Source organism: Haliotis asinina, chromosome 4 (genome assembly GCF_037392515.1).
Source record: "Haliotis asinina isolate JCU_RB_2024 chromosome 4, JCU_Hal_asi_v2, whole genome shotgun sequence".
NCBI lineage: Eukaryota > Metazoa > Mollusca > Gastropoda > Lepetellida > Haliotidae > Haliotis > Haliotis asinina.
The window spans coordinates 34,708,299-34,852,477 of NC_090283.1; the positions used below are offsets into that span (position 1 = coordinate 34,708,299).

A 144,179-nucleotide genomic window follows, 5' to 3' on the forward strand; every position below is an offset into this window, starting at 1 on the left:
ATATCCTAGAAAGCCCACGCATGTCTAGAAAATGTGGCAAGTCTAGATTTCCACAGCTTCAATAAATGAAGAATGAAGAAATCTCAAGGTTCCATTTCATCATCTTATTTTTTTATTCACTGTGGACGTTGTTTTCAGTAAAATATGTTCATTTCAGAGATTAGCTCTAAGTCTAGTAAGTACAGTGGGCACTGTTATTTCTGTCATGATGATGAACCCAGACCCGAGTATTTCGCAAACTTAGTCTGCCTCACACTCCCTGTATCACATTAATTTCTCTACTGCCTACACCTTCTCACAATGTTAAGCCCTAAATGAAGTAAGTCTTCTTGTCAATATGAACCGAATTATTTGTTTCAATCAAAGTTATACTGATTCACAGACTAATCTAATTTGTACCGGTAACGAGGTCTCCACGACGTAGTAAACCCCGGCGTGACTCGATCTCATCCACCGAGGTGGACTTCAACCCCGTCGCTGTGACACTAGCGTCGACACACGGAAATGCCCACTTGTGAAGAGAATTGGCCGCTAGTGTCACCATATCCCACACTGACAGTTCGGGATTATTCATTCTACACACCACACTCACATTGAACGACTATGCACGACTAAACACGTAACGGACCACCTAATAGGTAATAAACGTAGACCGTTCAGATTAAACACAAGCAGAAAAAGATACAATAAATTCTCAGACTTCTAATCAGAGGAAAACTTTCATATGTGTGCCATGCGACACCACATCAGAAAAACCGTCTGTTTTTGTCATGTGACACCACGAAACAGTCTGTGCCATGTGACACCACAGCAGAAAATGGTCCGTTTTGGTCATGTGACACCACGATAGGAAACAGTCTGTGTCATATGACACCACAGCAGAAAACAGTCTTTTCTTGTCATGTGACACTACGACAGAAAACAACCTGTGTCATGTGACATCACAGCATGAAACAGCCTTTGTCTGTGTTATGTGACTCAAAAGAGGAAACCAGTTTTGTTATTTTACAAAACAGCCTATTTGTACAATCTACCAATTTATTTTGACATTTGTCTTGGCGTAAAATCTATGACCCAGATCAGGAGAATGCCACGTCCACTCCTACAAAAAATTAACCCCTGGTAAAACTCTAGCATATCCAATCTGTCTTGGCATCGCCCATGTACACAATAACGATATCTCGGGCTGTCAACACCCAGACAGGAGAACCAATGCATCTTCACTATTTGCAGCAGCGTAACACTTTAACATGATTCTCTGCAAATCAGCGTTTGATGTTTCAGCAAAACCAATAATACTGCAGTAGGGATGAGGAACCTAGAGGGAGAGGCTTGCCGCCACTTAAATCACCACCGCAACAATATCAGAGCGATATATGGCTAAATGGTCCGACATGGAAGCGGTTAACAAACCTGGGGATGGACAAATTACATCGAAAGTGAATATTAGTTATCACACCCACCACTAACCCACTTACAACGAGACTGTATCATTCTACGAGTCCACGGTGGAAACAGTGGAACTAGCATTTGCAGAGAGCTGACGGCGACATAACCATTGGCAACTGCAGATAATTGCAGCTCTGCACTCACAACTGAAGGATACAACGACCTCGGGCTGTGTAATACCTGGGCTCATGCAGAAGACATCTGCGACATAACTAAATGAAACGTCTTGTATGCTGCAGGGCTAGGAAATTAGCGCCACAAAGAACAGCGATTATCTAACAAGATTCCGCACACGCTGACGGGCACAGCTGCAGGCTGTAACGGCAAGACGAACACAATATGTGAAGCTGAAATGTTTGTGTTTCTTTTGAAACTGTAAGAGACAATAGACCGTCATCAGGTCAAAGTCATGCTGGTATTCAACATGGAGATATTTCTATAATATCAGTAGTCGTACAATCGCTGTGCTGGTTCAGAAAATGCGTACAATTAATGATTGCACCTCTGTTGGTTGGTTTGTTGTTCAACATCGCACTGAGCAATGTTCCAGGTGGCGGCTGTCTGTAGATATTTGGCACACCATCCAGTGATTGACGGCACTAGCTTCAGTCTACGCTAACCATGTCAGCAAGCTTTACCAACCGAACCCGTTTGTAACCCTTACGAAGAGCATGGGTTACTGAAGACCATGATAAAGCACACCCTTACTCCTTCATTAGGGGAATGTAGGAGTAAGGGTGTACTCCGACAAGTTGTGTTCCTCAAATAAAGGAGTTGATATCTATAAAAAGAACTTGTGTCTAAAACTAATAAATGTCATTCAAAAGCCTTCACCTCACCTCAGACATCAACAAGTGACACAGTACGTTGATATAAATCTCGTGAACCTGGGTGCCGTGCACATAACAAAGAATACAGCAGGACGAAACCGTAATGCCAAAGGAGGTTTTACTGCACCAAATATCCCAAAGGTGTAGCTAGGGATTTTGTTCCGAATTGTAGTAATATTTAGTCAGAAAATTGTCATTGCATATGATTTCCAATTATGTTTTAATTATATGCACCTAAACACACGTCTGAATGCCTGGTAAAGACCTTACCTGCCAGAGGTCTGGAAAAAATAATGACCTCGTTAAACATTTCCATTAAACGTCTCCATAACAGATTCATCTTATCAGATAGGACTGAAAGCTTAGCTAGAAACGTGTTTTCAGTAAAGTTGCGTCAGTGCAGGCCTGGGCTGATCAGGCACTGACCATTGCCCAGTAAGGATTTGATTGTTGTTACAAATTACCAGAAGTGTCCTTACTGGCAATTACGCCATGTTAAAACAGCCTATCACTCAGGTGATTTAAACACGTGGTCCATGTACAGGACAAGAGTGACTATGTGACTAAGTTAGGTCAGAACAGGTCAGGTCAAGGATGATATCTGGCAAGGCACCACATTCTTGAAGGTCTACAGTACAGGTTTCATGACATAAATGTGACTCATGAGTGCTTCTTAAACTAGATACACATTATGGGGAGATTTGCACTCGCCCAAAAGTTTCTTCAGGCATTGCCCTCTAATTCGGTAATCAAGGTCACGGAACTCATTTGACAGTGTCCATAGTTCCACAGACAACATGATCGATGTTGGCAGGCGATATTGTAGAACTGACTAGACAAAATCCTGGTACTCAGCGGACATCATGCCGGAACAGATGGTGTCAAACAATAGCAGAGAGGATATCAGAACAAACTAGGCCGCGTTATTCACTTTGTGATACAAGCACCAAAACTCTAATGATTGCTCACCATGGCCTCCCCGTTCAGAAAATAACGTTGGCCAATCAAAAATCCAATATGGTCGCCACTGGTTATGCAAAAATATTATCGTTTTCGTTTGACTATCATTTGTATTAGATGGCAGCCCATAGACGTCGCACTGAAGCCTGTAGCAGATACGGGCGTCATGTGGAACTACAAAGACCCAACTTGACAACGTTGGTTGAAGCATTCGTTGTGAACGAACACACTGCCTCCCTAGACGAGAACTGTTACATCCGCAAAACTGCACATCCTCGGTATAAGAGAGTGTCTACAGGAAATCAATGAACTGCAACTAATGCTGAACCCTTGTACCTACTGACATTTAACTGATCGTTGTTTACTGCACCATTAGACCCAATACCCATTTGACTCATTTTCCATTCAACGTATGGGAGAAACTTTAATCGGCACTGGCAACAGTCCAGCTTAACCGATAATACTTGCCAGTGTCAACAGTGACAAATAAATTCTTCTTAATATGGATGTGTAACAGATCCATGACCTCCAGCGGTAGGCTCCTGGGGGTGATGACACTCTCGAATACGCTCCAAGACTGATGGCATGATAGACACGAGATATCCAGTAGTACACTCCCGCATACACTCAAAAGGTGATGACGCTGCAAACCGGTGGCCTCCATTACTACATTCCTAAGCGTGCAGTACACCGCACTCCCCAGTCCAGCAACTTTACAGCATGTCACGTCGTACACCCAAGTCCACATCAAGACACACTGCACACCCGAACCCAGCTACCCCATACCATGTCACGTCGTACACCCCTACCAACTACTCTACATCATGACACGCTTTACACCCCTAGCAGCTACTCCACCCCCATGACACGTTTTACACCCCAACCAGCTACCCCATACCATGTCACACTTTACACCCCAACCAGCTACCCCATACCATGTCACACTTTACACGCCAACCAGCTACTCCACACCATGACACGTTTTACACCCCAACCAGCTACTCCACACCATGTCACACTTTACACGCCAACCAGCTACTCCACATCAAGTCGCGCTTTACACCCCTACCAGCTACACCATACCATGTCACACTTTACACCCCTACCAGCTACTCCACACCATGACACGCTTTACATCCCAACCAGCTACTCCACACCATGACACGCTTTACACTCGACCTAGCTACCCCATACCATGTCACGCTGCATATTCCAGCCCAGCTACTCCACACCATGTCACGCTGCATATTCCAGCCCAGCTACCCCACACCATGTCACGTTGTACATCCGACCTAGCTACCCCACACCATGTCACGCTGCATATTCCAGCCCAGCTACCCCACACCATTTCACGCTGCATATTCCAGCCCAGCTACCCCACACCATTTCACGCTGCATATTCCAGCCCAGCTATCTCACACCATGACACGCTGCATATTCCAGTCCAGCTACTCCACACCATATCTAGGTTGTACATCCCATGCACGGCGGTCTGTGTACACAGGAGGACGTGCTCCCTGGGTCACAGACTTCTGCATGTAATATCCTTGATGGGTTATGACTTATGAATGGCAGATTCAGATGATAGCCATGGACCACAAACACGCTAATGCTTGCTGTATGCATTAGTCGATCAAGTAGAAATCTGCTCTCGTGGGATGTAAAATCTGTTCTAGTGGGATGGAGACGTACAGACATCACAAATGACATGAAAATAGCATGGCATTGTTTGGTCGATCGGTCGGTCGGTCGGTTGGTGGGTTGGTTGATTGGTCAAATGAAACCAGCACAAATAAATAAATAAATAAATAAATAAATAAATAAATAAATAAATAAATAAATAAATAAATAAATAAATAAATAAATAAATAAATAAATATAAAAAAACATCGATTAGAGTTGACCGCGTCATGTGGCGATGGATGTGCGTCTACATGACACACGACGCCAAGTAACTAGCAATCAAATAATGGGAGTACATGGATGACAGGTGACAGGTGGTGTCAGACAGTCCAGGCAATGCTCGCTAAAGCCTGTGCGTGTGTAGCAGGTCATGGAAGTGCACATAGATTCTAGTACATGAATAATTGACTCGTGTTATCTAACATATTTGAAGTGCTGCCATCAGTAAAGGAAGCTTACTCATTCTTATCGATTTAGTAAAAGTTTACGTCATATTGGAAGTAATTCGGTCATATAGTGAAATATATAACCCTGCAAAGTCGTAGGAACGTCATGTATATATGTCATAAAGCATAAGTAATATTAATGTACAAAACATTCATTTCTTGATTGATAAGCTCACTCTTTAGAACTGGTAACACGCCCTATAGCATATCGTTGAATGACATTTAGAAGGGCTGCAAATATTAAGGAAGAGTGTTTTCATGGATATCGACTTCCTTATTATGAGGAACACAACGTTTCGGTGTATATCCTTACTTCTACATTCACATGACGGCGAAGTGAGGATATAATATGAAAAATTGCGTTCCTCATAATGAAGACGTTGATATCCCTAAAACCTCTCTTCTTACACTGACACAGCACATTGAAAACAGGATTTCCCTCTCTAACAAACTAAAAGAATGCATGATTGTTTCCTGCAAGCATAGACAATCTATCACTGAGTGTGAGAATCGACTTAGAAATTTATGAACTGTTTATTTCGAAGACTATATGTTGTGGCGTCCATTGGTCTTTATTCTGACATCGTACCTGTAAGGGTATCGGTTTCTCATTGGATCTGTTTATAACGTATTGCGATATATTGTGATAATATTTTCATGGCAAAACAAGCAATGTGAGTGAGCATGGTTTTACGTCGCTGTGAGCAATATTTCAGCAGTATCACGGCTGGAGACACAAGAATTGGCCTCCAGATATAGTACTCATCTGGGGAATCGAACCAGGATCTTCATCCTGACGATGATTTAACCACTGAGCTATCATACCGCTCCGAAACAAGTGTAGGATATGATACTTTTATACGTATTTTTTCTGCCATAGGTAAAGGATAACAAACTAATACTTGACCTCTGCCTTGAGATAACCTGTGAAGCATCGCCTTGACCAAATGTGTATGTTCAGTCGTCATGACTAACAAAGCATTGTGGGACTTGAACCTTAATGACACGACTTTTTCAACACCCAAGAGTAAGTCAATTATAATGTTTTGTAGTCATATCTTGACAATTTCATTTAGAATCTAATCACTCTTATCCGACCTGAACAGAGCTTCCATTTGACCTGGTTTTGCTGAGCGCCTGGACGCATACACGATAGCCGTCCGAGCAGGTTGTACTATCCTGTCACATATGGCGAGCAGGCATTACGAAAGTAGGTCAACATGTGCTTAATTAGTCTTCGGTTGGCTGGTCGGGGCAAAGATCAAACAAAGCGGTCATTTGAACATACTGAGCTGCGACGTAATGTTACACAATTGACATAGCTGTTCACATAGCTGCTGTATACAGCGGGGAATTAAACAACACAATGGTATATCTAGCTTGTAAACACGTGTCACCTAACATATGATATTCTCAGCGCGAGGTGCCACAATATCAGTTGTCACTAACACAACTCGCCAGATCTGGTATTACTGTAAAACAGCCGATGTCACACCACCTGCCACAAAGGCTGCCGTTGATAATATATCCCTAACACACAAATGTAAACACTCACATGCTGAGTGATTTTATCACACTTCTGTAGGTTCCATACAGACAATATATCGGTACCACCACAGACAGATGGCTCTCAAACGTATAGAGCTAATTGTTCCGTGAAAATGTCCCACCGTGAGTAGACGGTTCAAATGCGATCGGTCTGATAAATCTGCTGCAAATCTGTGGTAAAAGGTGATGCGGCAAACAACAGTTTTCGAACCATGGCTTGCCTCATATTTTGTACACATAGTGCAATCACTGCTCTTTCAAGGACGTTGATGGTACTCACGTTTAATGCCCTCACATGTCTCTCTGAGGATCGGCGAATTACGACGACTCCAGTGGTCGCGATATACTGCGGGTCAAGTTGCCAGTTACTGGACACAACTAAAACCGATCGCTTCTAACTAGCGCGGATGTCATTCAAGGAACATCATGGCGGAACGCTCATGAATAATTATCAGCCAGCCCCGTGGTTTGTCTCTATATACATCTAGGTCACAGCTAAAAATATCAATATTTACACATGGGTAAGAGCGACGGAGTTGCATCCCTTTGAACCTAGCGGGCGAAAGATGTTTCAGTGTTCAATGTTCAGTCGCCAAGAAAACCTGCACATTTCTAAAATCACAAGAAACGTACTGTCTGCTTGAAAACTATTGTGAATGTGTCTAAAAATTAACATGAGTGTCATAAACCTATTAAGAATATAACATACTTTTCAGCCGATCCGAATTTTCTCGTGAGAATGTGAACATAGACATCACAAACAACTCTACTTACACTGAATTCCAGTCGCTATGTTATAAGAAAATGGTATTTACAAATGAATTTTGATTTTAAACTGTAATAACATCGTATTTCTAAATTTTATGGCGATGTGTAGGCAGCATGACCTTAACTGAGACGTCACAGTCGGTTCCTGTTTGATGAGGTCGTAAAATGATTCACAGTGTATCTGGCTCACTGGTTCCACCTGTTACGTGTTGTTTGGGCTTATTCAGCGTTATTCTGTAACTGACATGATGATACTGATATAACATTAATTCCGCACCAGACCGCCACACGATCCTAGAGGGAGAGCCTCGTTTTGGGACTTCCCACGATTTCCAGATTCCTTACGTCTGAGCTGGCTGTACGACAGAGCACGTTGTACGACAGAGCACGTTGTACGACAGAGCACGTTGTACGACAGGGCACGTTGTACGACATGTTTGCAAGGATTAGAAGAAGCGTAGTGTTGCAACATACAAGTGCTCAGTTCTATCAAATCATACAGATTAACATTCGTGCATCCATTTAACTGAATTAGTGTAAAAATTCTGGTCTAGTTATTGCGCTAGGTACCCAGTAAACGGGAAACGAGACTGTTGTGTAGTCAGTGATTTGACTTGGCGACCGCACTCAAACTGTCCAGTCCCTTCGTTGCGTCCATAAGGTAAGTTGTCGCAGAGACTGTGCTTTAAGACTATAAAAGGTATGTATTTTTTTTTCTACACGTGTTCATAACTTCAGAGCAAGATAATCATACAATATCAACATTCCGTGTACAGAGAACCCGGATGGATAGATGCTTATTACCACAAGAGTATATACAACGTTGTAGTCAGAAAACGTTGACGGGCAAATTCGACGTACATTTCACCATGATTGTGAATGTTCCGACATACATTTCACCATGATTGTGAATGTTTTGACATACATTTCACCACGATTGTGAATGTTTTGACATACATTTCACCATGATTGTGAATGTTTTGACATACATTTCACCATGATTGTGAATGTCCCGACATACATTTCACCATGATTGTGAATGTTTTGACATACATTTCACCATGATTGTGAATGTCCCGACATACATCTCACCGTGATTGTGAATGTCCCGACATACATTTCACCATGATTGTGAATGTCCGCAGATAAATTTCGCCATGCGCGTGAATGTTTCGACATACATTTCACCATGCGCGTGAATGTTCCGACATTATTTTCACCATGTGCGTGAATATTCAGACTTAACATTCAACATGAGCGTGAATGTTCCACAAAAAGATAATACAAAAGAGTGCGATACAACAGTAGAGACTAAGAATTAATTAATACACGTGAGTGAGTTTAGCTTTACGTCGCTTTTAGCACTATTCCAGCAGAATCACGTTGAGGGACACTAGGAATTGGCTACATGGACATGGAGGCAAGACACACGGGAGGAAAGAAAGAGTTACCTCCCTTTAATTTCATTTGCCACGAGAAATGAGATGTCAAATACGTGGTGTGTACAACAATATCTTTCATCAGGGAGAGTATATAGATGTATATACAGGGAGACGAAACTCCCCGAAAAGCCGCTGAACGTATGTCTCGGGCCCTTATTTAACCAGTGTAGCCAATGTGGCGACAGTGTAGTATTTAAGATTGAGCACGCTTTATTTTCAGCAGCTGATTATATTCGCTGAGAGTTGTAACAACTGAAATCCTACATGTTGAAAATAACTTAACTATTTTGCCACTTCGGTTTAGTGAAATAATTGGTATTAGTGCCCGTGTCAGGATAGTAGATTTGTAGTAAAGTTTCAAGTCGGTATGTTATAGCTCACTGGCTTCCATTCTCGTTTCACCGCGAATATTGACTAAATTGTGCCTATTATAACTTCTTTCACACATTCGTTTAATTTTTAGAAGGGAAAAAAACCTTCAGTTGAAAGGTATTTCCAAGCAATATAATAGGTTTATGGCTTAAAAAATTGTTATATCGCCGATCTGTTCTGATCCGCCATTGAAATACTACACGCCGTTGTTTCAGTGTTTCAAGTTATTTTGAAAAAAAACCATCTTTCACATACACCTTTAATTCTTATGAGGGGAATATACTATCAGGTGCAGTGTGTTTGCAAGTAATAGTGATAGTTTCATAATTTAAAAAAGAATGTTACGGTGTGTTTTGGGTATATGACAGTGTGACAGTGTCAGTTAACATTTTGTTGATGTCCATTCCATTCCCCACACGCAATAAGATATATGAATTAATTATTCATGTAAACACAAATGTCTCAAAGTAGAATTTTTAAAAAGGACGGCTGGAGTTAACACGTGTTCTCGCGATGCTTTTGCGTTCTTTAACATGCTTTGGGAGGGAAGGCCGGGGTGTATCATTTATTCTTTCATGCATTCACATATGTACTTCTTTCCTTTATTGTTTTTCTTCCTTTCATTCATTTACATAATTCTTGCTCTTAATTTTTATTATAACTCATTAATTCATTGTAAAATTCCGACTGATACAATAAACTGGCTGAAGTTCTGTTAAACACAGCTGAAGAAGCGCCAGGAACAGGCCAAGAACGTTTATTAGTACAAATGGTAAAGAGAGCATGCGAGTGACCTATCCCTGTTGTAGATTATCCCTGCTTTCATGCACCATAACACACACACCATGATATGAACACAACAACACATGCGCGCACACAGACGCACGCACGCACACTCATAGATCGAGCTTATTGGCTCAGAATCTCGCCTGACTTGGTTGTGACCGTCTTCGGACATAAGGAGACAGTAATCAGAATTCACTCTCGTACAGGCCTCATCATAACTAGCGAGGCGAAGATTTTCTCAAAGCTCATATTGACAATGAAAACACCCATAAAGTCGTGCATCTTAACTCACCAACTTCTAGAACGCTGATTAAACACTTAGATACAAGCACTGTAAACAACAGAAAATGACTCGTTTGGCATCTATGACGTCACAGCCAGACTTCACACGAAGTAGGCATAACAATAGGTACTCGCGCTTGCTGCCGGACTTGGGCAGTTGTTTCTTGCCTTTAGAATACAATGAAAGGACATGCCACGTCATTTATTTGTGTGGATATGTACTTTGATCCTTTATAACAAATTTCATGAAGTTATGATTCACTATTTCTCCTTAAATTACAGGGAACGTTGAACCACAGTGGGTTACTAATATTGTAGGATTTGTACCAGTGAACCCCAGGTGGTAGTGTCGAGACAATCCTTGTTATCGTACAAGGCGATATATCTGTCTGAAGTACCGTAAAATATCGCATTTTGCCAGAAACGAAAGCAAAAGGAATCGCCAAACCATCACAACACAAGTGAATGTTTACTGAGATTCACCCACCACAACTTAGGTGAATGCTAACTGAGTATCACCCATCGCAGTATCTGTGAAATCTGATTGAGATTCACCCACAACAACGTATGAAAATGTTGAGTGAGATTCACCCACCAGGGCACAGGTGAATGTTGAGTGAGATTCACCCACCAGGGCACAGGTGAATGTTGAGTGAGATTCACCCACCAGGGCACAGGTGAATGTTGAGTGAGATTCACCCACCAGAGCACAGGTGAATGTTGAGTGAGATTCACCCACTAGAGCACAGGTGAATTTTGAGTGAGATTCCTGTACGCCTGTACTCATGTGGAGTTCAGGTCATACTAAAGAGACAGCAGGGCAGCCCAGTGATGGTACTATTTTGACACTACAGTCGGTTTGATTCAAATGATACCGATGAATCACAATCTAAGTCAGGGTCGGTTCATGATCAAAAATTCATTTCAACGCAGTATGTAATGAAAACATCATACTAACTCTGGAAAAAAAAGTTTCATACGTTTTTCTCCAAAATAAAAAGGCTACTTAACAAACTATTATCTTTTGACTTTACGTGTGAAGCGTTGCGAGGGTAAACTGCTTGAGGAATAGTTTCAAGGACCGGAAACACGTGCAGCTAAATTAGGTTGGTAACATTAAGCGGTTGCATCAAAACTCTTCCGGAGTGGAATCTGGGGAATTTCCTGATTCACTGTCACTACTCCCTGATAACAACCCATCCTCCTGCTGAGGATAACAGATAATTATGATGTCACATCACCTACCGCCAGGATCATCATGAGATGTCACGCGAGCTGTGTTATCGCCGTGGGTAGCGCGCGGTAAACGTGTCGGTCTAGTTATCTGTCCTTCTAGAGGTCACTATATGAAATATTTACTGGAAAATTTTAAAACTGTGTTAAAATATCTCTTTTAGTCAATTCTGAACACATCTACAAGGTTTTTGAAAATATGTGAACAATTCAGGGATTTACAAAATGCATCATATTTGATACGATGGGAATAAGAGTATTGTGTATCATATATCATACAGTGTCATATAATGATCACAACCAACATAATACTTGTTTAAATTACTGTTTTATTGGCTGAATTTGCATACAGCAAATTGAAGCAACTTTGGGAACATTGAGTTCATCTGCATCTTGTGACTAGAGAAATTGTAAGAGTTTGACTGTACGATATGGTAAAGTTGAATCGCAAGTGAGCTGAAATTTACCGTTTGTAGTACTTCAGCCATGCCGTGAATAGAAAATCTACACATATATAATAAGTACATGTAGTTAATATAGAATTCTGTCAACCCAGCTATCGTGAATGTTTACAATCACCCATAAGCAAAGCATTTAACAGAGTTTGGCACCGTGCAATTGTTCATAAACTTCATGCTTACGGTATAAGGGGCACTCTTTTAGAATGGTTTGAAAGTTATCTAGATAGCAGAACTGTACGAATCTAAGGTCAACTATGTATTTTTATACTCAAGAATATGATGTTAACAAAATTAATACCTCAAAGGTGCACTGAATAACGTAATATATAGTGATATTCTCAACTCATTACACCACTTCATTTCAAAAAGTAGCTGTTTTCAGTAATTATGATCTATGCATATATATTGAATGTAAGAGAACCTAGATGTAACACGATCTTTTGCAGCAATTTACTTGGTTACTAGGCATAACAAACACCTAGCAACAGTTGTATATTATTTGGTCCTACTATTGATCCTTGTCGTCGAACTACTTTTAAAAATGATGGCTTAAATATCTTCAAATATCAAATGAAAGCACAAAGGAAAGTATTGACGTCATTTCCATCTGAATATGATGTAAAGTGTATTGATTATAAAATATTTAGTTAATATTAGTCAGCAGCAATTCGTCACCAATTGACCCGTGAAGGTCCCGGGGTAGAATAGACCTTCAGTAAAACATGCTTGCCATAAAAAGCGACTATGCTTGTCGTAAGGGGCCACTAACGGGGTCGGGTGGTCAGACTCGCTGACTTGGTTGACATATGTCATCGGTTCCCAATTGCGCAGATCGATGCTCATCTTGTTGGTCACTGGATTGTCTGGTCCAGACTCGATTATTTACAGGCAAATCTCTAAGATAAATAGTAATAGTTTGAATGATATTTAATAAATGATAATTTAAAATAACATACTGGAGTCCTTCAAAACTGTCCGTTTATCTGGACGTGCCTCTTAGAAGGATAGACTTACTATACACACATGGGTTTAGCATTCAGTACCGATACTGAGTAAAGCTAAGCTTAGACGGGTGAACTGCATTAAACTCTGTATGGTTGCTCGACGTTGCACTGGAAAGCATTCATCTCTGTACCAGCAGTGCTGAACCAACAGCGCCCTTGGCTCGTTATTATTGCTATTACTTTGGTTATTATTATCACTTTGGTTATAATTGTTACTCATTTGTTATCGTTGTTATTGCTGTGGTTATCGTTGTTATTATTTTGGCTGTTTAATTACTTTAGTTATTGATTATTGTTATTATTACTTTCGTTTTTCTGGCTATTACTTTGATTACTGTTGCTGTCATTTTGGTTATTGATTAAGTGTAATATTACTTGTAACTGAACCGTAGTAAACTATGGGCACAAGGAATTATACATGTCGGAACGTGATTGGAGATGAAACAAATTTCATCCATTTCGTGAGGTAAATGTTGGCTGGAGAAAATATATCGATTTTCTACAAAACTGAAAATGAATTACGTCACGCATCCAACTAGAGTTTATAAAACGTAATTTGTGGGTGGGAATTTTGTATAAACATAGACTGGTTCAATGAAAACGTATACGTATAAGAAGCGTGATTTTTATCATGCTTGAAATGGTGTAAATTTCTGTCCCGCCCCCTCAAATTGTGGCTGTTCAAAGATGTGCCAAACGTATCAAATAAACATCAGCTGTTGTCAAAAATCAGAATGTCTAAATGGTTTAAAGGTACAAGTTACATAGAAATGTTGACTTAGAGTTAGAACTATTCATTTTTTCTGACATGGCAGTCATATATAATCTACTAAGAGTTAAGATTACTGTAGCACTTCAGTTTAGTGGTGTGGTGGACCTTGAGTCTGCAGTGTTTTCACAACTATTTTCTGCTTGGTAACCTTTTTAATCATGTCTTTTGGGTAATTGGTGTGACTCGAGCCTGTTTGCGTTTACATATTTGTTAGCGTCTGAGGACTTTGAGAACGCCACGGTTGTTGTTATCCTTCCCAGTTGTTATCAGTGGCGACAAGACAGCGATGTGCTTCTCAAACATGCATGATGTTTGATCAACGATAGCGGCTCCATCAGGGAGCGGAGTTTTGTACTCCGAGCAATTGCATCATAATCGTGGATTGGGACAACAATTAAAACTCACACTGTTTTATTCTAATCCCCAACCCCAATCTTGATGGTACAAGAGAAACATTTACAATACGTATACATAAAGTCAAGATGGCAGAAACTACTGTTATAGTTTTACAATATAAACACAACATAGTTACAATTTACGATATATTTTAGTCTTTTTTCACACTTGTATCAACTCGGTTTTACGATTGTGCAAGATTTCGCTTCAGGAATGTTTTCATACGCTGTTAGATTAAGGAAGGATAAACATTAAATGGGAATGTATTTCTTACTCTGTTCAGTTAAAGCTTCACATCTAAATAAATACTGAAATTCCTCTGCTACAGCAGGTGATTTACAGAGGCTGCAGGTTCTATTTTAACGATCACTGCCATGTCAACGGCCATCTTCAACAGGTAGGTTATGGTTACATGTTCTGTATTTTAAACGTGTTAGATAAACATCGGCCGACAGGAGATAAATTTTTAAGACCGGGAGATTTTCAATATATTTGTAATGAAAACCTTTACGACTGTTTTCTATCTCAACTTTCCAGTTTTCTTAAAATTGATGTTTTAGGATTGATTCCATCTGAGAAGTTAACCACTGGCATAAAATATTTATTTAATATAATATTTATATATTTATATATAACATAGGCCACATTTATCAAGTATACATTTTACAAATACATCAGTTTTCTCCAGCACATTGGATAACTGCATAACTGTAAATGAATTCTTATAGTTTTGGAGTAGTTCCAACAGATTTAGCTTATACCAATAACAGATTACCTTTTTAAGGGTTAATATTTATATATATAGGGGAACTCTCCCTAGGTAAAGCTGCGTAAACCAATAGTCCCAAATGAATCTTCTCCATAACATGGAAATTCCCATATGTCCATGTCTTACAGCCAGAGAACAAAAATCGGTGAACTCATACAGTCAAATGCCTTCAGTAAACAATCTATAGGTGTATTAAAGTGATTTGGTTTTTTCCGAAAGTCAAAACATGCTTTAGATGCTCTGTCTGAAAGAATATTCATGGATTTGTTGAATTTGCGATTTCAATTGAAAGTCACTCCAAAATAAATGTATTCATCTACAGTGACAATCAAAGTATTTCCATAACGTAGAGCATTTTGCAGGACCTCTCCCAAATATAAGTCCCTTTGTTTCATACCGGGTTACTTCTGGATGTCACATGTTACAATATGTACGGAATGAGGTAAAGGTCCGTTGAAGTTCAGGGGCTGAATCAGCAAAAAGGACTGTGTCATCTGCATAAAGTAGTATCATAAATGAAATATGTTGGTTCATATCAATATCTGGGATGATAGGAAGACTCTTCCACAGATGTACAGCCACCAATAGTAAGAAATTCGTACAAGTCATTTGTGAATAAACAGAACAAAAGTGGGGAAAGGTTTTTACCTTGGCGCAGACCACATGGTGCTTGGCATGGGAAGTAATCCAACATGTTATTGTTTGATAATACTCACATTTGATGTCTTCAACATATCTTGAACAAGAGTAAAGATCTAACATTAATACCATTGCTGAGTAGCTTACGCTAGAGTCACCCCCCTCTCTCCCAACCCCCACGCTCACCCCACCCCCTACCCCCCCCACACATCCTCCCACCACTATTCATTATCGAGCACTTTCGAGAAGTCAACAAAAGCGCAAGACAGTTTTCTGTTACTAGGTTTTAATAACTGGTTGAGTATATTCATTACAGAGATGTTATAAATCATATGTTGAGTGATCATTCCTAAAAGTCGCCTGGGCAGAGGTTACTACATTATCTATTTGTCTGTTATTCCGTGTACTTGTGAACATCTTGCCGAAACAGCTCATCAAGAACATCATAATTAAACGATAAACTTATGGGTCTAACTTACCTCCCTTTCCTAAGTAGATGGGTCTGATAAAGCACGTCAACCATGCGTCCGATGATATTCCCGTGGATAAAAATCCAACTTAAAGTATTCAACGTAACGGCAAGTAAATCAAATGAATCTATAAGCTAATCATTTTCAATTTGATCAGTCCCAGAAACTTTATTGCGCTTTGAGATTTGCAATTACAAAAGCTATTTTTTTCAAATGATATATCTTTATTAAGCATGTAATCATTGTAGCCTTTCTCGATGGTTTCACGGTCTGTTTCGGGGTCAATTTACACCACCCAAAAAAAATAATTTGTACTGCTTGTTCATACACTTCTTATACTCTTTACAGCATCGGTGGCACCCGCAGGTTTCCAACTAGAGTAATTGTGTTTGGAGTTATGAAAGCTATTACATATCAAACCAAGGTTCGTGATCATGGATATCTGAGTAAAGGGCTGAAAATTCAGCTATCTCAAAATCTCTGAAATGTGGAAGGCATAATGATGGGGATAGGACATAGACCATAGAAACCCTTGTAGATAACTAAACCTGAATCCTTACGTTACTTTGCCAAATTCCGTATGTACTCTGTCATTATGATGTTACACAGTAACATCTAGAGGATTGGGGAATACATAGTAATATACACTGGTGATGTAGAAGATACAGATACATCTGGAGAATAGAGAGTAACATTTTGAAGAGAGGAGAAATATATAGGTATAGGTGTATTTTCTCTATCCCCAACATGTTACTGTGCATTCTCTCTATCCCCAACATGTTACTGTGTATTCTCTCTATCCCAGCATGTTACTGTGTATTTTCCCTTCCACCCAGCATGTTACTGTGTATTCTATCACCAGAGTCTAGCTGTGTATTCTCCCTATCCCCAACCTGTTACTGTGTATTTTCGCTATCCGCAGCATGTTACTATTTATTCTCTCTATCCTCAACGTGTTACTGTGTATTCTCTCTATCCCCAAGCAAATACTGTTTATTCTCCCTTTCCGTAACCCATGCAATTGTGTATCCTCCTGTGTATCTCTCGAATCCCTAGCTTAACTCAATACTGAGTACTCTCTCTTTCTCTTTCTCTCTCTCTGTCTCTCTCTCTCTCACTCTCTCACTTACTCACTCTCCTTCCCCTGAGTAACAGAAGTACCATGACAAGTTTACATAACCGCGCTGGCACAGGACTTCATACACCACTCGGAAGTCACTGCCTCTTCCGCCACTGACTACATAGCCAGCTTCCGCACTCTCCACCATTTTGCTTCAGCAACGCATGCGTAGAAGATCTTCACTTATTGCCGTAGGGTGGACCATACAGAACCATGCACATTCATCACTCGATATTTCATTTTGTATGGATATTTTCGTCCATTGTCGGCGTTTGTTCAAGTAAGTGTTTTCTTCTGTATACATTGCGCAACTCAGACCTACTTTACTGACAAACGTTACGTGACATATAATTTTTAAAAAAATGTTCTTCTGAAAACAGTACTTCTTTTAAGTCATCTCTCCATCACATGTACTGAAACCCTTGTAGATATCCTTTGTTCTGGATTCTGTGGAGAGAAAACGTTTTGTTAACGCTGGTGGTGGGGACGGTTCATCATCAAGTACAAAGCTGGTGGACCAGCTGACTGTATGCGTCCGGCACAGCTAGGAAGGGCACTATGACCCGTTTCCTCTCCGGAGAAATACGAGAGTCACTACCTTTAATTTATCACCTTATGTTTTGGAACGAATATCAGTTCCTGAATTTACCACTTCAAATCAGTTTCTGACAGGCTTAATTGCAATTTGTAATATAAATAGACTTACATTTCATCACTACATTGGTTATCTGACCTAATCCGTATCCTTTACACAACTGTTTGAAATCTATCATTACTGACCAAGCTTTCATTCAAGGATTAAGATACATATGGCACTATTTCAGCGATGACGGTTTCTTTTTCAAACCAGTACAGTCTTACTAAACTTTGTTTTGAAAGTGTGTGGTTGTTCTAGCCAAGGCGTCTATATGACAAATTAGGGACGAGGATACGCTTCAGTACTGCAACTATCCATACTTGTAGATAGCAGTGCCACTGCTTTCTTTTGGTCAATTTCCAGGTAACTTTGGTGTATAAATTCACACTGTTGATTATTCTAGGATATCGGGAAAGTATATTTCAACGATGTTCACTTTGTTGGTACCGATAAACTACCACATATTATTGTATTTACTGTCTTAATGTAGGCTTTTAATCTGTACCAACATCCGAGTACAATTAAGTCAGCATGGCTATAGTTCGTAAAAGTAAGTGTAAAACATTTTCTTTTCAAATAACCAAGTTTTATTAGGCATGAATTCTTATATCCTTGTTTATCATATATCTCGTTGTTAACACACTACCGCCAGACAATATTGTTATGTTAAGCTTTCATTTCTTTCAAATGCCTATTGCATGTACATATTCTGCCACAAGTCAACAATTATGTGAGAAACGTGCCTATAATATTATTCAATGTTGATTGATAATTTGTACCAGCATCCGAGTTCATCCGTTTATTACGTATCGTTATAGCCTTGTTTACCATATATTATGCTGTCAAGGTACTGTCTCCAGACAATATTGTCATATTAAGCCTCATTTCCTAGTACCATCTGTGATGTTCCCATTGCATGTGCATTATTATTAAAATTTGTAAATTGGACTATTAAGAAATAAAGAATTATATCTGACGTCTGTCTCTATCACGATGCACTGATTCATACACAAATATCATACACCATGTGTATGATGATATTCCGATCCATACACAAAAATGTCACTCATGTGTCTCTAATGATATTCTTATCCATAAACAAACATATTACTCAGTCTCCATGGTGATATTCTAAACCATACACAAACACATTACTCAGTCTCATCGATGGTATTCTGGCCAATACACAAATATATTACTCTGTCACAATGATGATATTCTGATCGATACACAAACATATTACTCTGTCTCTACTATGATATTCTCATCCATGCACAAACATATTACCCAGTCTCTATGACGATATTCTGATCCATACACAAGCATATTACTCTATCTGTGATGATATTATGATTGATACACAAACATATTACTCTGTCTCTATCATGATATTCTGATCCATTCACAAACAAATTACTATGTCTCAATGGTGATCATCTAAACCATACATGGACATATTACTCTGTCTCTATGATGATATTCTGATCGATACACAAACATATTGCTCTGTTTCAATCATTATTTTCTGATCCATACAGAAACTTATTACTCGCTCTATCTCACATGAAATTCTGATCGATACACAAACATATTACTCCATGGTGATATTATAAACAATACACAAACATATTACACTTGTGTCTATGATGATATTCTCATCCATACACAAACATATTACTCTGTCTCTACCATGATATTCTCATAGACACACAAAAATATTACTCCTGTGTATATGATGATATTCTAAACCATACACAAACATATTATTCTGTCTCTACCATGATATTCTGATCGATACACAGACATATTACTCTTGTCATTATGGTGACATTCTAAACCATACACAAACCTATTACTCTGTCTCTATGGTAATAATCTGATTGATGCACAACCGCATTACTCTGTCTGCATGGTGGTATTCTGATCCATACACACATATATTTCTCCTATGTCTATCATGATATTCAGATTGATATTACTGATGGATACATCAAGTCACACATGGGTACATTTTACTTGTCTTTGAAATCTCAAGACAACCACTTACATCCATAACACAGTACACAGTTTGCATATTGATTCATCATATAATGGGTAGGTTTCTCACAGACCTAGGCTGATTCCCTTTGATAAAGGTTAGTTACTTTGGTTGTCGAGCGGACAGCTTTTCAAGAAAAGCTTACAGGGTATATTTAATGGTTGAGACACGAGACTAGGTTTTTCGACAAAAGGGTTTAACAAGTATCTTTATTCCTCATACAAGATACTTACTATCCCAAACCTCTAGTATATGACCCAGCATATATACAGCAAATCCTTGTCTAAAAGATCAGCCATAGTGCTTAATACAATCAAGGATGGAAATCAAAGCAGATTCCCAACACTACACAGATATGCTGAAAATACTGAACATCAAATCAGTCAAAACATTTGAAATTTTAACTTTGAACACCCGTATCCCACATAACAAACGTATTTCCCAGATTCTGGATAATTTGTCAGTGAACATGGTGATCAAATATACACGTTCGAGGTTCAGGATAATGTTCAAGAAATGAGAAGTATATTTAGAAAGTAATAGATTAAGTGTTGAACTTCGTCTTTGCTAAACCAATGCTTGTCCCCATGGGTATCAACGATGCTGCCCTCCTGGATGATCTATTTCTTTATGCATCTGAACCAAAATGTCACTACTGTGGCAGGATATGCTCAGCTATTTGTGGATCTCTGGCATCATCACTTGTACATGGTTGTCAGAATAGGGGTTTATGTCAGTACTTCAAATTTATGATCAAGTATTTATAAAAAAGGGAAGCTTCCCACGGGAACACTTGCATGGAAGGAAGTTTACATGCACTTCGTATCAGGAATATACGTACCAGAGTGAGTCCAGTCATACCCTAGGAGCCGAGGAAGTATGACTGCACAGGTAGTCGCTTCACAGGCCATGTCAGCGGGAGGGTGCCATAGTCCAAAAGCGATCGTTGCTCTTTGATTATCAGAAGTACCGTACGTCGCCATAGGCTTAATATTGCTTGGTGGAATAGTGCCCTGGAGTGTTCATACGGAAGGATCTCCGTATCTTGTTTGTCTTTACTGACACTTCTTGGTCACCTTAGTATATCTACGATTCGCCACATCTAACAGGGTCCACGCAACAAATGTCATTCAGAAAAATGTTTTAATGACATTGTTGATATTAAACGGTCATTTGCGTGTTTAGTCTTTATCGACAGAATTTGCACGACGTCTTATGCAATGTGAGTGAGTGAGTGAGTTTAGTTTTACGCCGCACTCAGCAATATTACAGCTATATGGCGGCGGTCTGTAAATAATCGAGTCTGGACCAGACAATCCAGTGATCAACAACATGAGCATCGATCTGCGCAACTGGGAACCGATGACACGCGTCAACCAAGTCAGCGAGCCTGACCAGCCGATCCCGTTAGTCGCCTCTTACGACAAGCTGAGTCGCCTTTTATGGCAAGCATGGGTTGCTGAAGCTTATGCAATGTAAGCGATTAGCTGATTGATATGTATTCACAGGCGATATTTGGATCCTGTCCACTATCGCATCTCAATAATGTTGCAAAACAATCTCAAAAGTCACACTGAAAGTCTCGCAGTAAGTAGGACCGGTAATATCTAATAATACAAAATAAGGAAAAGGTCCAGTAAAGTAGGATGAATGATCACTCATTGTGGTCATAACCTCGACATCCGGAACGCTTCAAGATGAATAGGGAGATAATCTTCTCTTCTGATGTTTGATTGCAAATTTTGTTTGTTCACGCGAAGCAATGAAATGTTGGTTCTTTCCCCTGAAAAACGTTTGACGAAAGTGTAACCCATAGTTAGGCTGACCCCTTTCTACAAAAACTGCATTTTTGGTGCTCAAAGTCGGCTTACCTACGGTAAACTACGACATGTTCTTTTCAAAATTCACTAGGTATTGTTCACATCCGCCTGAGAATAGAAGTAACGAATATGTCTAATCAGTGGATTCACACTTTAGTCAGCTACCTCTGCTTTACAAAGCAATGTTATCATAGAAAGGTGATTGCTGCCATTTTAGCCCTAATCTGTAAATGAGGGAGTCCGGATTGTAAAGCAAGCTTCCATGGTGAATTAAAAAAAGGTCAGAGAGTAGTCCGGATTATAGAGAAAACCGGTTTACCAAGAGTCTGGATTGGACACGTTCAACTGTATTGGATCTTCCTAATGTATCGTGACAAGGATCCGTGCAAATCGTACCATGCACATCGTAAGGTAAAGCAGTCCTCCTGGACCACAGCATGTATGCCCAGAAAACAAAACGTTTTGTCTTTCATGAACGTCGGTTTATTCTTTATTACGTCAGTCTTTAAAGAAGTAAGGGCCGGGCCCTGTGCTGTACGTAGTTGTGGTGCTGTTGATGCTGTTGTCTGTGACCATGACATCCCCACCAAGCCGTCAGTAATGTTACACTAATGTCATGTATAGCGCCATGTTTCTCTGTTTACTGAAACAACCACATCAGCGTTTTGCCCTTTTCCTTCACGGGGACATAGACATGTTGATAGTGCAATATACTCAAGATGGCTGTCAACTAATATTTGTAGCAAATCTCAGCATGTCACTTAGGTATGTCAACAGGATTGTGTACACTAAACTAAACGTCATCAAACATGCAAACATGTTGTACGGTTCTTTAATACTCCTTTGGTTGCAATGAAGGCAAACACGAAGTGATGCTTTTCTTAAAGTATTGTAATCTTTCTAGTATACAGCACAACGAAACGTTGCTGACTAAGTCAATACTAATTTTCTTTTCATCAGAGCTTAATTTTTAGGAAACCTGATTAATATATTTGCTTCCCTTAATCACACATGCAAGTCTTATTGTTAGCGTTCTTCATCAATCCCAGCACACTACTTCTATTTGATAGTAGCGTTTTGAAACTCCAGTCTGATTTTGATAAACATGTACGTAAATGAAGCGGCAACAATTTGCTCTCTAAATATTCAGTCTGAGCAAACTTGTATATACAAGGACGATCATCAATTTCAACGAATCCAGGTAGAAACATTGTTTTCTATTTCGAATTAATAACTAACCCATTGTACGGAAAGGGGCATCGTTGTCATTTCATTCATTCATTTCATACTAAATGCAAATATTGCATGCTTCCCTTATAAATGGGGGCATGCAAATCCCTGAAACTTACGATGCGGTTCGATAAGGAACAGTTATGGAAGGGTTTATAGGAAATATTGTAAAGACTAAATTCCCTAACTGTCTCAAGATCTCTAATATTCAATTACACTTCAAACAAACTTATAAGATTGCAACTGAAAAAAAAAGAGGGACGTTATGTACCCGCTCTGGTTGACCTCACAAAAGCATTTGGTCTTCACCTAAAACAAAAGCTGCCTGCATCTATTTGGATGAAACGTAAATTTAAGCAATGTTTGTTGTTTCTAGTGATATACGTCTGGACGAGTAGCACAACAACTGGCACTTTGTCTTCATTAGCATGTGAAGTTAAAACTGAAAGCAAATGAAATATTTGATTTCAAGTTCGCAGATTGTGCTTTTCAGATAGACTCTAGTCTTCTGGGCAGTACTAGATGCTCTTCGGAAAACATCACCGTCTTTACGGAGTTTTAGTCTACAGTGACAAAGTTTATTGCATCCATGTTTATGCATGTCCTAGATTACATGCAGTTATAATTGCCGCGTTCATAAGCCACTGCATTTCTGCGTCCATGTACATTCATAAGTAACTCACACAAAATGCAGTAAAGTCAGTGATGGTGTTATTTACCTAGCCAAAATAAGGGATTATTCTCGATTTTTTCACTTTGGCAAATCAAAATGAATGTGGAGAAGTTATTTGAAATAAAGAGATTTTTAACGAAACAACATGAAAATAAAGATATTTCCAATTTTGACAAGTAACTTGAACTAACGTGAGAAAGATCATCATACCGTGCGATTTTGATTTTTACAAGAAAATTAGAATAGCGTTAAACTATTTGTAGTAATGAGAATATGACCGTAGGTTTGAGAAGAAATTGAAACTATGAAACTTTCCAGTTGGGGTAATAAGCTTGAAACAACAAAAGTATATTAAATATTACATTTGCAAAGTAACGGTGAAAATTTAGAAATTCTAGTATCTAAAAATTGGACAGGTGGTTGAAATGCGGATAGATATCAGTCCCAAAATATTTTTATTTTTTGCTACCAAATTAGGACCACAGGCTTTCGTCTAAATAAGCGATATAGAAAATTAGAATAAAAGAAATTGAAAATTAATGGTAAATTAAATTCAAGAATGTGCATACTTGAAGGTAAGAAAAGATGCCAAATGTTATCCTATATACTGCTTACAGGCACCACAAAATAATGTGTTAGTACTCTGACCGTTGATGTGTAGTGTCCACATGCAGCACTGTCCCTTGGGTTCACACCGTCACCTCATCCCTCCCTACAAATCCGGGTGACGTATACAGTGGTAATGACTGACCTCGGATTGCTCGCTACTCTCATGTGTCAATGTACTTTGACAGTATGCTGTGTAAAACGAGACGTTAAACGTTAGTCGATGTAGCAAAGGATCTTGGTAACAGTGAATAGAAACCCTCTAAGCTTCCTGTCGCCTCAACTCAGATACTTGATAAATGCCTACCGTGGGGCTGATATAGCTGCTACTCACAGCATTGCTTGTTATTATCGGCAAGTGTTAGAATGTTCAGTAAGCACGAGTAAGATTATAAAAGTTACAATACAACATAGTCTCTAATTAGAATGTACTGTTTTTACAACGCTATGAGAATGTGTTGCTTTTATAATGCTATGGGAATGTGTTACTTTTACAACGCTATGGGAATGTGTTGCTGTTAACAATGAGATGAGAATGTACTGCTTTAAACAACGCGGTGAGAATGTACTGTCTTACAGATATGTGATGAAGGCTCTCATGAATTGGTGACCACGCTGAAATACGTAGGGAGTTTCTGGATGTCTATTATAAACGTGTAGCAACTCAGTTTGTGTAACACAGCAGGCGTGACACTACAGACTCCAAAATGCGTGTCACTACAGACACTAACAGGTGTGACACGACAGGTGCGACACCACAGACTCCAAAAGGCGTGACACTACAGACACTACAAGGTGTGACTCTACAGGCGTGACACTACAGACTCCAAAAGGTGTGACACTACAGACACTAACAGGTGTGACACTACAGGCACCAACAGGCGTGACACTACAGACACCAACAGGCATGACACTACAGGCACCAACAGGTGCGACACTGCAGACTCCAACAGGTGTGACACTGCAACCACCAAGAAACGTGACACTATTTGCACCGAGAGGCATGTGTGATGTTTTCTGTCTCCAGTCATTAAGGGTATACGAGGAAATCACATGGAATATCGAATAAGGAATACTGAATGAAGGATTATGTCATGCGGTGTTTAAAAGTATGATCAAGCAGCAGGCATGATTGTGGTTGAAACTACCTGTTCATGGGTATATTATAAGTTGTTGGTCCCTCGGGGAAGATGAGGTGATGTACCCTCGATGTTTATTCATGTACCCTGAGCCCGAGGGTACATCAACCCATGTGCCACGGGGTACCAGTAAACAATGCATTTACCTTACCGAACACCTCAGTGTCAGTTTTTAATTTTAGAATTACCCCCACGAAGTACCAAATGATTTCTACATTCCCAGCGGGGTACATAGAGAATGTCGTAGGTAGAGTACATTAAAAATAATAGTAGAATGCTCAGCCAGTCAGAAAACGACATATATGTGTGAGCAAGATAGGTGACAATAATCATTATAGTAGTTGAAGCATACAGCGGCCTGTTGCTGTGAGGTTGTACACGAGTTCTTTGCAACTGACGTAATTTCTTCCTAACTCGACAAGTGTTGACTTCCGACTCGCTGAGTGCACGTTGCCGTCTCACACTGTATTTATATGACTGTTCTTCATAGTCGCCTACGGACTGACTTCCGGTCATGTCTTCTGTTTCCGGTTCGTGCATATCGGGGTCACTCACAAGACGAAATACGTCCTTCCGCTACACACAGCTATGTAGAATGTTTTTGGTCATCACAGATACAGGTGTACGTCACACGATGCTGTGGACATACATACAGCCATGTGGACGATCTTTAGAGGATGTGTATTATATACTACCGACAAGAAATAAGGGAACTAATGAAATAATAGTGAATTTGAAACTGCTTTAAATATCTACTAAATCAATTTTAGGCGTCAAGTTCAATGTCTGGTGTGTCCTCCATGTTGGGCAACACATTCACGGCACCTTGATGGCATGCCGTTAATCAATTTCCGGATGGTTGCCCGTGGTATTGCCCGCCATTCCTCTTGGAGAGCTGCACCAAGCTGGGCCAGGTTGGCGGGTCCTGGGTCCCTGGCGTACACCCTTCGACCAAGAACGTCAAGCAACCCCACCCGTTTCACGGTACTTATCCCACAGGCGTGAAATTACACTTTTTGATTTACCCATCTGCCGGGCAACTTCACATAATGATGTGAAGCCTCTATCATCCCCACAATTCTCCATTTTGTTGCTTCACCGAGATACTGCCTCGGAGGCATTTCTGTCAGTAAGTGTCAATCTCTATTGCATTAGTGATTGCGACTTCTCCAGTACATTTACAGGAGTTAACTTCTGTATGCACGTGTAGCACGTGCTGGGCATGCATCATGCGCAATTCCATTGTCAGTGGATGTTGCGTTTGGGAGATACGCCACGATAACGGACCCTGTCACAGTCAAATATTTCAATGAGCCAAATTATCTATGTGCATGTTCAAATATTAATTCATTTTCTTATAGTGATAATGTAACGTGACCAAATAACAATAAATGTACATAACAATGTGCTTAACGACATTACGTGCATTTACATTTACAAACAAATTTTTACGTTGCGTTGTATACGAAGGACGTTTTAAGGACAATGTTCACAAGGACAGCCACAAGAACAAGAAGTATCTGATCTTAAATCAATTCAAAATAAATCGTAATTGAACGTACTAACTTTTGTCTGAATAATGTTAATTATATAAGTTTTCTTTTTCCCAGACCAAAAGAATGGAGGGGCTGAATTTATTTTGGTTTGAACTGTCAATGGAAGACCCGCTGAAGAATGTATGTTACTTATTTCTGTGGGAACATTGTTTCCATAGATGTGAAAAGAGATGAAAAGGAAAGTTTCAAGTTCGTAAATTGAAGTGAGAAGTTTAAAGACTTGCGAAGGTTATAAGACGATGTTTGGTTTTCATCTGTAGGCACTAATTCCTGAAGGTATGATGGTGCAGTTTTGTGAAGACTCTTATAAAAAGACGAGAAGTATACTTTGGAAGTCCTCACACTATATGAGACGAATCTAACTGTAACTGTTCAAAGGGGTTATTTTGATCAGATGTACACGATGAGATCAGCCTTCATTTGTTGTAAATGTTGCACCAAGAGGTACATCTTTAACGTTACAGTCATCAAGATTGAAATTGTCCAGCTTGTCACTATTTCTGATCGAGAAAATACAACCCCTGTCTTATCTCGGTTGAGTTTGAGTAACCAGTTATTAGCCCAATCACTTGAGTTTTTCTCTGAAATTTTCATTCATAGTTACTTGTAATGATTGCTTGCACCGCGTTATCAGCAAGCAGTCTTGTTGAACAATTTACAAGTTCGGCTATTTCGTTCACATACACAATGAAAAGAGAGGGACAAGTATCACAAGTATTTGGACAATGAATAAAGAGTTTGCAAAACTATCATGTGTTTTATAACGAAAATATAATAGCTCTAAATTTGCTTTAAATGAAAACAAAATAGAGCTATGATAATTTCGTTATATACCGCTGATTTTCCAACCGTTCTACCGTAACAGAGTACTTATTTTTGAAAACAGTGCATATTGTTTTAGAGAATCAGAAGTATATAACGATATATAACGTGATTATGCACCTCTGAAGGACTTTGAGTAACCAATCACAATGCAGTATTTACTGAAGTGATGTTAGAATGTGTAATATATTACAGTTTCGCTCTCAACTATTGTAGTTATAATTTACCGTTAGAATGGTAAGTTGGTCAACCTGTACTGGACAATGACAGTTGAACTGCATCGTGGCGTCGGTGACAAAAGGGTCATTTGATACAGTACGTCAACACAGTATGACATGATGTGAAAAGTGTACCTTGTCGCCAAGTAAAGTACTGTGGGCAGTGGCGAAGGTATCGTAAAGTATTGAAACATATCTTTGTTCATTTTCTTTTCCTGAATGTTAAGAAAACAAAGGAAATAAATGGTAGTTGACTTTCCGAGAAATAAGGAACCTCAGCATCCTCGTATCATTGATAGTGCAGAAATTGCAAATATTTCAATGATAATTTAAATTAAAAACTTTCGTTTTCAAAACCCATCGATCACATTTATAAATTTAGGCCAACAGCGACTTTATTTTCGTCGCCGCGTAATTATAATGACCACTTTTTATGAAACCTTTATTCACAGTGTGGTCACCTGCATGTTTCTGTATTGGTATATGCAACAAAAACAAACTTTTCAAAGTGGTTAATACTGCCCGGAAAATTGCTATAATATGTTTTGAGTATGAATATATTCCGTTTATTTGGTCAGGCACGCTGATTTGGTTGACATATGTCATCGGTTCCCGATTGAATAGATCAAAGCTCGTGGTGTTGATCACAGGCCTGTCTCATCCGGACTCGATACAGACTGCCGCAATATAGCTGGAATATTGCTGAGTGCGGTGAAACTCACTCAATCGTCCTTAAATCGTCTATATTTATCGCATGATATTTGTATAGTCAATGGAGGCTGTTTCATGCACTACTGTACACGTTAATTTGCACATGAACATCTTGTGACACATGTCAAGGCATTCCCAAGTTTCTATACCACATTATTTGCTGTTGTAAATGTAACCATACTTCGTTATTTTCATTACTAATTACCCCCTCACGAACGTACAGAACTTCGTGTGAAGACGTCGCTCGCAAAGTCGAGCCTAATAGCAAGTAGGTTTATCCAAATGGGCAGCAGACTGAATGCACACATTAAAGGAACAATGTGAAGTTATGACACTGTTTGTTTTTTGTTTTATTTTATTTTATTTTTGACTATGCTTATCGCCATTTAACACCACGCGATTACAGCTTCTTATTCGACGTTCATGTAAAAATGGCGACATTTCAAAATACAAGACAATTCTAACAATTTCCACAATCAAATATCTTTAAAATGTGTAAAATATGTATCTACAAAACAAAATAATCTACAACAATTGTTTGAGCAACATTATACATAAAATTTTATGCTAATATTACAGATACATATTTAGTATAATACTTACAATATACATCATTTTTCAGTATCCTTTTCAAATTATCAAAATGGTATGTTCATTTAAGCTTCTGGGATATATCTAAGGCAATCGATCTGTTTGTTGTCATACCCCTTTGCGCAGTGAGCTACTTTTGAGGCGTGAATGGTTTGATTTGAATCTCATTGAATGTGCTGAAATGTCAGTGTGTCAGATTATTTCCTTGAAAAACAATATTACTTGCAATATATACAACCATCTTGGATGAAATCAAACAATGCTGTGTTATAGTTTTGTCTAACGATATCGTAGGGATATGACAGTTTCGAAAAGCAATTCAAAATAGTCTACGATTTCCTTACGATAAGTTTACACCAACCGGTTCCAGAATCGAGGCCTAGCCACCTGATCATGCAAATATCATGCATATGCACAGCTGTGTTTTGGTGTCAACGTTTGTTAAGGATTTGCACTGATTTTCATCATTGACTGACTCATGACAATAATCTTTTCAATGATACAAATTTGTTTTACAATACACCAGCCCATGTGTAAACAGTAACTTTAACCAGTATGGACTATCTAGCAAAATCTAGTTTAGAACAGTTGCCTTAGGTAAGATTCAACATTTCCACTAGTAACCTCTGATGTGTAATAGAGACTATAAATGCTGACATCGGCACTGAGTCTGGTCTATGATCAAAATAAGGAACACATATGATGTACATAATCCCTTGGTTCGCTGTGATTCAGTTCTCATCTCATCTGCAACACTGACATATAATAACGAAATGTGCTTTATATCTTTGTATTATGTGTAAGATCCCTTTTCCTTGCAATTCCTATAGTGTATCATTTTGGAATACCCTTAGTCGGCTCTTGTACATTTTGATTGGGACTCACATATTGTCGTCATGGTACTTGTTCCAGTACGTCACGGCCAGAACCTTATCTGGGCCCAAGTCCCGTCTCTGAGGAACTCTGTATCCCGGTTGGTTGGGATTGAAGGGGACCCTAACGAGTGGGTGGTTAGCGGCAAGGTGAAGATCAGACACATTAGCGCTCCACATCTTGGTTGGGAGTTTTCTGCTCTAGCTTTTGACTACACCACGCAAACACTGATATGGAGCGAGGCTATGAACAAACGGATACAGAGTCTCGTTCTGAACGGCAGCACCGACACCTCCGACGTCTTCACGGGAACGTCACCAGAAGTGTACGGCATGGCAGTGGATTGGCAGTCCGGAAACCTCTACTGGACAGACGCCCTGTATAACTGGATAATCATGGCGCCCCTTCACGCGAGGAACAAGACCAGAACCTACAAAATCATCATCCAGACAGGCCTGGATTCTCCACATGGCATAGCCGTCCATATAACAAGAGGGTGAGTCGAGTTCCAGGTAAAACAGTTAACAGTTAGAGAGAGAGGGATGTCACCAAAGCCTAGATGGTTTAACACAGAAAGTGGGTGACTAGACTTTGTGATTTTTTCAAGAGGAGAATTATCTACTACATTTAGAAGGAGGGCTTAGTTTTGAGTGATTTGCCTACCACACATCAAGGTGTACACACAGAAAGAGTGTAAAGTTAGAACGGGTTAAATTGTGAATTGAGTTGAGTGTGTATTGTCTACAACATGTAGTAGTTCACATATAGAAAGAGGGTGAGTCTGGCTTGTATTTCTTTACAGAAAGGACATTTTTCAGATAGATATAGGGTGTCCCGACAGACAGATATAGCCAGACTATGTCACCCTGAACAAAATGTAATTGAGATGCAGTAAAGGTGAAGAATTCTGACACGTTCAATGCTTTGTTATGTCGGGGAGAAAAGTGAGCATTTTCGGAGGGTGGAAGTTGTAAGTGTATTTTTCTCCAGTTTGCGATCTTCGTCAAAGTAAGTAATTAACAGTGAGTGAGTTTAATTTTACGTCGCATTGAGCTATATTCCATCTATGCGGCGGTGATCTGTAAACAATCAAGTGTAGACCAGACAATCCAATCATCCAACATCGATTGATATTACAATTGAGAACAGATGTCATGTGTCAACCAAGTCAGTAAGCCTGACAACCCGACCCCTTTAGTCGCCTCTTACGAAAAGCATGAGTTTGTGAATATCCATTCTATTTCGGAAGTTCACGGGTCACATACTCAAGAACATGGAGGTAGTAACTGATGCTACCTTTGTTGTGTCTTTTCTTACAACCATCGCTAGTTTGTGTCACATGAGATGTATAGTCATGTTGCGTTGTTAATCCTGACTAATTTTAGACTGCTCATATGGTCGGATTTTGGCGAGCGTCCGCGGATCGAGATGTCTGACCTTTTGGGAGGTGACCGCCGCGTGTTAGTTGACCAGAGCCTGGAGCATCCCCGGGCTATCACTCTGGATGGAGATACGTTGTACTGGGTGGACAGCCAGAAGGACACGGTGGAGGCCGTCAACATTGACGGCACTGAACGGAGGATCGTCGTCGTTCATTCAGGCTCCAATTTCTTCGGCATTGCAGCCTATGGGGTAGGTATAACGTTATTGACACTCGGAACACTAAGAGCATCGAAAGTATTTCACATTGGTCGTCCTCTTCATATCAACTACCAGTGTTTAATATGGAACGGTACGCTCATTTATCTAGTCACACAGTTATTTTTTTATTATTTTCGTTCAGATTCGAACGATTTCATCTGTCATTTACACGCACTGGTAATCAGTGTTTCTCTTGCTATTTCAGGACTATCTGTTTGTAACCGAGCAGAGTAAAGGCCATCTTAAAATTGTAGACAAGGACGACGGCCAGAATAAAATCAGCTATCGTCTTGGTTATATCCCTTACGACATCATCATGTACACCAACTACACAACGGGGTCATCACGTACGTATATCGTGACGTCTACACGACACAGTTGTATATGTAATCACGTACGTGTGTCATATCTACATGATCAAGTCCTCGCGTACGTGCATCGTGACGTCTACACGACACAGTTGTATATGTAATCACGTACGTGTGTCATATCTACATGATCAAGTCCTCGCGTACGTGTATCGTGACGTCTACACGACACAGTTGTATATGTAATTACGTACGTGTGTCATATCTACATGATAAAGTCCTCGCGTACGTGTATCGTGACGTCTACACGACACAGTCGTATATGTAATTACGTACGTGTGTCATATCTACATGACAAAGTCATCGCGTACGTGTATCGTGACGTCTACACGACACAGTTGTATATGTAATTACGTACGTGTGTCATATCTACATGATAAAGTCATCGCGTACGTGTATCGTGACGTCTACACGACACAGTTGTATATGTAATTACGTACGTGTGTCATATCTACATGATAAAGTCCTCGCGTACGTGCATCGTGACGTCTACACGACACAGTTGTATATGTAATTACGTACGTGTGTCATATCTACATGATGAAGTCCTCGCGTACGTGCATCGTGACGTCTCCACGACAGAGTTGTATATGTAATCACGTACGTGTGTCATATCTACATGATCAAGTCCTCGCGTACGTGTATCGTGACGTCTACACGACACAGTTGTATATGTAATTACGTACGTGTGTCATATCTACATGACAAAGTCCTCGCGTACGTGTATCGTGACGTCTACACGACACAGTTGTATATGTAATTACGTACGTGTGTCATATCTACATGATAAAGTCATCGCGTACGTGTATCGTGACGTCTACACGACACAGTTGTATATGTAATTACGTACGTGTGTCATATCTACATGATAAAGTCCTCGCGTACGTGCATCGTGACGTCTACACGACACAGTTGTATATGTAATTACGTACGTGTGTCATATCTACATGATGAAGTCCTCGCGTACGTGCATCGTGACGTCTCCACGACAGAGTTGTATATGTAATCACGTACGTGTGTCATATCTACATGATCAAGTCCTCGCGTACGTGTATCGTGACGTCTACACGACACAGTTGTATATGTAATTACGTACGTGTGTCATATCTACATGATAAAGTCCTCGCGTACGTGTATCGTGACGTCTACACGACACAGTTGTATATGTAATTACGTACGTGTGTCATATGTACATGATCAAGTCCTCGCGTACGTGTATCGTGACGTCTACACGACACAGTTGTATATGTAATTACGTACGTGTGTCATATCTACATGATACAGTCATCGCGTACGTGTATCGTGACGTCTACACGACACAGTTGTATATGTAATTACGTACGTGTGTCATATCTACATGATAAAGTCATCGCGTACGTGCATCGTGACGTCTACACGACACAGTTGTATATGTAATTACGTACGTGTGTCATATCTACATGATAAAGTCATCACGTACGTGTATCGCAGCCACACACCATGGTCATCATGGACTTTATGTCCCAACTACACGACATAGTTTGTTTGCAATAATTTAACTTGCCAGCTGACCATCCGAGCCTGCTGCCACCCGCAGACCCATTTCGTTCCGCTCAAACCAATAAAAACTAAAATAGGCTACACTGTATAGTGTAAGTTCACACTCTTCCTACAAAATCTATTACCTAAGCCTATGGCGCAAGGAGACGTTTTTATTTTTCAAAGACTGGTGTTGATGTTCCTATACGTATAGAGCTGAAATACCAGGAAGTGAAAGTGTAAGTTATCACAAAGACGTATATATATATATATCTTTGGCTATCATGGCATGAAGGATCATGGAAGGTTCCCGAACGTTAATAACGTAAAGAAGAAGTAAGGAAAATATTGCAAAAAGACTGATTATATACTGGAGGTCAGAAAGGCCTGCAGATATTGGAAACTGCATTCCAGATACAATGCTGTACCTTAGGACCGGCTATTATTTCGAACACTGAAGTGGTCACGTACGTATGTCGCAACCACACACCATGGTCATCTCGTAGGTTTGTCACAAAGTTATCACGTGCGAATGTCGCACCGCACAAGATGGTCATCACGTTTGCATCACAGGCCCTTGTTGATACTCGTTTTAGCGTCTGTTCTACCAACTTCTACCAACCGTTCATCACTTAAGTGATTGACCCATTTCTAGTCGTAACCACGTACTGAGACAAGAGTTACGTTATAACACAACGGACTGAGATATTGCAGTGTAGCCCAGCATGTATTCATTAGTGTGTCTTCCCAGTGACTACTATGTCTCTTCGCACACTTGATAGGATAGAAACAACATGACATCGTTCTATTTATCACGTGTGCAGACAGGTGCGACCTCCTGCAGTGTGAGCAGTTCTGTGTGGACATGCCCGACCCCGGCGCCAGATGTATTTGCGGGGAAGGATTCAACCTCACCGACGATGGCCGCTCTTGTGAATGTGAGAGTTTTATCTAATACAAAGCAGCGGAAGAATAACAAAAATTAATAAATGCATATAACGTATAAACAGACACAATGGACATCACAGTGATAGAGTTTCTATTTCTTCAGAGCTAATTATTCACTTCACGCTGGCTATTACTGGAATTGAATGGGTCTAGGTTAACTGCCCCCCGGACAAGTTCACCCCGGACAACTGCCCTCTGGCTATCTACCCCCGAAACTAATTGTCCCCTGGGACAAGTGCCCCCCCATAATAACAACATACCAACTAATACATGTAATTGATAGCCCTATATACCACACAATATATCACACAATATATCACACAATATATCAGATTCTTCAGATTCACTTAGAGTTCATATGTTCAAAATGTTTATGCATCTCATGTTATCTTGGAGAAAGTTAATCTTGGTGACGGCTTTTCAGTAAACTTGGAGAAAATTAATCTTGGAGAAGGTTGTTCAGTAATGTTGCCTTTGCTAGATGAGCTGAAATCATTAATTGCTGTGAAAACTTTCACTTAATCTGGAGTCACATGTTGAAAACCACAGGATATCATAGAAAAAAAACTATTCTAATGGCCTTACTGACCGTCATACACCTAATGCAGATTAGTTAATTCCATCATCCCATGACCAGTTGAATGCCACGGGTATTTTCAGCAACGTAGTATTCATCCTATTTTTTCAGTGACGGAGCAGTTCGTTCAGCCCTCTCATATCTACGCCGTACACGACGCCATATGTCACTACCCCGCCAACGTGGCCGACATGTCACTCCTCAACGTCACTTTAGACAAACAGTGCTTCCTGGACAAACGCCATGGTTACCTGGCCTTAGCTTTTGATGCTAGGGAAAACTTTCTATATTACTCTGAAAACAGTACGAAAACTATCAGCAGAATAAACCTTGAAGTTGGAGCTTCAGCGGAGACGATAGCCGGTGGAACTGGAGTTGTGGCAGGTGAGCTACAGCAGGGGCAATATTTTGTGGCTCTGGAGTTGAATCAGGTGAGCTATCTCAGAAGTACCATACGGTGGTGTTCTATCAGGTATGATACGATGGCTAATGACCCCTTGGGTTGTGTCAAGTCAGCTTCAGCAACGACCTAGGGAACTAGGATTCTTCAGCCAGAACTGTGAGAAGGGAGAACTGAGTATATAATATAGTCAGTAGGCGTTAGTAGACTGTCTGTAGTAGTGTACTGACTATTCAATAGAATGCAATGTTGTGTAGGCCTCTGTCTGGACTGGGTGAGCGGCAGCCTCTACTGGACCGACTCCAGCAACAAGCTGATCAAGGTGGCCAACAGACACGGTACCTTCCAGAGGGACCTTATCACCACCAACCTCGACAACCCTCTCGGCATCGCTGTGCACCCGGGACGTGGGTATGTCACATTACACACCACAGAGTCTTGTGCTTCTTAGATACAGCCACTGAGCAAATACTGCTTGAACAAATGCACACGTGTATTTGAAGCAGCCTCAGAGAACGAGTTCAACCATTGTTTTTACCAATAACTTACCAATCAATTTATTAACTTTCCCTTTTGTCGTACTGAAACATTGTCCATGTTTGACATGAGGCCTCTGTGGGCGTGTTCCAGACGCCTGTACTTCACCGACCCCGGGCAAACACCCAAAGTTGAAACCGCCTACACTGACGGTAGCGACAGGAGGACCATCCTCGACTACGACCTCGGCTCCCCAAACCATCTGTACATTGACTACACAAATGACATGTGAGTACTGTTGCCCGTGCACTTTAAAGGAAGAAAATGACAGGAAATGTTTAACAGGACAAATATAAAGAAATCATTGTCTCATTCGGTAAAGTCCCAAAATGTTGAGCAACATTCCATACCATATCTGTTCTTTCTTTTTATCTGACCCATAGATAACCTCCGCCTTTCTCAAGAGGTACTGATATTTATAGTAAAAAAGATTACTTGTTGATCGAGTGGTGACCAGAGACATCACTGCAATTATTTTTTGGCATGATTGCGTTACAGGATGTATTGGAGCGATTCAGTCAAGAACCATGTGAGGAGGTACAATCTCGAGACAGAGCAGTTGACTATCGTGTTCAGGCTGGACAACACCGGATTCTACGGCATCAGCATCTTCCAGGTTAAAACCACTGTCATCTCGTTAGCTGGTTTCTTATCTTTGCATCCAAGAACCCTGTAATCCTGTCCATGACATGATCTCTGAGAATATGTTCCTTTGCTTCAGGATATTATCTTGTGGACCGACAGGAACGATATGAACGGCATCCACATGGCCAGACTCGACAAGGAGGAGAAGATCCGCGGCATCCTACATCCCCATTACGGTATCGCTCAAGACCTTGTCACCTTCGATGTCAACAATCAACCCCTCTTTAACAGTAAGTGGCTATACTCAGGCACCAATTAAGCCTTGATCCAGATGTTGCAAACTAACTTTTTGCCTGTACGAAAACGGGACAAACAGTAAATGTTTCATACCAATACAACTTACCAGTCATATACATGGCGTTTGACCAGCTTTAATGATTTTAATGAAAATCAAGTATCATGGAATATGATTAGCATACTCATACTCATCAATGCAGTGTTAGACGAAATATATTGGCGTGTGATGGATTAAATAACCAACTGTGGGATTAAAGCAATCTTTGACGGTTTTAGGCAGTTGTCGGGAGGGTTCCAACCCCTGCAGCCAGCTTTGTCTGAGTGGAGCTGGAGACGCCACCTGGTGCACGTGTGGTCTGGGGTACCAGCTAGCAGAGGATGACGTCACCTGTATCTCAAGTAATGCAAGACATTTAATATCAAAGGCATAATAACTGAATATTTTGTATAAACAGATACCCATATAATTACGGATGTGTTTGGATGTTAAAATGGTTAATAAAGTGTCAGCGATCTCTAGTTAGGTTTGTGTAAGATAAATGGCGATCATGGGTTACTGAACATCATTTCCATCCTTCACCAACCCTACATGTCACGTCCTGCCTGGTGCTCCTTCACCAACCCTCCCTGCCTGGTGCTCCTTCACCAACCCTACATGTCACGTCCTGCCTGGTGCTCCTTCACCAACCCTCCCTGTCTGGTGCTCCTTCACCAACCCTCCCTGCCTGGTGCTCCTTCACCAACCCTACATGTCACGTCCTGCCTGGTGCTCCTTCACCAACCCTCCCTGCCTGGTGCTCCTTCACCAACCCTACATGTCACGTCCTGCCTGGTGCTCCTTCACCAACCCTACATGTCACGTCCTGCCTGGTGCTCCTTCACCAACCCTCCCTGTCTGGTGCTCCTTCGGGCAGCCTGACATAATGTGCAACACCAGTCAAACATTTACCATACACCAACAGGTGATAACATGATCGCGTCATGGAAGCTGCTTGTCGTGGTGCCATCCACTATCCTATATACAGTTTGTTGCACACATGCCCTGAAACGTTTTGTCTTAAAATCCCATCATGTCCTGGAAACGAAACAGGTTGATTGAAGTTCTAACGTGTTCAAGCATGCATGGCAATCATGTCATTCCGACTTGCCCAAAGAAACCGTCCACGGTTCTTAAAAGCTGAATGTCACATACTCCCATGCTCATAACAACGCAAGTTATGACAAACACACGTGACTAGTAATCTGACGTGTTAGGTTATACTTCACAGGTATAGCAGGAAACAACTTCCTGTTGGTGACAGACGCCTACCAGAGACAGGTGTTCCAGGTGAGCTCCAGCAACGGGGTTGTCCATGCTATCCGCCACTCCACCAGGCACTCGCCCATCGCTATTGGCTTCGACCCCATCAAGATGCGCCTCTACTGGTCTGACAACACAGTCCATATCATCAAGGGGTCCAATCTGGACGGAGACTTCGCTGAAATCGTCGTTGGAATGGATGACGGTAGTGTGTTGAACCAAGTAAAGCTAGCATCAGACCACGTCTACAGCATTGTACACACATTACCTCCTGCCCGGGAGCATGTGCTGCTACTACAACTATTTCAAAACTGTGTTGTACATTTTACCGCCTCCTTGGGTTAAAGTTTTGCATATAATTAAAATAAGCAAGAATTGGCATCGGGCTCAAACTTGAGTGCAATCACACACCAGTCTATTCTAAACAGTAACAAAAAACGCATATTCGCAAATTGTTTGTTGAAATGAGGTAATACCAACACATTCGTCCAATTCTTACCTCCAGTGACATGTTGTAGGTGCGGTAGTGGACGGCCTGGCAGTGGACCATATAAATAAACTTCTATACTTCACCGATGCCGGACATAACCTGATTGGAGTTGTCTCCCTTACAAACTATACCCACCGCAAGGTCCTGCTGACGGAGGATGTTGACGAGCCGAGGGCAATTGCTCTACTTCCTCTGGAAGGGTTAGTAGCTAAGCCGCTTCTTCAACTTCCGTGTCTCGGGATACCTGATGCTGACGGCTTGACATCTTCATTTCTGTTTGCAGGACATTCTTCTGGACAGACTGGGGTGTAGAGCCACGAATTGAACGGGCATCCATGGATGGATCAGACCGCACCACGTTTGTCAGTCTGGACAAGAACTCTTGGCCGAATGGTCTCGCTGTGGACACCAAGAGTAGGTCCGATGAATAAACAAAGATAAACACGGGTCATGTAAAATGTGACTTGACATGCACAAGGGACGCGGTCGTATGGTGAACTTCAGATTGGCAGCTACGAATGTCTGTACTGAAATGTAACCTGACAAAAATTAGATAGCTCTTCTGTCTTCCAGATCGGCACTGATCGACTCTATGAGCAAAGCCACATGGCATGACATCAGATACCTTTGCATTTTTGATTGATTTTCTTCATGCTTTTTTTTCAAAAAGTCGTAACAGTATTGAAACACCATGTTACACTCAGCATTGTTATTATGGTAGCTTATGCTATGTTTTAGTATTCAGACTGGCAACAAGGAAACTGATCTGTGTAGAGATCGGTTTATGGGTAACGCATTAGACTTTCTGACACACGTTCTTCCTCAACTGTTGGCAGTGGGACGCAACTGTCCGTTAGGCGTTCCAGAGCAGATCTCGAGAACAGTCACAATCTATATTCACTAAATATGGCACATGGTGAGGTCTTACGATCAGCAGGGCCTTTTAAGACTTCATTTATTTTAAGAAAGGATCGAGGTCCCATGGCAACCGTTTTAACTTTGGAAGATCATGGCGGTAGTGCTCATTTCCGGAAAAGCCCTTGAAACCGTCATTTTTAAAGAAGGTGTTTCTTTCGAGTTTCCTGGCCAACAACTACAAATCTCTCTATAAAATGGGATTTTGGTGTTATAGTTAAAGTTTAAATTATTACTTAATCCCTGGACTCAAGGGAAGGCCTTGGCCTCATTTGTGGTTCAGAATTAACAGATTATTAGTGATCTCTTAATGAAGCATTACACACATTTCCCTTTTAATGTCCTGTCTCAGTTCCTTGCAAATGTTTCCCCCTTTAGAGAAAATTCAAGTTGGACAGATGACCTACGGCATGTTGCATTAGAAATTATGTTCACCGTAAATTAATTGCGACACAATTAGAAAAAGCGAAAAACAAAGCTACCGAATGAAACATTCACAGGAGATTTATCAGAATGTCAGATTGTGAGGAGAAATGCATGATCACTAGTGTTTGCCTTTCCTTTTACACAGTGCAGTGGCCAAGCAAGTAAAATGAGGTTTTGTTCAACACCTACTGCTTGCATACTACATGTCCGACCATCCAGGATGGTCTTTTTAGGTTTTTCTAGGCACCGTGCCACCACACATTATAGGGAAGGTGAAGAGTTAGAGTCATATTAAAGTTGTTTTATGGTTATATATGCAGGATGGGATAGATGCAACATCTGTAAACATTGTTACTGGAGTTATATTATAATGAGACATGGTACAGCAAATACTTCATCGACAACAAAGGTTTCTAGTGGTAGAAATATTACTACACGAGACAAAGGCAACCGTTTATTTCAAAATTGTCGACATTGTGACGAATTCACCGTTCTGAAAGTGTTATGATAAGAATGGTGTTCAACGATTGCTTTGGGCACTCAGTGCATTTCAGTGATTTAACGATTCCTCACAGTCAATCCTGACAAGGAGCAGTATCCGTTGGCCTCCTTTTACATAATCGTCGCCATCCACAGCATATTATTTCTAAACGAAACATATGGCTGTATGGGCAGACATTTTATGTGGTAGGTGTTGAACTCTTATTCTGAGCCCCCTATAAGACTTGGCATTCAGACTGCAGCTGTGAAATAGCTGCAAAGAAATAGCAAAATGTTTATAATGAAGAAGTTGACATCCATGATAATTTGCCTTATACTTGAATTCTAACTTCCCTATGACTCTCAAGAACTTCACATAGATGACTATAACGCAATGTCATCTTTGCTGCTGCCTAGTGTGGATATGTGTACAATGTGTTCATGACGGACTTGTATTCCACCCCTTAAAAAACAACAAACATACACAATCAGGTGGTGAGACTTTGCCTCCTTCTTCATGCAGTATAGTCAACGTTTGAAGAACGCTGCTTATTCCTCTAACAGGTAGACGCTTGTTTTGGGTGGACGCACAGTTTAACACTGTGTCAGTGATCTTCCTTAATGGCACCGGACAACATGTTTTGCTTAAAGAGGATGTGGCACACTATTTCGGGATTACTATCATGGGGGACTACCTTTACCTGACAGACTGGAAGAAGACGTGAGTGGTCTCTGCCTCCAGTCACTAACTGTCCTATACTATCATTTAAACGTTTAAGTCCAAATTGTATTTTACAGATCTATTCGCTCTAGATGATTTGTATGACATGGATAACATATCTATGCACTGTTAATACATTAGCAACTAATACTGGAAGGTTCACAATCAGGACGAATACTCTCTAAAACAAGGGATCAGAGGATCCTGACTTGAGGACTTGGAACCCTTCAGGTTACACACACACGCAATGGTTCAGGCACACAGAGATGCAGTATTTTTGCAAGAACTGATTTTACGCTCAATAAATGGTCAAAGTAATCACTGTCCAAGCGTGTGTCCCTGACTCTGACACAGATATCTGGCTACTGCTTGTAGATATGTGTTCCTGTAGTTCCCACAAACTAATAACAACTGTGACCTTCCAGCTACATATCCCGGATGCACAAGGAAGGAGGCGCTTTGGAGGAGTTTGGTACAGATTCTTTTACCAAACTGTACGGCATCTATGGCTTTAACAGGACAGAGGTCGTGCTGGGTGAGTCTCCTTGCCACATGCACGTTACTATGTGTTTACTGTGGAATGTGAGGTTACAGTGTGTGTACTGCGATGTGTGAGGTTACAGTGTGAGTACTGTGATGTGTGAGGGTACAGAGTATGTACTGTGATGTGTGAGGTTACAGTGTATGTACTGTGATGTGTGAGGTTACTATTGTTTACTGTGGAATGTGAGGTTACAGTGTGTGTACTGCGATGTGTGAGGTTACAGTGTGTGTACTGTGATGTGTGAGGGTACAGAGTATGTACTGTGATGTGTGAGGTTACAGTGTGTGTAGTGTGATGTGTGAAGTTACAAAGTATGTACTGCAATGTGTGAGGTTACAGTGTATGTACTGTGATGTGTGAGGTTACAGTGTGTTTACTGTGGAATGTGAGGTCACAGTGTGTGTACTGCGATGTGTGAGGTTACAGTGTGTGTAGTGTGATGTGTGAGGGTACAGAGTATGTACTGTGATGTGTGAGGTTACAGTGCATGTACTGTGATGTGTGAGGTTACCATGTGTTTACTGTGGAATGTGAGGTTACAGTGTGTGTACTGCGATGTGTCAGGTTACAGTGTGTGTACTGTGATGTGTGAGGGTACAGAGTATGTACTGTGATGTGTGAGGTTACAGTGTGTGTAGTGTGATGTGTGAAGTTACAAAGTATGTACTGCAATGTGTGAGGTTACAGTGTATGTACTGTGATGTGTGAGGTTACCATGTGTTTACTGTGGAATGTGAGGTTTCAGTGTGTGTACTGTGATGTGTGAGGGTACAGAGTATGTACTGTGACGTGTGAGGTTACAGTGCACGTACTGTGATGTGTGAAGTTACAAAGTATGTACTGCAATGTGTGAGGTTACAGTGTATGTACTGTGATGCGTGAGGTTACTATGTGTTTACTGTGGAATGTGAGGTTTCAGTGTGTGTACTGCGATGTGTGAGGTTACAGTGTGTGTAGTGTGATGTGTGAGGTTACAGTGTATGTACTGCGATGTTTGAGGTTACTGTGTATGTACTGTGATGTGTGAGGGTACAGAGTATGTACTGTGATGTGTGAGGTTACAGTGCATGTACTGTGATGTGTGAGGTTACAGTGTATGTTCTGTGATGTGTGAGGTTACTATGTGTTTACTGTGGAATGTGAGGTTGTAGTGTGTGTACTACGATGTGTGAGGTTACAGTGTGTGTAGTGTGATGTGTGAGAGTACAGAGTATGTACTGTAACGTGTGAGGTTACAGTGCATGTACTGTGATGTGTGAGGTTACCATGTGTGTAGTGTGATGTGTGAGGTTACAGTGTATGTACTGTGATGTGTGAGGTTACTATGTGTTTACTGTGGAATGTGAGGTTACAGTGTGTGTACTGCGATGTGTGAGGTTACAGTGTGTGTACTGTGATGTGTGAGGGTACAGAGTATGTACTGTGATGTGTGAGGTTACAGTGTGTGTAGTGTGATGTGTGAAGTTACAAAGTATGTACTGCAATGTGTGAGGTTACAGTGTATGTACTGTGATGTGTGAGGTTACAGTGTGTTTACTGTGGAATGTGAGGTCACAGTGTGTGTACTGCGATGTGTGAGGTTACAGTGTGTGTACTGTGATGTGTGAGGGTACAGAGTATGTACTGTGATGTGTGAGGTTACAGTGCATGTACTGTGATGTGTGAGGTTACCATGTGTTTACTGTGGAATGTGAGGTTACAGTGTGTGTACTGCGATGTGTCAGGTTACAGTGTGTGTACTGTGATGTGTGAGGGTACAGAGTATGTACTGTGATGTGTGAGGTTACAGTGTGTGTAGTGTGATGTGTGAAGTTACAAAGTATGTACTGCAATGTGTGAGGTTACCATGTGTTTACTGTGGAATGTGAGGTTTCAGTGTGTGTACTGTGATGTGTGAGGGTACAGAGTATGTACTGTGACGTGTGAGGTTACAGTGCATGTACTGTGATGTGTGAAGTTACAAAGTATGTACTGCAATGTGTGAGGTTACAGTGTATGTACTGTGATGCGTGAGGTTACTATGTGTTTACTGTGGAATGTGAGGTTTCAGTGTGTGTACTGCGATGTGTGAGGTTACAGTGTGTGTAGTGTGATGTGTGAGGTTACAGTGTATGTACTGCGATGTTTGAGGTTACAGTGTATGTACTGTGATGTGTGAGGGTACAGAGTATGTACTGTGATGTGTGAGGTTACAGTGCATGTACTGTGATGTGTGAGGTTACAGTGTATGTTCTGTGATGTATGAGGTTACTATGTGTTTACTGTGGAATGTGAGGTTGTAGTGTGTGTACTACGATGTGTGAGGTTACAGTGTGTGTAGTGTGATGTGTGAGAGTACAGAGTATGTACTGTAACGTGTGAGGTTACAGTGCATGTACTGTGATGTGTGAGGTTACAGTGTGTGTAGTGTGATGTGTGAGGTTACAGTGTATGTACTGTGATGTGTGAGGTTACTATGTGTTTACTGTGGAATGTGAGGTTACAGTGTGTGTACTGTGATGCGTGAGGTTACAGTGTGTGTACTGTGATGCGTGAGGTTACAGTGTATGTACTGTGATGTATGAGGTGACAGTGCATGTACTGTGATGTGTGAAGTTACAAAGTATGTACTGCAATGTGTGAGGGTACAGAGTATGTACTGTGATGTGTGAGGTTACAGTGTGTGTACTGTGATGTGTGAGGGTACAGAGTATGTACTGTGATGTGTGAGGTTACAGTGCATGTACTGTGATGTGTGAGGTTACCATGTGTTTACTGTGGAATGTGAAGTTACATTGTGTACTGTGATGTGTGAGGTTACAGTGTGTGTACTGTGATGTGTGAGGTTACAGTGTGTGTGCTGTGATGTGTGAGGTTACATTGTGTGTACTGTGGAATGTGAAGTTACATTGTGTACTGTGATGTGTGAGGTTACAGTGTGTGTACTGTGATGTGTGAGGTTACAGTGTGTGTACTGTGATGTGTGAGGTTACATTGTGTGTACTGTTGAATGTGAAGTTACATTGTGTACTGTGATATGTGAGGTTGCAGTGTGTGTACTGTGATGTGTGAGGTTACAGTGTATGTACTGTGATGTGTGAGGTTACAGTGTGTGTACTGCGATGTGTGAGGTTACAGTGTGAGTACTGTCGTGTATAACCTGGTCGCAAATGTGGATGTGCATGGTCGTCAACGAAACGGTTTGCACTATTGTGATTGTTAGCGGAGAAGTGTATGTAACGTGGTGGCTGATCCGGGAGGGTGTGTATGTTGTATATTGTCATTCCCTTGAGGGTGCGTATATTGTTATTACCAGGAGGATGTGTATGTTGTTTATGCAAGTTGTTGCAATATGTCGTTAGCTAGATATACCCAAGTGTATATTGTGGTCGTTAGCAAGATATACCCAAGTACATATTGTGGTCGTTAGCAAGGTATACTAAAGTGCATTTGTGGTCGTTAACAAGATATACCCAAGTGCATATTGTGGTCGTTAGTAAGGTATACCCAAGTGCATATTGTGGTCTTTAACAAGGCATACCCAAGTGCATACTGTGGTCGTTGACAAGGGCTACCAATATGACGAGAGCTGACAATGTACATACCGTCGCGTCTCCCGAAAGGGAGGTAGCAGTGTGTATATCGCGAATGTTTTCTAGGCCATTGCATGTGTTGAAATGACTCAGCCTGATGGTGTAATAATTAGGGAGACCATTGTAATGATCGGTGTGTCAGTGTGCATCTTGAAGAGGATTCTCATCAGCCTTAATGTACATTATAACACAGTATGACCATTCCCTTTTAGGGTGACTATAAATACATTGTTGTGTGCATTAACGACAGGCAACAGTGTGTGTATCTTCAAAGAGTGCCAGCAGCTGTGTTTGCCCCGCCCACACAACATGTTCACCTGTGCCTGCACGGAAGGCTTTCGTCTCAGTGATGATAGAAGGACCTGTATTCAAGGTAGTTTCTCTATGGTTCTGAAAATCAGATTACCATGTTAACATAGATCGGACGGAAGATATTAATGCACAAGTTAAAATAAAATTATTTCACAGTACATTACTTTTTAAAATCCACATATTTGGAACTAATATAAAGTATTTTGGTTCATGTTATGTTCCTGGTGTTGCACAATTTGTACATTTAATATTCTCCGTCTGCATAGAAACGACTCCAGCACCTGCAACAACACGGGTCACCACCACATTCACAACAACATCACCAAATGTTGCTACAGATTCAACGACAATTAGAACTACTTCACCTTCCATACAAACTACCTTGATGTCTTCGCCATCTTCCGTGACGTCGTTATCCTCCTCGACTATAGCCAAGTCTCCAGTAACTAGTGTAATACCAACGGTGTCCCCGAGTCCCTCTAAACCAACGCCTAAGACTTCTACATCACAGAACTCAACCACAGGTGAGTTTGTACGCAAGTATGCCATATAGAATTTAATCCTCAAAAGGATAACATATCGTCACCAGGGCATGGTATCGACCACGTACACGAGATCAAAGATATGCTATACTCTGGTTTATGCGATCTAGGCTCTCCGGAGAATTGCCACGCAGTTCTGAAATCATTTGACGGCATTATTATTCACAAATATACAGTCATGTAAGGACATCTTTGCCTAGCAATTCACTGAATTTGTTTCAGGGACACCTGCGAGTAAATATCCCACTACTGAATATCAGGCCCATCCATCGGTTGCTCCAGTGTCAAGCAGTAAGTCACAAGTACACAATCCTGGGACAGTCGTCCCCAAGGCAACGAGTAAGACAGCTCCCTATACATGTAAACACCTTCGGAACTCTTGTCCCAAGGCAGTGAGTAAAACAGTTCCCTATACATGTAAGCGCTCCCGGAATGCTCATCCACAAGGCAATCAGTAGGTCAGTTCTCCATACATGTAAATCTTCTCTACATGTTAAGACATACCATATGCACTTTGATTTCTTAAGAAATACATTAACAAACATTTTAGGTGTGTAACAGAAACGACATGTGTTCGCCAGTCAATATACACATATCATCAACTATTTTGCAGCTCATTCAAGGTTATCATCAGGAACGGTGGCCGCCGTTGTTATCGTGGTCCTCCTGGCCTGCATCATAGCAACGGTCGTTGCTGTGGTTATATATCGCAAGTACGTTCATACTTGTAGTGTAATGTTGGGGTGGAGTAGGGCTTGTGGGAAGAGGATAATATTTTAAAAAGACATATGCAACAGTGTGTATTGTCCAAGTGACTGATGCATTTTTATGTAGGAAAGGAGAAATACAGACTGTCAACAGACGTGGTGATAGGAAGACGCCATTTGTCTTTATTACGTGAGGAAGACATAAGTCCATGTTCTTGTCAGTGCGGAATCTAATTTTCCACGTAATGTAGACATTATATTATCGTCTTGGTGTTGCAACTATACCTTTAAACAGTGAAGCAGAAGCAGACATTGCCATCATTGGTCCTGAGACGATTATTGCTACTTTTGACCTGATGAATACTTTTTTTACCGCCCTCTTGAGTTAAATGAGCTCCATTTAAACCTCCCCTACTAACGTGCTACTTGCTGCTGTCGACAGACACCGCCAGTACAAGATTCCTCACGGCAAGCTACTGGAAGACGACCCGCATCGAGTGGACACCTTCTACCGCATCACCTTCCCCGACAACAACAAAGACGAACCTGTCATGATGGATAACGGCATAGAGAACCCCGCCTACGACTGTGTCAGCGACGAGGACGGGGACAAAGACGCTTACAACGTACACTGAAGACATTGAAGTAACCATACTGTGGTGTATCATTAAACATTGTCATATTCCAGTTCCCTCCAGGAATACTTTGATATGTCACCATCAGCTTATTTATTGGCCAGTATGAGGCTTTGCTTTACCCGTGTAAGCACTTGTTGAGTACTTGTATATACATCATGGAAGCAAATCACAAAAGATAATAATGTTTTGGGTTATATCACAGTTCGCAGCCACTTACAATAGAAAATGATTAACTACCATGTATTTATTGAGTGTAAGTTGTCATCATCGTGTCCATATGATTTGGGTGGGAATCTGCCATTTAATTACACGTCTCCCTTGAAAAGATGGCCATCATGCTATGCTTCCATGGTGACAACTCGGACAGAGACACCAACTTGGAGAAACTTTGGTAGGGACTGTTATAGATATTGGAAGCTCTTTAGGATACAGATATTCTTCTCGCAACGGAGAGAACAGATCACTCTTGCACCCACCACCCGTTTTGTATATTTGCAAATTTCTTTTTCAAACGTTTTTGGGAATGATGAATGATTTCCAAAACATCTTAGGTATTTTTTTTAAATATTCATCCCAAAACTAAGCAGCAAGAGTAAGTTTCTGTCTGTGGAGAAATCCAACCAGTTGGACATAAAGAGTTGAGGTGGTCGGGAGAAGCTACAGCTAGATTTCCTACTCGCATCAACAACCTACTGGTGGGGAAAACAAGCTTCGTCCTTCAGGAACATGTTCTTATCTGAGCTGTGAGTACCTGGCAATGATAAACGGTCGGGTGAGTGTATAGCGCACCACTGCAAGAATCACCATAACACATCACTAAGATATCAAACCTCATAACCTTTAGGCACATTGACAGTGTGTGGACCGGCCATCTGTTGAAGAAGGGACAAAACGTCCGCGTGCCCGTGTCTTGTAAGCACTTAGTTCCGTAGTGATCAGTCTGATCGTATCGTCGCATGATACACAATCTGCCTACCGATGGGGTTGATTACGACACTGTATATAGTTGAAGGTATGCATGTGTATGTTCTTTAAGTTTTTGAGCATCATGACAGTGATAATTGCCCATATATTTACAATTACTGCGGCTCTGTGATGTATACAATCTTTTCTTTCTTTGAAAAACGGACACTTTGAAATCCCCTTTGAAAGACCACACACATTTCCTTCTTAGTCATAATGGGATTTGTATCAAGGATTTAGGTTATCATGACACTTTGTTCACGATTTGAGATATCACGGCACATTTGAACATAAACATTGAAATATCACGACACTTGCACGATTATTGAGATATTACGGCACTTTGATCATGATCATTGAGATATCACGATGCTTTTAACACGGTCAGTGAGATATACGACAAAATGTTATGGATGTCAACTTCTGTGTTGTTTTCACAGCGTTTCTGGGCCAGTGGTCAGTAGGATATCACGACACTTTGAACATAATCATTGAGATATCACAACACTCATGACCCAAAAAAAGACAGAACATCATTCGATGTTTTCTCAACCCCATGTATCATATTTGATCAAAAATATCATACCGAAATAGAAGATGTGCAATGAAAACAGGAGTTTCTAGGAGCGCCATCTTGGGCAACATGTGCAGAGCGAATCGCTCTTTATGGACAGTTCATCCTGCTTGCATATTAATGCATTACATATGGTTAGGAGCAAAAGAAACTATACCTCTAAATATTCTCCATCTTTGTTCTTCAACCAGATTTCATCTACTGAAATATAATTTGGTTATAATTCTTTGCACAATACACAGTTACCGATTGGTGTCAATTGCGATTGATCTTTGGAAGTGAAAACTTCTTCTAGACACACATGTACATTTAAAATAAAGTAAATATTAAATAAATTACGTTTCATGTAGATATTTTCCATGTGTCTGCACATTTGTCATTTTCCAATGCATTTGTATGAACCATTTTAAGCCACAGATTTCATTTTACAACCTGTTCCAGGAAAGAAGGATATCTGAATACGCATAATCAGTCTTGACAACAGTTCAGTCAATATTTAATTACATTAAAAAACTCGGTTTACTTTCTTTTGCGACTAAGGTTAGACGTTTAGTAATGCCGAAAATGTATATAAAGGACATGTCCTTGCTTGTATACACCAACAACGGCTACTTGTTGAATGTAATCGTTTGAATAAATAATGAACTAAACAATTGTTGTTGTTTTTCTGTCATCAGTGCGTGAAAATCCGCTAAATAACCCAAAGGGAATAATGTGATTATTTGACAAAGATGGGTGTTATCAACGTATTAAAGATCAGTCAGATCATAGAGGTGTTATCAACGTCAGTCAAGTCAGAGAGTGTTATCAACGTATTATCAACGTCAGTCAGATCACATGGTTTTTATCAACCATTTTGATGAGGCCCGTATTACCTAAGTAATAGGTCTGCTGATAAAATCAGTGTTATCACTGTATCAAACGTCAGTCAGTCAGGTTGATGCTGGTTTATATACGACATCTGCACGTAAACATTTAGGCTTTTAACAATGTTTGCTCCCTGCCATAATGGTTCATTCGTGAAGATAATATCATGTGGAATTTGCTTCGTCACATAGATGTCATCATATTATCAACTCATGGATTAGCATTGTCATGCAGGTGAATCATGATTATGATCGAGTGAATCAAAGACGCACATAATGTATGATATCGGTCTGCTAATCAATATGTCAATATATGTGTCGTCCAGATATGAGCCTATGAATTAACATGGTGATATTCATGTTATGATGACGGACTTATTACGGTCAAACAGACGTTATTATGACATTGGCCAGTGAATCAGTCAACGATTTGTCTTGGTCACATAAATGTTACAATGTTGTCATGTGACCTATGAAGCAGGATCTGGGTTTTGTGATTACCGAGTGTGATGGCTGTTGGTAACTCATGCTCGTTAATGTGGGCAGCGCTTACACGTTGACAACATCCGGGGAACGATTCATGGGTCTCATACGATTACTTATCGATTAGTTATCGATTACTTACCAATTCACTGTTGACATTTTTTTTAAACCCAGCATGATTTCTTTCGTTTTCACAAATATAGTGCACATAGCTACTATACGAATACCATACAGTTCCACTAACCAATGCATATTTCTAGCTTTGCCGACTTAATGGTGGGTGTGGTCTGCGTTCGTCACAAGACGCCCCCAGCAAAGCACACACCAATGATTAAATCTCTGCCTCAGATAGCTGTAATGTTTAAATGATCGGCAAGACTCCGAACGTGCCTGGAGGCCGTGGTTCTAGTGGGCATATAGTGTGACATGCAATTCCCTTGTAGCAGTAATGACAGCTTTCATGACCGGACCATGACCAGGCTATCTCCTGACTGATCTGGCCGCGTCATCCCGCCATGCTGGAATCTCCACCAACCACCAGACGTCACTTAAACCTGACAATTTACTGCTTGTACCGACATTTCCAGGCATGTTGTAAACACGATTTCTTGCGCATGTCATTACTGCGCACTGTTTCTGTGACAAAATTTGCTGTCCTGAATTCAACACCAAACATTATTGTCATAAAAAAAATAAACACAGGTTATGAGAGAAGACCATCTAAAATAGAATTCTTGGAATCGTCATGAGGAATGGTGTCAAACCCTCCCCTGTCCCTCCCACTGCATGGTCCAACCCATGTAACTGTATCCCTGCTTGGACATGCTATATTTACACCTATGCTGCCCCATATAAGAACTGTAGTCTGTAGCACCTGTGTGTACATCTGCCGTCGTTGACTCAGGTAAGATCACAGTTCATTGTCATTCCTTCAATGTTGCACATAACATCCATTTTCAATATTATATCACTGTATATGAAGACATATTTTTACTAATGGTAACATTTATGTTCATCAAGACGCTACGCTGAGTCTATAAGGTTCTCAAACAGATCCATCCGAGCCGATCATCTTTTGTGTGAACATGTCCAAAGGTGTGATTTTCGTTCAAAGATTAGAGACACTGTTGTAAGCGGTAAAACTTATTTTGGCAGCATTGTTCTTATGCTTTATAGTTTGGATAAACAGATGTAACTGTTTATAGTTTATCCTGTTGTGGTCGTGTCGACAGGTTGAAAATACTACATGCATAGTTCGACTGTATGGGAAAAGGAAACTTATTCTTAGAATTGAACTTTGACTGAATGTTTCACTTGCGCATTTGGATGCACTGAAGTAGATGTGGACAACAAGCGATACTCTATTCCTCTACACTATATGACGCAATAAGCAATGTTCTCAAGGGTGATTCCACAAGTAGGCTATAACGTGTCTGTAGCAATACACCCTCTGGCCGATACCAGTGTTAGATCTGATGAGATGTGATAGATATACGAACTTGTGTTAGATACATCCTCCAGCTTGATGCAGCTCTGCTGCATGGGACAGTTTACATGAACTCTATTGGTAGATGCATACGATTTATATCTTACAGTCAGATTATGAAATCAGTTATTTCGTGAAATGACTAAAAATTTGAGTCATTTCTTGAAATGATTAGAGAGTCAACCAGTTTGCGTCATATTGTGTATAACAACAATCATTACACTTCAGGCTTTCCCTCAAAGTTCACCTAATAACCTAGTGTACTGAAATGGATCACAATTTCAACATCACTTATTGTCACTAACAGTTAGAACTATTGTGGCAGCGACCGTTGCCTTCAGCTTAGCTTTGAAGTATGTACACCTGTTTGTTTGACACTTGCTGCAGCCACACCTCACAAACCCCTGTCCACCACATACAGATGAAATGAAATTTCATAAAACGACTGAAGTATAGTGATTGTTGTTAAACAAAATCACGCGAAATGGCTGACTCTCTAAGCGTTTCAAGAAATAACTCAAACCCCGCAAAATTATATAACCTGCCATCTTTGTAATTTGCCTTCCACGGCTGATGAATTTCATTATCTATTTAGATATTCAGCCTTCACTCAATTTAGATCTCATTATCTGGAAAATGTTATTATATATTTGCTCATTTTTATAAGATGAAATCATCCCATCCAACAAACTGCGTATTTGTAAGAAATTATTAAAGCTCATATCTATTGTCAACAACCGTGTTACATGTACGCAGAAACTCTCCTGGGAAATAACAATGTCGGTGTAGAGAGAATACAATTGCTGTAAAATATGTTTGAGAGCGGATTTGAATGTCGGAATTCAGAACAGAGGGATGTCGGATTAGAGGGAGTGTGTTGTTTGAGATGGTTTAAACATATTTATTCGTGAAAAACGAGTGGATTGGCACACAAGCTAGAAGCTTATGTTAATGCCTCTCCAATGCATTTTACAAAAGTAAATAAACCAAAGTTCTAACGCAGGATAGTCACATGACAAACCACAAGGTAAATGCACATGAAACTAACTGAACCCTTCTTGTGTAGAGGAATTACTGATACCTTTTTCCGTATCTTAGGAAAAACTGCTGCGTGGAGCGATTTGTCAAAAATATCACACAGGGGTAATGAGAATTTAATCGCACTAAGCTTAAGAAAGGTATTTCCAATTCCGTCTGGGACAGTAGCTTTTCTAGTATTAGGAGAAAGCAATATGTCTCGGACATTGCGCTGTGATAACTCAGTACAGTCTAATCTACTTTGTGTTATCATAACTGGGGGAGGAAGCGGGCGATCCGGATCTGGGACAGTAGACTGACTCACAAAAAATTATTTAAGATGTTTGCTATTGATTCTGGATCCTCGTATATTACATTTTCGTGTGATGTAGATGGAAATGATATACATGTTTCATTTCTTCTAAGATAAGATTTTATCAGACCCCACCATGTCTTACAATCACAATTATCATTGATGATAATGTCTAATTTCTGAAAATATAATTCTTTTGATTTCTTTACAGCTGATACCACTTTATTTCTTAAATTCCTAAACAATTTTCAGTCAGTTGAAGAATTTCTTCGTTTGGCAAGCTTATGTTTGCGATTATGTTTACGAATTAGTTTTCGTATTTCAGCTGTCATCCATGGTTTATCTCTGTTCCTATCTATCGCAAGTATGTAATAAAAAGTCTGTAAACCTGTTCACTAAAGAATTGATTTGTTATTTGATATTATATAGGGACAAATTCGGGACCAAATACATATATGTCGGTTTACAGGGTATGTCGGATTAGAGACATGTCGGTTTAGAGGGAGTCCACTGTATTTGTATACCAAATATATATTGCATTCTTCTTGTAAATGCATCTGATATGTCGGCTATAGTTTTTCTGGTACAGGTCGCTGTGATATAGAAAGCATTATTGGCATGTGATATAAGTAAAACATCACTCTGGCAGATGCACCTGATATGTGCCATGCGTTGCACTCTTCGATGCATCTTATGCAGATTAAGCATCATACTTGGAGATGCATCCAACAAGCGTATTGATAGCTGCATCGATATGTGTATTGCTGTTTTCAGTCAAGAGCATCATTCTCATTTATCAGAGACATTTTTCTGGTAAATTAATCCACCCATTTATTTGTACATTTTTCTCTGCACTTACCTACGGTTGAGGCCATAAAACGGTGTCACCAACAAAATACACACACAAAAAGAGATATTTCATTTTTTAAACTTCATTTGATTTTTAATGGTACAATACACAATATATGCTCCAGTTTTCTTAATATTGAGTATGTGGATGTAGAGAAATATTACGTACGTCCACACGCCCGTGTTTGTGTTATAGTAAGCATGCCAGTGGTGTAACGTCCACATGCCCGTGTTTCTGTTACAGTAAGCATATGTCTGTGGTGTAACGTCCACACGCCCGTGTTTCTGTTACAGTAAGCATATGTCTGTGGTGTAACGTCCACATGCCCGTGTTTCTGTTACAGTAAGCATATGTCTGTGGTGTAACGTCCACATGCCCGTGTTTCTGTTACAGTAAGCATATGTCTGTGGTGTAACGTCCACATGCCCGTGCTTGTGTTACAGTAAGCATGTCAGTGGTGTAACGTCCACATGCCCGTGTTTCTGTTACAGTAAGCATATGTCTGTGGTGTAACGTCCACACGCCCGTGTTTCTGTTACAGTAAGCATATGTCTGTGGTGTAACGTCCACATGCCCGTGTTTGTGTTACAGTAAGCATGTCTGTGGTGAAGCGTCCACATGCCCGTGCTTGTGTTACAGTAAGCATGTCAGTGGTGTAACGTCCACATGCCCGTGTTTCTGTTACAGTAACCATATGTCTGTGGTGTAACGTCCACATGCCCGTGTTTGTGTTACAGTAACCATATGTCTGTGGTGTAACGTCCACATGACCGTGTTTGTGTTACAGTAAGCATGTCTGTGGTGAAGCGTCCACATGCCCGTGCTTGTGTTACAGTAAGCATGTCAGTGGTGTAACGTCCACATGCCCGTGTTTCTGTTACAGTAACCATATGTCTGTGGTGTAACGTCCACATGCCCGTGTTTGTGTTACAGTAACCATATGTCTGTGGTGTAACGTCCACATGACCGTGTTTGTGTTACAGTAAGCATATGTCTGTGGTGTAACGTCCACATGACCGTGTTTGTGTTACAGTAAGCATATGTCTGTGGTGTAACGTCCACATGCCCGTGTTTCTGTTACAGTAAGCGTGTCTGTGGTGTAACGTCCACATGCCCGTGTTTGTGTTACAGTCAGCATGTCAGTGGTGTAACGTCCACATGCCCGTGTTTGTGTTACAGTAATAATCAGCGTGTGGGTGAATTGAAATACTGGTATCTGTATTCCAGTACTGATTCAATAATCATTGTATGGATTAAGGGAGACATCTGTATTCCAGTACTTGCTCAATAAACAACGTGTGGATGAGATTCGTGTCCGTGATGCTGTAACACATGTCCGTGATGCTGTAACACATGTCCGTGATGCTGTAACACATGTCCGTGATGCTGCTAGCGTCTGTACATACAGCACTCCTTCCTACACATCACGAGTCAACTGTTGTTCTCTAGTTATACACGGCTACTTGATGGAAGTGACGAAATCATCAGTTTCCTGTTTAACTTGAGATACTCGCCTTGTTCTCATTGTCAAGTGTTGTTAACACAGAGGTACAGCCATGTTCATGCGCAGATTAATGTAGGGTAAAATGTCATCATTAGTCTACAAACAAGCTTCCGGCCATTGAGAGGCTGTCACATTCCGAACCGCTTCTACTGAACCTCACGAAAAGTTGTCATCATGGCAACATAAAGTTTCCATATTCAGCTACTCGCTGCGTACAATGAACCAAGCCCATATTATTATGACCATTGCCACACCTGTTGTTACATCTTTGAGACAATAGACTACGAGCATTCTTGAATTCACAAGGCTTATGAAAAATGAACAGAAATATATTCCGACGGAAACTACCGGGATATTGTCAGAGTCCCACTGTTTGTTGGCCTCCTAAATCATGCTGCATGGACGTTCGACTCTCTACAGTTGTCATCATGATGAAAATGGCACCAAAACTAAGGGCATTTAGTAGTTGGGGAGTCTACATTTTCTCCCGAAAGCTTTTGGTGGGTTCGACGAGGCAGCGTTTCCTGGGTGAAATACTAATCGCTGTCTGGGCTGTGTGTAGAGGGAGCAAGGGCCCGGAGCTGTTGATGAGTCTTACCAGCCTGACTGTGCCAGGATCACCCCACTCATGTCTGCCGCAGTTTCACTTCAATCTGTAAAACGTAATAACGGCATTTGTAATTCGCTGAATTCCGCGTGACGGAGGGGCACGCTCAAGGCGCTACAATCTGATTTTATGTCCCAGATAACCCTGCTTGTCAGGCGCTAGAAGGTTATCAGTGACATGACTTATCCCACCGGATACCCATTTTCTGCTTGGCGAACAGCGGCAAGTTTGAACAAATTGACTTGCTTAGTGGGAGACAAACTGTATCACATGCGCTTCGTTGTGGGGCAGGACTGAAATCCTAGAAACTTTCAGGGGTCAAGCTGTCAAGATCTCCTTGTATTGTAGTCTGACTCACAGTCCCTGAACCACATTATTTTCCCTACTGCCAAGCTCTCCCTGTAATGAACTATATGACCCAAGTCTAGATCTCCCCTACTTGTAAATATCCCAACTCACTGGGGCTCCTTTTAAATTTAAATGAGTTACAGTCAGCATTATATTGTTAGGGCCTAAGTGCTAGTCTAGATGGTATATAACGATGACTGGCATGACAACACTTTATACAGTGTTTTCTATTTATTGGTTGGTAATCTTTAAATACAGCTGCTCAGGTAACTACACCCATTTAACATTTCACTGTTTTACAAGTTTTGCCAAAATACTTGAAGTAATGCAAAGAAAAAACATGGTTTAACACATTAATACTCCAATAAAAACATAGCTGATACTGGATATGAAAGACTGATAAAATGCGAATGATGAAGTCGAGGAGGAAGCAGATAATGAAGAGAAATTGAAAGAAAATGTGACCTATTTACTTGAACAGATAATGAGTTACATCGTCCAGCTAAACACAAACTTCATCTTTCACAACACACAATGCTGTGATATACCACAAGACCACAAGGCTCATGGTGTGGTCTGTTCATCATTCTCCCCGATATTTTGGGCATATTTGTAATATATCTATAATACATTCAATGCCATGGAAACATCTTTTTGGTCGCAATAGTGTAGTATTCTCCATTTGGTCGCTAGTTATGCACGTTAAGGCAACTGCTAAACTTCCCGTACAAATTCTATTCAAATATGGAACTACATTGAGTACTGACACGTGTATGAATCTCTGAAGTTACTTCTAAACTTGTGTATCAAGAGTACATTCTCATGAGGCGGTACATAAAAGTTAACGTTGTGAAGCTTAAGTTCATTCATTCATTCATTCATTCAATCATTCAATCATTCATTCATTCATTCATTCACAACGGATGCGTACTGAATGTCCACAGAAAGTTAATATGACGGCCAACCTTGGCTCTTGTACTCTACTGCATTTTCTCAATAGTAAACGTGCGTCGAGCATTGTAGCACATACCCTTGGCACACGAGAATATTGGTGGCATCACTTGGTGGACAACGCGGACCAGATCTGCTGTGAGGGGTAACGTTCAATGAGCTTGTGGTGCTGGCGGACGTAATACTACACTCATTAATTAAGTGGCCCATGCATTAAATGCTTGTGTTTCACATTGACCGGTGCCCTGCGAATGCTGTTTAACAGCGGTGTCGGGTTCACTACGTATTTACCAGCAACATAGCATCCATGTTTACAACAGTAAACTGGATGTACAAAAAGTATTCCCTCAAAATGAGCTTACAGTGGATGGTAACAAAATAATTAGACAGACATATCATAAGAAAAAATAATGCTTCAAATAGTAATAATTATACCAGTATCTGATAATACTTGATTAAAACTTAGAACTTGAAGTCGTCTGAGATCTTGGTACAAGAAACGCTTATCATGAAAGAATCACCTGATAGATTACCCACTCTCATCCAGAAGTGGGGCCCGTGTTTAGCGATTTACTTGAATATGTTCGTACGTAATGACAGTAGCACTTACTCTAAATAAATAAAAAAGTTTTCATCATCACAAAATGTAGATCTTCCTATGATAAATATTTCGTGTGGGATCGCGCTTATGTCACTGATGGGTAAGAAGATAAGTCAATGTCTGTCAACACCTACTGAATGTGTGCCAAACATGCTACTCGCGTATGTGACATTAACGAATGGATTGTTCATATTGGCGCCTAATGGTACAATTAGCCAAAGAAAAGTCGCTAAAACATCTACTTTGACGCACCGTGATATCAACGCAACATTGTCACCATCCTTATCCAAACATGTAACAACAGTATTTTCCTCAACTGTAATTGTCACATTTCCACCACAAACCGAGTTCCGTGTCAACTATTTTGATGTCTTATGATGATTTGTTACGGCTATCTTCCTGTAGATGTGTCTATGATGCTTGATGAGACATGGCGATGACCTTATGGCCAGGTTGTTTTAACACACTCAATCTAATGAGCTGCAGGCAACTTGGTGTAAAGGTGATCTGGTACAACTCCGACTCAGTAGCTTTGCCTGGATATTCTGTCGCATGATTACTCGGCCAGGCATCCACGTCGCCTTCATGGCATCTCTCCCCTGGTTCTATGCAGCTGTTGTATGGGACAACATCCATACAACGTAGACAATAGTGAGCTAATGCTGTCATGAGCATCTCTCCCCTGGTTCTATGCAGATATTGTATGGGACAACATCCATACAACGTAGACAATAGTGAGCTAATGCTGTCATGAGCATCTCTGCCCTGGTTCTGTGCAGATATTGTATGGGACAACATCCATACAACGTAGACAATAGTGAGCTAATGCTGTCATGAGCATCTCTGCCCTGGTTCTATGCAACTGTTGTATGGGACAACATTCATACAATGTAGACTATAGTGCGCTAATGCTGTCATGAGCATCTCTGCCCTGGTTCTATGCAACTGTTGTATGGGACAACATTCATACAATGTAGACTATAGTGCGCTAATCCTGTGAACAACACCACTTCCATTTTTGATAATGGGTATTTTAGGACGTTAATTATGGATCCTAATAATGACACGGTAGCTTTATGTGTGATTTGCATTAACCACGATTTCATACACCCTTATGCCACAATGTTTTTTTCCTTGAAAGTGTTGAGACATCAGGCTCTCACAGAAATGATGACAACACAATCAGGCGAATTACGTCACTGATACCTAATCCTGAGTGTGAAACGTAAGGTTGTCAGACTACAGGCACTAAGTGTGAACCGAGGGCATATCATACGTTTCCGTTTAAAGTGAGTGAGTGAGTTTAGTTTTACGTCGCACTTAGCAATATTCCAGCTATATGGCGACGGTCTGTAAATAATCGAGTCTGGACCAGACAATCCAGTGATCAACAACATGAGCATCGATCTGCGCAATGGGGAACCAATGACATGTGTCAACCAAGTCAGCTAGTCTGACCACCCGATCCCCTTAGTCGCCTCTTACGACAAACATAGTCACCTTTTATGGCAAGCATGGGTTGCTGAAGGCCTATTCTACCCTGGGACCTTCACGGGTCGTTTCCATTTGAAACAACCCACACAAAGCTACAGATACAGAGGGACTAACATTCGGCCACTGGATAATCATTTTATGGCGCTTCCTTTAATTTGACCGTTGCAGTGACTCAGAGAAGTGTTGGTGAGTGAAATTTTGATACTCCTTGGGCATATGTATTGTTTTACATGGCCTCAGAAGGAATAATCCACAAGTAACACAATAGGAAGGAGTGAATATAGTGCTCGTTATTTCGTTTTTCAATATCCAGTCAACTTGCATATCAGTCTCTCAAAACCTTTGCGCGTCTTCATCAGGTTAATCTCGGTGGGAAAATAACTGCCCATGCATCTGTTGCAGTATCAAGAATCCGCTGTGACCAGTACCGCATTCCCAACACGTTGTACCAATTTAACGGAATCTTTTTGTAAACTGGTTTGAGTTGCAGTCCTTTGAAACAACAATTGGATACACTCTACTGCAGCAATATATTAAAAACATGCATGAAATATTTGTCACGTCAGTGATATAGAGAAAAGTCTCTGCTTACAACAATGAAGTACTCTTCCGGTGTCTGGCACCCACTGAATCCATCCTGCAAAGGTGAAGGAATCCCGTAAGAGTTTTTCCCTAACCAACGATTTTAAGCAGCGGATAAATATTGAGGTAAAGCGATATTGATATAAACTGTAAATGACTGACTTTTGTCTCGGACAGCTACATTCCTCAACGATACCGACTATGGTAATGGTGATGGCTTCTTCAACCTCAATAGTAATGGTTTCTTTAAGACGTAACAGTAGTAATGGCTTCTTCAACTTTCCTTAACGACACCGATGGATCATTAGTAATGGTTTCCTTAACGACATCGATGCATCATTAGTAATGGTTTCCTTAACGTCACCCTGCATCATTAGTAGTGGTTTCCTTAACGACATCGATGCATCGTTAGTAATGGTTTCCTTAACGTCACCGATGCATCATTAGTAATGGTTTCCTTAACGTCACCCTGCAGCATTACTAGTGGTTTCTTTAACGACATCGATGTATCATTAGTAATGGTTTCCTTAACGTCACCCTGCATCATTAGTAATGGTTTCCTTACCGTCACCCTGCATCATTAGTAATGGTTTCCTTAACGTCACCGATGCATCATTAGTAATGGTTTCCTTAACGTCACCGATGCATCATTAGTAATGGTTTCCTTAACGACATCGATGCATCATTACTAATGGTTTCATTAACGGCACAGATGCATCATTAGCGATGGTTTCTTTAAGCCCTATCAACTCAAATTCAGGACTACACAAAAAGAAAAGTTTTGGAAGCCATTGAAATCCGCCGTCGCGTACCTTCAAGGATCTACATGCCATCGGCCTATGCAGAACTAGTCAAACTATAAACTATAGACTATCAAAGCACCCTGTCAGCTTTTTTCTCTACTTAATCCTCCTTGGTTGCTGACTTCATTTTCCGGTGGGACAGATTAGTGGTTACAGTGTTCGCGCGTCACGCCGAAGACCCGGGTTCGATTCCCCGCATGGGTACACTATATGAAGCCCAATTCTGCTGCCAACGCAGATATTTTTCTGAAATATTGCTAAAACAGAGTAAAACCATACTTACGTACTCACTGTTGGCTTTATCATAGTGCTGTTTAATGTTCTTAGTCTCCAACTGGCGTCTTCCAATCATGTACCACTTGTTACTGAATTCATGCAGTTGTTAATGATAATCAGCTCTTTGTCATAACATTTCAGGTATATATTTTTCTGGCCATTTGGTTGTAGTCACTTTTAGCTTGATAACGATAAAGAATCTGAAATGTCGCCCACTTGTCATCCATAAAGTTGTATGTTTCACTTTTGAACCAGTAACTTCTAAAATGCCGATAAAACAATTACTCTCGCATGTGTTTCAAGCCAAGTCTTTTAGTGTCTATAGGCTAGAGTCCCGTATACAATATATTAACAAATTTTGCAAACATTTAAAATGTATACAATAACAAAGGTTGGGCTTATAACATATAGTAATAATGATCTTAATGAATTGGCAAGTATTTTGATTCCCGTAGCTGGCATGCATTGTATAAATATGTGTACCATTGTCTTACAAGTGTTTTATTAGTCGTTAATATGAATTTTAATTTATGATAATTAGGTTTTAACAATATACAGATGTAGACACCTTGCTCTAAGAGCATCATAAATATTACAAACAAATAAAAAAGGATAATCATTTTTTACTTCTAAACTGCATAATGGACAGTTGCGTTCCGTTGCATATATATTTCGGGATCTACCCTCATAACGCTTTAACCTTAGCAATCCGTATGTACATTTTGATCAATATAGTTTAAAAGTTCTCTGTCTACAATACATGATACATATTTCGCGGGAACTAAAAGCTTTTTAATTCTTTATATATACAATGTCGTGAGCTGTCATTTGATATACACGTCCATGGATGGAAAACGTATTGATTGCAACTCGTTTGAATGGATTTATAAAGAAACTTTATCACCGACAGTCTGAGAAAACCAGACGTAACCAAAAGCACGTGAAAATGAATATTGTCTATATTTATGGCATGTATGAGATCTCCAGTCATCATTGTACATTTGCTTTTGATAGACTTTTAAAGAATCTCTGGAATAATTCCAATTTTACTGAGATCAGTAATTCCTTTCATTAAATTCCGTTTACCTCTTAGTGTCAGATCATTAACACAATTTCTCAATTAAAAGGATTATGAAAAGCCACTATCGGTTGTTCAATAAATACAATAATTAAGAAAGAACTTTCTGTAACTCAGGCTTTCAGTGACTGTTTTGTAACAGTAAAATTCGTTAATGCGAATGTCGGCTAAAAACTGTATGTGAGGTACTAAAGATACTAACCGTCTCATCGGCTTGTGTCAATCTTAAACTATGACCAGAAAATATACGTTAACTGTCATTTAAAGTCTCCGAATGGAATAGTGATAACCCACTGGACAAACTGACCATGTATGCCTATTCTATGTGGTACGTTTGACCAAGTGGTCATTTTCAAACAGGGTAAGAACCCGCTAGGACTAAAACCTAGATTCGACCTGATTATCACCAGTTAACAGTTTACTTCAACAAAAGGTGAAAAATACACCTCCCCTGTTCCAGAATAGACTGAAACCTCTCCATATATGAGCTCAATGTTAGTGAAAGCGGGGTTTCACGCATCACTGTACCATCCCTATCTTCATTAAGTGCTCAATAGTAACACTAAATGTGCCGTGAAGTAAACTGTCAATGTGACTGCTGAAGTCTGCACAATTGCAAGACAAGAACACCATAATTCTCATATGACCTCCCACTCGGGGTTTATTTCCGTCGTTCGTATCTTGTCCTCTCAGATAGGTACACTCGTATTGTAGACTGGGAGAACGTCGTGATATCGGAATTATGGAGAAACGGTGACCTTTAACAAAAGTCGTTCACAGCAAGTGGGTGGAATGATGTCAGTACTTTGAGCCTTATTGGAAAGGCTGTAACTCTGAATTGTCACATCTTAACCACCCCAAGTTATATTTGTTTGATTAATATGAAGAGTACTGCTATGGGGATATATACTATCCCAAAACCAAAAACGAAACGCATAGGTGATTTGTATTTTTGAAAACCGATTAATTACCCTCTGTGTTCAAACAATCCTCAAAATATGTACCCAAAGTGTTCCTAACCTGATTTTACACAACTGCACAAGTAAAATACCGATTTGACCTGAAAATGTTCATTTTTCATGAGATTTTTTACAAGGATGAGAAAGGCATCGTCACAACACAGTAGTAATCGCCTTCCACTTTAAATTGTGCAGCAAAGAATATTCACTGTCTGAATCCTGATTACTTTCACAAATGGGCATTCGTTTCGAAATAGTTTCAAGGTCGAATCACTACGTCAAGTCTTGACTCTATGACCCGGAACATTGCCACTGAAAGAATGCTTGCTGGAGATTACCAAACTTCTGTTGCCAGACGTCTGAATGTTAGTCTGAGTTTGATATCACGGCTGCCAAACAGGTATAACAAATGACCGCCCCATACAGGCAGACCTCGAGTTAGCACTGCAGACCAAGATCGGCACATCCGGGTACTACAGTTGCGTGGTCGTACTGCCACGCGTGAGAACAGAGCAGCCAGGGTGTGTGGACTTCAAGGGATATCCGGTCAAACTGAACGGAAAAGGTTGGAAGAGATGGTCTGAGATTGGTCACCATCGCGCTCAACGTCTCCGTTAGCTAAAAGTATCCACTTGGTTGTATAGACATTATCTTCTAAACTGGTGTAAAATTTCATGCACTAAAAGTCTATATGTGGACGAATTATACATGCTTGAAAACACAACAGATTTCTCTATGTGTTTCCTTTTTGGATAGTATATAGAAACACTTGAATGCAAGATACACTAGTTGTGATGTGAAAGAATCTCCACTTCATTGGCTTGTTAACAGGAAACTAACAGCAGATAGTGTTTCCCTACCACATGTATTATACGAGGACACAAACTGAAAAAAGCGAACAAATACCTAATACTATTGCATGGTATAGAAAACACAGAAAAAAATAGGATCTGGATCTGTCTCTGGCAAAATCCCTTTCTAAAACTATTCGATGTCGTGTTATTTCTACCAAACTGTAACTTTGGAGAGAACGGTGACGTTTTCATGAATCGCCCATTCAGCATGCTGTGGCAAATGATCTGAGGCCATGGTTGACTGCAGAGTATACACGTAACTGGAAATCCATCATACAATTTGAAGTCACACCAGTGAATGATGAAACTTAGGATTAGGCCTTGGTCAGATGGCGTATTTGTCTGGTAACCATGTTTGTCGGATTGGTCTATCAATCACAGCAGTGTCTGCGATTCTCCGAAAAGGTAAGGGAGTCTGTGAAAAAGAGGTCTAACATAAAAACGCAGAACATATGTGACCTGTGGACGTTGAACCAGCGAGATGGGACCTCAATACAGCGAGCCTTAGAACTATGACCATGAGACATTGGCTGTAAGAACAATGCTCTAAAGACATTGGCTGTAAAAGCTGCGATCTAAAGATATCGGCTGTAAGAACTGTTGCCTAAAGACATTTGGCAGTCATGTAACCTTCACCCTCCACTGAGCCTGGTTGGGTGTGTTAAAACATATGAAAGAATGTATCATTGCTGCTCGTCCAGAATGCTACTACATTCTGACAAATTATAGACTGCTGCCATGAAGAAATGATACATGGCAGCTTAAAGCAGACTAAACACCCGCTGTACACATAGCGTCTTCTATTTCAGCCTCGAGTTCACTATGACCACAACCTACAGCTACCTGGTCAGCCTGGCATCAGCCCTGGTGTTCTTGGTGCACATTGAAGGCCGCTGTGTGAGGGTGGCGGAGGTCACAGAAATCAACATCGAGGGGTATAGGACTCGGGCGGTCCACACCAACGCCTGCAGAGAGACAACCAGTGCCACCATCCTGCCCCGTATCTCAGTTGGAGTAACCAATAACAAGACGTACATTAAACGCTATGCGGACTCCTGTTGCTGCAGCGTCACCAGTTCCCACCAGATGGTCAGTATGTCAACATACTTGACCTGATCTTGACCGCACGTGTCTGCATACTTTCCTTACATTTTACGTTTATTACCCTGATACAGGTGGGGATGTTTCCATGTGTCTGCATGGTTTGATTATACATTACGTTGTTTTCCTGTTACAGGTGACGATGTTTCCACGTGTCTGGGTAGTTTGATTATACATTACGTTGTTTTCCTGTTACAGGTGACGATGTTTCCATGTCTCTGGGTAGTTTGATTATACATTACGTTGTTTTCCTGATACAGGTGACGATGTTTCCATGTGTCTGGGTAGTTTGATTATACATCATGTTGTTTTCCTGATACAGGTGACGATGTTTCCACGTGTCTGGGTAGTTTGATTATACATCATGTTGTTTTCCTGTTACAGGTGACGATGTTTCCATGTCTCTGGGTAGTTTGATTATACATTACGTTGTTTTCCTGATACAGGTGACGATGTTTCCACGTGTCTGGGTAGTTTGATTATACATCATGTTGTTTTCCTGATACAGGTGACGATGTTTCCATGTGTCTGGGTAGTTTGATTATACATTACGTTGTTTTCCTGTTACAGGTGACGATGTTTCCACGTGTCTGGGCAGTTTGATTATACATCATGTTGTTTTCCTGATACAGGTGACGGTGTTTCCACGTGTCTGGGTAGTTTGATTATACATTACGTTGTTTTCCTGATACAGGTGACGATGTTTCCATGTCTCTGTATAGTTTGATTATACATCACGTTGTTTTCCTGATACAGGTGACGTTGTTTCCATGTGCCTGGGAAGTTTGATTTCATGTCCCACTGTTGTTTCGATGTCTGTCAATGCTGGTTGCATATTACAGGAACGCAGTGTTTCCATAAGTAGGCGTGGTTTACTTACATATGACATATGTTACAAGCGGAACCTGTGTGCTCATGTCTGTATGCTGGTACTGAATGTGTATTGTTTAAATGGTACAGGTGGTACTGGAGCCGATATCAGTTGGAAGCAGCCTTCCCGTCTACTACAGACGCGTGGACTCCTGTAACTGCGAGAGATGTATGGTGCCTGTGTACACGACGACGTTCCTGGACGTTGAGTACACAGATGATATCTTCTTTCGACGCTGATTTAGCACTACACCGCCAGTTTCCTCGGCGATCAACAGTCTCGTAAACGGTATCTCGACAATGTCATCATGCGGCAATAACTCAACAACTGCAATATGAGTTTGTAAACAGCCGAGGTCCTCCAGGGCGTCACGTACAATCCCCTACAACAGGGTTTTATTACAAAGTTGGACAGCTCCGTATCAAGGAATCAAACTCATAGCAGAATCAACTGCGAGTTTTACAATCCACACTATATGCGGTACAATAATTAATATAACAAATTATGCGACGGTCGAGTCGTTCATTTCAGTCAGTGAATATATAGTCACCGAAACAGGGAAAAATGTCCCGTATAGATGAAAAAGAGAACTTGAATAAGCACCCCTGTACAGGAGGATGACTTTGTTGCACACGATGGCCAAGCATGTCCCATATATGCCCCAGAAAGTGGAGATCGGGTGTCATTTAATTATGAGATATGTCGGGGGGATGCTTAACTAAGTTCTCTGTGTACAGGTGATGTACACATGTTATGACAGCGAAACACGATAATAACTCACGCTGCAGTTTACAAACCTAACATAGACATTAATAACTGAAGAAAAATGTGAAATACTTACCCTTTCACTGCGTACAGACGTCGCGCTATAATTGTACAATAAGTATAGTTGTCCATACTAAAGTAGATTATACTGGTGGGTGAAAGAATATGATAGACGTATTGAATAACACAAATATGAGATAAGGCGAACAAGAGGATACAATTTGACACCATACCAAAGTCGCGACAGACAGCAGCACGACTCCCCAGGCAGCAGCACGGATCCAGTTTAAAGGCTTACTAGTGAGACAGTTGTACACAACCATCCTTCGTTGCTTCTGACCACCAACATTTCCCAGCATCTTCATATCCTTCCAGTAGCCCGGGATCAGCTTCTAACAGCGTGCTGGCTGCAAGCAACGTGTTTCCTCCGCTACAGATTGAAGCGTTGAAACTATAGGGTCGGTTTGGCGATTTCCGTTGATGTGTTCAGCTGTCAAGATTGGTATCTTCGTTTGATGAGAGCACGCCCCAAACATGCACGTGTAGTGGAAGACAGGCCTCACGTGCCTCCTATCCATTGCCAGTTTGTAACCAACACTGTGTTTGTCGTCATACCTGTGCTTTATACATCACGTAACATGTGAAGAATACACCTTTCTGGATCTCTTCACGTACACAGCACGGACATCTGTGACTGAAAGACTCAGTGTGCGGGTTTTACGCATTTATTTCGTAACCTGCTTTACAAAAGCTTTCCAGCCTCAGAAACCATTCCCCGGGAATGATTGAACCAACACCCATCGTATTAATGTTCTGGTTTACCTTAACATATAAATTACGTAAGCATGAAATAAAAAGTATTTTCTTATACAAAGACTGTTAGTGTTGTCCCTGGCTTGGGCCGGCAAAGTGCTGAAACTATTTAACTATGTCCTCATTGTGTCAGAAACGTGTTCTTACCCTGTAATAACAATATGGGTTGACAGTGTGAGGTGTATGTTCCTTTGTTAGGCAGTAGTTCAGGCACACAACTTCGGAACACTGAGAATAAGTTTCAAATATCGTTTAGACACAGTAATCTATACTGTATATATAGAGAGAGTCGAATACCGAAATAACCTTAAATGCTAATGCATATATATGTTAATTCGATGGACATGATAATTTTAAGTTATACTGGTTATAACAGAAGAAATATGACAACAGCAAACTAATAAATAATCTAACCAAGAGTTGTTTGCGTCAGAATGCGTCATGCTGTACATGGTGGAATGGTTCACTGAAATGCATTATAGACACAAGTGTTCCCGAAAGGCTCAGTATGTCCTTCCAGTTGAACACTTCCTGGACAACCTGCCTGCCTCACTCTCTCCATTAATGAACATCCTCCGTATTACAATGTCTCCCTTCCTGAAACACCCCCTGCTTAACTCTCTCCCTTTCTGAACACCCTCCCTGACACGCTCTCTCCATTCCTGGACACACTCATGACAATCTCACTTCCTGGACTAACTCCCTGACACACTCTCTCCCTTCCTGCCGCACTCTCTCCCTCTCTGAACACCCAATGGCACACTTTCTCCATATCTGGACACCCTGCCTACCACACTCTCTCACTTCCTGGACACTCTCCCTCCCACGCTCTTTCCTTTTCGGGACACACTCCTTGACATGCCCCCTCCTTTACTAAACACCCTGTCTACCACACTCTCTCCCTTCCTGGACACCCTCCCTGCCACCCCTCTCATTTCATGGACACCCTGCCTACCATGCTCTCTCACTTTCTGGACACCCTTCCTGACACACTCTCCTTTCCTGGACACCCGGCCCACCACACTCTCTCCCTACCTGGGAGACCCTCCCTGACACAGTCTCTCCCTTTCTGGATATCTTCCCCTTCACACTGTCTCCCTTCCTGGACAACCTATTGCAAGACACACTCATTTCCTCTCACTCCTCGCCCACCCAATGTTAGCGGGACCATTGTGATGATAAATGACTAATCGATAAAAAAGAAACTAGAAATAAATAATGATTCCTGCTATCAAATTTCAGCTGTAATTATTTTCTAAGTACCCCCGGGTGACATGTGTGGGCATGCAAACCCTTTTCAATCGTGTCAGTTTTCCCTACACCAACAAAAATCCACAAATCGTTAAACTCGTTGAAGGGACCAAATTAATACTCAAATGCTATTTTTGTCTGTTGCGAGGGGGTGGAAACTTCACACACACGTGGTATAAACTGTCTTCAGATACTAGTTAACTCTGTTACATAAACTCAATACGTCTTTGTTACCATATCTTGTCTCTGTTCGTACCCTATTGGCTGTGTTAGAGTATTACCATAGTGACACAATTATGATGCGTCATACGTTGTCATGGATTTCATTCAGGCTGAAACACCAGAATAACACAGATCATCACCTATCAATAAACAATATACCCAGGAGACATCGAACACGATCACTAGCCACTTTTGAATGGACACTCGCGCTGGAAGACAATGCCTCATAGCCCTCCATGGAATTTTGCTACGTGCAAGTGATAATCACAGTGGCGTATATATGGCAAATTGATATGCATGATGACTATTGTTTCTAATCTACATTAAGTTATATGAAATGCCGTGTGTACAGCATGACGGTGTGTGTGTGTACAGCATGACCGTCTGCGTATCGCATGGCAGCGCGTGTATATCATGGTGGTGTGTGTACAGCTGGTGTATAGCATGGTGCTGTATGTACACCATGGCGGTGTCTGTATAGCATTACAGCGTGTGTACAGCATGAGGGCATGTGTATAGCATGACGGCGTGTGTACAGCATGACGGTGTATGTATAGCAAGATGGTATGTGTATAGCATGACGGTGAGTGTACAGCATGACGGCGTGTGTACAGCATGACGGTGAGTGTACAGCATGACGGCATGTGTACAGCATAACGGCATGTTTACAACATGATGACGTATGTACACCATGATGCCGCGTGTACAGGATGACGGTGAGTGTACAACATGATGCCGTGTGTACAGCATGACGGCGTGTGTATAGCATGATGGTGTGTGTACAGCATTACGGTGAGTTTACAGCATGACGGCGTGTGTACAGCATGATGGCGTGTGTACAGCATGACGGCATGTTTACAACATGATGGCGTGTGTACAGCATGACGGCGTGTGTACGGGATGACGGTGCGATGACAGCATGACGGTGTGTTTACTGCATGATGGTATGTGTACAGCATATTTTCTTGAGAGAAGTAGAAAGATCGTTGCATTCTGGTGGGTGCAGAAAGAGATAGGATAAGTTCCCTCACTTCTTACTACTATAGGTACAGTCCTGGAATAATGTCGACTATTGACATGTCAACAACTTCCCCACCCAGGGAGGTAACCAGGATATCCAGCCCCCGGACAGCGGAGGTCAATATCAAGCTCACCCCGCACCTCGGCCAGAGTAATCAAGCTTATATTCTACGGTCAAGAGTTCACACATACTAACATCCCTGTACATATTAACTTTTAACTTCAAGGTGATTAAGACACTTTTGTCCTATTTTATTACATGATCCACAATGGGCACATTTTATGAGTTAAACATACGATTAACTCTTCAGATACGTTAAACGTAAACTTGTCCTTTGTTGAACAAGGGGATCGGCCTTTGGATATGCGGATATGTACATCGTTATCTAGCAAACGGATGTACAGTGCTATAGGTTAGGCATTTACAATGTCCACATTGTGCTCCAAACACTGTGAGTGACAAGTTTCACTACTTGTTTAGATGTGAAGCTAAATACTTAGAATTTCCACATTTGTCCATCTTTAAGAACCTCTTGTCTGCTACCAGCCTTTCTAAATCACTGAATCACCTACTTAAAGCATTAAAATATTTTTGTTATTTATAAGCTACTAGCTTGTATATCATGTAAATATGCACACGATTATCTCATTACCTCCTTGGCGGTTTCTGGAGAATAAAGAGTTTGGTTTAGTACAAACATGATTGAAGTGTTTATATATAGTTTATAATGATGATGATTGGTACACAATTTTGCAGTGGTTGTTTACTCAATAAGGATACATTTTGTTCAATGCAGAAATAACATGGACGAGATAAAAAGGAAGCCAGTTTTTGACGATGAGAATAATGGGATCAAGACTGTTTTGTGGTGAGTTGATGGTCGGGAGTAGGGAAGGAATAACCTTAGTCTCAGAAGACATTTGGTTGGAGCCGCTTGAGTACATCAGTGCTGAATTATTTGAATCACACCGGACGGTTTTGTGGGTGTCAAGTATTGTCAGCATTGTATGAACATCTATCCCATTCTGTCTATCTATTCTGGTGAAATTAATTTGAATACTCTAAATATAAAATCCAGAAGTAGTGTCTTTGGTATGTCCAGTTCTAACGGACCCGTGAAGGTCTCGGGGTAGAATAGGCCTTCAACCCATGTTTGCCATAAAAGGCGACTATGCTTGTCGTAAGAGGCGACTAACGGAATCGGGTGGTCACACGTCATCGGTTCCCAACTGCGCAGATCGATGCTCATGTTGTTGCATTTCCTTATCAGCGAAAGTCGAGGAAAGCCCACGTCCTTGTCCTTACCTGTGTCGGTTCCTACTCCATCTCTGAGGTCTTAAACAGTTCCGATTACCAATTGTTAATGTACTTCCACCGTCAGTGTTTCACAGGCGGTGACTTCATAGCTTTAGCCAAGCCAAAAGGATGACGTTTGTGATAGCAAGCACACCTGTGTTGCTAAAAAAGATACCTATTCAAATGCCGTTCAGCTTGGGTCAGTGCCTTCAGCTTTAATGGTTTCCACAAAGCGGTGTATTGGATCCATGGCTAGCAATTTAATGTCAACTGACCTCAAGTCTACGATAACTCTGCGAGCTAACTTTTTGATCACTGGCAGAGTTATTTACTCCTTTCAACGACGTCACGGATTGTTGCCCTATCTTATAACTTCAGTTCTGTTCTTTGGTGAGAAACAATACTCCAAGGCATCCGATAAAGGGACTCCTGTGGACGTGTTGGAACACTGAATTTACTTTGTCCTATAAACAGTAAGGTAATCACGTTGTCTGGGTATCGCCGATTGTTGTCAGCACAATGTTCAACTGCTGCCATTTCTCCATGCTTTCTCGCCTTCATACAGCCAGACCCTCACGACCTCTGTTTGCATCATACAGGTTTACAACCGCTGCACCAAGGCTAAAACGATCAATTTTTCTTGATTCATATTCAGGCTATGACATGCATAAACAACAGCAACAACAACAACAACAAAACCAAACCACGCGGTTGTGCATTTGCAATATTCAACAGAAAATGACGAGAACAATACTGTAGAAAGAACTGCAAGCCATTTTGACATAATTCTCTTCACTGATTCACATTATCACCCGCATTGTGATGATGGGAGATGATTGACTGTGACTCTACCTCTCAACACTCAGTGTGGATGGAGACACAAACAGTGTGCTCTTACTCACTAATCTATACTATTCAATCTCTCCAGCTAATTCAGATATCTAGTCATAGCTTTCGGCCCTGATGTAAACTAATATCTAGCCATAGCGAACAGTCCTGGCATCAGTAAATACCTAGCCACAGCTTACATCCCTTACATAATCCTTATCTAACCACAGCCTAGAGCCCTGACATATCTAGCTATAGTTGACAGCAATAGCATAACGAGTATCTAGGAACAGTTTAGACACCTCTCATCTATGCTCACCACGCCATAATTTACAACCCTGACATAAACATATCTCTAGCCACAGTTTACAGCTGTGACATCAATACATATCTAGCAATAACTTACAGATTTAAGCCATAGCTTACCGCTCTGACATAACCTCATATCTAGAAACAGATTACAGCCCTCACATAAACAAAAATCTAGCTGTTGCTTACAGCTCTGAAATAAACCCATGCGTTGAACAGCTGGAGACATTTTCACTTAAACCTGTGCACACAAATATACAAAAATATAGTGTAAATAAATGGTCATTCACACCACATGGCGACAGGACACCGGTAGACTCAAGAATACGTATAGTAGGAAGATTCGAAACAGCACAATCACTGGTTTGAATCGATATCTTACATCTGTACAACAGCACTGATTCTGACACCTTCAATAACACCGACATATGTCTCACGTGTATTTGCATGAAATGACACCTTCAAAGGAAAATGTTTTTGAACCTACGCTATGAAGGGGAGGGAACTGTAATGTAGACAACAAATGGGCGGCATGGTGCTCTTAGAACTGCGTGTGTCACAGGACACATCCTCCCAGGACATCATTGTAAGGTCCTCAGTGTCCAGCAGGATCGAGTCAGAATTCCATTACGTGTCCTGTCTGATGTGTGACTACTTTCACTCATGCACGTGTCCTGTCTGAAATGTGACTTCCACGTACCTAGTCGCACTCACGCACGTGTCCTGTCTGAAGTGTGACTTTCATGTACCTAGTTGCACTCACGCACGTGTCCTGTCTGAAGTGTGACTTCCACGTACCTAGTTGAACAGGAAATCTAGACTGGATGCATTTGGAGCTTTAGGGAGGGCTAGGCAGTAGGAAAAATAATATGGTTCAGGGTCTGTGAGACATACTAAGCCATATGCTTCGCAACGGGTCCTGCCGCCAATCTATTTTTAGTGAACAACTATGTTGAGAATTCACATTTATTGTTTGGAAAGGCCATACATAAATGCCCTCTGTTTCAGTTGTTTTGGACATCACCTACATTTTCAAATATGAAACTTCCAAGCCATTGCAGTTCTAATATATATGAGACAAAACGTACTTTATTTTCTTTTGATGTTTCTCGTTGAACTTATGTGCATATATACAACTGATAATGCTGATGATGGTGATAATGATAATGATGGTGATGATGAATGTACCGCTCCGACCATATCATATGACAGTGTTTATAGGTGCCATCATTATGGCATTGCAAAGTAAAGCATTTGTGCGTTTATTTTTGTTAATTCGTGTTTCTGTGCGACGGTGAAACACAAGGGGGTGTAAGCATCATGAAAGATACAGAACACCACGACCAGTACTTCACCTAAATACTGTCGATTTCTTCAGAACATGCACTTATGATTATCACCAGCAAACATAACTCACAATATTACTATGAGCTAGTTAACTATACCACCCACCGAAAGTTTACACACACTAGTGTAAATATAGCCACTTACTTCTGTCAACTGTTCTGAATTAGATTTTGCAAAATATTCCATTGTGTTTAAGGGTACTCTTTACATGTGAACTGCTGTAGTGTAAAACAAATTCGTAACGTTGAAACGATATATTGTCACGGGTTCAGTGTATACTGAAAATCGGTGAAAATTAGCAAAATCTTAGCAAAACCTTCCTGCAAAACGCAGCTGTTCACATGCACTTTAATCTGCATAAAGTTTGTAATTGGTTTCCCCAAGTTAATGGAGAAATTCATCTTCGATGTAACCATATATATGAGTAAAACATAGTGAGTGTTAAGTGAGCCTAAACTTTGGATGCATAGTGTATGTGTTTAACGGTCAATCACAGCCTCAGACACACACCCTTTAATGTTTGTTGTGAGTTTCAGACAAGAAATATCATGCTTTTCCAACAGTTTTGGTAACATATTCTGTTTATCTGTGAGTTCATACCAATCTTCCTCAGTGTATGTTCTCGTCCAGGCACACTGAACACAGCAATGTTAACAGTCCACACCACGTGACCTGTTTCATCATTGTGCCCACTCATTGCATCAGCAGTCATTTCGACGGAAACCAAAACACATAGTACATAAATAAATACTGAGGTAAAGTAAACAGTTTTTAAATGCTTATTCAAAAACGTTCATATCGTACAGGATATTTTATCTTACATCGTACCTCTCCTGTATCACCGCCCACAAGAGAAACATAATTGATCTTTTGATTGACATAGACTAATTCATCACTATCGACACCAGTTATCTCCCTTTGGTGACCATTAATCCAGGTCAGGACTCAAGAGTTTTATGTGCATCATACGGGTTTCGCTATGCGGCTTATAAAGTTGTCCGAGACATGAGGTATTGGAATCTTTCACAACAGAGGTGGTTGTGAGACACATCGGGTGTTTCTTGCAGCAGTCGAGGCGTCTACAGTCAATGAATCTGGCAGTCATGCAGGGATATAGGTAAGTGGCATTTGGCATCTATATAAAAACATAAGGCGTGTACATTATTACATGTTTTAGACGAATCTGAATGAGTATTTTGTAACAGGCTGTATGGATGCCTTTGTGTCCTGCTGGGACATCAGCATGTTCGTTCATATGTCTGATTTTGCATATTCCAGTGCCCCATGTGAAACACTCCTGCAGTCGGTCACTGTCTTAGTAGAAAAAAAATTACTAATGTTACTTGACAGCATTATTTCCATGCATATAATTAGCAAAACAAATCTCCGTTTCAAACAACCTTTGAGACCTTATTTTCAGTTCATATAATACAGTGGCATGGATGTTATGCGATATCCCCTAGTGCATTCTTTCAGAATCAATACAAATATATAATTATTGTTTTCAAGTAAGAAAATGGATATTGGCGCAATTCTGTTTCACCAAATTTCTGGCAGTAGCATGTCTCTGAATAGAGATCACAGCTTATATTAGCGAGAGGTTGGCGTCCGTGGGCTTGCCTTCACTGATAATTACACCATCCACACATACACTCGCGTATACATGCATGCGCGTGGCGTTACATTTTACCTCCCTTTGACTATAAATCTTATACCGTCTGTGTTGGAAGCTACAGACGTGTATCCCTCCTGCACAGCGAAAGTTCATCAAATACTAGTTGCATCATCCACATACCGACACACACATACGCATCAACACTCACACACAAACATGCACAAATACACTCATACACACAGACACACACACAGAGACATACATACATACATACATACATACATACATACAAACTTACATACATACATACATACATACATACATACATACATACATACATACATACATACATACATACATACATACATACATACATACATACATACATACATACATACAAATGCTCACATACATATACACACATGCACAAATACGGGTATTCAATCCAAACACACACACATACATCTACAAACACACACTAACACACACATGCAGAGATACACACTCAAACACATGCATACACAAATGCGCTGACACAAACACATAAACGCGCGCTTACATGTGTATACAAACACGCACACAACATTCGCCCACACATACACAGTTACAAACACGCACTTGTGATGGCACACGACATACCACACGGATGTACACATACTCCTGCAGTCCCGAACACACGTCACATGGTAGAGACATCTGTCAGAACAATATGAACGCTGCGTGAGGATATGTAAATAGTGAGACATACTAGAGGCACACGCTGAATATATCATAACCATATAATAATATATAATAGCTATCATGTAGAAAATAGGCATTCATCAGAGCCAGTATCTCGGTTAGTAGGTAGAGACAGGCAAAGTTATCTCGCCCGCACTGTGTGATTTATCCTTGAGAAGAACACGTAATTTGGGTAAATCGTTCTGTTCTGCGATCTTGCACGCCACCCACATGGAGGCACATCGGTATGTGCAATATTTGGGGAGAGTGTGGCACAGCGAGGAGCGGTGCTAGAGAAGATTGAATCATTACAGCTGAAGTAATCTTGTCTGAGTAAACTGCTGATTATAGCTGTGCATAGGAATGCCATTAGTGCATGAAAGTCACATGACCCTAAAGAATCGTGTGTAAAATGACAACGTAATATCGGCGTTTATCTCTGAAGCTGATGTTATAAAGTCAGACTAACTCTCAGTACCTGCTGATTCCAAATCGCTGCTATAGAACACCATTGTTCTGTGTGTCTAGTGATACAAAGTCACATACCTGTCAGCGTCTGCTGATACAACGTCAAAATACTCAGTGTCTAGTGACACAAAGTCGTATAACTCAGTGTCTAGTGACAAAAAGTCATATAACTCAGTGTCTAGTGACACAAAGTCATATAACTCAGTGTCTAGTGACAAAAAGTCATATAACTCAGTGTCTAGTGATACAAAGTCATATAACTCAGTGTCTAGTGACACAAAGTCACATAATTCTCACTTGGTATGGCATGCCTCAGTTACACGTAACGGTACTCACTGATACTATTCCTGGCGCTTGCATCTAGGATAATATAACTTGTTTACTGGTCAAGAGTGTGCATGGGTGGATTACCCTCGATGTTTGTTTATTTCACCTGAGCCCGAAGGACCCCGAGGGACCAGTAAACGATGTATTCATCTTACCGAACATCTCAATGCTAATTGTGATTTGATTGAAGCACGGATACAAAGGAAAACAGATTTCGAGTTCTCTCCCTTCCATCGATTTGCATTTTGGTTTATCGTATGTGATTCAGAGTTATTCGAGATAAAGAACAGCCACCACGAAGAACCAGATGAGTTCGGCATTCCCAGCGGGGAACATAGAAACGGTACTCTCTTGTAAGCGAAAATAACAGAAGAACGTTCAGCGAACCAGAAACGTAGGATATGAGTCACGGACTGGTTGGCTTGGTAACGTTATGCCTTTTAAGACTTAAATGTTACATTGTGGCGTATGATAAACTATTGCTTTATGCTGCAATAGGAATATCACAGCTATCTGCGGTATGTATGTTTTAAGTTGGGGAATACCCTGCAGGCACTCGGAGCAAGTGTGCATCAGAAATGGTCGGAGTCTAGGACATTCGCTTTCACCTAATCATCAACACTCATGAGGTTTTACTTCGAGGTTTCACTTGCTGTTCGAACATGTGTGATACTTACCCTCTGTGATCACACTGCCGTCAACCCTACTTATCAGTACGACATTATCGCTATCGTCACTGGAAAAAGAATCATAACATGTCGCGATTATATATATACTTACAATAAAAAGTTAAGCATCTTTTGCCACTGTAGGTTCTCTGATTGGAAATCTTTCAGAAAAATAGCATTTATCATAATAGGTATAGTACTTTTCAGGTTAAAAACAAAGCCATTATTGGAATTATCTTTTACTTAAAACAGGATGCATGCGCATTGGGAAATTAGGCATTGTGTTTTTCAAACAAGTCACCTTCATTTGAAAATTGAAAATCAGAAATGACCGTTAAACGTTATATCGTAACATAATTGTCATTTTCTGACAGGTGAAGCCTAAGTCTAATAGTGTTACATAAGCAGGGTGGGAGTAGTTATTTAGCTTTAAATATTGTACTGTCATATCTTTAGCATTATTTTCTTTGATTTTGAATACAAGTGATTATGATATCTATAAATCAAATCCCTAATGAACCTCCTCTAAACAAGAATTTGTCTTCCCAATTATTTTAGCCTAACATTTCCACAGCATCACATCTTAGTTTTGAAATAGGCTGGCGCTGAACAATTTGTACTGGGTATATTAATGAAGATAGCTACACATATTTGAGGGACAAAAACCATTCACTGTAACATTTTGATCACGTGGTTGCACGCAGTGAGGGAAACAATGACACAATCATGCAACCCAGTAGGACTAGCTATGCCTGAAAGTTGCTAGTCCACAAAGCCCGAAATTTAAATGTAGAAACTAAGAAAAAGACTACAAAGATGGTAAAATACCATGGAAACAAATAAGAAAATACCTGTGCGATATGCTTGAAAACCATAAATATGTCAGCATTAAGCTGCTAACATGATGAACGTGTTTATCGGGTCATAATCTTGCATGATTTTGAAAGTGTATAACAACAAGGTAGAGGACGTGATACATTTACAAGAGGACCCCATGAAATTTCACTAGCCACGTGGTAACGTACCAGTGGCTACTTCGCATACTGGTTACGCGACAAGTGAGAGTCTGCAGTCACGTGACGGGGATCCAGCCGTCATAAAAAATATCAGTGTGTACATCTGGAACTGGGTTACAAGAGACATATATATACTACAGGGATGCAAGTCATTGTTGATGACGTGTTACGGTACTTCTATCTATCTATCATTTTCATATGTCGCTGCTAGTGATGTGTTCAAGTGCCCGTCGCCAGCTGGCTTTCTCCTATGTGGTTGTAAATTTATGGCAGAACACGTTAAGTCCTGCTGGGGCTCTGCCAGATGTATTGTTGACATTCAGCCGCGGACACGGATGTAAGCAACACCGTCGATGAACCTCAGCGACGCTTAAAGCATAGACCATGTACATATATGTCGTTATCTCCAGCCATGCCAGCCTTCACGATGCATAAGAGAATCGAGCGAGCTCTACACTTGTCACAATTATAAAGGTAGTGTGTTGTACATAACAGAGCACTAGATGAGCAAACCCAGTCCTTCTGGATAGATTTATGACACATCTCCTAAAGTGAGGTATTGTTGTTTGATAAGAACACCAGATGAGTCAGGGAGCTGGGCAATACCAGGACTTATACAAACATCTGTTGACACGTTTATGGTAGGATGTCGGAAGGGTGCTGGATTATATTCAGTTGATAATGAAGACCCAGTTTACCATTTTGACACAATGGATTCCAATGCCACTGCCACTGCCACGGCCGGAGGAAGGGTGCCGTATTCACTGCCACTACCACAGCGCACGAAATGGTAGACCCTGTCGTCTTCACTTTAGAGAAAAGTGGAAATATGAATTTGGCCCAGATGGGCGACTTCTATTTCGATTAAATTTCATCTGCAGTGACCAAATGAAATGTAAGACGTTAAATGGTTTTGCTCGTTTAAAAGGCAAAGTTAAAAACTAAATTTGGAAACTTTCTGGCTTTCTCTCTATGTGCATCTCTCTTTCGCCTCCCTTTCCGGTTCCCGATACGGCTCACGACTTATCTCGCATAGGGAACTGGTGTTCCGGCATATGTGCTCTTCCGCACCAAGTACACATCTAGGTGTCGAGGGGTGAACGTCCTTATAGGAATCTAACTCTAGTGTAAATCTTCAGGATATAGTTCCATTTATCTTCACACCTTATAAAGAAGCGTTACATTTTACACACAGCCGCCCTAGTTATGCCCGTAGGTGTCTACACCTATGTTGAAATGGAGTAAGTAGCTGAGTGAGTATCATGCTCCACCGATCAGTATTCCAGCTGTACCACTGGTCCCAGTGTGGTGTGAGAGGGACGCGCAGGTTCGATGGTCACAAGTCTGGAGATGTAATCTTGCTAAACGCGAATTCGAACTCGTCAGTCGTAGGTTCCTTGGGTTCGAAGGAACGCAAGTCTCCATATGCGGTTTAGATGACTAGGCAACTCGTATCCATTAAACAGCATAGGTATTGAACATTCTATCGTTTTTTTTACACCGACATTGTTCGACATCAAATAACATTCATGTCCACTGTACTAGGACTGTAAGAAACATTAAAAGGCAGAACGATAACTCACTACTAGCTTACATATGCTGTATGTATTACATTCATCAGATTCCAGATAGTGATTCTGCTGTCCCACCTGACGTTCCATACGTCAGTACGAGGTAAGTGTCCAGTTCGCAGGCTTCGCATCCAGTCACGTCACTTAAATATATCATTTATATATAACGAATGTAACGGCAAGTCACACATCAAATGAGTTAACTTAATTGTTTGCCAGACAACAGAGTAACACGTTTTAGTTTGGACGTAGACTACATGTAAGGCTCGCTTACTTGGTATACATATGTGACTCTATCTCAGTGACATAGATTAATGCTCAGTGTTGATCACTGGATTGTCTGATTCAGAATCGATTACTTACGTAAAGCCGCCATGTAGCTTGGATACTGCTGAGTGCAGCGTTAAAAACATACAAAAACACAAGCGTCTGTTTGAATTCAGTTGGCAAACAGCAACATAATTCGGAACTGCATAAACAATCTACTGAATCTAAACGCAGTATATCAGCTTCAGACAAGACTGGTAGTATCAATATTGATGTATGACTGACTCCAGGTGATGCCACGGAGTCCCTCCACCTTCTCCTGCAGGAGTTCTACGACTGGCGTCTGGAGGATTCACCCGAGTTTGCCACCTACTCGGGTACATACCGCTTTAACGACAGACTGCAGGCGTTCAGTCTCGCCCGCATGGACGAAAGAAGAGTAAGTTTGTCTTGTCAAAGTAGCGGGTGTCATATCTTACGGACACGCACTTAGCTGACCGTAGAGGGGTTTGGTGTATGTTGGTGGGGTGAGGTGGGCGGGGAGGGGAGTTGAGTTGCCGTTGTAAACCGGTTTTTGACCTTAGTTCAACATGTTTAGGCGTACTTCAACGTAGATCACCGTAGTTATGTCATTGAATATTTAGCTGTCGGTTGACAAAAAAAAACTTGAATGTTAAGCTTCTACTGTTAAAGTGGTTTGGACGTGGTTGACCTTCACTAGTGGACTGTAACTGACCCCACTACACCGTTGTATTGACCATAGTACACCGTGGTAACGTGGAACTACCGTCTGCTATGTTAACCGCTATACTGTCAAGTAGAACAACGTTCATGACGTCAGATGTGACGGCAACTGCACGAGTTATCTCAGTTAGCTGGATCCTGAGTGAGTGAGTGAGTGAGTTTAGTTTTACGCCGCACTCAGCAATATTACAGCTATATGGCGGCTGTCTGTAAGTAATCGAGTCTGGACCAGACAATCCCGTCATCAACAACATGTGCATCGACCTGCGCAATTGGGAACCGATCACATGTATCAACGAAGTCAGCGAGCCTGACCACCCGATCCCATTAGTCGCCTCTTACAACAAGCATAGTCGCCTTTTATGGTAAGCATGGGTTGCTGAAGGCCTATTCTACCCCGGGACCTTCACGGGTCGCTGGCTCCTGAAGCACATGCCTTTATTGTAAAAGTATATTGAACACCACTACTTGTCATGGTACCCGTGAAGGTCTGAGTTAGAATATTGGCCTTCAGTAACCCATGTTTGTCGTAAGGGTCGACCATCGGGAGCGGGTGGTCAGGCTCGCGGACTTGGTTGACACGTCATCGGTTCCCAATCAATGCTCATGTTGTTGATCACCGGACTGTCTGGTCCAGACTCGATTATTTACAGACGGCCACCATATAGCTGGAATGTTGCTGAGCGTATAACTAAAATCACTCACTGTTATCGTGCATCCGATGTCTCTTTTCCAGGAAATAGCTCTATCATTTAAAGAGGATTTAGAACGTATTGAGGCATCCGAGCTCTGCAAGACGGAACGGATAAACTATCGCATCCTGAAGGATGTGCTGGAGACCTACCTGGGCGGCTACAGATGGAGGAGGTGGGTGGTGTGTGCACACAATGGGTGGCTTTCGCTTTGTCTCGATCCAGACTCGTTCAAAAAGGTATAACCATCCTGCAAATAAGTTCGAATAATTCGTATCCCGTACGGTGTCCTATCGATATAGAACATAGATATAGAGATCGACAATTTTTAGCTAAATATCGACTGATCATCGATAAAAAACTGAGACTTAACTTTGAGGAAAATGGGAAAACTGTCTAAAAGAAACAAATATATTTGATATCATTGGTTAGTGGTGACTTTTTCTTGCTTGGATTTAACAAAAACACAATTGAACACAATTTACAAGCAGACCACGAATAATGTCTTATATATAACAGGTACTGTACGATATTATCAATTTTCACAATTTTCATATCGATAGTTCTTTAATAATCTTTGCTGTCGATTATCTCTCATCTTAGCCAGAACGAGATTCAAGAACATATATTGTAGTAAATTTCTTTTGAACTAGTTTATACAATGTATGCCCACTACCCTCTATGTTTCTTCCTAGCATTAGCTCAAGATGGCAAGATGTATGCATCGGCTGTTATAGAGGCACTCTCTGTCGTATACCATTGCGTTGGAATATTATTCAGCTCTTAATTCAAGAAAACCTGCCCTAAATTAAGTCTGTATTTGATTCTAACTTTCGTGTTCATCCAGATATGGGTCAATCAATCCTTTGAATTTCCTGGAGGGAATACACGTGGACCCAGTTCACCATGTGGAGGCAACGCCTTTCTTCACGCGAGGGGACTACGAGAACTTCCTCGTCAGACTTGAGAACACTCCACTGCAAGTATGTATACTAGCCACATAAAGAAACTGCGCATTCTCAAAATATTATCCTAGTTGATAGGTACGATAACAATGTCAAAGGTACATATAAACTTTATTGGAGGGATCATGAGACCAAAACAAGTCGAAAGAATTTAAACTGAAAAGACCATCACAATGGCGTCACAAGTCTACAAGCGGGACAGGGATCAAAGCTCAATAACGGGTATGTCCACCATCGGCATTGAGAACAGCAGTGCATCCACGAGTGCATCCACAGAGCCTATCAAACGTGTAAGAAAGGCTTGTAGGATGTCACGCCAGATTTTCTCAAGTTCTGTTGCAAGGTCAAGGACGTTATCTGCCGGACGGGGAAGACGGCGTAGACGGCGATCCACCTCATCCCAAACATGCTCTGTCGGGGAGAGATCCGATGAATCTGCAGGCCAAGGCAGTAAGTCAACTTTGTGGTGTTGCAAGAAATCCATAGCAACCCTTGCCGCATGAGGGCGGGCATTGTACTGTTGGAATGTTAACCCAGGACCATGACGTTGCAGAAAAGGAATCGCCACAGGTCGAAAAATATTATCCCTGTAGCCGACGCCAGTTAAGTTACCCTGAACAATCACCAAAGGAGTTCTTTGGCGTGCTGTTATTACACCTCAAATCATCACAGAACCCCAAACAAAGCGATTCCTGCCCAAGGCACAGGCCTGTGCATAACGTTCTCCTACTTGTCTATAGGCACTTTGACGTCCATCACAATGGGTAATGTTAAACCTGGACTCATATGTAAAACATTTCTCAACCAAAACAAGGGTCTGTGGACATGATTTCGGCACCACATCCGGCGCGCTTATCGATGACTTTGTGTCAGGATAGGTCGTATGGCGGGACGTCGGGGAATGTGGCCGATCGATGACGTCATTTGTGTTCTGATACCATCTCACCGGTGCAGACATGGTGTTCCAGTGACAGTGGTAATGTGCATCCACTTGTCATTGAGACATTCCACTCTGAGTATAACTTATGTATCTACACGGGTTTGATTTAGATTTTATTTGTTTGTATGCACAGTTTCTTTATGTGCCTAGTATAGTATGTAATGATGGGGAAGTTCATGGCAACTCTGAAACACATATTCATGTGGGAGGAACACACATCAGCTCCTGCTACTGCATCGGTCTGTAAGGATACAGAATTGAGTGTTGATATACTAAATGTGATTTCAATGTATTTGTAAACCGAAATCTTATTATCTGATGCGAGCCTATTTTAAGAATCGTTAATTTTGTTGAATTGAACTCCGACATTCTCTGTAATGCTTTCAAGTCCATCTTACAGTTAGCAGAATATCAGGATCTCTATCGAACAGCCATCGGAATCAACCATACCATGCACAATGTCTCCGTTGTAAGTATAACGTGTCCTCTAGAACGTCTCCCGGCATCCTCTGTGGTGCCTACATCTCTTGACATGCTCTGTTACATATTTATTGATACACCGCATCCTCTGTAGTATATCTATAGGTGCTACATGGCAACCTCCGTAACATGTATGTATGTATGTATGTATGTATGTATGTGTGTGTGTGTGTGTGTGTGTGTATGTATGCATATATGCTACATGGCGTACTCTGTAATATATCTATAGATGCTCTCTGACGTCCTCTAGAGTAACACATCTATATATGCTACACGGAGTAATCTGTAATATATCTACAGGTGTTAAATGACATCCTCTGTGGTATGAATATAAATGCTACAATGCATCCTCAGCAATATATTTATAGATGCTCTGTAATATATCCATAGATGCTACATGGAATCCTCTGCAATATATTTATGGATGTCATGACGCATCCTCTGTAATACACCTATAGATTGTACGTGACATCCTCTGCGCTATATCTATAGAGGCTACATTGCATCTTCTTTAGCATACCTATAGATGTTAATGTTATTCTCAGCAATATATTTATGGACGCTATATGGCAACATAAACAGATATGCTACTTGGCATCTTCTGTAATATAACTATAGATACTACAAGACCTCTGTAGCATATCTGGCATACATATATAGAGGCTACATGGCATCCTCCGTATTGTATCTGTATACGCCACGTTGCATCCTCTGCAATAAATCTGTAGAGGAAGCATGACATCTTCTACGACATGTCTCCCACAGAGTCGAGTTCCTGCACAAATAGCACGGCTGCTTGTACCACCGGAGGAGTCGGCGTTTTATGAACCGTTTACTGATTTGCTGGACCAATTCCCCTTTTCTGACAATGCCAAGTGAGTTTTGTTCCGATCCTAGCCACAAAGTGATTCTATCAAGGTTACGCCAAACCTGTAAACCAGGATATACACGCACGAGCACGAATACAAGTAAATTGACAGTACCAGGTAGGCTATACTCACTTTTAATACTGCCCATGCTAATAAAAACGTTTCCCCATAATCACACAGCTGTGTCTGGAGAGTTCAGATGATAGGAACAAGTATGGTCACTCCAGGATTGATATGCAGCTGCATTGTTTATACTATATTACGTGTTATTAACAAGTGCGCTTTTGTTGATCATTTATGTACAAATCAGCCTTGTGTTTGCAGAAGAGATATGCGCGACAGAGCTCATTCTTTAGTTCAAGGAGTACTTGAGGCATTCCGAGACATGAAGACATTCCTGGAAACAGTGAGTTTGCAACATTCTAGCTAAATGTTTCTTGGTCGTTGTCATATAGTAATGTGATTTGCCTAAAATTTGAGAACCAGTGGAAACGTTGTGTCAATATAATTTTGGGTGACATTGTTCAGTGGAATGTTTATCTCTGTTTTCTTACTTGGGTTCACGTGTATGCACGGAGGTACCCACGGATACGACCCCATCAGATGGCATGCCGGAGATAACATGTTCCTGTCATTATTCCTGTAGGAGTATTTCCCTTCGACCAGGCAGAAATGGGGAGTGGGTTCACTTGAGGATGGCAAGAACTATTACAAGGCGTGTCTCCGATGGCATCTGTCCACAGATATGAGCCCGGAGACGGTTCACCAAATAGGGCTTCAGGAGGTGGAAAGAATCTTGGGGCTGATGCAGGAGGTGAGACATGATTAAAAAATAAGATGAATAATATACGAGCTCTAACACATAGAGAAGGTGAAGTAGAAAAGGTGTTGATAGAGCAGCCGAGAAAGAGGACTGAGGCATTAGGTGTGTTTTCTCTGTGCATCTTATTAGAAGAGCAGGGATTCAGGAAGGTTGTATGGTGTGTATATCGCGTCAGAAGAGAAGAGCTTCATGTAGGTTGTGTGTAGTGTGTCCTGTCAGAAGAGGAGAAGGTCTTCAGGGAGGTTGCTTGGTGTGTGGATCTTGTATGATGAGGAGAAGCACTTCAGGGAGGTTGCTTGGTGTGTGGATCTTGTATGATGAGGAGAAGCACTTCAGGGAGGTTGCTTGGTGTGTGGATCTTGTATGATGAGGAGAAGCACTTCAGGGAGGTAGCATGGTTGTGTATATCGTATCAGAAGAGACAGGAGGGTCGTGTGGTAGCTTGGAGAAGATTTCGTGCAAATGAAGCAATACTTAGAAGACTTATTATAGTTGCTTTAGTCACTGACTGTTAATTTGTGTTTTATTCCCTATTTCAGATTGTGAAAAAGCAGAACTTCAATGGATCAATTACTGAGTATTTTGCTTTTCTCAGGAACGACACCTCACTGCATACAGACTCAGCGGTAAATGTCAACACAATCAAATGCGTCATCAGGCATCCATATGTTCTTAAGGTTTATTTAAAGTAGCTATTAATGATACAGATATTACGGTAGTCCGTGTCAGTACAAGACCGTCCTCACTGCTGCAGACATGTCAACTGAAAACATGTTATATTTCACGATACTGTCTTCCTGCTGCAACCTGCTATCAGTCGTCATAGATACGTGGACACCCTATCTGTCAACACTAACGCCAGACCTCACAGTTGTTACTGATTACCTCCAGCTGTCGGATGATCGAAAGTAGACAGGTCCTCATTGGATCTTCATGTATGGAATGTATACGTTTTGCACGTCAATCTTAGAACCGATTTCTCGGGGACCTCCATGATGAGAGCAGTAATCCTCTACAATGTGTGCATGGCTGTATTGTATGAAGAAGATTGTAACATCCTGGAAAGGGTACTTCAAACTGGCCGACATTTTTGTCCGAGGAAATCGGACTGAGAAAGTTCTCATGCTTTATGCGCCCGTAAGTCCTCAGAGGATCGTTCTGTTACTAAATCTCTTAGTTTTGTTGCTTTGGGTTCATAGACAACTAGAATGCTATTTTCTGACACTACACTTCTGTTTCACTATATGCCAGTGACGTTTCAAAGACTGTCGTTCACACACATTCCAGGCTTCTACCTCTTCCCCCCACCCCACCCCACTAGGTCTGTTGGTCTCACAGTAAATATGATGTACTATTGAGTTCAATCTGTACACTGTGTTCTGATTTCTTGTAATAAATGGTATGCAACAGAAGCCTAAGTATTTCTCTTACTTTAGACTAGCAGTCTCTACAGTTTGATCAGATGATCTGCAGGTAGACACTTATGAGTCATTTGTTAATAGTGGATATTGTTGTTTAGTCGTCGGTTTTGTTTTTGCTTGTAGGAGGAGCTCATAGAAGGATATAACAGGTTGATCAATGAAAGGATAAACCCTAAACTCCAGGATGTCTTCAACCACTTGCCGGATCTGCCTGTTAAGTAAGACGTCTTTTTGCTGTTTTTCTTCTACAGTAGACATAATCCATGATGTACGAACTTTGTTTGGTGCCTGCTACTTCTAGGAGGGCGCTGCTACTACCACTCCTGCTATATATGCTACTGTTACTACTGCCACGGGTGGTGTTACTACTCCCACCACTGCTGTTACTACTCCCACTACTGCTGCTGTTACTACTGCCTCTGCTGCTGTTACTACTGCCACTGGTGGTGTTACTACTCCCACTACAACTGCTGTTACTACTCCCACTACTGCTGCTGTTACTACTGCCACTTCCGCTACTGTTACTACTGCCACTGCTGATGTTACTACTCCCTACTACTGCCACTGTTACTACTCCCACTGCTGTTGCGACCCCCACTACTGCTGCTGTTACTACTGCCACCACTGCTGTTGTCACTACCACTACTTGTTCTGTTATTACTCCCACTGCTGCTGTTACTACTCTCTCCACTGCGGCTGTTACTACTGCCACTGCTGCTGTTACTACCCCCATTACTGCTGTTACTTTTCCCACCGCTGCTGCTGTTACTACTTTCGCCACTGCTGCTGTTACTACCCCCATTTCTGCTGTTTCTACTCCCACCACTGCTGCTGTTACTACTATCACTACTGCTGCTGTTACTAGTAATACTGTTGTTGCTGTTACTACTGCCACTGCTGTTGTTACTAGTCCCACTGTTGTTGCTGTTACTACTGCCTTTGCTGGTGTTACTACTCCCGCCACAGCTGGTGTTACTACACCCACTACTGCTGCTGTTACTACTCCCACTACTGGTGTTACTACACCCACTACTACTGGTGTTACTACTCCCACTACTGCTGCTGTTACAACTCCCACCACTACTGGTTTTACTACACCCACTACTGCTGCTGTTACTACACCCACTACTACTGGTGCTACTACACCCACTACTGCTGGTGTTACTACTCCTGCTACTGCTGGTGTTACTACACCCGCCACTGCTGATGTTACTACTCCCACTCTTTAATGATTCCCTTCTACTACAAATACTATGACTGCAACGTCGACAATTACTACTTCCGTTACTGGTACCTTTTCTTCTTCTACTACCTCTACTACAACTACTACTACCACTATTACCACTACCACCACTGTCGTATTGAACATACAAAATACACCTCATCCCGTCTGTGCTTCTGTATCTATGTCTACGACTTATATTTCAGTGTCCACCTCTGAGTCTAACCCAAGGATATGCTACTTAGTGAACATATAAAGACCACTGTCGCTATGCTGCAGTATGTTTTATCATGCATGTTGTAAAATGTAACCAAAGCGATCCCCTTTTCACATCGTAGTAATGGTTTTCTTAAATCCCACTTTTTCTTATCTGTTGATATGGACAATTGATATAAAGGTTTGACATCAATATACGAGAAGCTACAACAACAAATTCTTCTTGGACAACGGTGAACACGTGATTACTACCACGACGGTTGTCACTTAGTCTCCAACTGCAGACTTCCGTCACCCTAAGGGTCCAGGGTGTACGCCGTTTGTCAGGTGGTAACATGGAGTACCAGCCTCCAGTGTATATAAAGTTCCACGTGTTTCAGAGTGGAACCGATGCCCTATGATGGCCCAGCCGGAGAATACCAGTCAGGTTCGGAGGATGGATCCCGCGCAGGGATATTCAAGGTTAATGTGAACAGGCCGCATGAAATGTAAGTCTGCTTCCTCCCAGTGAAGTCTATATTGTATATGTGTTAAAATAGCTTTGCATAATGCCAATGTACATGATACTCACTACATATTATATAAGTGTTGATAGGTACAGAGTAAGACGTAACACATCAGCTTGATACATGTATAAGGGTACATTCTTCACACGCATTCGTTCATCAGCAGTCATTATGTTACTCATTCATCACGGTCACACCATCAAACATTTTCCCAAACAGACTTCAAAATATCATATTCTTCCAGTTCCGGGTTTCCATGTGTATGTTGTGTGTTTCCAGAGGGAAATATATCATGATGCCCGTCACACTGCACGAGTCTGTGCCCGGCCACCACTTACAGGTAGGTAACTCAGCAGGACTTCACTGTTGTACATTGTCTGAGAACGTCCACGTCAACAATGGTTCAAAGAGCTTAAATCAGGCAACTCTACTTCAGATATACTACACATGCTCACCTTGATTCCAGATCAGTTACGCATTAAAGGCAAACCTACCCGACTTCCGGCGCAACACCGAGTACTTCCGGTATTATGAGGTTCCCTACCACTTTCCCTTCTACACAGCCTACAGAGAGGTAAGTCTGATGGGAGGTTCCGAGGAAGGGTGATCAGGTGTGTGCGTTTTCGTGTTTACGTGTGCGTACGTATATGCGTGGGTATGAGCTTTCTAGGAATAAAATGTGGAGGTATTTCCTGTAGACTGACTCACTGATGAGTTAAAAACAAGCACAGTTTAATCAGGTTAGATCCAAATGTCGTCAGATAAAAGCCAAACTGGTACGGCCACGGGACATCCATTACCGTGCTTCACACACGCACGCACGCACGCACGCGCGCTTTATAACTCGGAGCTGCACTTACAATAACTACTGTTGCAGGGCTGGGCCTTGTATGCAGAGTCACTCGGGGAGGAGCTCAACTTGTACCAAAACGACTATGAACTGTAAGTGATTTATCACAAAGGGTAGTGGTTCTCTCTGTAATAACCCTTGTACTTTGACTGTTCTGAACACAAACGTGCCTCATCTGTGGGGAAGCAATGAATCATAGCTTAGTATCCAATGAACTGACCAACCTTCTATAGGGTTAAATATTGACATTTTTGGTATTTAAACAAACCCACTAAATGCGAACAATTAGCATAATATGTAACTTCCTTGCATATATTTAGGATTAGATTCCATTAGTTACAGAAGTGACAGATTCCTTAATAGACATATGATGTGTCCAACAATTCACACTGCTACGTATGAAGGCATTTGTTCCTGGTTTGGCGTGATGGCAGTAGGCGTGATGACAATAGGCGTGATGACAATAGACGTGACGACTATGATCAAAGTGCGAGGAATGTTGCCTGTGTTTGGCGTCATGACTGAGACCGGTGCATCAAATGATGAATATGGTTTGCATTTCAGGATGGGGCGCTACAGTTCTGAGATCTTCCGAGCTTGTAGACTAGTGGTAGACACAGGCCTACACTACTACGGGTGAGGTGTACTGTATTGACAGATTTTCTCCATTTAGAGTTGTTAGGAAGCAATACAATTACGACAGATTCTCCATGTCCATATCTTACTGTTTTTCATCCACATTCTTATCTAATTTGTTCTTTTTATAATTCTTTGTCTCAATTCGACAAGTATGGGAACGTATGGGAAGCTATCAATTCGTTTATACAATTGCAACCATTAAGATATACCGAATCTACGCCACTGACTCATCGATAATGACCTGCTGATGTAGTTGTCTGTACAACCCAGGTGGAACCGCGAGGAGGCCATCCGCTATATGCTCAAGTACACATCCTTCTCCCGGGCGGAAATGACGACCGAGATTGACAGGTACATCACGTGGCCAGGTCAGGCATGCGCATACAAGATTGGCGAAATCAAAATAAAAGAGTTGCGAAAGAGGGCTGAGGATACATTAGGTAAGTGTATAACAAGGCGAAACCTGCACCTTCCCTACACAATGCTTACATTCTATGTAGGAACAGTTAGCGTCAGGTAGGGACATAACTCGGGGGTACCTCCACCTTCGACACAGGGTGCACCAGGTAAGGATATTTTATTTGGGTCAGGGAAAATCATCGACGGTACACCCAAGATTTCCTGTTAATAAAACTACCCAACGATTTTGAAAATGAACGTCAAGCTATCACAAATATAGATGCGTCTTTGAATAAAAGAATTTGAGCGTGGGAAAGTTCCCTAACCCTTAAACCAAACTAACCCCAAAGAAGAGAGTATCGGATATCTAAGGGCTAAGAAAGTAACTACACTGAGAGAGCGAAGTACCAAAAACTCGAATCGAATTGTGCACAGTTAACGCGGAGTTCAAAAGTTTTTTACAATAGCGGAAGGTATTATGTAGTCTTTTCTTATTCTCGAACTGAGTATCGCAAATCACGTGTGTTGTTCACCAAAAAACAGGACCTAAGATGTAGTTTTCCAACGCTTCATCAAAATCGCCTGGTCACCATTAGTCAGGTATTTGAAGCACTTCGTGTGTCGGTTATGAAGACAGCAATCTCATCATTTGAATACTCATTTCAGGCGACTTGTTTGACATCCGTGACTTCCACTCTGTGGTGCTGGAGAACGGCCCAATGCCCCTCACCATACTGGAGGAGATCGTGGACGACTGGATCCAAAACTACAGGCCCGCCACAGCAGAGGAGACGTGCACAGACGCCGCCCATACTCAACACGTCTCTGTTGTTCTGCTTCTGTGTCTCACCATACTCGGTGTGTGTTCCTGAAATGTGCCCTCTGTACAGTTCTATACACTTCTCTTTCTTCAGGATCGGTTATTATAGTTGAACAAGATTGCTGACAATGATAGATATTTTCCACCGCTAGCTATATATGGTTCGGCACATAGCAGAACTGTAGATCATCTTGACGGAACGAAACTGCTTCTTTGCTATAGGTCGTTGAAAACATCATTGACTTTCGCGGCCTATATACTAAATTGGATCCGCTCCGACTGAGACTGATTTGCCCAGAATAGTTATGCGTTTGGGGCGGTACAATGGTTCCTTTGCGTAGCTCATATGACCAGATATAATTTACTGTAATATTTGTGATTAGGGTGTGAGGTATTATTTAGTAGCTTACTGCACTTCACATACTACAAGAGGGGACGAGCGGTTCCACCTTGTGTCTGTAGCCCGTTCCACGTGCTGCTTTTTTGGCGGGCACAATACGGGCACAATACGTGAATTTCATTTTGGGTATCCAACGTCGAGACATTACAAAAACATTGTTCTAACATCCAGTCACTATTCTATGCTTCACTATTAGTATCAACACAGCTGATGCTTCATACAAAACATGCCTTACTTTGTACGGCTATGCACGTTTGCTCACGATTCAGTATTGAGTCAGGTTACCCCTGCAAGTACTCTGTGGCATCGTGCCCCCAACGCCGATGTTTCCTGTGTGCCGAGGATGGTACATTTTGCCATTCGCCTGTAATGGTCTTTTTGTTAATATCCATGTCATGACCGAAGTGCACTGTGAAACAAGTAATTCTCTTGAAATACCGAGATCTGTAAATATACAAGTCAGTGGTGGTAAGTTATCATTAATAAAGTTATTTTTATACAAATCTTGTGTGTACGAGCTTTTATATGACAGTAGTCTATGTATATCGTCTTAGTATATGTGTAAACTGGTAGGTATGCATCGGCTACATGGGTAGGCAGACATCGGTTACAAAAAAACACAAACATCGGTTAATAGATAGATAGACATCAGTTAGTGGGTATGTGAACTGATGCATATCTATCTAACCTCCTGTAACTGTCTGTATACCCTCTGTCCAACAACCTCCTGTAACTGTCTGCATACCCTCTGTCCAACAACCTACCGTAACTGTCTGTATACCATCTGTCCAACAACTACCGTAACTGTCTGCACACTCTCTGTCCAGCAGTTTCTTTATCTAGACTCTCTACACCCATTCCCTCTCCTAGCCGACTTAACCAACTCTGCCTCAGGATCACGTATCCAGGTGTGACAGATAGTGCAGGTAAGAGACCAGCACCATGGACTGCGTTTACTCTAACCGTGCATCCACCAGCAGTTCCCACTCAACACAAACATAGCAACATTTGATCTCAGTTAAAACACAGACCCCCCAACTAGACTGGTCCGGACTGCACCTGAAGGGATGCGCCCTTGCCGCCTTCCAACATGTCATTTTATTCCATGCCGTTGGTGATCACGTGTTGACAGATCGCACTTGCAAAACTCTGCTTAGTCAATCAAGAAACTGATCCTTCACGAACAGATTTACATTGAATATATCACTACCACCAACATCACTTACCTCCCTTTGGTAAGTTCCTCCAATCTAACCGTTTACGAGGAAGATACTGTTCGGGTGATGCCAACTAACTGCAAAGGGCATCGGAAATGGTACCATTAAGTTAATAACAACAAACGTTGTAGCTGTTCTATATGATCTGCTCCGCAGATTGTTGACCTTGGTGCTGCCAGATACTTCAATCCAACATACATTCACCATACTGAACATGTTTACATGGAGGTAAGTGCCGCTTTCTTATGTCGTACAGACTACTTTAAAATGGCATTGGTACAATGTGTTTTAACTACGACAGGTTCACTTGGCAAAACTAATAGTCTCACACCTTTGATTCCTGCTGATTCTTAAAACGTACAGCTTAACGCGCAATAACTCACTGGATCGCCGAGAACTGAGGGTAATATACAGGACTGCAGATTGAATACTTTACGTTCGCTGGGAATACATTAGGATGCTGCCATTATTTCAAAGGCTTCGACATTCTTTTAAACAAAAATGGAATATAGAAAGAATCTCAAGGTTGTTTTGCAAACATGAAAAACACGAGAAAGTTGATCCCGCGCAAAGTGTATCCAGATGTCACACTGACTGCTTTGCCGTCCGACAACAACACTACTGTTATGTAACACCACCCGCAGCCGTTACGTTCTAAATGTTACCCAGTAGTGTGAAGTAACTACTTCCGTAATTAGTGTACCAGTTTGGCACATCTACAAGAATTCAACCTCTCGTCAGTGATGGGTCTCATGCTGAGAATTCTTTCGCTGACTTGGAACAAGAACTAGGAGCCATGGAATGGTTATTTTGTATTCATCCCAAATGTTGATTCAAAGTTGCTAGATATACTGTCACTCAGCAGAAGTTGGGATATTATCTCATTTGAGCATTTATACTCAAAAGGCAAAAGTTATTGTGACATCGAATATTTTCATTGGTAGTCTTGAAAATCAGTTGAAGCTTAGCAAAAAGGCGCTAACATGCAACTGGTATTCGAAAATACAGTTGGTATTCGAATTGCTAGAAATTTACGAAGAGCAAAACATAATCGTGAGGAAATCAGAGGTACAAGTCTGGAACAAGCCCGAGATGCCTCTTTAGGAAAATGACACATGGAGAGCAATAGGCATGCTTCGAGGAGTCGCCTTTCTTCACCAAATCGCTGATGGCTGGACCCATAAACACAGGTAAACTTTCCGTATTGTACAGGGGCGTTAAAGGTCACATGCAACAACAAATGCAACATAATTAAAACACCATTATCACTTATTCATGACATATAATATACATTGCTGCTTGTAAAAAAACAAACAAAATTATAAGCGTACTATCCGTAGTACGGAAGCGTATAAGGGCCACGTGAAGTTTTAGTCTCATTTTCTCCTACGTAGGAGATACTACGTGATTAGGACTACGTAGGACTTGTTATCACCTACGTAGGACTTGTTATCACCTACGTAGGACTTGTTATCACCTACGTAGGATTTAGTATCTCCTACGTAGGACTTAGTATCTCCTGTTGGAGATGCTCGATATATGTTATTATACAATAATCTGAAATGGTGAACTTAGTTCTCCCAAACACGGAAACCATTTCCTTTTTGACTTTTTCAGTCACTGTTGTAGAGATTACAGCCGTGTGTTTTATTTACTTTTAGAGTCTACAGTTATGTGTTATATTTACCACCAGGTACTGTTTACACATGAACTGATGTATAACAAAACAATTTCGTAACGCTGACAAGATTATTGTCATGCGTTCAACAAATGCTTAAACTCGGTGAACAATGGCAAATTCCTATAAAAAATTCACACCAAAACGCAGCAGTTCACATGCACGATATTTGCACATGCCTTTTGGTAGTTTGATGAATCATCCTCGTGCAACTGATCTGCATACGGTTTGCAGTTGTTTCCCCCACATAACATATAGTGGGTGTTTCAAGTGAGACTCTTGATGGGTAGTATAATTGTTGCCTATTACTTTCATGTGTTGGACCGACTGTTGTACTTTACTGCCTCGCGTTCAGTTTGCCCTGTTGTTACGCGTTGCAGTTAGTTCACTGATGCGTGTAGCACTTTGTTACATGTTTCTATTATGCCCTGGACATTTCAGAGGTTTAACATTAGTTATAATCTGCCTGCACAGACGTGTCTATCGGTGGCAATCTATGCGTACTTATATATTTATACTTATACAAATAACTATAATGACAATCTTTTGCAATTCCGCATTGCTTTACGCCGCATTCAACACTTTTCCACCAAAGTGGAAGCAATTAAGAAAAAATAGACCGCAAACGAGCGTTATCTGACCCAACATAGCCTCATATGAAGACAAGCAAAACTTTCGGAGGACGTGTCACATGAGAAACTTTTGCCCCTCCTCTGTCTGTGTGTGCGTGCCTGTGTGTATCTGTGTGTGAGTGAGAGTGAGACTGAGAACACCCAAAACTGCAATTAGATCAAGGTCCACGTCACCCAAATATAACACACACACACACACACACACACACACACACACACACACACACACACACACACACACACACACACACACACACACACACAATAACGTGCATTTCTACTATCTAACGTCCTGCATACCCAAACATTTCTCAATTTAATAACCACACTTCATAATCCGAACCTTTAAAATGATACATTAAGTACTCCGTGGCAGATAGTATGTCCTACGTAGGAGATAGTGACACCAAAAAACATTTTTCACCGTGGTCCTAATACGCTTCCGTACAATCGCGGTTTAAAGGTGCAATATTTTATACTTGGGCTTACTTCACTCGAAACGAAGCTCTCGGGAGTCCTAGCCCAGTCATAGCGGGTGGCTGTGCACCCAAATGAAACGACGACTTCCGATTGGCTGGTTATTTGCTGATACGCTGAGGGTTCATTGTGTGTACAGTGTGTATCTGTTTCATGGGCATTTTAGAAGTATGGTGAGTCACAAGAAAGTAAGATTCTTTATGGATAACAACTTCTTCTATTGTACTTGATGCTCCGTTTCAGTATGGATTCATATACCGTTGTCAAACAAAATACACTATAAAAAGAAGTTGTTATCCATAAAGAAGTATATAGAGATGTTGGGTTTTGTAAATACATCTATTCTGAATTTGTGTTCGATCTTATCAAAAATCACCTCAGTAGAGATGGTGAACTACTGCGTGGCTGGAATCTGCCATTCGTCCAAGTATAAAACAGGACTTGAAACTGACAGGAGTTTGCACCGGTTTCCGTCAGATCCAGTCATCCGTGTAAAATGGATGTAGTTTGTTTGCAACCCCAAAAATATAAAAACATGTCATGTGTATATGTATTACACTTGCCTTATTGCATAAGGCGGCAGAGACAGAACTCGGGTGCACTAGTCATAAATCAGTTTATTTTGTCTTTATTTTTTTTATTTATTTTTTTGTTTTGTTTTGTTTTGTTGGGGTTTTTTTGTTTGTTTTTTTTGTGTTTTTTTTGTTTGTCTGTTTTTGTTTTTTTTGGGGGGGGTGTGTGTTTTTGTTTTTTTTGTTTTTGGTAACGAGTTGTTAATCTACTTGTTTGTGTACACAACCAAGATTAGAATACTGCTCATCTCTCAAGCGGGCAAGCATACTGTCTCAAGCTCCACGAATCTATTCACTGCGCATGCGTTACGATCGCAACGCAGCACGGCTGTTGAAACCATTTTTTTTTACCCCAGCGCTGGGGGAAATTTAGTGTATCGTTTGAACTCTGATTTCGCGGGCATTTCTTTCATCGCGTTTTTTCAACTTTTTAGGTTGAAATGGCACTTTTGATGATTTGCTTGGGTAAGTGCATACCGAAAGGTATCAGAATCTGCACAGTTGTATTTTACGTTGCATGTGACCTTTAAGATCTAGTCTGGGAACCGGTTGCAGCAAGGACGGCAGTCACCAGTTGTAGCAATGACACCAGACACACACTTCTACATGGAGGCGTTATAATCTGGATTAGGAAGAAGCTGTGCCGCAAGGACGCCAGATACCAGCAGGAGCTAGACATCAGCAATAAGAAAGACGCTAAACACCAGCCGTTGGAAGAACGCCAAACACCAGCTGTAGCAAGGACACAGGACACCAGCTGTAGCAAGGGCTCCAGACACCAGTTGTTACAAGGACGCCAGACACAAGCTGCAGAAAGGAGGCCTGATACCAGAAACAGCAAGGGCCCCAGATACAAAAAAGAGCAAGAATGCCGGATGCCAACAACAGCATGGGCGCCAGGTGGCAACTGCGGAATGAACGCCAGACGCCAGCATCAGCAAGGATGCCACATTCCTGCAACATCGAGGAATCCAGCCACCAGATGCAGAAAGTACGCTGATATCAGTTGTAGCAATTACTCCAGATACCAGCTGCAGAAAGGACGCCAAGTGATCGTGCCATAGAGTACTTTATCTTCCTTCATTTGCCATGGTTACTGGTAATATTTTGATTCCATGAAAATATGTGATATCTGTTCCATCTACTTTACAGATTACAAATAACAACACTGAAACCCAAAGTATTCCATAATATAATCGAAAGAGGACTAAGGGAGAATTGTACAGGGTCATTTTCATCGAGTGCTGTAACCGGGATTTGCAAAAGACTCAAAATTTACCCATTTCCCTTCAAACGTAAATCAAACATAACAGATTACTTAAGTCATGATTACCCACCAAAACATTACAAATATATCTTCATGTGTTACATTGAGATGCAAACGTTGACCTGATTCTACTGTGTTCATTGCAGACTGCTATATGCTCTACTGGTATCGGGCCTCACGATGTACACACGCATTCGAGGTGAGTTAGGGCATGATGATGTTATGGTGTATAAGAGTGTATCGGATTGAAGTGTATTGGCGTGGCTGTGTGGCACTAAGCGTGTGGTAACAAGTATGGTAGTGTCTGTATGGTGTCACTGTTGTTAGTGTAGTAGTGTGTGAGTGTGACAATATATTGTGGTGTCACTGTTATAGTGCAGTAGTTTTGGAGTGTTGCAGTATACAGTGTTGTTACTGTTGTCTTGTATTACTGTTGGAGCGTGACAGTGTATATAGTGGAGTCACTGTTGTAGTGTAGTAGTGTTGTGTTGGAGAGTGGCATTGTAGTGGCGTCACTGTTGTAGTGTAGTATTGTTGTCCTGGAGTATGACAGTGTATAGTGGTGTCACTGTTGTAGTGTAGGAGTGTTGTGTTGGAGCGTGACATTATAGTGGCGTCACTGTTGTAGTGTAGTAGTATTGTGTTTGAGCATGACAGTGTATAGTGGTGTAACTGTTGTAGTGTAGTAGTGTTGTGTTGGAGTGTGACAGTGTAGTGATGTCACTGTTGTAGTGTTGTAGTATTGTGTTGGAATATGACATTGCAGATGCATCACTGTTGTAGTGTAGTAGTGTTGTGTTGGAGTGTGACATTGTATAGTGATGTCACTGTTGTAGTGTAGTAGTGTTGTGTTGGAATGTGACATTATAGTGGCGTCACTGTTGTAGTGTAGTAGTGTTGTGTTGGAGTGTTACCTTATAGTGGCGTCACTAGTACTGTTGTAGTGTAGTAGTGTTGTGTTGGAGTGTTACCTTATAGTGGCGTCACTGTTGTAGTGTAGTAGTGTTGTGTTGGAGAGTGACATTGCAGTTGCATGACTCTTGTAGTGTAGTATTGTTGTGTTGGAATGTGACATTATAATGGCGTCACTGTTGTAGTGTAGTAGTGTTGTGTTGGAGTGTTACCTTATAGTGGCGTCACTGTTGTAGTGTAGTAATGCTGTGTTGGAGTGTGACAGTGTAGTGGCATCACTGTTGTAGTGTTGTAGTATTGTGTTGGAGGGTGACATTGCAGATGCATCACTGTTGTAGCGTCGTAATGTTGTGTTTGAGTGTGACATTGTATAGTGATGTCACTGTTGTAGTGTAGTAGTGTTGTGTTGGAGTGTTACCTTATAGTGGCATCACTGTTGTAGTGTAGTAGTGTTGTGTTGGAGAGTGACATTGCAGTTGCATGACTGTTGTAGTGTAGTAGTGTTGTGTTTGAGTGTGACGATGTATAGTGATGTCACTGTTGTAGTATAGTAGTGTTGTGTTGGAGTGTGACATTATAGTGGCGTCATTGTTGTAGTGTAGTAGTGTTGTGTTGGAGTGTGAGAGTATATAGTGGTATTATTGTTTCAGTGTAGTAGTGTGAAGATTTTGAGAATATAATAGATGGTGGCGTTGTGGTAGTATCAACGTGTGCAGTTCAAACTGTTTTTTAATAAGTACATTTGCCATGTATATTCAGATACATTATTTCTGTAGTCGGGACTGCAAATGGGACGCAATTGCAAGCTGTGATTGTTCAGTCCTGTTCGGTACTCTGTGTGTTCAGGCGATGCCGGTACAGCACTCAACAAACTTTACAAGGACTTCCACTCATGGCGGTTGGAGGATACCCCTCAGTTTGCTACCTTCGGTGAGAGCCTCCGGGACTACAGTATATCACGGATGACACAGAGACGCGTAAGTCAAGCTTATAGGAGGGTATGGTAGCTGACGCTTTATCCATGCCTAATCTGGTGTCGGTAGTCCACGTTATCCTAGTCCCTATTTTTTTCCATATCGTAAATAATTAACAATGTTGTTGAGACTGTAATATTCATTGTTCCAGAATACAGCGCAGAAATTCCTAGAGAACCTTGAGCAGACTGACCTAGGCGAACTGTCTGACTCCGACTTGATTCATTATCGGATCCTGAAACAGGCGTTGACCACGTACATTAAAGGCTTCAAGTGGAGCAGGTGGGTAGGACAGTGAGTGAATGTAGTTTTTCGCCTCTTCAGCAGTATTCAAGCAATCTCAGGGCGGTGGAAGGACAAAATAATCATGCATGTAACAGGGCACTCCGTCACCAAACCAATGTGTGTTCAAGGGTATTCCGTCATTTCGTCATACACATGACCTGTATCCAAGTGTACCCCATCATGCACTAGACAGTATTGCGTGTCTGTGCATCTAAGTGTCCTCAATCATATACTAAACGATAACCGTATCTCTATATCCAAAGGCATTCCCTCTTTCACAAAGCACTAACTCGTATCTGTGCATCTGGTAAATCCTGGCATCCACAAAACAGTGTTGATTCCAACCATCCACAGTTTTCAAAGCATCAATATGCCACCATAGAACTTATCCAAATCACAATGAAACTTGTTATCTGCATTAATTAACCCTCAAAGAATAATAATGATATAACATACATAAACGAAATGCTTTTGGATCATTTGAGTCATTTGCAGTCATTTTCAAGATCCTGACATACATATGCGTCGCATTTGTATCAATAATCTTGAGCAGTATGCTTCAACCACGACAACTGTCCTAGAACTACTTCTTGGAGGCTGTATCGGAGGTTGAATCAAACTTTTCCTCTCTAACTGAGGACTGGTTGTGTACTGGAGGATCTGTGGGGTATCCTGCGACCCAATATGTGCTCTGTGGGACTGACGTCTGCACTCCGGATGTGCCCAGGTAGAGTTGCTACCGTATCTTTGCTCATGAAATCACCAACAACACGTGCAAGAAGCATTGTACTGCCGTGTTCATGGGACTGTGTTCATGGGACTGTGTTCAGGGGATGGTCGTCGAAATGTGGTACAACAATCCCACTTTTTTGCGACTTAGGACCGGTGTTAACACTTGACAGACTTAGGACCGGTGTTAACACATGACATGAACGGAAAACCCTGTGGTTCTGTGAAAGGCTGTGTCCGGTGTAGTAGTCTTCGTTTGTTTGCTACTGCTTCTGGCCAATCAATTATTAGACGATGGATGACAACCAACATCTCCTGCCCTCAATGACAAACAAGCATTCCGCATATCAATAACATGCCATATTTGAGGAATTATCAGTTCGGAGGATCGAATGCTGCTTATCAGCAACGATTCCATTTCATTTGATTTTCCAAGTTATCGAGCTGTGATGATTGACTTGATATTTGCTCTGATCGTGGCTCGCGCATATCTAAAATCAGTGTTTGGTGGGTCACAAACAAGTATAGTTATGATGTGAATAGAAATGGCTTTATGGGGGTTAGAATTACAGGTGGGGCAATGTTTCTGTATATTAATTATGGGTTCGTATATTCTATTGTTGTTGCATTCGATGACTGTGACAGAGAATTAAGTGCTTCTGTGAAGTACAACTAGTGCACAAGGACTATTACTTCCATATATATATAATGCTCATTCTGCAGATTCGGGTTACTAAATCCTCTCGACTTCCTGAAGGGTATACATCTAGACCCGGATCAGGTGATGCAAGACGAACCTTTCCTTACCCGTGCAGACTATGAGAACTTCATCGTCCGTCTTCAGAATACCCCACACCAGGTCTGTTGTCATGGTAACAATCTAAGGGAAACATCTGGTTACCTTTACGTCAATGCTTTCAGTGATAACGTTTCTTGTTATTTTAGGTTCTGTATAATACGACGGAAACACGGTTTTTCACACAATGAATGTCTCACAGCTCTGGCTGTTGTCGACGTCCGTGGGAGTCTTTGTCTCAGCATATATTGATTTTCACAGTTCCGATAATTGTTCGGTATACACCATGAAGATGAGCTAAAGATACGGGTACTGTTGTGTTTGACAGGTCGACCAGTACATTGAGCTGTACAAATCAGCAATGACAATGAACGGGACATCATCCAATTCGTCAGTGGCAAGTACAATTAGTTACATTTAAAAAATAAAATCAGTTGTGATATAATATAAAGTACACATCTCACGGCATTAATAGAAAAATATCTACAACTATATTTGTTATTGGAGAAGCAATGGCGATCTGTTGGATTGCCTGCAGGATCACGTGACAACAGAGCCGTTGGTCCTGGACCCGGAACAGTCAGTCTTATACCACCCATTCGCAGCCCTACTTCAAGAACTGCCAATGGATATACAAGTCAAGTAAGTCTGGCCTTCGTCAGTGCCCTTATCCGAGATACATTTGTCAATTTTAAATATGTTACAGTAATTGAATCTGATAATTTGCGAAACATTGCGTTGAGGACTAAAGTCTTATGCCGGCTTTACAGAACTATTGCACCAAGATGACCAAGGCCGGCGTTTTTATCAGGTGCCTGCAAATCAAAGCCGTGAACTCCATGGTACAAAGTGTAGCATTCTGTGATGTTCCAGTCATCATTTATAGCCTTTTAACGATAAAACGCTGAATGCCCTGTCGTTTGCTGATTCATACAATTACAGAAATAATGCTTCACCCAACAATGAAGAACTTTCATCCTAGTTTTCTTATGATGATGATGATGATGATGATGATGATGATGAAACGTACATTCTTCATTTTCAAAGAAGGGGTTTAAGAGGGAGAGCGCACGAGGCAATCCGAGGTGTACTTACAGCATTGTACCATTGGAAGGCATTCCTGGAAAAAGTAAATTGCAGTTTAGCACGTTTGTGTTTCTGTTAATTTCTTCTTTGATTTTAATACGAAATATGTAATAACTTCATGATATTTCCAGAAATATTTAGACAACTGTTTGAAGCGACATCGAAGTTGGAATATGCTTGCTTTGATATCTCGTCTTGCAGGAACATATCCCAAACACGAGGCCAAAAACGGGTGTGGGGTCTTATCTCTTCGATCTGGACTATTACAAAGTATGTCTCGAATGGCATCTGTCCATAGACATAAGTCCAGAGAGGGTTCATCAGATAGGGCTGCAGGAGGTGGAGCGGATCAAAGGACTGATGGAGAAGGTGAGGCATAACGAGGTGATAAAGACGACAAAACAACATAGTCTGGAGCTGATACAGAAGGTGGGCTGTGACTACTGGGTTGGAAGAGGGTGGTGCTGATGCTCAACGTGAGGCGTGACTACTGGGTTGGAAGAGGGTGGTGCTGATGTTCAACATGAGGTATGCTAACTGGGTTGGAAGAGGGCGGTGCTGGTGTTCATTTTGAGGTAATCCAACTGGGTTTGGGAAGGCGGTAGTGATGTACAACTAAATAGTGGTCTGATGTTCTGAAAGAAAGATTTCCTCTCCAGGTTATGGCAAGACAGAATTTCAGTGGATCGGTTGGTGAATTCTTTGCAATGTTTGGGAACAGGACGTCTCTGAATCTGCAAACAAAGGTAGGTTTTGTCATAGATGTCCCACGATGCCATATATATTGCATCATATTGGTAGTACATAACCAAGATTGTACATAACTCGTCACAAGGTTAAGGTTTGATGTACGAGATCTGTCAACCTGCCCACAGGAGGAACTGCTGGAAACATACCAGAAAATTGTGAATGAGCGTGTGAAGCCCAGACTGCCTGAAATGTTCAAGAATATCCCTGATCTACCATTAGAGTAAGTTCGAACACTTTGTTGCAGCTTTAGATTAGTATCGTATAACTGACATCACATTTAAGAAATATTTTGCCAAAGCAGTCTACTTGATCCGTTGACTAGATCTAATGCACAAAATGTTGGCATTTCCACGGGTATGACTAAATGTTTGCTGCACTTTGTAAATGTGCTTCAGCGTGAAGGCCATGGAGGGCGATGGTCCATTGGCAATGTACAGGCCCATGTCTACAGATGGATCGAGGTCCGCTACATTCTACGTAAATGTACGTCGATTTGAAGAAAGGTATGTGTGGCTGGCTAACTCTGTGACTTTTCACAGACGTTCTCGTTTCTAATGTTTATATCGGAATCATATTGACTGTCCACTCTTATCTGCTGTTGATAACGTCAGGTGTACATGAAGTATTGGGTCTGTCGCCAAACAACAGTGTTACTAAGAGAGGAAACACATTTTTAAATTCTTTGATAAGTATGGTTCGAATTAACCAAATAGACATGAGAGGCCTACGTCATGTCCAGCCGTCCGTTCAACCTTAACATCCAGGTGTGTTCGTCGATGGTCAATATTGTGGGTCCCCTGACAACATTGGTGTATGTGGGTTAAGTTAGCATAGGAATACACATCATCTGTCATACTGTGTAGTATGTTAACCGAGGAATACATATCATCTGGCATACTGTGTTGTATGTTAACACAGGAATACACATCATCTATCATATTGTGTTGTACGTTAACATATGAATACGCATCATCTGTCATACCGTGTTGTACGTTGACATATGAATACACATCATCTCTCATACAGTGTTGTATGTTAAGATGGGAATACATATCATATGTCATACTGTGTTGTATGTCAAGATAGGAATACACATCATCTCTCATACTGTTTTGTGTGTTAACACAGGAATACATATCATCTGTCATACTGTGCTGTATGTCAACATAGGAATACGATTGTTCATACTGCATGTTTTGTGTTAACATAGGAATGCATGTCATCTGTCACACTGCGTGTAGTATGTCATCATAAGATTATATATCATTGGTGATATCTTGTGTTGTATATTGACACTGGAATACATTTACTGGGTCAGACGGCTTTTTCAGAAAGTGGGGTGTGGACACTTTCTGAGAAAAAATGAGGGGGTGCATATTTCATTTACACCCGAATTCCAATGACCATTTAACAAAATTTCACACACACACACACACACACACACACACACACACACACACACACACACACACACACACACACACACACACACACACACACACACACACACATCTGGATCCGACTATGCATACTGTGTTTAAATATGTTAATATAGAAATACAAATTCATCTGTCATACCCTGTGTCGTATGTTAACATGGAGACACAAATCATGGGTCATACAGTGTGTTGTCTGTTAACATAGGAATATATTTCATCTCTCATCCTTCATCTGTTTGTATGTTACCAAAGCAATACAAATGATCTGTTCTTTGCTGACACAAGGGTATGATTACGCGATACCATATAGAAAGTGGTCAAATGCAACATATGTCAAATATGGGATAGCACTTTCTTGGTAAAGTAGAAATTCTAGTATTATTTTGGGTTGAGTCCCATCCGGGATTCGAACCCGCACCCTCAGAGTCAGGCACCTAATCGCCAGCACACAAAGTCAGCCGCCTAGCCCGCTCAGCCACAACGACATCTTCTAATCATGTCCTCTGTGTTGACACAGTGGTATACTGCAACTTCTAACCATGTCTTCTTTGCTGACACAGGGGTATATTGCATCATCTTCTAACCATGTCCTCTGTGTTGACACAGGGGTATACTGCATCATCTTCTAACCATGTCCTCTGTGTTGACACAGGGGTATACTGCATCGTCTTTTAAGCATGTCTTCTGTGTTGACACAGGGGTATACTGCATCGTCTAATAACCATGTCTTCTGTGTTGACACAGGGGTATACTGCATCTTCTAATAACCATCTCTTCTGTGTTGACACAGGAGTATACTGCATCTTCTTCTAATCATGTCCTCTGTGTTGACACAGGAGTATACTGCATCTTCTTCTAATCATGTCCTCTGTGTTGACACAGGAGTATACTGCATCTTCTTCTAATCATGTCCTCTGTGTTGACACAGGAGTATACTGCATCTTCTTCTAATCATGTCCTCTGTGTTGACACAGGAGTATACTGCATCTTCTTCTAATCATGTCCTCTGTGTTGACACAGGGGTATACTGCATCTTCTTCTAATCATGTCCTCTGTGTTGACACAGGAGTATACTGCATCTTCTTCTAATCATGTCCTCTGTGTTGACACAGGAGTATACTGCATCTTCTTCTAATCATGTCCTCTGTGTTGACACAGGAGTATACTGCATCTTCTTCTAATCATGTCCTCTGTGTTGACACAGGAGTATACTGCATCTTCTTCTAATCATGTCCTCTGTGTTGACACAGGAGTATACTGCATCTTCTTCTAATCATGTCCTCTGTGTTGACACAGGAGTATACTGCATCTTCTTCTAATCATGTCTTCTGTGTTGACACAGGGGTATACTGCATCTTCTTCTAATCATGTCCTCTGTGTTGACACAGGAGTATACTGCATCTTCTTCTAATCATGTCCTCTGTGTTGACACAGGAGTATACTGCATCTTCTTCTAATCATGTCCTCTGTGTTGACACAGGAGTATACTGCATCTTCTTCTAATCATGTCTTCTGTGTTCACACAGGAGTATACTGCATCTTCTTCTAATCATGTCCTCTGTGTTGATACAGGGGTATACTGCATCTTCTTCTAATCATGTCCTCTGTGTTGACACAGGAGTATACTGCATCTTCTAACCAAGTCTTCTGTGTTCACACAGGGGTATACTGCATCTTCTTCTAATCATGTCTTCTGTGTTGACACAGGGGTATACTGCATCTTCTAACCAAGTCTTCTGTGTTGACACAGGGGTATACTGCATCTTCTTCTAATCATGTCTTCTGTGTTGACACAGGGGTATACTGCATCTTCTTCTAAGCATGTCTTCTGTGTTGACACAGGGGTATACTGCATCTTCTTCTAATCATGTCCTCTGTGTTGATACAGGGGTATACTGCATCATCTTCTAATCATGTCTTCTGTGTTGACACAGGGGTATACTGCATCATCTTCTAATCATGTCTTCTGTGTTGACACAGGGGGACGTACGTCATGATGCCTATCACGCTGCATGAATCAATACCCGGACATCATCTTCAGGTAATGTACGTCATGATGCCTATCACGCTGCATGAATCATTACTCGGACACCACCTTCAAGTAATGTACGTCACACGGACGCGAAATGTTACCGCAGTTTGTCATTACTCAGATGCAGAAAGGAAACCACACGTAGTGTCAGTTTAGCCCATGCTCTCAGGAATTACTGAATGTAATTACTGAAGTGTGTTTTAAGCATGTTGCACGTCACCGTCATATAACAGCGTTTCAGCTGAACGTAAGAGTTCATCCATGATCTGTGTTGGACATTGCAGTTAGATCAAAAGCAGGATGAAACTGAGACTCGAGTGGTAGGTATGAGCGTATATCCCGTGATGTCTCAACACACTTCCTTTAATTACAGGCCAGCTACGAGCTGAAAGCGATCCCAAGAAATATCCGGCACAAGTTTCACTTCCCCTTCTACACAGTCTATACTGAGGTAGGAAATGTCATCACTTGCCATTGGACCTGCACATGCTCTACATATATGTTCGCCCTGGAACTGACGTACAGGGTAGTCTACATCAGAATGTTCCTACCGTATGTCCAACCACTACCCTCCATGGGCCAGACTTTCTTCAGCCAAATGGAACACCTCACCAATCACTTGAATGAAACATGTCAAGCAACCTCTCACCTGTTCGTGTTGACAGGTTTCCCCTGATTACAAATGACTTTTCGTAGAGCCAATGTGTTGGACCCTATACTGTGTGCAGGTGAGTTCTGTATGCTCATAAAATACAGGAGATACTTTATGAAGGTTAGTACCGAAAAGGTGAAGTGGCTGTTATATACGGGTTAAACTATACAAAAGTCAGTACATTATTGTCCAGGCGATTGTTATACACAGGGTGAAAGATAGCGTTCGACAGAGTTCTGAATTGTATTGTTTAGGTGATTGTTATACACAGAGTAAACTATGCAGAGAGTAGTACTGCAGTTTTTAGTCGATTTTTCTATATAAGGTAAACTATCCAGAGGCTAGTACGGTATTGTTTAGGACTGTGTTATACACGGGGTAAACTATACAGAGGCCAGTACGGTATTGGTTAGGCCTGTGTTATACACGGGGTAAACTATACAGAGGCCAGTACGGTATTGTTTAGGACTGGTTATACATGGGGTAAACTATGCAGAAGTCTTACTTTATGGTGTAGGCGATTGTTAGGCAGAGAGTACGTAAGAGGAAAATATTACAAAGCGATACTACTGTGCGAAAGTGTGCCTCCTGACTGGGGTGCAGCTGAACGGAGTCAGGCATGCATATTTTGTACGAGAGGTGTTCCCGCTGGGACACGACTGGTTTACCCTTGTCGATGACACCTAAGTTTCAGTGATCCATTCTCACCTAACTGTCACCGCAAGCCGATACCGTCTCAATGCATAATATAGGCTTATTATTGTTTGACGAAGAAGATTACTATATATTTACCGCAGGGCTGGGCAACGTACGCCGAATCACTCGGAGAAGAACTTAATCTCTATCATGACGTCACTACACTGTGAGTATACAGTCATGCAGTCTGAAGTTTTGTATTGCCTTTTCTTCTAGTGGTTCTCCAATTTCCCTTATTACAAACGAAAGGAAAGTAACTTTGCTTGTTGCACTATTTTCTTATTGTACTGAGTGTCCTTTGGTTTACCATCATTTACAACGGAGTATGTGAATGAGTGAGTGAATATGGCTTTACGCCGCTTTTAGCAATAGTCTAGGAAGATGACGGTTGAGGATTCTACCCATGTAGAGAATCAAACCCATAACATCAGCGTAACACAGCGAAACTTTATGGTAGTCCCTTAATGAGAAATCAAAAGAATATGCAAACGTTAGAGGATTATACAAAATGTTTCAGAGAAACAAAATGCATGCACAGGAGTCATAGGATAAAAATACGAGATTTCCCTGGGCTTCCGATGGGCGAAACAGCCCCTGTCGATCATGCGTGGAATCCACCAGGAAAAAGGACAACACAAAACCTTTGACCACTTAAATTCCAGCTAAAGCTGTGGATTCAGAAACAGGTTTAAAAAATATAATGAAATGTCAGAGGGACGAATTCGTAAGTATGTGTGGGTGTTCATACCAACTGTATGAACCTCATCTTACTGACCAGCTGCTGCTCCTGGTATGAAAGGTCATCTGTCACACCATACGCAATTACTAGTACGGAGATTGTACACCACTTGTAACACAAACAACAATGGCTAGTACTGGTGTTGTACGCCACGTGTAACACAAACAACAATGGCTACTACTGGTGTTGTACGCCACCTGTAACACAAACAACAATGGCTAGTACTGGTGTTGTACACCACCTGTAACACAAACCACAATGGCTAGTACTGGTTTTGTGGCCACCTGTAACACAAACCACAATGGCTAGTACTGGTGTTGTACACCACCTGTAGCACAAACCACAATGGCTAGTACAGGTGTTGTGGCCATTTGTCACAGCAAGGGAAAGCTCTAGTCCTGGTGTTGTGGCCACCTGTAACACAAACCACAATGCCTAGTACTAGTGTTGTACACCACCTGTAACACAAACTACAATCGCTAGTACAGGTGTTGTGTCCACCTGTAACACAAACCACAATGGCTAGTACTGGTTTTGTGGCCACCTGTAACATAAACCACAATGGCTAGTCCTGGTGTTGTGGCCATTTGTCACAGCAAGGAAAAGCTCTAGTCCTGGTGTTGTGGCCACCTGTCACACCAACCACACTGGCTAGTACAGGTGTTGTGGCCAACTGTCACAGCAAGGACAGTGGCTAGTGCTTGCGATGTTCTCTACATACCATGTTGTTTCAGCATGGGGAGGTACATTCTAGAGATGGTGCGGGCGTGCAGACTGGTCGTGGATACGGGACTACATCATTATGGGTAAGCTAGAGTATGCTTTGTGTGCTTTTGATAAATCTGTCGTTATGTACCACTGGCAGACACGAAACGATTTATTTGGAACAGATTATGGCTTTGTGCAAATTAGAGTGCGATGATACTGTTTTATAAAGGTCACTTTTTAAATTAGTTTAAAATTAGTCTTAGCTGTCGTAAAAAAACAACTTTTATGCTGACATTATTGTAGCTATTGAAAGGATGTAGCTAGCAGGGAGTCATTATCACTATAAAAAGAAACAGGTAGGAGGGGTCATCTAAAAAACAAAACCAAAACAGGTGTCATTATTATTACACAATGCCATTTAGAAAGTGGTCAAATGCAACATATGCCATTTTGGATTTCACTTTCTTATTAAAGTACAAATGTTAGTACTTTTGGGGGGTTGAGTCAACTGGTGCAGGTTCGAATCCTGGATTGGACTAAAAGAAATACTAGAATTTGTACAGTCTAGACTACCAGTTGTCCGACTTCCATTTTTTGTGGAAGTCACGGTGGCTGAGCGGGCTAGGCGGCTGACTTTCTGTGCTGGCGATTAGGTGCGAGTTCGAATCCCGGATGGGACTCAGTCCCAAAAAGTACTAGAATTTCTACTTTACTAAGAAAGTGAAATCCCAAATATGACATATGTTGTCGGACAGTTGTCGCAGACGAGTCGTGTTGGCGGATAGAGATATCGGCTGAGATATGATAATCCTTTAGGCAAATTAAACTGGGGAAATACTCGACGTATGATAACAATTTACAAATGATATCCAATCATATCGGTCTCCGGGTGGTCACCTGTATATTTTGAGTTATTTTTTTATTTAATACGATGCTTTTCTGTGGGTATCAGGTATCATATCTTAACAGAAACTTCATTACAGAATTACATGAGGCATATTCAATAAACATGAAAAAGCACAAAATATCTTTGAGATGGTCCCTTGCGTCAGTCGGCAGCGAAGGCATTTCATGTCAGGTGAGTCGACTTTCCGTCGTCACACCTGGCTGAGCGACCTCATTGCTATCTATGGTCTGATATATTTTTTGTTCAGCAGCTAGTCGTATTTTACCCGATTTTACGAGTAAACCTGCTTTTCTGGATAACCTTACGTATCCCACTGAATACCCAGTTAGGCCGAAGTGAGTTATTTCGACATGTGCTATTTGCAGTTGTCTAAATATGAGTGATACAGACTAACAACCGGAAAACAGTTGTTGGGTTTTTTTCTATTTCCAACGGTTCTTTAGTGTATTGTTGGTTGTTATGTAAGCCTGTAAGCTGGACCAAATCCAGAAACCCCTGGTCATGGTTTAAATCTATGACATAACTCGACTACACTTCTAAATCTGTCAGCACCTTATGACTAACGTCCTGACGGTAACAGACGGCGTCACTTTGTGTGTCCCTCATCTACCCACTCACTCACAACAGCAATCACGATATCTTAACTTGATGATTGAACACGATAATTGAACCCTTTGTATCAGGTGGAGCCAGGAAGAGGCCATACAGTACATGCTCAACTACACAAGCCTACCAAGGACGGATATAACCAAAGAGGTCGACCGATATATCGCGTTGCCAGGTCAGGCATGCGCATACAAGATCGGCGAAATCAAAATCAGAGAGTTACGGAAGAGGGCAGAGGATGCGTTAGGTAAGTAACCTGACTATTGTTTGGACATTCAGACATAAGGCGTATTTCGCACACGATGTGGGAACCTTTATGCATCTAAACCGCTATTGCACAAAGATATTGGTCAGGTAATGTTATTATACAGTTAATGAGCTTTCTACACGATGGCTGCAATGAGTTGTTGTGGTTTGTAACCTTAGACAAGATGTGTGTCAGGCGACATTATGTTATAACAACGATTTGTAGATGTTTGTTAGGCGACACGATGTTATAACTACGATTTATAGATGTTTGTTAGGCAATGTATGATGTATGGTTGTTTGTCATTCGACATCATTATATTACCAAAGTTTTATAACGTTCGACAAGATGTTTGTCAGGCGATGGTATAATACCGTTTTATAAATGTTTGTTGGGCGATGTTGTTAAAACAAAGTTTAATCGCGTTCGACACGGTGTCGACACGACAGTCAAACTGCACCTGCTTATATATCGGAGGAACGCGTAGCAGTTGTAAATTGTTGTCACCATTATCCCTTTGTTATTTCATGGGTTGTTCCTGGTTGACACAATATTCTCATAAATTGCCTAATGTATGTCTGACTGAAACCGGACGGTGGTAATAAAAACGCAAAGGCTACCGTTTCATTTAGCCAGAAGCATTTCAGATTGACCGCCGACTTGTTTGTGAGGTTATAATTAAGTGGTCAGCTTGTCAATCAGGAAGTGGCATGCAGCCGGTAACTCCAGTGCAAACAGTCATCTATTGTCTACAGTATGTCTATCCGTCTATGCATGTATTTTACAGCCTAAGTGGGTTACTTCGTTTGTAAGAACGAAACATTGCAATATAGGTATATTTGTGAATTCTTATACATTTTGAATATTATAGTAATTACGCGTGAAATATTTTCACTATAACAAATGTTTTTCGGACGATGTTGTTTGAACAGTGTTTTATAGCGTTCCTGTAGATGTTTGGCAGTGATGCTGTTACACAGGTTCATAGGTTCGACATGAAATCTGTACTCCGATGTTGTTGTTACAACGTTTGGAGCATTTGGGAAGATATATGTAAGCCATGTCATAACATTGATAAGAACTTAAAGGTATGTGTGTGTGGTGTGTGTGTGTGTGTGTGTGTGTATGTGTGTGTGTGTGTGTGTGTGTGTGTGTGTGTGTGTGTGTGTGTGTGTGTGTGTGTGTGTGTGTGTGTGTGTGTGTGTGTGTGTGTGTGTGTGTGTGTGTGTGTGGGGGGGGGGGGGGCATATGACATAAGTATATACCACATGTAAATGCAAGCTTATTGATTTCAGGTGAGGAGTTTGACATCCGAGACTTCCACTCCGTGGTGCTGGAGAATGGCCCGGTGCCCCTCACCATACTGGAGGAGATCGTGGACGACTGGATTCTTAACTACAACAACAGTTTCACCACAACTAACAATTCAGCCACAGCAGAGGAGACGTACACAAATGCCGCTTATCCTCAGTATGCCTCTGTTGTTATGGCTCTGTGTCTCTCCACACTCAGTCTCTCATTTTTGTGGTTGAGTGACTGCTTTCCCTAGCTAGCCCCCAACACCAAAACCAAAACAAAGCCCCTTAAAAAACAAAAAAGGAAAAAAGCAAAACGAACACATTTTAATATATCGAATAACGTGAGCCATGTAGGAATAATTTCATCTCATCCATGGTCATATGAAATATAAAGGCATTCTTTACCATCTACCCTTTTTCTCGACACATGGACACCGGGTGGTCTTGTGCTCCAGGGATACGCCGGCATTATGCTTAGAGATCCACACTGCTACCTTGACTCTTACAAATTCTCATGCGTGCAAACAGTGACAGTAGTCGTGTGTATGGTGTACGGTCACATAGTGCAGATATCCATCTGTATCCATATAGTGTTCTAGATAATGCCCCATTTATTCACATGATGACAACATGATGATATTGTCTCTGTCTGAAACCTAATCAGAACAGTCACGACAAAATTGCGGAAACTAACCTTATTCACATCATTCTTCACAGCTTGGCCTGTGTCTCCGTTTCGCCCAATTATATGTTTCATCTAAGTTATCAAGGTTCTTCGTTCATGGACCGATCTTAATCTCAAGACAGTTCTGACATCAGTGGTGCTCGAGCAGTTATAGATCAGGGGAAGAAACAATTTACCTCTGTATTGTCTTCGGTTATCCGATGTATACAAATACTGATCATTTATGCCAATCACGAAGAGGACATTTTCTTCATCGTTATAGAAATTGACAGAGACTCAGTGATCTGCCATTATTGAAAACTTTCCAGAACTGTTTTAGAAAATGTTTCACGCTGCTAAGAGTGAGTTGTGTGAGACCTCTCGTGCAAAATACTTTTCTTGACAATGCGTGTAACATATTGGTCTTTTGTATAAGTAATCTAGTTTTCTGGCGTAAGTTTACTTTTTTTTTCATCGCCACACCACGACCTTCCAATGCCATTATTTGTTGTTGCTTTTTCATGTGTGTTTTCCCCGAATAAGTATGATTGTTTCTGGTCATAGCTCTTTGGTTTTTTATGGCATTGTACACCATGTTTTTGATTTGTGCTATTCTGCAGGTCTCTCAGTATGTAGAGCGTGATGTGTCAGTCAGCCTTGAGTAGATATCTCTTGAAGGAACCTGCAGGAGTGTCTCAGTATAACAGTAAACGTCAAGTATGACGTGTAAAGACAGTCACAATTCACTTCTCACTACAAGTAGTATATGCAACATTGGTGTCCTCAACTGGGCGTTCATTACGAATATTCCTCTACTATTACCAATATTAAGTCATTATTTAACTCAATGATGGCACTATTTGCTTTCGTTGGATATCCCATATCTGTCATGATAGCTTCCGGGTTCAAGAACCCAGCGCATGCATCAATAAAGTGTTTCATGTGTGCCAATGACATTTGTGAAAGAGACATGGCCAGTTTGTTTAGCTCCCTATCATTACATCGCATTTGCGCCTAAAGTCATTTGAATTTATTGAAAGGCATTTCCGCCTAAAGTCATTTGAATTTATTGAAAGGCGTTCTAAGCCATGAATACTTGACACGCTTTTATTACGGATAACAACTTCATATTTATTCTTTATGCAACGCTTCGGGGCTAATTTCTATTCCTTCATCAGGTGAACAGGATGGTGGCGCAGTAGCTTGTGCCACTGTCATTGGATCCAGAACAATCTCTTCTAGAATATCTGATTATAGCTCTATTTGTACAGCAGAAGCAAACGCAATACTAACTGCTCTTAAATATATTCAAAGACATCCTGCACATAAACAGTATATAATCTTTTCTTACTCTCTTTCTTGTCTTCAGGCTATTAAAAATCTATCTTGTAAACATCCACTTTTAATACAAATGTATTGAGTTATATAATGATCTTGCTACTGGCCAATATGACATCGTCTTTTGTTGGTTACCCAGCCACGCAGGCATTTCTGGGAACACTGGCCGATTTTGCTGCTTAAGCAGCACTCAATAAATCTGTGACACCACTCCTTATTCCATACTCAGATTACAAAGCAACCATTAGAACTTACATCCGTGATCTGATGCAAAAGAAGTGGGATACCCAGGTGGGTATAAATAAATTACATGAAATAAAACCTTATATTGGTTATACCTACTTGGGCTGTCAGTCCAGATTTGAGGAGGTCATTATGCGACGATGTCGTATTGGCCATACGCGGTATACACACAAATATTTACTTAATGGTGAGGATCCTCCGTTTTGTATCCCTTGTGATGAGACAATCACGGTCAAGTATATCTTGTTTGACTGTATTGATTTTGCCATCACAAGGGAGAAATATTTTACTGTCAAAACAATGAAGGATCTTTTTAATGTTAATTATCATTTAATCATTGAATTTTTAAAGGAAATAGAATTATTAGATAAATTTTGAATAATATGTTTTGTAAATAGAAAGCTGATATTTTAAACATGGTAGTGTGAATTGTCAACTGCAATTGTTAGTGTCCGTACGCTCAAAGGGGGTTAAAGCAGCGTAAAATTATTGTCCCCCTGAAAGGGTGCGTAAGTCCCCAAACTTTCAAAGTGAAATTTAAACTTACCAGTATTTTAAACGTAGTATTTTTGTCATTTTAAATTTCGGCTACATTTTCCTACAATCCCCAGCAGCTGAGGGGATGGTGTAAATCCAGCTAGGGGCCATGCAGGTTGCTAAAGCAACGTAAGTCCCCTTGGTTCCTAGTGTGGTGATCTACCTTCAGTTGTTGGTGATCTATAGCCTACTTTTATATTATGTATTGTCCAAATTGTGCTGTAGTTTTAACTTCACATGCTAGTTTTAGACTCGAATTGTGATACTCTAGTTATTTTACGTACTTTGACGACGGGTTTCATAACATACATATTCTACATAATCATGTTTATTCTCGTCACGATATGGCTGAAATATTGCCGATGTGACGTTAAATTATAACTCACTCACTCATCAGGTGAACCAGCAAGAATGTCGAGAACTTGACCACCTTCGCAAGGTGAAGAAGCAAGAATGTATAGAACTGGATCATCTTTATCAGATGAAGGAGCAAGAATGTGGAGAACTTGATCACTTCGTCAGGTGAAGGAGCAAGAATGTCAAGAACGTGATCACCTTCATTATGTAAAGGAGCAAGAATTGGCTCAGAAACGTCGTACAAAGAATAAATAGGAAGTTTTTATCCATGAAAAATATATACTTATACTCATATATACTTTCATTTGGATGTCTTACAGCATAGCAAAGAATGACACGGCACATCACGTTAGTAGTGATGTATGTACATGTAGCACCAAGCTGGTCGATAGTACAGAAGCCTGCTGGATGGGTTGATCCTTAGAAGGTCACTCACACGGGACGGGGTATTTCCTTTGTCATTGTCTTCCCCACAAATATCGGGATTACACAAACAAGTTTAGATAGTATGGCGACATCTGCTGCGCCTGATGTATGTGATGTATAGGTAAATGAACACAAAAATGCAATAATATTTTAGAATTCCATAGTAGTGACGTAGTTTTGATAAGTGACTTTGATGGTTTTCTCAGATCCTCATTTACATTACTTTGATGTCTGACACAAACAGGATTTCATCCTGCCATGGCTGTTCATATTTGTATGTTGTGTGAACCTTTTGTTTCGAGTTCTCTAACACATCGTGCTTCTGTGATAGCGAAATTCAAACATTTTGCACCAAGTCAATGAAAATAATAACACTGAATCAAAACGAACGCGCATTTTGGGGCTACTAATTAATAATAATCAAATCTGATTATTATTATTACCCCGATTTAACGTCCAGCGTAGTAGCGAATGAGTGAGTTTAGCATTTACGCGGAGGAAACATGCGGACTTTTCAACAAAGCTTGGACCAGTGTTTATCCTTGAGTGAAACGATAATGTTCACCCAGAGCACAATAAGACCAAAATCACAAGCCAAGATTTGTGAGTGACTGAGTGACAATAGCCATAAACCTACAATGGTGATGCTTACAATCTACCAATATACTATTCATAAACATAGAGGGACAGAGATGATATTCGACCTCTTTATATTTCATACACCTGCACGCTCACAAACAGAATAACAATCTAATATTTTATTAAATGTATCTGTGGCGATTGTTTTTGATCTTACAGCTTTAATCTCCTTACATTTTGATTCACATTATACTGATATTGGCAAGGTGGGAAGACACGTGACACTAACATTCATTATGTCCACGGAACAATCCACACAACAATGATCAGTCACCTAATGCCTGGAGGACAGTATTGTGATAATATGTAGACATTAATCACCCACAGTAGTCACTCAACTTGTATGACCATAAGTTTACAAATGCATGCAATACATTTTGGGGTGTTTTCAGAGATATATCAGATTTCGTGATAGTTTTACATGATGAGTTTCAAATAGGGCTGACATTTGATAATAGTTAGAATTGTTTACAAACTTATTGTTGAAATATGCACTCTTTAACAAAAGGAGTGAGTGAGTGAGTGAGTTTGGTTTTACGCCGTTTTTAGCAATATTCCAGCAATATCACGGCGGGGGACACCAGAAAATGGGCCTCACACATTGTACCCATGTGGGGAATCGAACCCGGGTCTTCGGCGTGACGAGCGAACGCTTTAACCACTAGGCTACCCCACCGCCCCTTAACAAAACGAAACGCAAACTCAAATATCAATGAAAATTTGGTGATATTCAGCGTAACAGCGGAAAACAAAGATACATGAATGAAATTTTGTCCATATTTCAGGAGAATAACAGTCATCACAGTCTTTACTGTTGTCCACCAGGTGGTGTTGAAATCAGTACCTCGTATGTTCACCGCCAGCTACTACAACTGCCCGACACCTCCTGGATACAGATCGAATCAGTCGTTGGATGTTTTGTTGTGAATCCTTCTATTCGTCCTGCAGCACGCGGAACAACTATTGAAGATTCTGTTGTGGATTACGACGATGTGATCCCAAAGGTGGTCGATTGGGTTTAGATCCAGGGATCTGGAAGGCCAGCGGAGGGTACTGATGTTGTTATTGGCCAGGTAGTTCACGGTGGGACGTGGTGTGTGGGGCCTGGCGTTGTCCTGTTGGAAGGGCTGCCGTTGACAGTCAACAAGGTGAAGGACGTGCGGGCGGTGAATTTGGTCTATGTATCGATTGGCCGTCAGATTGTCTTGGACAAGCACAAGTTCCGATCTGCGGGTGTATGAGATCACTCCCCAAACCATAACACTTTCATCACCGAATTTGTACACCTGTCGGATGCGGCGAGGAGCAAAACGTTCATGATGTCGTCTGTAGACACGGTCTCTACCATCACGTCGCCTGAGGAGATAACGTGATTCATCGCTAAGCCATATGCGCCTCCAGTTTGCCAGGTTCCATACCAGCACCATCGTACACCATCTCACTCGTCGACGTCGATGTAGTCGTGTCAAGGAGGGGGCAACATTTGGACGTTTGGCACGTTTTCCGACTTCTCGGAGACGGTTCCTGATTCTCTTATTGGACACACTTCGAGCTCCAAACTGTTCTTGTGCTGTGTCCCGGGCGGTGCGATGGCGGTCACGTGGGTGGATTACCCAGATGCACCCATCTTGAGCAGGTCTTCCTGATTTTGGACGGTCATTGGTCGAATCTGTTTGACGAAATCGAATCGATCTCACAATCGAGTTATTGTGCTGGAATGAACGTTGAACATCCTTGCCACCTCACTGTTTGATTCGCCAGCCTGCAATCGTCCAACTGCCTGATTTCGATCGGCAGCGTTGAGACGTTCCATTTTCGTGTACAGTACTTGCCAAGAACATGGATGTAATTTTGAGATTCATTTGGGTCTTTTGTAGAAGTGTAATTATCGTTAGCGGTTTTAGATTTGATTACAATATTACAGTTTTTGGTTCCTAATTTGTTCAAATAAACAAATATTATAATGAGATGGCTTTCACACATACGCTCATGACAGATAAAGAAGATAAAATGGGTTTATTCATCAGTTGAAGCGATTGATCTGAAATTCTACGTTTAATATCATTTTCATGAAGGAAACTACATCTCGAGGGTGCCAAAATGGACATACCAACATTATCCAATTTGGTTTTATTCAGTCCTTATACGTAAATAACATCAGTCCTCTCGGACTGATAATACTGATTGACTAATCAGTGTATTATCAGTTAATCATCAGATAGATGTGGTTTCTTTTGTACCTCAAAGGATATTTCAATAATTGCTTTTCTGCCATAACATAATATCCTTAAAGTACATTAAGCAAGTCAGACCTAGCTACACAAGGCAATCGTGGAATCAATAATTATCAAAGTCCAAACCCATGCCAAATAGTGACCCTTCTTCGAGTAATAGTTTTAAAGTATTTTAGTTCTGAAAACTCTAAACAAGCAAAAAAGCTTATGTAGATAGATATAGATAGATAGATGGTACCAATGCATTGACCTCAAAGGGGACTGTGGAATATAACAGAATACTGCAGGGTATTATTGTACAGGTTAGTATTGCCTTTGTGAGGTAATATGAGCGCTGCAACAACTAATGACTGTAAAACATTTATAAACAGGGCGACGCACGAGGATCCGAGTAATAAATGATCTTCAGTAATCCACTCAACTCCATCACAAACAGGACACGGAGAGAATGGCGACATGTAAACGTGGATGACAAGTTAGTAATGATAATGATGTAGTATGTGCAACTGAGTTTACGTCAAGGTTTATGTTTGTTATCTCTCGCTCACATGTAGAAACATGCTCCGTCTCTCACGTTACGTTTCTGCATATTCTGGAACAACCCGATCAGACATACAATGTAACGATTTGGTAGGGTGTGTTCTTGAGGTGTTGTTGTTATGTTTGGTTATGTTTTCATCTGTGCTTACATGCTCCGGTTTACGGTTTGGTCAGCTTCTATTGTACTCACACAGCTTTATATGGCATCCAGACGTTTGTCACACACACACACACACACACACACACACACACACACACACATGTGCGCCCGCGCGCACAGACACAGCTGCACATGCACACGCGCACACAATATCTGAGGTGTTAGAGTTAGGTCACGGATCAGGTCACGGCGACCTTTCAGCCAAACGACTAGAGCGTCGCTCACTGTATCGGGAAGTTTTAACCTCGAAAACCTCATGCAGCCTCGAAAATGTAAACGCAGATATTCCGAAAGACAGTTAGGAGCAGGTTATGTCAAGATCATCGTCAATTTCTTGCTATAATGTGATAAACATTGCGAACGTTCACTTTCCCCAGCTAAGAGTGCAGCTGTTACCGGCGATCTCGAACACAGCCACCAATGTGTTCCACCTGGAGGTCCTATTACTCCCAGTTATAGATGGTGCGACATTATGTAGAAGTTGTAGTGTGTACACTTGTAGAAGCTTTCGCAGTTTCTACCTTTCGTAGAAACACACACACACACACACACACACACACACACACACATCCACACACACATACCAATGTTATATGTATATATATATATATAGAACACATATATATACATGTGTGTGTGTGTGTGTCTGTGTGTGTGTGTGTGTGTGTGTGTGTGTGTGTGTTCCACTTCCACTGAACGGAAGGTACACATTTCACAGACGAAGTAGATCTCTTCCACTGTACAAAAGGTACAAGTTTTACAGGCTCAGTGAGTCTTGTACTGTACTGAACGAGAATGTTTTACAGGCTCAGTGGGTCTCTTACACTGTGCTAGAGGTACAGGTATCACATATTCAGTGAGTCTCTTCTGTTGTACCGTTCAATTCCAGTTGATTACTGAAACTAGGACAGCTACATACCGAGACTAGGACAACAACATGCCGAGACTAGGACAACTACATACTGAGACTAGGACAACTACATACTCAGACTAGGACAACTGCATACCGAGACTAGGACAACTACATACCGAGACCTGGAAAGCTACATCTGAGACTAGGACAGCTACATACCGAGACTAGGACAACTACATACCGAGACTAGGACAACTACATACTGAGACTAGGACAACTGCATACTGAGACTAGGACAACTACATACCGAGACTAGGACAACTACATACTGAGACTAGGACAACTGCATACTGAGACTAGGACAACTACATACCGAGACTAGGACAACTGCATACTGAGACTAGGACAACTACAAACCGAGACTAGGACAGCTGCATACGCTGCATACTGAGACTAGGACAACTGCATACCGAGACTAGGACAACTACATACTGAGACTAGGAAAGCTACATACCGAGACTAGGACAGCTACATACCGAGACTAGGACAACTGGATACCGAGACTAGGACAACTACATACTGAGACTAGGACAACTACATACCGAGACTAGGACAACTACATACTGAGACTAGGACAACTGCATACTGAGACTAGGACAACTGCATACTGAGACTAGGACAACTACATACCGAGACTAGGACAGCTGCATACGCTACATACTGAGACTAGGACACCATACTGAGATTAGGACAACTACATACCGAGACTAAGACAACTACATACTGAGACTAGGAAAGCTACATACCGAGACTAGGACAACTGCATACCGAGACTAGGACAACTACATACTGAGACTAGGACAACATACCGAGACTAAGACAACTACATACTGAGACTAGGAAAGCTACATACCGAGACTAGGACAACTGCATACCGAGACTAGGACAACTACATACTGAGACTAGGACAACATACTGAGACTAGGACAACTGCATACCGAGACTAGGACAACTACATACCGAGACCAGGAAAGCTACATCTGAGACTAGGACAGCTACATACCGAGACTAGGACAACTACATACCGAGACTAGGACAACTGCATACTGAGACTAGGACAACTACATACTGAGACTAGGACAACTACATACTGAGACTAGGACAACTGCATGCTGAGACTAGGACAACTACATACCGAGACTAGGACAACTACATACTGAGACTAGGACAACTGCATACTGAGACTAGGACAACTACAAATCGAGACTAGGACAGCTGCATACGCTGCATACTGAGACTAGGACAACTGCATACCGAGACTAGGACAACTGCATACCGAGACTAGGACAACTGCATACCGAGACTAGGACAACTACATACTGAGACTAGGACAACTACATACCGAGACTAGGACAGCTACATACCGAGACTAGGACAACTGGATACCGAGACTAGGACAACTACATACTGAGACTAGGACAACTACATACCGAGACTAGGACAACTACATACTGAGACTATGACAGCTACATACTGAGACTAGGACAACTGCATACCGAGACTAGGACAACTACATACCGAGACTAGGACAACTACATACTGAGACTAGGACAACTGCATACCGGTACTAGGTAGGTTTCATAATAATATGCCTACCAAGATAGTTAAGTGTCCTACTTGAACAGGCACATTACGTGATACGCTTCAGAACACATGGACAGTCCCAATATGATACAGGGACGATTTCAGGAGACAAGCTCCCATTTGTCGCTGTAGAGTCATTCAGGGTACGGCTTTGTGTTTCAGCTGGCCGTGACCAGTCCGGGTAGCTTGTGTGCAGTGATCTATTTCTGAATGGAAGAAAGGAGAACGAAGGAGGGAAGGTAAGTCTTTACCCCAGACAGTGCAGTGTGTGAGAGAGATTGGATGTGAGAGGTTCCCACAACAGCTACCCGGTGCCACCAACCTCATGCTGCACCTGTTATATGCTGCTGCGATATGGTAAACAGGTTGGACGCAAGGTATCAATAAGTAGCTTGCCAAACTTGAACTAACTGCAACGTTCATTCTCAGCTCTGTGAGCGAACACTACTTTCTTAAAATAAAATATAGATGTCTGAGAAGTTAAAGTGTATTGTAGTGTTACGCGTGCATGTTCTTTTTTTCAATCAGACACTAAAACATGAAACGCCGGTTTCATACTGTCCATGCATATCCCTCGGCGCTTTGACACACTGCAAACTGTGTCAGACGCATTACATGAAATTAACATACTTGTCAATCCGGTAGCCCTCGGATATAAAAGGGTAAACATGTAAGTCTCAGTGAGTCTCTTATACTGTATACTGTACTGGCTTCCGACATATGCTAATAAGTGGCAAAATTGCTTGCCAATATAAGAAGCCCAAGTCATTACCGTTGTAGTTCTGTGTTCATGACTTGTGTAATTGTCAAAAAAGACTGCAACTGAAAGTTCTATCTAATGTAAAACCAATCACATATTAAAGGTTGCCGCTGATCAAGAACTGAGTGAGTGAGTGAGTTAATTTTACGCCTCACTCAGCAATATTCCAGTTATATGGCGGCGGTCTGTAATTAACCGAGTTTGGACCAGTCCGTCGAGTGATCAACAACATGAGCATCGATCTGCGCAATTGGGAACCGATGACGTGTGTCAATTAGATCAGCGAGCCTGGCCACCCGATCCCGTTAGCGCTTCAAGCAAAGTCGACTTTTATGGCAAGCATGGGTTGCTGGAGACCTATTCTACCCCGGGACCTTCACGGTAAAAAACGAACTGAACCCAGTATAGTACTTTTCTTGTTTTCAAAAAAAACAACACACGCTACAAATGCTCGCAAAAATTTCATGATTTACAGTAGATAACTAAGGATATCAAGCACAAATCGACGGGACACGGTGTGTTTTTCATATTGTTGGTCGTAACAAGCCAACAGAGATGCGCCAGGAGACCATATATAGTACTGCAAATGGCACCATTACTTAGCGGACACTGGCAGGTATACATCTGAGTGTGACCGGTGATATCTCGCCATCGGGTGAGACGACTTCCACGGCTTTGTCTCTAGCCCTGTCTGCCTTACAAAAGTATATGCATTTATACAGGGGGTAATTTAGTTAATGCATACTAGTTACACTAGCTACTGATTTACGTGTAAATCTGATAATAGTTGCGCCCAGTTTGGACATAATGGTGATATTAGACTTGTGCAGTTGAGATTGAACACAATCTCGTTTCCTTGAAGGCAGGAGGGCATATCAAGGTGCTTTCTACCGACTAACAGGACATGATGGTCAGTTTTAATCATTAGATACAAATGACCAGGCTGCACGCGCCTAGAAGGTTACGTGTTGCTATCGTTAATAATAAGGTGACTACTTGTAATGTCACGTAGCAGCGGTTGTTACCGACATAAATATGTGTACATTTTAGATCACATCCGTGTAGGAGAAAAACATTTTGAATCCTGGACTACATGGATCTGACACAGACGTTTCTGACAGTTTCTGTTTCAATATTTGTGCAGAGGGCGCCCCGGGTTGTTTGGTTTGGCTTGGTTTACAAGAGAGTAAATATTTGAAGACTTGATTGAGGGCATATATCCTTAAACTATCTATAGTCTACCTTCATTACACCGGTTTTATGTACAACATCAAACACGTGTGTATGCAAGTCCTTAAGCATCCTCTATCTTTTCGGATCGTAAATAATCTAGAATGTTAGGGCACAATGAAATGATATGTATAACAGAACAGTCTTCGTTTCAGGATGAACCTGACAGTGTATATCATGGCTTTGGTGCTAATCTGTCGTTGTGCAGGTGAGTTTGACTATGGCATCATGCCGCACGTATCTGTACAGACAGGCAGAGCAGTTGTCTCTGATGTTTAACTTCCCGGCACAACTTGAACCGTTACATGGAGGGAATTCTTATCAGGAATTAACCCAGATCGTGTATAGTGTGCTGGGTTGTTTCAGCAATGACTGTTGCAGCATTAATACTCAAATTCAAGTTGCATGTAGTAATTCGACATACATGTGTTACAATAAAAATGTGATCCAAAATTGTTATTAGTATGTAAAAGATCGTTCGTTTTGCTAATGTAAACGTTGAGTATGCGTAGCATTGTCGCCACTAAACTAAATATCTGGCTGCAATTTCCAAGGTGATGCGTCCAGCGACCTGGCCAAACTCCACTCTGATTTCTTCACGTGGAGGATGTCTGACCGGCCAATAGTGGCAACCTACCGAGATGTCCACAAGTACGACGACCAACTGGAGGCGTTCACCTTGGACATGTTCGATGTCAGGAAGGTAGGACATGTTCAACGTCAACAAGGTAGGACATGTTCCATATCATGAAGGTAGGACATGTTCCATATCATGAAGGTAGGACATGTTTGATGTCAAGTGGGTAGGCCATGTTTGATGTCAGGAAGGTAGAACATGTTCCATATCATGAAGGTAAGACATGTTTGATGTCAAGAGGGTAGGACATGTTTGATGTAAAGAGGGTAGGACATGTTCCATATCATGAAGGTAGGACATGTTCCATATCATGAAGGTAGGACATGTTTGAAGTCAAGTGGGTAGGCCATGTTTGATGTCAGGAAGGTAGAACATGTTCCATATCATGAAGGTAAGACATGTTTGATGTCAAGAGGGTAGGACATGTTTGATGTAAAGAGGGTAGGACATGTTCCATATCATGGAGGTAGGACATGTTCCATATCATGAAGGTAGGACATGTTTGATGTCAAGTGGGTAGGCCATGTTTGATGTCAGGAAGGTAGAACATGTTCCATATCATGAAGGTAAGACATGTTTGATGTCAAGAGGGTAGGACATGTTTGATGTCAGGAAGGTAGGCTCTGTTCCATATCATGAAAGTAGGACATGTTTGATGTCAAGAGGGTAGGCCATGTTTGATGTCATGAAGGTAGGCCATGTTCCATATCATGAAGGTAGGACGTGTTTGATGTCAAGAGGGTAGACCATGTTTGATGTCAGGAAGATAGGCCACGCATTTATGATGACATTCGGGGGAACCGCATGTATTCTTGAATGAGGATATTTCCTCATAAGTAAAGTTGTAAGTTGCCTTTTCCCATAAGAATGGTATCAGTTGTGTTTTAATCTATTACTGTAGCTAGATCAAATTTAGTTTAATGCAATTGTCCCCGGGTTGTTTTTTTAATACTCTTCCTGCACTCTTCATGTTCACTTTACGTATTGATTAGCATTCTGGTTGATTCATGCCTCATTCGTCACAGAGGACTAAGTTCCCTTATTCTCCATTACAAGCAAATCCTATGCACGACATTAGTTATTTTTGCCACGGACTGTAGGTGAATGTGGACTGTCGATGAAAGGAGTAACCGTTAGAAAGACTCACTGGTGGTACACTGGTAGGAGATTGGTTTACGTTACGACATTGTTTGGCTGGATGCCAAGGTACCATTTGCTATGGTATCAGTTTATTTGACACGTATTTTAGCTGGAAACCGACTAACGGCGGTAGCCTTCATTCATGTTCTTCTTCGTGTAAGCACGTACATCTTCACATAACTGCCCAGAACATCCACGAAGGAATAAGAAAAGATTGTTAGTTGACGACGCAAACCTTTCAGTATCAAGCGATTGCGGTTTTAGTTTAGCTGGGGATAGACAATAGAAAATAGGCGAATTTCTCTTACTTTTTAAACAATCATGCTGAAATTGTTAACATAGTAAACAAGCCTTTGCAAATCATATCATTATCAGTATGTCATTTCCCCTGTAACCTTCAGTCATGATCTGTAAATGACCTATGCAATGACAAAATGGCAATGTTAAGACAACAGTCTATCTATCAATGGTAAACATTCAGACTCCTATAACATTTCTACTGTCGCCTTCAGTGAAGACTTAAAATTAAGGACGTATGTGCAGTTTTGTAAACATATTTGCACAGTTAATCTCTTATTTTAAACCTGCTAAAGTATATGTGAACTTATGTTTGGGTCTATTTCTCGAACATCTCTGAAGAATTTCAGCAAAGGTACGTGTTTCCAATAAAATCTTGTGTCGCTTTTCTTCTTGCTCAAGAGGCAGAACCGTTATGAGCAAGATCCCCATAGTAGGTGCTTTGAGAAGTGTAATCTTATTTTCTATTCTGTGCCCACCGTGTCTGTTCAAACATTATCTATGCTACACAGTTGTTTGGACGTCATGATAAGGCAAGAAAATATTGACACGAATTTAGTGGCATATGGTCACAGTTATCATGACAATATCTCTGATGTTCAGCAGTGAACTCAAGCGACCACTGTTTTCATAAACAGAATAGACTGAATACACGCTTTCAACCTCTCACGAGGAAAGTCGCCCTCACCCGATGGGAGCCATAATAATGCTGCTGACTGCAAAACCGGCCGTATAATGGAGGATATGAGAAAAACATTTCTATGATGAACGATAAAAAATCAACCAGAATGCTACGAACTCGTGGTAGTTTATGGGGGAAAAACTTAAGATAATATCCTTCTTTCAAGAATACATGCAGTTTCGTCAGATCGAAGCTGCCATGTGTGGTTTTGGAGTTTCTATTCTCAGAAAGCTGTGGAAGGTGTGATAAAGTATTCAATTGAATGTGAGGAGCGACCTTTTCAAATCCAGCGATTGCGTATGACTATGGTTGTGTAAACTCAAACCTGGGATAAAAACATTATTTGTAGCTTCCAGAATATACTTCATATATGACGTGTGACACAAATACAAATTTGGCGGCCAAATGATGTGTACGTTACAAAGGTTTCCAGTAAATTATGTTTCCATTTTCTCACATTGTTGAATTAGGGAACACAGAAGAACACATCAGTAGTGGATGACCACAAGACAAAATTCAACTTTGAACGCCAACGTTTTCTACAAGGTTACGTAGTATATTACGTAAGATTTCTCTGGAACACTTGATAGAATGGAACTGGTTCCTACCTATGTGCAAAACACGGGTTCCACGAGCAGGGAGATCTAGCCTCCGCCGTGGAACACAGGAACAATCTTGACAAATACAAACTCTGTAAGAATATATAACCTTCAATCCAGAAAACACGGAGATCGAACACGCTTCTGCAACAAGGTAGTTTCCAGCTTCGAAATTCTGGATCATTTTGGGGTAAATGTGGCCAACTGCATAGGCTGTCAGAACAAATACCCTCTAAAGACGTCCGGAAAATGAAGCCAGAAGAGGCACTGGAATAAAAGTCTCTCTGTATGCATGACGTGGTCTTTATCTGTCTAAGTACAGCTACCCAAGTGCAAGGAGCTTTAGATCTAGTCTCCCTTCATTGTCATTTGTCTGTTTGTCATACAACCACCAACAACACAGTGGGATAACATCGTGGCCAGTGTAGACCGCTGCATGTTACAAGCACTTAGATCACTATGGCAAATATTTGCCGCATTGTTTGCACCATAAAATATCTGGGTCTAGAGTGAAATAACAGCCACTGTGCAGAAAGATGAACCTTGGGAAAAAGAATACACCACTAGGACCATATTGTGTACCAGCAGGAGACAGACCCCAGGTACATGCACATGGAACCTCTTCCACCTTAGACTTGGAGGACCAAAGAAAAGCAATGCATTCGATAGAGAGATATCTACCTACAAACTACAGGAGGTTCCAGAAATGCAAATGCTTTGCGGGTGCTTGAAAATACTAACATCTGCAAAACATCCGCTTAGCAAACTGGTATATTTTCCTGATATTTCCTAGTATTTCGTCCTGGACTTTTGGTTTGATGCATTCGTGTGTCGACGTCGAGATACAAACGTAGTCCGGTATAGGCACCTCTCGCGTATAAGCTTGGCCTGATCTACCCCATTAGGTGTGTAAATGTTAACCCTTTGTCTTCAATCTCTAATTTGGAGCTGGTAAGTATACGTACCACACTGTTTGTTCCTTCAACCAATCAATAGCAACGTCATCAGATCCATCAACTGTTGTAGTTTTGTATTACTATTTCACCTTTCCATTATCCCTGTGGTGTGTACTAAATTCTGTCCTTTTAACATCAACAACATTATACATATACTCAGTCAGATTAAAATCTTCACACCCATGCATTTGTAAAGAGTGAATTGAAATCTGTTAACTGATAGTTATCAATGCCCACGAGTTTGGGATCAAAAGTGTGTTTTCACTTGCCACTTGTCACGTGACCACGTACGACACGTACATTTATGCTCACCAGATATCTAGGGAACTTCATCGTGCTCCTTTGCTCTGGCGACCGTCAATCAATCAGGTGTGAAGTTTTTAATTATATATGCACACATATGCGTTTGTGTGTGTGCATCTGTGTGGATGAGGCGTTGACATTAAATATATCTAATTTCGATGGAGGAAGTGGGTATCCGAATTAGGACGACATTGGTGAGTTGCAGTATCCCCGTTGTCTATAGTACAACAATGCATTAACAATACGTTAACATTATGTTAACAATGCAAGTGTTCCACAGAGAAGGGCCGATGAACTGTCCGCCAGACTGAAGAACATTACAGTGGCTGATCTAAAGAAGTCCGACATGATCAACTATCGCATCCTCGACGATCAGCTTTCTACCTACATTGCAGGCTACCCATGGAGAATGTCAGTACCTGAAATAAATAAATCAGATAAATCAATGTCCACACCTTACTCATGATCAAGGTCTGAGACAGGTTCTCATGTCTTAGCTGTTGTGTAGCTGTCAAGGCTACGTCTTCTTTTTGCGTAGCGGGATCTTGGAAAGTCGTGCATTAACTTAGTAATATTGCACACACAAAGTCCAATAGGGGAAGCAATTAAACAGCTTGATCATCACATTGTACACAGGTACCAGTACCTTACCCCAGTCAATTTCCTCGATGGGCCACAACATGAAGCATCCTACATGGCAGAGAACCTACCGTTCTCAACGAGGGGAGACTTTGAGAACTACATCGTTCGCCTACAGAAGATGCCGGAGAAGGTGAGCTACAGTGACAGATCTGTAGAAGTTGGGCATTCGTATCATAACATACCGAGCAGGGAAACGTTCTCTAATGTTTTTGTTTGACTGCTACAGATGTCTCAGTATATGACCCTGATGAGAAAGGCCATCCAGCTCAATCGCACGAACCACCTTGTCTCTATGGTATGTTCAACGTTCCATACTTGATCATAGAATACGATGAAATGCAATACGGTACATTACCTACAGTTTCATGCTACAGCCAGGAACACATGGTCCTAAAGTTATGCCAAGTTTCTAATCGTGTATTTTGGTAGCAATCAATCATTTCAAAACCTATTAAGTCACTTTTTTTCTATCAAAAACCTACCGCCCTCGTCACTTTTGAAAAACAATGTGCCCGAGAAACATCTATTTTTTTCTGCAGCCCAACATGTATTTGTTTTCGCAGAATCGTCTTAAAGGACAGTTTGACAAGCTGAATGTCAGTGATCCGACACAATCTGTTTTCTACCTGCCCTTTAACAATACTCTAGCAAAATCCAATGTACCCGAAGGTGATAGGTGAGTACCTTCTACATCTCAACCATCGTAACATACCAGATGTGGAGGACCATAACACCAGCCTGAATACATGCATTAATTGCTTTCATAGTGATAGTATGGTCCAGTATGTAGGTAATTAACCATATTGGTACTCAGACTGCCCTTGGTATATTTGATCTGGTATGAAGGTTTATCAATAGCTGTTTCTGTCTATGGCCAGTGTAATGTGTGGTGTTTGTGTCTGCTAGACATGGACTGAGGCAACGCGGGAGTGCAGCGGTCGAACTCGCCGTACAAGCATACATGAACTTGTCACATTTCATCCAACAGGTAACTAATAGAATCATCTTCTCATCTTTTTCTCAACTTATATCATGCTATACATAGACAATCTGTCAGAAACTCTGAGATGTAAAGAGCCTCCAAAAGCACATGATTTAACGAGCACCTTGGCCTGTTTTACAGGAGTATTTGCACCACACCCGCCCCAATATCGGCATCAGCTCTCTGGATGGAGGACTGGAGTTCTATGAGGCTTGCATCAGGTGGTATCTCTCCGTCAACATGACGGCACAAGAGGTCCACGACATCGGCCTCCGCGAGGTGGACAGGATCGTCGGCAACATGCAGAAGGTGAATTACTATTCACCACAAAAAAATGCCATACATAAAAGCCAGCACTCTTTAAAATTAATAGTAAATGATCATACGTTGCTATTGCTGGACATCAGGATGCACTTTGCTGTTTACGAGGCGTTAATTCGATAAGGCACATGCATTTGCTTCAATGTTCTTATCTGTTATATAGAAAATTATCGCCCAACAAAACACTGTCATTTTTTGCGTTTTCAGATTATGACGAAACAGAATTTTAACGGCAGTGTTAGCGAATACTTCAACATGCTCAGGACAGACCCAAGTTTCACCTTTAAATCTGCAGTAGGTCGCAAAATGAATAACGTCTCGCGACAACCAAATGCTGTGACCTGCTTCTGAACATTGCACAACCCAATGTGTATGAGTGTAGGCTTACATGAAAGTTGTTAGTTGTAGTTTGCTGAAACCAATGTTGGACGTACTTATTACCACATCCTACTTGTTTATATGTAGTAACTGATTAGGGGTCACAGGTGTGTGTGTGAGGGTGGCGATGGTGGTGGTAATTGTGGTGGTTGTGGTGGTGATGGTGGTAGTGAGGGTGGTTGAGGTGGTGGTGAGGGTGGCGATGATGGTGGTTGTGGTGGTGGTGGAAGTGCTGAGGGTGGGGGTGATGACGGTGTGATGGTGGTGTTGTGGTGGTGGTGGTGGTGAGGGTGATGATGGTGGTTGTGGTGGTGGTGGCAGTGCTGAGGGTGGGGGTGATGATGGTGTGATGGTGGTGGTTGTGGTGGTGGTGGTGGTTTTGGTGGTGGTTGTGCCTGACAGAGTATTGTCAACAATACCATATTGGTACCATCACGGCGATTGGTTTGTCAACACTGGGTTTTCATGATTCTGTGTTGCTTCAAACTGACGCTTAAAAACCTAAATACTAGCGCCTTTAAATCTCTCACACATCCGTTGACGCAAGTACACATGCAAAATATTTTCGGGGAGCTATTGCTTTTTTGTATTCAGAATGACATCTTGAAGGAGTATCGCCATCAGATCCATGATATCATACAGAAGACGCTTCCAACGATGTTCGTTAACATGCCAGATTTACCTATCGTGTGAGTATACTGGGTGTTGCACTCAACTTCTTCATTTCTCACGAATACATATACATGTATACATGTGTATACCTGTTGTCTTCAGGGTACGACCAATGTCCTACGATGGCCCTGTAGGAACGTATTCGACCGGAGCTGCAGACGGCTCAAGGCCAGGAATATTCTGGGCCAATGTCTTTAGGCCAAATAAGACGTAAGTGTATAGTCTTTCGAACTGACCTGACAGACTTTTTTCAGGAGCAAATGTGATTTCATGAAACAAGATTGATGCCAAATAAGAAACTAATAACATTTTTTTCTTTAGTTATGAAAAATCTTTCATAAATGATTTTAGCAAGTCATTTATCACCCTTCCATGCCGAGAATTCCTTGAAACTCAATGAGATCTTTTAAAGGTTTCTTCATAGCTATTTGAAGAAAGTGAAAACATGTTGATGCAAGGGAAACAACCATTCCACATGTTGGTAACCAACCACGTCAAACACAGATGCTATTTTCTAAACAAAATTTCCATCTCTATATTATGACGAGAGGTGATACAACCTGTTCAAGAAAATACCTTCCTCAACATTAATGACAGACAAATGTGCTGATGTGTCTAATAAAGAGCAAACTGTAATCTGCATCAGACTGATTAATAAGAACAGCAAGGGTCATTGTGAATTTGTTGGATTCTACGAGGTTGCAAACATTGAAGCTAAAACCACATGTTTCAGGCAATTATAGATATACACGCAATAACAAATATAATAATGAGAAGAAAGCAGCAAACTGCTTAAAACAAGGTTAAAAGCACCAATACTTTTGCTGAGGCAGTTCTTTGCTTTTGGAGGGAGTAGCTGACTGAACCAAACAGAACATCCAGAATCTTGATCGCCTGAGTAAAAGGATCATGTCTGTTAACAGAACCCATCACCTTCGTTCCTCTCTTAATGGTGTATATGCCAATCAGTTTGGGAGGTCTGGATGTGATTAATATGGAGGCTCTTCAAGATAGAATTGTATTGTGTACTTTTTCGGATGATCCTCTAGTGATGCATGTCAACACACTTAGAAAGCAAGGAATTCCACAGCTATTTTGAGCGTGCCAATGTGTTGGACAGAATCTGGAATTTGAGGTAGATATAGCTGATGGCAATATACTGCTAGATGGATAGAGCGATGAGAGTAAACAGGGTGAAGTCCTTCACCAAGTCTGCACAGAGTCGGTCATTTGTGGAGAAGATTTCTGAGAAACGATGATTTCAAACTTCTTCGGAATAGGCTCATATACAGCCTCAGAAGAAGTCCAACAAAACCTGTCCTTTTCGATAAAGCCATTGAATTCATATGTACCATTGAAATTTCTGCCCCTTTGACAGCAACGTGATTGGTAAGATTCAGGAAAAGCACACTAAATATGCGGACATCGGTTTGAAATGTCTCGGTTGCATGTCACGTTCACTGTCGTCAGACTCCCCACTGTTCTCGGTGCTCTTGGCGCAGATCGAGAGATTGCCTGTGTTTTTCACCGGGAGCACGACCCTTCTAACACTCTGGGTAATGCAGAAGGTTGCAGTGTTGGGAGACTACATATTCTACGGAAAGGTCTTGGTGGTTCGACTAGACAGCGCTCGCTATCTGGGCTGCATTTGGAGGGTGCAAGGACCCCGAGCTGTTCATCAATTTTTCCAACCTGACCATGCCAGGATCACCCGATCTTCTCTGCTAAATATTTCATCTTATTCTGTTAAACATAATAATGGTCCATTATTAAGTGCATCATGCTTGCTTGAAGCACCCAGACATTATGACATTATTACATCTGATTATTACAAAGATTCAGGTGTGAAAAGTCGAACTAGTATCTGTTTACATGAGAACATTTCACTTCCTGTTTAGTGGAAACAGCTATAATGTCAGCAAATCTCTCTCAAACATGTCAGCTATGTGTGGACAACAGAGAGCAACCTGGGCCGTCTTTGGAAGCCTCAGAAATGATGCAACTTCTCTCTCGTCTTGCAAAACCTTAAGATCAACACCAGGCAGCTCGATGTGCATTAGCCAGTTCTATCAAGGATGAAAAAACCACTCAAAAGAATAGATGATGGAGCACCTCGGCCTGTACCTCAGACATTAGAGGAGTATTACAGACAGTAGAGGTGAATTTCATGGCTCTAGACTTGGTCACCAGGTGCATCAGATAAGATTTAATCAACTTGGCTATATCCTGTACCACAATCTGGAGACTCTACTCCTTAATGATGATGCAGGAAAAGACTACACACGCGAATTTGAATTTGTTTCAAAATTCTGTGGTTCAGATATTGATAGATCCGCTTTTGTAACTCACCTGGATATTCTGTCAGTAAATATGTCGAAAAGCAAAGAGTCGGATCTCTCAGACATAGTGGCCCACGTGAAGAAGGAGACAGTGCCAAGCATAAAGTTCATCCAAGTAATGTCCTCTTGATTCAAGGTAGATTGTAAACCAAAAGTTACTGTGTTCTGTAATCTGATTGGTTGAAAAACATGATCAAATGGTATTAGAATCCCGGAACCTGCAAGACTATTCACCGCGTATTGACACGTAAACAATTGTTTTGTTGTGTCATCAACAGTGATGACGTCATTCAAATCATATTGTGACGTAAAGTTAGAATGACGTCACAAATGAGCACCTCCAGATGTTACCATGGGAACCAGCTGAAGCGGCCAGCTAATGACACTTCACTGCTGTACCCCTACTCGATGTAAACGAGTGCAGACAGTAAAACTCCTTTGGTTTACTTTTGTGTTTACAATATCGACCCGAATTTTCGGGTGCTACTGAGTATTTGAAACACGGGAATGCATTTGGAACAGACGGCGTCAGCCGGATGTTTCAAATGATACATTCCCGTGCTTGAAATACTCAATAACAGCCGGAAATTGGCCAACACATGATGTTTATCTCCTACATAAAGTATAGTAAGCATTATGTGACACTGAAGTATATCTTACACGTAAACCTGATACACCATCTTACCAGAACATACAGGAAAGAGGCATTATCGTTGTTTGTAACTTACAGTAAACCAGATATAGATGTTTCATTGCATTGTTTAACCAAGGTTACCGTGAATGTTTCCCCATTTCAGTGTGAACTTCACTACTATGGTACTGACTCTCCATGAAGCTATCCCCGGACATCATCTCCAGGTGATAAGTGTGCCAGGACATAGTCTGGATTTCTTTTGTTGCTGTAGTCTAACTTTTCTTCATACAACAATAATCAACTATACTAAGTTTAGTAACTGAGTCCGTTTAAGAACAATAGGATGAACAGACTTCACATGACTGTGAATGTTATTACAGCTTAGCTACTCTATGACTGCCAACACACCCAACTTCCGGAGGAAGATGGAGTACAACAATCTCTTCCGACCTCCTTTCGCCTTCCCCGAGTACTTATCCTACATAGAGGTGAGTACTTATCCTACATAGAGGTGAGTACTTATCCTACATAGAGGTGAGTACTTATCCTACATAGAGGTGAGTCCTGGTAATGTCTTCTATACGGTGGCACATACACAGTGAGAGTTGATTCTGGTGATATATCTTCTATAGGGTCACTTCTGATGAATCATCTGCTGTTGGCGGTAATTCTGGTGAAATATCTGCTGGCTGTAGTTCTAGTGAAACATCTTCTCTGGCGATTAGTTCTGGTGATACATCTTCTGTGGGAGTTAGTTCTGGTGAATCATTTTCTGTAGGCATTAGTTCTGGAAATATATCCTTGGTTGGGGTAAGGACGTGGAAAAGACCAGTAATTGACCCGCAATGAACCTTTCAGATATTTGTTAAGCATAAGTGAGAAATACTAGTGATGAACAGAATATTTGAAATGAATGTTCAAGACATGATTAGGAATTGTTGTTGGAATTCAAATCCACTTCATGCTTCCGGTAACAAAAACACTTGTGAAAGCGAATTGTTTATCATTCGTTCAAATGTAGCAAGGCAATCCTGACAATGAAAACTTAGTAGCCAGTCTTAAAGATGCCGCGGTTGAAAACCGGTATTCAGAAAATGTCAACCAGTCCTTCATTAGCCGTCTTGTCGGTCGTCACCTGATGACAGGGAGCGTTGTCGACCGTCCCCAACTAGGAGGACTTCCGCTCACAACGGTCTAACAAGATCGGCAGATGCAGCTGGCGCACCTTCGAGATCGCTTCAGAACGGCAACAACAACAAAAGCAGCAACGATTGGAATGAGGACCCATCCATTGAAAGTCTTTCAACGGGCCGGACTGAACTGTCGACGCTCATACCATGGCCCTGTACTTCTTCCTCGTCACAGCCAAGCCCGACGTCAATTTGCACAGCAACACTTTCTTCCGTAGGCTTCTTTTTCAGACATGTCACGGTACAGTGTTGAAGGAAAACAGCGTAATTACAGACATCGTGAGGATAGTTATGCAGGCTCGTGTGTCAGACAGAGAAATGTGTTTTATGTCTCCCCATATTGCATAGAGATTACCGTCCGTCGAATACTGAAAACGGGAGCTGATGTATTATGTCGAACAAAAAGAAAAAAAACATCTTCCAGGTCATAGAGTTGAGATCAGATATGTATTGCCACACGTCTTCTACGTCTAACGACCCGTCTTGGTGATTGAAATATGGAGAACGATTGTATGTGAAACATGTGAACAGCAGTCGTCTGTCGCTGACGAGTGTAAGCCGAAGCCTATTTAGAGCTAAGCCAACGTATTTAGGCTTGTTCAAATTCCTCTATTCATTGGAATTCAACATAGGTATATGTTGTTTATATGCCTGTTGAATTCCATTGAATCCAGGAAAAAAACAAATTATTTATCTTCTAATTTCAAGAAACGTGAATTCAGACTTAGTTTAGGAAACAGAAAACTTCCGATAACGTATGCAAAGACTTGTTTTGTGTGACTAACCCTATACCTGAATCTGCTTGGTGTCGTCTAGGGGTGGGCCTTGTACGCCGAGTCGCTGGGTGAGGAACTAGGCGTGTATCGAGATGACTATGAACTGTGAGTACACAGGAGAGCGAGGTATCTGTACGGCACAACTTACGATTCAGTAAGATGGCAAAACAGTTAACATGGTAAAATGGACAATGTTCACTTTCAACAATACATTTGATGTGATAGTTAAATATGAAGAGCTGCAATTTTGTATTGATGCTGTCAAATATTCAAAGAATACATGAGTAATTGTTGCATTGCAGGATGGGTCGCTACAGTTTCGAGATTCTCCGAGCATGTCGACTGGTTGTAGACACGGGCATGCATGCTATGAAGTAGGTAGCAACACTTGCATCACGTTAAGTCCTTCGTAACTAAGCATTATTGCGCTGAATAACTACCATTCGTTAACTACAACGGTATTCGTTGTATCGTTATTGTATTTATTGTATTCCATTCATTTATGAAATGTTTCTGCAGCTGGTCTCGCGATGAGGCCATCCAGTACCTCCGCAACTACACCGCGGAATCTCTGAATAACATCATCATCGAAATTGACCGCTACATTACGTTGCCTGGCCAAGCCCTGGCCTACAAGATCGGTGAGATCAAGATTTGGGAGCTGCGACGGAAGGCGGAGGAGAAACTAGGTGAGTCTCCAGATGACATCTTGTCTGAATGTGCGTGGTACAGTGTGTGGACCTCACACAGCATCTATGTAGTGAACCATATCAATGCCGTGTGCCTTGAAATAACAGTTGACACTTTGACATTGTGACGTAGATGGCCATATCTACTGTAAGACTCTGATTTCACTTCCACTGTAGAATTACCTTAAACACTGTGTCATATCAAACGTGTTAAGGGGCGTTAGAGTAGCTTGGTGGTGTATGCGTTCGCTCGTCTCGTTGAAGGTTCAGTGGGCCTTACTTAGTGGATGTGCTGCTTCCAGAAATATGTTTGGTATACAAATTGTAGCGGGGTGCTCCTAGTACAGAAGAATACTGTTTTCAGCTCTCCTTTAGACTACTCTATTGCCTTTTTCATCCTTTTTACCCAAATGAACCCAGTGAAGCCCCTCTGGATCCGCCAATGGGAGTATTTTGTATGGTGACACTTTAGTTAAATTGATCTCCCTGATATGTACCTGAATACTCAGGTATAATATAATTTTGATTTTCGGTTATTGTTTGGCTGAAATGTGATCCGTTTATAATCTGGCCGAGTACCATATTGTTTGAACCATAAAACTATTTAACCTAGGTGACAAGTTTGACATTCGTGAGTTTCACTCTGTGGTGCTCGAGAGCGGAACTGTGCCCCTGAACGTGCTGGAGGACCTGGTCAATGACTGGCTGGACACGTACCCTGTGACCACCCCCAGACCGGAGTCACCTATATGTGGAGGGACGCAGGTTATGGCACGACACGTGTGGGTCGTTATGGTAATACTGGCAGCAGTTACAGCGAGTAGGTTGTATTAGTGGTCATCATGACCTTGTGTATATTCTTGTGCTGAGGGAGACCAGAAGCCGCAGTGAACATGTAAATATAAAGCTCCGGACACATCTTCCTTGAGATAGTGTACAGGTTACTTAGTAGTACATCAAACTGTTCCCGACTATCTTCAAGAAAATAAAAAGTCATTCCTGTGGCTGTGAAAAGCATCCCATCTATACTGAACGACGTTCGTCCAGTTGCCCTCACATCAACAGCACTGAAGTGTTTTTAACGGAACATGCTAAATATCTCTGACACCTTGATCCTTTTCAATTTGCATATAGAGCACGACGGGACGTGGAAGGTGCTGACGTTGTTATCTTAAACAGTATTTACAAACATTTAGAAACACCCAAATCTTATGCTAGAGTTCTTTGTTTTGCTTTTCCCTCAGTCTGCTTTTAATCCGATTCTACCACATATATAACTGCAGAAACTTGTATCCATGCATAGTAACCGGAACCTTTCAGGGTGCATTGAGTAATTCTTAATTAACCGACCTCAGTATGTGCACGTGACACATTCATCCAACAATATACACTAATACTTAACCACCTCAGGGATCGCCCGTCCTTTTCTATCTTTATACCAATGATTGCGTAATGTAACCCTGATGGTGCGGCTTTGGTTGGTACGATTAAACCGACAAAAACTCAGTACAGAAACGACTTAAGGGATTTTGTACATTGGTGTGCCGACAACTACCTGCAATTAAATATTACCAAAAGAAATGAATTCATTGCGGGTTTTGAAAGCAAAAACAGTGGTACTGTGTCCGTTGATATCAAGGATTAAAACAGTCGAAGTTCAAATATCTTGGCGCTATCGACATTATCGACAAAAAACTACAAACACTGATTCAATTTTAAAGAGATGCCAGCAAAGATTTATTTTATCCGCAGGCTTAGATCTTTTAACAAAAGCGAAAAGGTGATGCTGTCGTTTTATCGTTGTTTTGTTGAAAGCATTTTCATTTTCAGTTCAGTGCTGGTATGGCTCTCTAAATATCAAAAGCAAATCTCGTCTTACCAAGTAACATCTCGCATTTATTTTTCTTTTTAATTCCCGTGTTCTTAACCCCAATGAGAGAATTGTATCCCATCCCAGCCATGTTTCTGAATACCATTTTGTTACCTTCAGGCCGCCTATACGAAACACCCCTTTTAAATACAACAAAGGGTACAAAACATATTTATTCATTCACGTATTCATTTTTTTAAATGACCGTCAGCTTTGTCTGTCTACTGTGTTGTTTTGTGTTTTATTAACCTATATGTCATTTTAATATGTAACCATGTGAACACTTTCAAATGTGAAATGAAATCTCCTTGGGGTAATAAAATGTTGTCATTGTCAGTTTTAAAGAGATCTTTGTATTCCATACCTTCAACGTAAGCACAAAGGCTTACCTAAGAATTATTTCAGAGTAACACACAGAACTGCTGTCGCACAAAGGGGGGTCTCAAAGAGAATCCCCCGTCCCAGATTATATCAAAATTAGTGGGAGTGTACCTTGGATGATCGTCTCTGACTGAAACTCGCCAACCACTTGGTGAAACAGGAATATGTCACTTATAATGTGCAACAGTCCTCTCCGATGCGATGGAACATTGTCATGGCCAGGCGTCGGATCCGATCGGGTTCGGACATAAATAAGATATGTCAATGAGGACACATGCAAATTTCAGGGAGGATGATAGACCAAGGTCAAGGCCGTCAATGGCGAAAGGTCACTGAAATGAGGTGAATACATGTTGGTTAACCCACTATCAAAGACACATCCAAATATTGATCACATATACACTTCATGCACTTTCAGATATACTGAAAAAAATAAGCGTAGACTATTTTGCGCCTTCATAGATTTTAGTAAATGATAACTGTAATATCAACAGACCAGTTCTTTGGAAGAATACCTAAATATCAATGGTAATGTATTAAAGGTCATAAAATCGATGTACCAAGGTGTTAAATCCTCTGTAGAACTGAATGGCCAACACCCTTAGTACTTTCTTTGCAAAAATCGTGAACGACAAGGTGAAAATTTACCCCCAGTACTATTTGCACTGTACTTAAAGGTCACATGCAACCAAAAAATTCAAACATAATTAAAACACGATTATCACTTATTAATGGCACATACCATACATCGCTGCTTGTAAAAAACAAATAAGCCAAATTATAAGCGTACAATAGCGATTCAAAAGTGATATATTTTGTACTTGGACTTACTTGCCCTCGGAAGACCGAATCCAGTCATAGCGGGGGCTGTGCACTCAAGTGTAACGACGGCTTCCAATTGACTGGTTCATTTGCTGATACGCTGAGGGCTCATTGTGTGTACAGAAAGATGATGGGCATTTTAGAAGTATGGCGAGTCACAAGAAAGTAAGATTCTTTCTGGATAACAATTTCTTTTATTGTACTTGACTCATCGTTTCAGTGTGGATTCATATATCGTTGTCAAACAAAATCATAGAAGAAGTTGTTATCCATAAGAATGACTGTATAGAGATGTTGGGTTTTGAAAATACATGTTCTCTAAATTTGCTTTCGATCCAATCAAAAATTGTCTCAGCAGAGATGGTGAACTACTGCGTGGCTGGAACCTGTCATTCTTCCAAGTACAAAGCAGGACTTGAAACTGACAAGATATTACACCCGTTTCCGTCAGATCTGGTCATTAGCGAAAAATGGATGTAGTTTGTTTGCTACATACAGACCTAAAAACATATCACGTGTACAAGTATCATACCTGCCTAATTACATAATGTGGCTGAGACAGGACTCGGGTGCACAATTTAAAAATCAATTTATTTTGTTTATGGCGTATAACCTGATAGGTGTTAAGTTCAAATTGCATGTGGTCAATGATTGAATCGGTGTATTGCATATTGTCTTTAGCAGACAGGCAGACAGACATATAGGTGTCAATAAACCAGCCATTGAGCTTTCTCCGTGACAGAGGCTGCTTACTACAATCAACAAGTTGTTTTATGTAAAGAGTAGATTATTCACTTGTTTGTGTACACAACCAAGATTAGACTACTGCTCACGACCTCATACTCCGGGCATGCATACTGTTTCAAGCTCCGCGAGTCTATTCACAGCGCATGCGTTATACGCGCAGTGCAGCGCTAGCTCAGCTGTTGAAACCACGTTTTCCCCCAACGCTGAGGGAAATTTAGTGATTCGTTTGAACTCCGTTTTCATCACATTTTTTCAACGTTATAGCTTGAATTGGCATTTTTGATGATTTGTGCTTACCGAAAGGTATCAGAATCTGCAAAGTTGTGCTTTACGTTGCATGTTCCCTTTAAATGACTTAGAAAATTCGCTTCTTAGAAATAATGTTGACGGTGTAACAATACACTTGATGATAACAATATGTTCGTATTTGTTCCATGTCTTCTTTTACTATATGCCGCGATACTGTCATATTGCCAGATGATCCAAAAGCATCACACAATTCGTGAGACTGTTCCTACAACTATTGTTTAGAAAAAAATATCCATAAATACACAAAACACCAAAATTGTAATCTTTGGTAAGAGCCCGACAGGAAATTTATGATTGGACAAGACAGCATCGAGCTTGTAAACGAATACAAATGTCTTGGCGTTATTTTCAATATCAATCGTTTCTATGCAAATATCAGCAAATCTTATATTACCCAGGCCATTAAAGCAATGCGTTTGTTGTACAAGCGATTCGGAAATATTGACATGTTCATAGCATGTAAACTCTGTTTTTCTGACTGTACTATCTGCTTTATTTTGTTCTACCGAAGAGAAATATTGGGATTTGATAATGTAAAAGCAATTGAAAGGATTCAAACTTATTTTATTAGATATGTTTTAAACCTAAGACCAAGTACCCCAAAATATATGTTGTATCGTGAAACTGGGAGATTACCTCTTGCTGATAAAATCAAACTGGGCATGTTGTGTTTTTGGTGCAGAACAGGCAAACGTAATTCTATGTTAACAGCATTACATCAAACATCATTAAGACTCCATCAAATACAACCACAACTATAAATGGCTCAACTACACTGAAACTATATTAGACAATATTGGTACGTCCAGTACATGGCAATCTCAAGATAGAGTCTTCTTCTCAAGGTTTTTTAACATAGAATTTCAGATCAATCGCTTCATTTGCCTGATAACACCATAGCATCTTCTTCAAAAGCTCTTGAATGCCTATGAATGTATGAAATCTCATACCGATATTTCTTTACTTGAACGTAAACTAAGAAACAGAGCATTGTATTATTTTTTTTATCAAATTTAACGCTGCCAATCAAAAATTACCTATTGAAACAGGTCGCTGGAAAATATTCACTAGAAAAAACGATTTTGTCCAATATGTCCCTCCTAAATCGGAGATGAGTTTCACTACTTATTTCAATGTAATATAATTACTGCTCCCAGAAATATGTATTTCCACAAAATGTCAGTCCTTTTTGAGAGCTATAATGTAAAGCAATTACAAAAATCTATGTAAATCCATTTCTATCATAATGTCTGTTAGTATGAAATAATTATAGGATATTAAACGAGCTTCCCCTTTCATATCAAGTTTATGTCCCGAGTGAAATAATTTTGGTTTATCACGAGCTATAGCTATGGTTTTACGTGTTTATCATTTCCTTTCTGAACAACATTTATTTGTTACTGATGGAACCTTAATGTAAGGAAAAGTGAAGTCAGCTCTCTTCGAACTTTGATTCTGTAGGCATACACGCCATTTACCGTTACTGTACCTTATCCTTTCCTTGCTGATGCTAAGATCCCAAAGACTCTGTGGAATATCGCAAAGTTTCCGTCGAA

The 144,179-nt window shown here is 41.1% G+C and overlaps 5 protein-coding genes across 11 annotated transcripts in view; 4 read left to right on the forward strand and 1 right to left on the reverse strand.

Moving 5' to 3' along the window:
* Positions 1–7,390, reverse strand: part of LOC137281500 (monocarboxylate transporter 12-like) — a 22,993-nt gene extending 15,603 nt beyond the window's left edge. Inside the window, exon 1 of the mRNA XM_067812757.1 lies at positions 7,197–7,390. The gene's annotated coding sequence lies outside the window, so the exon portion shown is untranslated. The remainder of the gene's footprint in view (positions 1–7,196) is intronic.
* Positions 7,391–17,578: 10,188 nt separating this feature from the next.
* Positions 17,579–50,049, forward strand: LOC137281501 (low-density lipoprotein receptor-related protein 4-like). Its single transcript, XM_067812759.1, has 21 exons — positions 17,579–17,710; positions 30,384–30,840; positions 31,730–31,976; positions 32,191–32,332; positions 34,696–34,809; positions 35,508–35,780; positions 36,054–36,207; positions 36,427–36,561; positions 36,832–36,949; positions 37,055–37,208; positions 37,492–37,614; positions 38,484–38,720; positions 39,034–39,205; positions 39,289–39,419; positions 41,391–41,547; positions 41,973–42,082; positions 45,914–46,036; positions 46,242–46,499; positions 46,740–46,808; positions 47,131–47,230; positions 47,667–50,049. The coding sequence occupies exons 1-21, from the start codon at positions 17,644–17,646 to the stop codon at positions 47,857–47,859; spliced, it is 3,534 nt and encodes a 1,177-aa protein (XP_067668860.1). The 5' UTR covers positions 17,579–17,643; the 3' UTR covers positions 47,860–50,049.
* A 24,957-nt stretch (positions 50,050–75,006) lies between these two features.
* Positions 75,007–93,436, forward strand: LOC137282449 (uncharacterized). The gene is made up of 18 exons (XM_067814198.1): positions 75,007–75,412; positions 80,731–80,783; positions 81,238–81,386; positions 82,428–82,558; positions 83,231–83,366; positions 84,689–84,757; positions 85,534–85,643; positions 85,962–86,043; positions 86,284–86,451; positions 87,000–87,086; positions 88,005–88,099; positions 89,700–89,807; positions 90,105–90,165; positions 90,292–90,399; positions 90,703–90,767; positions 91,240–91,311; positions 91,585–91,754; positions 92,380–93,436. The coding sequence occupies exons 1-18, from the start codon at positions 75,384–75,386 to the stop codon at positions 92,583–92,585; spliced, it is 1,899 nt and encodes a 632-aa protein (XP_067670299.1). The 5' UTR covers positions 75,007–75,383; the 3' UTR covers positions 92,586–93,436.
* Positions 93,437–94,240: 804 nt separating this feature from the next.
* LOC137282450 (uncharacterized) lies at positions 94,241–115,528 on the forward strand. Of its 6 annotated transcripts, none has more exons than XM_067814201.1 (18): positions 94,241–94,378; positions 98,923–98,975; positions 100,535–100,665; positions 100,814–100,944; positions 102,400–102,535; positions 102,801–102,869; positions 103,011–103,114; positions 103,520–103,601; positions 103,760–103,927; positions 104,218–104,304; positions 104,434–104,528; positions 104,704–104,811; positions 107,728–107,788; positions 108,153–108,230; positions 109,229–109,293; positions 110,601–110,672; positions 112,165–112,334; positions 113,630–115,528. In XM_067814201.1, exons 1-18 carry the CDS (start codon positions 94,365–94,367, stop codon positions 113,881–113,883), a joined length of 1,878 nt encoding a protein of 625 aa, XP_067670302.1. In that variant the 5' UTR covers positions 94,241–94,364; the 3' UTR covers positions 113,884–115,528. The 6 variants fall into 6 exon arrangements, with proteins under 6 accessions (XP_067670302.1, XP_067670305.1, XP_067670304.1 ...); XM_067814200.1 differs by lacking the exon at positions 94,241–94,378 and adding an exon at positions 95,279–95,340; XM_067814204.1 differs by lacking the exon at positions 100,535–100,665.
* Positions 115,529–120,495: 4,967 nt separating this feature from the next.
* On the forward strand, positions 120,496–140,708 carry LOC137281502 (uncharacterized). 2 transcript variants are annotated; one of them, XM_067812761.1, is made up of 19 exons: positions 120,496–120,545; positions 123,430–123,506; positions 125,413–125,465; positions 125,812–125,960; positions 130,152–130,282; positions 130,508–130,643; positions 130,740–130,808; positions 131,077–131,189; positions 131,420–131,501; positions 131,637–131,804; positions 132,024–132,110; positions 132,789–132,883; positions 132,969–133,076; positions 136,003–136,063; positions 136,220–136,327; positions 137,846–137,910; positions 138,108–138,179; positions 138,325–138,494; positions 139,108–140,708. In XM_067812761.1, exons 2-19 carry the CDS (start codon positions 123,478–123,480, stop codon positions 139,326–139,328), a joined length of 1,917 nt encoding a protein of 638 aa, XP_067668862.1. In that variant the 5' UTR covers positions 120,496–120,545; positions 123,430–123,477; the 3' UTR covers positions 139,329–140,708. The 2 variants fall into 2 exon arrangements, with proteins under 2 accessions (XP_067668862.1, XP_067668861.1); XM_067812760.1 differs by lacking the exon at positions 120,496–120,545 and having other exon boundaries at positions 123,422–123,506; positions 138,325–138,490; positions 139,104–139,486.
* The last annotated feature ends 3,471 nt before the right edge of the window (positions 140,709–144,179 follow it).

Excerpts from the sequence above, each read along its gene's own strand:
- LOC137281501 (XM_067812759.1), top strand. The coding sequence starts at position 17,644 with ATGCACATTCATCACTCGATATTTCATTTTGTATGGATATTTTCGTCC. Across the intron at positions 31,977-32,190 it reads TCGGCATTGCAGCCTATGGG|GACTATCTGTTTGTAACCGA; the intron begins GTAGGTATAACG and ends TTGCTATTTCAG. Across the intron at positions 36,562-36,831 it reads ATTGACTACACAAATGACAT|GATGTATTGGAGCGATTCAG; the intron begins GTGAGTACTGTT and ends ATTGCGTTACAG.
- LOC137282449 (XM_067814198.1), top strand. The coding sequence starts at position 75,384 with ATGAATCTGGCAGTCATGCAGGGATATAG. Across the intron at positions 84,758-85,533 it reads CCATGCACAATGTCTCCGTT|AGTCGAGTTCCTGCACAAAT; the intron begins GTAAGTATAACG and ends TGTCTCCCACAG. Across the intron at positions 91,755-92,379 it reads GAGGGCTGAGGATACATTAG|GCGACTTGTTTGACATCCGT; the intron begins GTAAGTGTATAA and ends TACTCATTTCAG.
- LOC137281502 (XM_067812761.1), top strand. The coding sequence starts at position 123,478 with ATGGAAGAAAGGAGAACGAAGGAGGGAAG. Across the intron at positions 131,805-132,023 it reads TCGTCGGCAACATGCAGAAG|ATTATGACGAAACAGAATTT; the intron begins GTGAATTACTAT and ends TTGCGTTTTCAG. Across the intron at positions 137,911-138,107 it reads TATCGAGATGACTATGAACT|GATGGGTCGCTACAGTTTCG; the intron begins GTGAGTACACAG and ends GTTGCATTGCAG.
- LOC137282450 (XM_067814200.1), top strand. The coding sequence starts at position 95,282 with ATGCTTCGAGGAGTCGCCTTTCTTCACCAAATCGCTGATGGCTGGACC. Across the intron at positions 98,976-100,534 it reads GATGTACACACGCATTCGAG|GCGATGCCGGTACAGCACTC; the intron begins GTGAGTTAGGGC and ends CTGTGTGTTCAG. Across the intron at positions 103,928-104,217 it reads TCAAAGGACTGATGGAGAAG|GTTATGGCAAGACAGAATTT; the intron begins GTGAGGCATAAC and ends TTTCCTCTCCAG.